At 43.0% G+C, this 144179-nt stretch overlaps 5 protein-coding genes and 1 long non-coding RNA gene across 11 annotated transcripts; 3 read left to right on the top strand and 3 right to left on the bottom strand.

Annotated features, from left to right (window-relative positions):
- Window positions 1–3135: 3135 nt before the first annotated feature.
- Window positions 3136–19642, bottom strand: LOC112071866 (transmembrane 7 superfamily member 3-like). The gene is made up of 12 exons (XM_024139296.2): window positions 19318–19642; window positions 12939–13093; window positions 11903–12059; window positions 11272–11392; window positions 9869–10040; window positions 9557–9734; window positions 8944–9030; window positions 8434–8514; window positions 4535–4687; window positions 4293–4390; window positions 3954–4116; window positions 3136–3837 (listed from the first exon to the last, which is right to left on the bottom strand). Exons 1-12 carry the CDS (start codon window positions 19388–19390, stop codon window positions 3584–3586), a joined length of 1692 nt encoding a protein of 563 aa, XP_023995064.1. The 5' UTR covers window positions 19391–19642; the 3' UTR covers window positions 3136–3583.
- LOC139024651 (uncharacterized) lies at window positions 14327–16247 on the top strand. Of its 2 annotated transcripts, XR_011475986.1 has the most exons (5): window positions 14327–14711; window positions 14993–15325; window positions 15416–15477; window positions 15559–15773; window positions 16092–16247. It is a non-coding gene; the product is annotated as an uncharacterized lncRNA (long non-coding RNA). The 2 variants fall into 2 exon arrangements; XR_011475985.1 differs by having other exon boundaries at window positions 14993–15477.
- A 7638-nt stretch (window positions 19643–27280) lies between the features above and the next one.
- Window positions 27281–59465, bottom strand: LOC112071865 (GAS2-like protein 3). Of its 3 annotated transcripts, none has more exons than XM_024139294.1 (9): window positions 59330–59465; window positions 37795–37850; window positions 33652–33829; window positions 33296–33414; window positions 32897–33038; window positions 32262–32325; window positions 31702–31843; window positions 30985–31092; window positions 27281–29942 (listed from the first exon to the last, which is right to left on the bottom strand). In XM_024139294.1, the coding sequence occupies exons 2-9, from the start codon at window positions 37816–37818 to the stop codon at window positions 28683–28685; spliced, it is 2037 nt and encodes a 678-aa protein (XP_023995062.1). In that variant the 5' UTR covers window positions 37819–37850; window positions 59330–59465; the 3' UTR covers window positions 27281–28682. The 3 variants fall into 3 exon arrangements, with proteins under 3 accessions (XP_023995062.1, XP_023995063.1, XP_023995061.1); XM_024139295.1 differs by having other exon boundaries at window positions 59345–59465; XM_024139293.2 differs by lacking the exon at window positions 59330–59465 and adding an exon at window positions 41760–42033.
- A 5287-nt stretch (window positions 59466–64752) lies between these two features.
- Window positions 64753–89056, top strand: LOC112071863 (AT-rich interactive domain-containing protein 2). 2 transcript variants are annotated; one of them, XM_024139292.2, is made up of 21 exons: window positions 64753–65251; window positions 65364–65457; window positions 66315–66412; window positions 73803–73936; window positions 76398–76616; window positions 77061–77128; window positions 77370–77439; window positions 77682–77938; window positions 78105–78201; window positions 78404–78613; window positions 78992–79159; window positions 79789–79864; window positions 80048–80182; window positions 80450–80640; window positions 80885–83244; window positions 85689–85834; window positions 86102–86240; window positions 86323–86414; window positions 87064–87187; window positions 87398–87489; window positions 87649–89056. In XM_024139292.2, exons 1-21 carry the CDS (start codon window positions 65160–65162, stop codon window positions 87758–87760), a joined length of 4974 nt encoding a protein of 1657 aa, XP_023995060.1. In that variant the 5' UTR covers window positions 64753–65159; the 3' UTR covers window positions 87761–89056. The 2 variants fall into 2 exon arrangements, with proteins under 2 accessions (XP_023995060.1, XP_023995059.1); XM_024139291.2 differs by having other exon boundaries at window positions 79786–79864.
- A 631-nt stretch (window positions 89057–89687) lies between these two features.
- On the top strand, window positions 89688–121254 carry LOC112071862 (protein SCAF11). 2 transcript variants are annotated; one of them, XM_024139290.2, is made up of 15 exons: window positions 89688–89844; window positions 97902–97965; window positions 98101–98246; window positions 98426–98509; window positions 98648–98730; window positions 113323–113399; window positions 113479–113516; window positions 115814–115884; window positions 116124–116249; window positions 116458–116558; window positions 116941–119112; window positions 119309–119601; window positions 119815–119973; window positions 120185–120295; window positions 120604–121254. In XM_024139290.2, exons 2-15 carry the CDS (start codon window positions 97944–97946, stop codon window positions 120697–120699), a joined length of 3579 nt encoding a protein of 1192 aa, XP_023995058.1. In that variant the 5' UTR covers window positions 89688–89844; window positions 97902–97943; the 3' UTR covers window positions 120700–121254. The 2 variants fall into 2 exon arrangements, with proteins under 2 accessions (XP_023995058.1, XP_023995057.1); XM_024139289.2 differs by having other exon boundaries at window positions 120176–120295.
- A 7958-nt stretch (window positions 121255–129212) lies between these two features.
- LOC112071861 (sodium-coupled neutral amino acid symporter 2) lies at window positions 129213–139247 on the bottom strand. Its single transcript, XM_024139288.2, has 15 exons — window positions 138937–139247; window positions 137596–137721; window positions 137331–137412; window positions 137107–137222; window positions 133796–133962; window positions 133326–133401; window positions 132607–132689; window positions 132208–132266; window positions 131479–131649; window positions 131243–131322; window positions 130997–131097; window positions 130223–130347; window positions 129930–130074; window positions 129723–129820; window positions 129213–129561 (listed from the first exon to the last, which is right to left on the bottom strand). The coding sequence occupies exons 2-15, from the start codon at window positions 137718–137720 to the stop codon at window positions 129457–129459; spliced, it is 1533 nt and encodes a 510-aa protein (XP_023995056.1). The 5' UTR covers window position 137721; window positions 138937–139247; the 3' UTR covers window positions 129213–129456.
- Window positions 139248–144179: the final 4932 nt, after the last annotated feature.

Raw genomic sequence — 144179 nt, 5'->3', positions numbered from 1 at the left:
GCAGTATCAGGGAGGAGATTGAATCGCTGACCGGTGGCCCGGCCGGCCCGTTCCAGCCTCGTCATGGGCATCCGCAAGGAAAACCGGCAGATCCGTGACCTACCAGCAGGGAAAACAAAGGATAGCGCAGTGTGAGGAGAGATGAGGCGATAAGCTGAAAAAAAACAGAATTAAGCTACTTCTGTTTATTGGTTTCATAATACAGGCACTATTTACCAGTTGAAAAAGTAAACCTGTCTGGATAAATCCACAGAAGTGTGGAGTTCAATGGCGTGTTATCCAATGTCTTCTCTCCTGCAGAGTTGGACATCCCTGAGAGGGACAACAGTCGCCATAGAGCTCATCATGTGACTATAATACAGGAGCAGGTCTTCAGACTCCTTATGGCCAGGTAAAGAAGATGACCCGCCATTGTCACCCAATTAAAGGAGAGGGCACACCACTGTGAAGTGATCCCACCCTTTCTTTATGTTCACATAACTACTCAGGAGCTCCCTTTCCTTTTTGTATCGAGGAAGTTCAAAAGCAAATAATTAGTATAGTTTCTATTGACTCTTGCAGGAAATGAAAGTGCACATAGACAAGATCAACGGTATGGCTTACGGTGATGGAGGAAGGCTATCGAAGTGAGATGAGGGGAGTTGTGTTGAAGACGAGGAGAGATCGAGCAACTAGGGTGAAGTCACAGGTTGTCTGTATTTCACTCGTTTACTTAAAGCATTGACTGCGTACTAACAGTCTACTATTTCAAACATAACTATTAAAAATGCTATACATGTTTTTTTTGAGGTGCAGTGGAGAACCAGTGGTATTCGCGACTGCTAGGGATCAGTCGGAGGCACTTCCTAGTTTCTGAACGAGGAGAAGGAGTTCTCGGATACACAATCCCTGTCTGCCCTGTTACAGCGCCGACATCAGGCCTCGGAGAGTTAGGCCCACAGGCACACTAGCTTGAGATGGAGACTGTGGTGTGTGTAATATATATATGCACCTTGTTACGAGGCCCATGCCCCCCGAATCACCTACTAGCCACCAACTCCCAGAGGCGGCACTCAACATGGAACGGGATGCCCCAGGTCATACTGCCGCCCAACCTGTTCACATACAATGGAGGACAATTACATTAGGAAGCCTTTGAGACCCAAATGGAAATCCTCCAGCCGGTTGTAGTCTGTCATGGCATTTTTGTTTTGACGCAATTGGTTGCTATCTGCATGAGCTGTGGTATTTAAGTGTTAATGAGTTAAGTGGCTGCGTGTTGAATCAATAAACACGTTAAAGGTTTGGCTAGTGCCTTCCAGCCGAAACAGGTGGAAATACCGTATGCGTGAACAGGACTCCGTCTTGATGCAACAACTTTACTGTATGTTAGAACTAAATTGGACCTAATAGGTGCCACCATGATAACATCACAACTTAACTGATGGCCTATTTGGGACAGAGGGACAGGAGATGAACCAGAGTTATTTTTTGGAAAAACAATTTAGGTCAAATCATTGTCTCACACAACAAAACAGAACACAAACAAGCCCCATTTTTAAACATACAAAAAGGTAAGCTACCAACAGCTGGTCCAGTTGAAAAATACTGAAAGGCAACTTAACCTTTAAGAAGCATAGTCATCAGTAATCTTAGTGCTAGAAGCATTTCGTAGTGAGGACAATTTCAACACGTATGGGCTATACTTTTACAATGTTCGGCCTCACACCTGTGTGTTTTGGTTTGGAAAACTGGGAAAAGTTTAGCAAATGGCATTTCAATCTTTCTCCTTGACACTAATCTAATCCTGTCAGGTGTAATTCATAAAAGTCAATTCATTTCCTATCAATTTTAATTCAACTCCTGTCGGTGTGCATGGCGAGGATTACAAAATCACTGGTGGGATATCTACACTGCATCTGAGGATACCTTGTTTTGCACCAGAGGGAAAAATACACTTCTTAAATTATCCACTTACTCCAAGCTTCATCACTCTCATCTGGGAGGAAAAACTGACACTTGGTCATGGAATGCCATTAATAAACCATGTCACTGTGACTCTGCAGGCCCAAACTCCTGTACACATTCATTAGATGCCTCAAGCCAGCTTTTTTCATACTAGTGGGTAATGAGAGGACAAAGACCTAAAGAAAAGTCTCAGAAGAACACATATTTGGACTCCCTTAAAACTTCGTGTTTCCCCTAGGTTTCATTAGCGGTGGCCCACCGCTGCAATAAATTACGAGGGGTGCTTTTTAAAGAACTAGTCATGGCTCAAATGATTGGAGTCTATGGGAACAGCCTGGCAGGACATTGGTGCTACAATATAGCCCATGCACCCACCAGCTACCCTCTGCACCACTGCTAAAAAAAAGGTTCTTAGGCGGAAACAAATGCCTTTACCAAACCAAAAGCTGGCAATACGAGAACTAAGCAGCAAGCCCACTTTAATGGCAGCATAGGACCTGAAGACATAAGCTGTCTGTGGCACTTGTCATGTCTGGCCTTCTGCTACTGTTTTAACACTTCAGGAAATACTGAGGCCATCTTGCTATATCACCATTTCCTATAACATCAGTGCTTTCAGGATCACCTATACACCTACCACCACTTGTGGTTTATGATTTTAGAGTGCTATCAAACATGTCCATGAAATCAAGAGGATACATTTTAGGCTGCAAGTTCCCACCCATACCACTAATAGTGTTTGATTCAACAACTACGTTTCACAAAAAGGGTCCCCTTAACACATGCATATTTCAATATAACAGCTCTCATATTTCTTAAAAATGTAATTGTTTATATTTGTAAAAAGCAAAGAAAAAAAGAGTGGCCTCTAAATACAGTTTTACAAAACATGGTGTAAAAGTGACAGTTTGCATATGAAAATGTTGACAAAACATTAAAAACAATTTACAGCCATTGGAGCCTAAATGGGCATACCCAGAACTCCCTGACAGTGGTGTCATACCCATTAAAACGGGGGACATATGCCCTCCAATTTCATTGAGTGGTATTAAGATAAACAAAGTATACTTACTTTTACACTAAAATGAATACCTACCTACCAAAAGTTGCTGTCAAAGCCACCTCAAAATGACTGGCTGCATGATGCGTCTCCATCTTACTGTTCCAAATTTGTTCTTGTGCTATTCAGTGCTATTAAAACACATATGTTGCCCATACCGGTATGCTGTAACCCTAGTTGTTTAAAGGAACTGTGATGTACTAGGAGAGATGGTGCCCAACTATTTTGGTACAATATTAAGTGGCAGCGGTAACAGCTTCCTCAGTACCCTCTAAGAAAATGCAGCCAAATACCACAAGACTGAGGAAGTGAAACAAATCATGCTCAAAAATAATGCTTTGAAAATTCTCTGTGTGCACTTTGTGGCAAAGTTCCTCCCAGAGCATATATAAATAATACTTTAATGAACTGTTACCATCATCAATGGAATCAAAACATCCATAACCTGGAATAGAAAGACTCCAAACGCAATGGTGCTTCCCTGTAGATAGAGAGCCCATGCCCCATAGCACCCTCCTAGTGGGGTGAATCTGTCTACCTGGCTGGGTAAAATGGGTCTAAGTTGAGTGGGTGGGTTTAAAGGAGGAGGGGTGTGCGCTCGCCAGCGGACTCTCTCCTGCCAGTCAGCTGTCGGGCACGGGCGAGGAGACGGGAAGGGAGTGAGGACGTGTGGTGGCTTGGGTCGAGAACATTGGTCTTGCGGCGCTCCCGCTCTTGCAGCCACATGAGGTAAGGGCTGGGGGGGAAGAAGGGCCGTGTGCGTTCCCGGTAGAGCTGTAGCACGATACCAGACACACCCAGAACCACCCACACTGTGATCATGATGAAATCTGGAATACCAAGAGGACAAAAATATGTTAGGTTGAAAGGTCAAAATCAGGTGCCCAACATAAGTCCTGCCTGCAGGTTAAATAAAAAAATAACTCTCTGAAGTGATTTTACTCACCAATGTCCTGGAAAGGCACATCAGTAAAGGCCTTGCTAAAGTTGTCGTTGAGGAAGCGTTTGAGAATGTTAAGAGTGATGTAGGATAGGCTGGTATAGATGTAAGCATTCACAGTCAGCACCACAGCATAGGCTCCAGCTACACCACACGTAGTGATGTTACCCTGCAGACAGATAACACCCACACAGCAATATTACCCAGAGGCTCCATTTCCACATTTGTCCTCCCAAATCTTTGAAAGTTCTAAGCCCTTCTTGAGTTTAAAGTGGGAGGGGACTATGGCGTTGAATTGGACAGCCACTGTAAGGAAAGTGCAGAAGGGCAGGGATCAGGGCCTACCTCTCTTGGCCAGCGGACAAAGAAGAGTGGTACCACCACCACGATGCAGCTGAACGTCACCCAGAACACCACATTCGAACGGAACACCTGTATGTCACCTGAGGAAGTGATGAGAATTTTTTTACAACGTTGTTACAATACTTCCTGTGTCATACAACATTCATCTGATTGAGCATTATCCTGCTTGAACTAGTAAATCAAATAAATTATAATCTGATGTAGGTATTTTTTGGTTCTTTTACCGACAGGCGTGAAAAAGACAATGGAGGAGATGAGGAACCCCAGCATGAGACCGACGACGACGACACAGGACATAACTGAGCCGAAGCGCCACCAGCTCATCACCAGGATAACTCCCCCAACTACGCCAATCACTGCTGTCAGGGTCAGGCGGACTGCAGGGAGGAAACACAGACACTGCTGTCAGGGTCAGACGGACTGCAGGGAGGAAACACAGACACTTTCTGTCGGGTCAGGCGGATGCAGGGAGGAAACACAGACACTGCTGTCAGGGTCAACGGACTGCAGGGAGGAAACACAGACACTTCTGTCAGGGTCAGACGGACTGCAGGGAGGAAACACAGACACTGCTGTCAGGGTCAGACGGACTGCAGGGAGGAACACAGACACTTCTGTCAGGGTCAGACGGACTGCAGGGGAACACACAGACACTTCTGTCAGGGTCAGACGGACTGCAGGGAGGAAACACAGACACTGCTGTCAGGGTCAGACGGACTGCAGGAGGGAAACACAGACACTTCTGTCAGGGTCAGGCGGACTGCAGGGAGGAAACACAGACACTGCTGTCAGGGTCAGGCGGACTGCAGGGAGGAAACACAGACACTGCTGTCAGGGTCAGACGGACTGCAGGGAGGAAACACAGACACTTCTGTCAGGGTCAGACGGACTGCAGGGGGAAACACAGACACTTCTGTCAGGGTCAGACGGACTGCAGGGAGGAAACACAGACACTTCTGTCAGGGTCAGGCGGACTGCAGGGGAAACACAGACACTGCTGTCAGGGTCAGACGGACTGCAGGGAGGAAACACAGACACTGCTGTCAGGGTCAGGCGGACTGCAGGGAGGAAACACAGACACTTCTGTCAGGGTCAGACGGACTGCAGGGAGGAAACACAGACACTTCTGTCAGGGTCAGGCGGACTGCAGGGAGGAAACACAGACACTGCTGTCAGGGTCAGGCGGACTGCAGGGAGGAAACACAGACACTTCTGTCAGGGTCAGACGGACTGCAGGGAGGAAACACAGACACTTCTGTCAGGGTCAGGCGGACTGCAGGGAGGAAACACAGACACTGCTGTCAGGGTCAGGCGGACTGCAGGGAGGAAACACAGACACTTCTGTCAGGGTCAGACGGACTGCAGGGAGGAAACACAGACACTTCTGTCAGGGTCAGGCGGACTGCAGGGAGGAAACACAGACACTGCTGTCAGGGTCAGGCGGACTGCAGGGAGGAAACACAGACACTTCTGTCAGGGTCAGACGGAGAGGGAGTTGGACAAATATCTTTATTTTTCATAGAGCCATAGAAGATGATAACCTGAGCTTCTGGCAGGGGGTCCAACTCAGACTGACCCCAAATAAATGAAGCAAGTCCAGGAATTTCTCCATCAATTCTAAACTCAACTGCTCTACAGATAGATAAACATTCTTTAAATTGTCTTTACACTAAACCATGTGCTCTTCAGCATGAATTGGAACCCGTGCGCCAACTTAATTACTGGAACGTGCTTTTACAGTGAGATGTTTGTTCTATGCAGAAATGTGTTGTTTCAAACTGAACTGTGTGTTGTGCACTGGGGAAGTTTCCCATTGCATCCTGGATGAGTTCTGACATCCATCCATCAGCTCCACCATTGACCAAATCACATTAGGGTTCGAGTGTGTAATTCTGAATTCATACGCTCACCGCCATCCTCTATGACTAACACATACAGTGAGGGAAAAAAGTATTTGATCCCCTGCTGATTTTGTACGTTTGCACACTGACAAAGAAATTATTAGTCTATAATTTTAATGGTAGGTTTATTTGAACAGTGAGAGACAGAATAACAACAAAAAAATCTTTAAAATGTTATAAATTTATTTGCATTTTAATGAGGGAAATAAGTATTTGATCCCCTCTCAATCAGAAATATTTCTGGCTCCCAGGTGTCTTTTATACAGGTAACGAGCTGAGATTAGGAGCACACTCTTAAAGGGAGTGCTCCTAATCTCAGCTTGTTACCTGTATAAAAAGACACCTGTCCACAGAAGCAATCAATCAGATTCCAAACTCTCCACCATGGCCAAGACCAAAGAGATCTCCAAGGATGTCAGGGACAAGATTGTAGACCTACACCAGGCTGGAATGGGCTACAAGACCATCGCCAAGCAGCTTGGTGAGAAGGTGACAACAGTTGGTGCGATTATTCGCAAATGGAAGAAACACAAAAGAACTGTCAATCTCCCTCGGCCTGGGGCTCCATGCAAGATCTCACCTCGTGGAGTTGCAATGATCATGAGAACGGTGAGGAATCAGCCCAGAACTATAGGGGAGGATCTTGTCAATGATCTCAAGGCAGCTAGGACCATAGTCACCAAGAAAACAATTGGTAACACACTACACCGTAAAGGACTGAAATCCTGCAGCGCCCGCAAGGTCCCCCTGCTCAAGAAAGCACATATACATGCCCGTCTGAAGTTTGAATCATTCAGATGTTCATTGGCAGAGGACAACTGGGTGAAAGTGTTGTGGTCAGATGAGACCAAAATGGAGCTCTTTGGCATCAACTCAACTCACCGTGTTTGGAGGAGGAGGAATGCTGCCTATGACCAAGAACACCATCCCCACCGTCAAACATGGAGTTGGAAACATTATGCTTTGGGGGTGTTTTTCTGCTAAGGGGACAGGACAACTTCACCGCATCAAAGGGACAATGGACGGGGCCATGTACCGTCAAATCTTGGGTGAGAACCTCCTTCCCTCAGCCAGGGCATTGAAAATGGGTCGTGGATGGGTATTTCAGCATGACAATGACCCAAAACACACAGCCAAGGCAACAAATGAGTGGCTCAAGAAGAAGCACATTAAGGTCCTGGAGTGGCCTAGCCAGTCTCCAGACCTTAATCCCATAGAAAATCTGTGGAGGGAGCTGAAGGTTCGAGTTGCCAAACGTCAGCCTCGAAACCTTAATGACTTGGAGAAGATCTGCAAAGAGGAGTGGGACAAAATCCCTCCTGAGATGTGTGCAAACCTGGTGGCCAACTACAAGAAACGTCTGACCTCTGATTGCCAACAAGGGTTTTGCCACCAAGTACTAAGTCATGTTTTGCAGAGGGGTCAAATACTTATTTCCCTCATTAAAATGCAAATCAATTTATAACATTTTTGACATGCGTTTTTCTGTTGTTATTCTGTCTCTCACTGTTCAAATAAACCTACCATTAAAATTATAGACTGATCATTTCTTTGTCAGTGGGCAAATGTACAAAATCAGCAGGGGATCAAATACTTTCCCCCCCTCATTGTACAAGCCAACACTGACATCACCTTGCATATGGGGAGCACGAACACCAATGCAAGCCATTCTAGGTTTCTCCAAATCAACATACACAAACTGTAAGATAAGCATAAAATGCATACGTGACATATTTTGTTAGGCCTTTTAGATGGCATGTGGGGCACATGTCCCATATCATCACTTATCTCCATACTGTAACAACTGTACTGATTTAGCACTGGCTAATCTGATTGCATTTCCCAGTTAGAGACCAACAGGAGTTTCTTTCACCTGAGCTGACCTGATTGAATCACAGAAAAACTCTATGCTTTCAGGTGGCACTGATCATATTCATATGGCATGACTATCTAATTTGCATTTATGAGTGACCTGTGACAATTAATGCAATTTGTCTGGCCACGAAGACAGTTTGTATGGCTAATTTCATTCCAAAATACTGTATGCTTTGGAGACTAATTAAAAACTACAGCGGTAGTACAGAGAGAACTGAGCAAGCATATGACCAAATAAACTGAAGCCAATGTTTACTATAGAAAAAACTACATAATTAATATCCTTATCAACCTGGCTGACAAGGTCAACAATCTTCTTATGTTCATTAGAAATCACTTAAACTTACTGTCATAGTCCAGTTTTGTAGTTCTTGTGATCAGGACAAAAAAAAGAAACGCTGCAAAGCCAAAGCCCATACAGAATAGCTCTAAGAGAGAGGAAGATAGAGAGGGGAACAAGGGAGGAAAGTTTCATACGGGAGAGCAACACAGTAAACACACATTTTCTAGCATGACATCTAGGACTGGTTTCCCAGACCCAGATTAAACCTGCTACTGGACTAAAAACATGACCAGCGAAGAGTATTTATTATTTTTCTTTCACATTGTTTTTGCATATTATGTGGGAGCAACAGTTTACAACAAGACCTTTAACCTCCAGCCCATATTTTCATTAGCTGGCTGGCATGAACTTTAAATGAGAGTTGGACTTTCACAAACCATAAATACAGCTAGTTGGGAGCGGCTATTTATTACTGGTGTTCTATAGGGAGGAAAAGCCCTCGACTTCCCAGACTTATCTTCCAGTGATGTAGTGGAAAACTTGGTAAGTCCACACTTGTTTCCCCCCTACTCACCACATTTGAAGAAGCAGTGCCCAAAGAAGCACACGAAGAGGCCAGCTAAACCAGCGATGGTGAAGAAGATCCTTGTGGATATCTTCCCTAGAAGAAAAGAAAGTGCATCAGCCTTTAGTCATTCTGTCTTTCCCCATAGTTGGTCTAACAAGAGCAGCAGACCCTGTATCAACTGTTTGTCTTCTTTCTCCTGCTCTGAAATTGCTTATTGCTCCGTTACAGTTTGTTACTGTTGACGAGAGTTGACATCTGGGTTCATAAGTCAGTTGCTAATCAAAGTAGAAACTGAAATCAGCTGACAACATATTCCCAGGGGACTGGGGTTGATCTTCCCTGGTCTAAAATGCATGCTGTCCTTCAAGGTGCATTCCATAAGATTTCCACGGAAATAGCCCTCAAGGTCTCAGCCAGAACGATTGCAGTATAGTAAATGTCTTCTGTGTAGAATGACATTATGCTCTCGTTCCACTCAACAACAAGTCTCATTGAAGGCCCCGGGAATTCAGACAGGAATACTCAGATATCTTTGGAAATGTCTCATTTATAGACATATATTGACTGACGTTTCCCTGCAAAAAGACCCTTTTGGCCCAGTGCTGGTTGTCCCACTTACCCAGAGTGTCACAGCCATCCAGGGTGGAGGAGAAGCTGCAGGCGTAGGTGTGGACAGGGATATACGAGGAAGAGGTGTTAAGCACTGGGTCTCTGACTATGACAGAGTAGATAACACCCTGGCCCGGGATGGAGCTAAACACTACCTCTGTCTTATCATTGGATGATAGTGTCATGAGCTACAGGGAGAAAAAAAAAAGATAAAAGCTCACCATACCATTACACCACAACCAGCAAGTTCACAGTCTACAATCACAATCTGTATTTTTATACATGTCCATTTTGCACTACATTCACACTGTTATCAACTCACCCTTTTCCCATGCTCTCTCATGGTCTGCACACTGGCCACACTCTGGATGCTGGTGATGAGGCTCTGCTCTGATAGGTCGCTCTCAGGCAGGAAGTACTGGTAGATGTCGTACCTCAGGCGCCAGCGAGTGTTTTCACCCACTTCAGTGTCACAGGCAGGCGGATTGGAGCCCCTGAAGAGGTGCCAACAGAGGTCAGTTCACAATGGATTCTGAAAGTTTGCTTTAAAATAGGAATGTGCATTTGGGGAAACAATGCCACTGTTCGCCCCAGTGCCTTTGTTATTGTTTTGTTGATGACAACAGAGAAGAGTCTGGCAGCGTGGTAAAAGAAATTACACTGCATACTTGGCTGTTCTATCACTGCGTGTGCAGTGATGTCAGATGAGAAAAACAGTGGTTGTTTACAGTAACTTCGTTGTTGTTGTAATATCCGAAACGGACATGGCACTTTCACCTATTAAGGATTCTAGCTTTAAAACAGAAATTTAGATTTTTTTTAATAACAATTTTTTAACATATATTTTTCACAATGAAATAAGATGGCTCAGAAGGGCTGTTACAAATAATAATAAACACAGCAATATGAAAATGCAACAGAAAGGGCCGTAGTCTCTTTCTTTTAAAAAAATATATAATTTAGAGACTACGCAAAAGAAGTGTTCCCATCACTTTTGTCTCATTCAACAACAACAAACCACCACAGACCACCCCAGACCTCCCTGGTCTTTTGCTTTTCAAAATATCAGTTTATTTTTGTTCCAGGTAAATTTAGATACAGTTCAGTCTACAGACCACTGTAACATTTTAACAGGAAGATTGTGGGTGTTTGTTTCCGCTCTGCAGTCTGCTTGGCCCTGACAGAAGTGCGTGTGTTTCCACTCTGCGGTCCGTGTAATACGAGCCAGCACTTCCCATAGCCTGGTCAACAGATCTGTTTGGGCTGTCTTGCCAACTCTTATGATAATTTTCGCACCATAGCCAGATTAATAGCAACAAAGTATTTTCTTTATTTACATAAGAAAATATCAATGATTTCCCTATCCAAAAATTCTTTAGAGGTTGGGTTCCAATCACTGTACCTCACCACTTGTGGGTAAATCTATTTTCTCTACTAAAGCACATTCCTAGCCAGAGCCCTGGCATTAAGAAATGTCTTACTCTGCTTCCACCACAACGAAAGCCACACAAATGTAGGACAGCACATAATGCACTCATAAGATTGCATTGTCTTTCAGTCACAGGACTATTTCTTTGGCTAATTGTTGGATTTTCACCAGGGTTAACTTTAAAACRTAKAAWCAAAAACATATGCAGAGTGTGCCCTGYCTCACATTTSTTTGCAGTGAGACAGAAGTGGTTAAATCTAAGACGCTCATATATAAACCCTCTAATGTGTTGTTACCTTGAATATCCAATATTTGCAGGTGCAAAGTGGATAGTAGTCTCAAAAAGGTTGTAGTGGAGATAGACATTTGGGTCAATGTCCAGGTCAAACTCCAGATTACAAGCTCCAGGGACTGGGTCTGCAGAGAGAGAAAACACGTAATTAAAACCAGCCAATCAAAAGTCACTGTTTTTGTCTTGAGGTCCATTGACAGTGCAGCAGTAGACTGTTGAGAGTTTGTACCATTGGTCTATGCAGATGGCCTACTGGTGACTGTGGAGAAGTTGTAGAGTGCAGATTACTCTACACAGATACAATCAGTTTGGTGGATGGCAAAACAGCTTTGAAATTTGTCCTCAGTCGACGATTAGTTTTGTTCAATAATCCAACTGACATTCTTTGTTTTGGGGTTTGTTTGAAACAGGTTCCACATCTACTAGATACTCTTGCTATTGTTTTGACATGGTATATTGAGTGGTTAAAACAATGGTGGATTGAGGGTGAGTAGTGAGAGGTAAAATATCCTGGAATGCTAACAGTGATGTAAAGTAACATACTGTAGCCCCTTGACAGATAGTGGGAGGCCACCTAAAACTGTAGAGGAATTGGTGGATTATTTTGGGAAGCGGAGATGGAAGGGCATACATACCAGAGCTGGTGTAGGGGAGGATGACCCCAGTGCCGGCCACAGAGTCCCCATCAGGGGCCAGCAGGAACCAGAAGAGCTTGGTCTGACCGGGGATCAGGGGTGAGAGAAGGCCTGAGTCCACCGCTGTTAGAGAGAGGCCCAGCCCTCTCTCTGGCATCTGCCCAAAGTAGTCAACCAGACAACCAGAAAATCACTCAAATAGTCAGTCAACAACACAGCCCTAATCTATCCAAATCAGTCACCAAATTACAGCTTTATTCAGTCCTGTAATGTAAAGTACTACTGAAATGTGCACAGATACCCAGCTGACCACCTCTTCTCACCTAGCTGTAGGCTATACCTGCCAGATGGTTTTGACAGTGGAGAAAGAATGACTTGTAGTGATATTCACTTCCAGATGACACTCATTAACTGTCTATGCTGTGTTTGGTACATTTTCCCCTTAACAGTTGGGGACTGTTTTCATTGTTGACTTCACTACAGTCAGAGCATGTTAACTGCTTTAGCCTATTCTCACCATTAGTTAGGACTACTTTGAGTTAGGACTACTTTGAGTTAGTTCAAAGCGTTTTCAGTAGTAAGAGGGAAAGGCGTTCAAAGTTTTCCGTCAGCACCAAAGAGCTTGTGACCAGCCTAACACATGACCACAGCTCTACTCAGTCAGAGTGTCTGCAAATCTCACAAGACTCTGTCGCAAGTGGGTCACTAGAAATGGTGTGTGTGATAGGGTGATTGGCGACTGTTTCTTCACCCAACCCTAAGGATCTCTGGGACCAAGGCCAGGATTGGTCAACCCATCTTACCCTTGCCTCATGCCCCGTCTTCCTCCCATGATGAGCAACCAGTCTGGTTCCACATCATCTGACTTCCCTCCACAAGTCAGTGGACCAATCAGTGCCAATCGTGTGTGTTTGTTCGTACATGTTTGATAGGGTAATAGGTCATATTGAATGAATGAACACTGACCTGAATTAGACTATTACAAAAATCTATTTTACTGTGAGCATGTGTGTTTGTGCGTGAGCCAGTGTCTTACCCTGGTGTAGGACAGCGTAGCATTGCTGTGCTGTGTGTGGAACTGGAGGGTGATAAAGGMCACTTCAGGGGGGATTCTGGAGACCACTGCCTGCACTGTCTCGTTCTCATTCACATTCACATTCTGAAAGGTGTTGAACAGGAAAACCACCCGATCTGAGAGAGGAAATATATGTTACAGCATTATCATCCCAGGCTATCCACAACCTGTTACTAGGGTCATTTATATACAGTGGGGTTCCGAAATTATTGACACTGTTGATAAAGATGAGCCAAAATGACTGTATAAATTAAGAAATTCAAATACTGAGCTACAGTATATTCTATACTCAACAAATTTGGAAATTACATCATTTTATACGAATACAATTGCTCAGAGAAAGAGATGAACAAGTAATAATTTTTTCCCCAAAAATGTAGGGGTAAAATATATTGACACCGCTGTTTTCAATACCTCACCTTGCAAGGATAACAGCACTGAGCCTTTTTCTAAAATGTTTTATGAGTTGGTTCACCCGTAAGTGTGAATGTCTTTCCAGTTCTGCTGTTCTGATTTTTGTTGACGGCCCACTGATAAATCTCGCACAGGGTGCTGTGACTATGTGGTTACGCCTGTGGTTGTGACAACATCATCCAGGATGTGAGCCTATCGTAAGTACATCTGAGAATGACACCTTCAATCCACAACATATACCAAAAACAAGGCAGGCCAGATCCTCACACAACATAACTATTGTATTGTAACTGTTGTGACACTGCTTAGCTAATCTCCAAATAGGCAACTGGATGTTCTCACTGCTTGTGTATTACATATGGATTTTTCACTTTCTACTCTCTTGCCCCCCCTCATTTGTGCAGCCTTCTGTCTACTTTTCTGGTCTCTCTGTCTGTCCATACCTCCTGAATTGTCACCTGTCTTTCTCACTGGTCTCTTGTCTCTCTCTGTTGAATCTTCCAACACATGAGATGGTTTGTCAGGGTACAAGGGTAATTTGCGCAAGGGTATACTGTATTCTCATCGTGACCGATACAAAGGTTAGACTGAAAAAGAAGCATGACTGCCACGTTGGGTTCTTTTCCTTTCGTTTAACATGTGATGTGGGGGGAAAAACGTAAGCAGCCAATTCCTAATGCCTGCTGCTTTCACAAGCATTAAATGTCAATGGCATCCAATCTGTTCACTAGGGCCAATCCGAACATGCCTCACTAGCGACCATTTCACTTGCAGTGTAATTAGCCCTACATTTCAATTATATGTAGTAGTAAAGGAATTAGAGTCCATGAGAGAGATATCTATTTTTGAATGCTGTGCATACTGGCATGGCAAGAGTGGGTGTATACAATCAGCATGTTATCATGTTTGGTGTATCATTTACATAGCCTTTACAACCTGGGGCCTGTTGCACAAAAGTAGAATTAAGACATCCGGGATAAATGACTCAGCTGAGCTCAATGAAGCCAAAACATGTGCGTCCAGGCTTAATTGGTTGCACAAAGACCAAGCCAGGATGAGCAGACACGGATTCATTAAGCCAGGTGAAACCAATCCTGGATAGGTGCGCGCTCACGGCTCACTCAAATAGACCCCGCCACAGATCACAGATTAACTGATTTACCATGGCAACTAGAGCCGCGTACTTTTCCCCGTCGGAAGCACAAATCCTCATGGAGGCATACGAGGAGGTAAAAGATATCATTAGAAGAAAGGCAACACCGCCACAGTGATAAAGCAAAGAGAAAAAGCGTGGCAAAGTATTGCAGACCGCCTGAATGCGTAAGTAGTGCACAATTACACACTCACCGCTCCGCTGAAACATCACAATTACAATTCAAATATTTAATTCACATCTCCAAAAATGCAGTTGTACTGTAATTATGAAACGGTTAAATTTTTAATTGAAATGCACTGCAGATATGAGTGAAATTGTGTAAAGTAACTCCATCACACTGTATAAAGCTATGATAAATTTTTTGATATTTTTACTGAAAACAAGACAAAAATACCAGTAGCTGACTCCATTAAATGTGTGTGTGTGTGTGTGTGTGTGTGTGTAGATTAAACATGAACGGGCCAAAACGGACATGGCGCAGGTCAAAATCAAATACAAGAACATTCTGCAGAATGGTATGGTCCCTGACTAATATTTAACAAAGCACAAGCATATATTGTACCCAGAAGGTGCCTGCTCACACATTGTCTGTACTGTTTTAGCAGTGAAAAAGAATACCCACAGACAAGGCACGGGTGGTGGGTCACCAAAGGCTGACCTTACCCCAGCAGAGGACATGGCCTTGGAGCTAAATAAAGGCAGGCCCGTCTTAAGAGGGATCCCTGGGGGAAAGAGACGAGCATAGGTTCCTCCCAAGATGCCACCCGCTTCATTCAAGGTATGTCCTTCCATCTCTACATGGGATACAACCACATTCATATTGAATCAATTTGGACTGTCTGACTTTGGTTTACCTATTGCCTTGCAGTGTCTGGCAGCACTGTGTTCCTGTTAGAGCCACCAGCACAAGCACCAGACGATGCTGATCCAGTGAGTACTCCATCAAAGGCATACTGTAGGCCTGGCAGTCTTGTCTACTAGCTTCAATATGAATCCGATTAAATGTGATAGGGTGAAGGCCCCAGTGCAGCAGCAACAGCACATGATGGAGACGATGATGAGGAGGAGACCATCTCTCTGGATTCCAGAAGCATGAGGTATCATGTTAAGACTGTGAAAGTACTATTTACTCTACAATGGTGAGGAGTCCTCATCAAAATCAAAAAATCTAATTTCTTTTACAGGACCCAGATGCTATACAGTGGGAAAACCAGCCTGGCAACATAGTGCGTTATTAATAAAAGGACACCACATCCTGCCAAATTCCAGCTGCGCTAATTGTATTGTGTTCACAGAGCTCACAAGCTATCAGAAGTTGTATGGCAACCACCTCCGGCGCCAAATAGAACTGGCAGACATAGACATTCCAGTACAAGAAGAAAAATATGGAAAATCTTGCACTGGAGTCCGAAATAAAAGAGGACAATTAGGAAACTGGACCTTGAAATAAAAAACTTGAGAGGGAGGTGAGATATGCTTCAATGTACACTGTATGCTAACTGTAACACAAATGTATTAATCATTATTTTTCTTTCCTCCCCCAGCTCAAGAAGATGACACAGCTCAAAATAAAAATTAGGTATATTCTCGTAAAGTCAAGTGAGCCATGACATATGAGCTCTTATTGTGAGCACACAGGACGGTGGCATCTTTCTAAGGTTTTTTTAATTTTCCCAGCAATCAGTACAACCAAGTCATCGTTATAAAGGCATCGCCTCTTTTGCCCACCCCCAGCACCAGGTGTGGCACTAGCCTATATGAAGGCCCAAAATTGTGTGTTCCTTTCTGCTCTGACAATGGCATGCCCATTCGTGCGAGATGTGGTGGATGAAGAAGCACTTGTGCTGAGGAGAGCCTTCAGGCGAGAAAGGGTCTTCAGGGACCGGTTGGACCCACTGGCCTTCCCTGATGACCATCTATATGAAAGATACAGGTTTCTGCAGTGGCATCAGGTATCTATGCAGACTACTGGGTCCAGGATTAAGCACCGCACTGCACGGAGCCATGCACTGAGTGTGGAGCAAATGGTTTGTGTGGCCTTGCGCTTTTTGCTAGTGGAGCCTCCTGTACTCAGTGGGGGATGCTGAACAAGGCCACAATTTGCCGCACAATAAGGAGTGTGTGTCTGGCTATCAAAGCATTAGCAGATGTCTTCATCTCCTTCCCTGGCCACAGAAGACTCTGTGACATCAAAGAGGAGTTCTATAGGATTGCAGGTAAGAGGATCTACAAATTACAGGACAACTGTTAACACATAGTAGGATACTCATTACTTTGTGTGACAGGTTCCCAATTGTCATTGGTGCAGTGGACTGCACAACAATAAGGATAAAAGCCCCCTCAGGTGCCCATGAGGCCGATTTTGTGAATAGGAAATCCTTTCACAGCATTAATGTTCAGGTGAACATAACTTTTTGATATTGTCCATTGACGAACACTCTGCATTGCCAGTGATGTGCATTGATTGGTGTAATATTCTCATCTTATGATTTAGATGGTCTGCAATGCTGACTGTGTGGATCAGCAATGTTGTGGCAAATGGCTGGCTCAGTCCATGACTCCAGAATCTTTCGGCCTCTGAAATCTATCAGTGCCTATCACAAGGTAAGCCACACAACCCCTATTTATAACCATCATGCTGTGTCAAGAATATCACTGTGTTTTAGAGGTAGTAATGATGAGATTTTGTGTTGACAGGTGAATTCTCTGGTGTGTTGCTGGAGAACAGGGGTATGGCTGCCAGCCTTTTCTCCTGACACCTTTCACAGACCCCAGGAAGCACAGCAGGCCTACAACCATGCCATGCCAGGACAGGCCAGAGTTGAAATGACCTTTGGCCTCCTGAAGGCACGCTTTCACTGCCTTCACAAATTAAGGGTCAGCCCTGTTAGGGCATGTGATATTACTGTGGCTTGTGCTGTCCTCCACAATGTGGCCTGCCTGAGGAAGGAGAGGGCCCCAGAGTGCCACCAGCCATGGACTGGGACAATCCGGCAATCTTCCTGATGACGACAGTGGTCGGCTGCTGAGGACCAATATGTGTTGAATTATTTTAGTTAGTATGTGTGCTTTCATTTTGGGTTAAATATGTCCTGCGGTGGCAGAGGAATTTGGGTTTTTTTGGGTTCGTTTTTTGACGAATTTGGCCTCTTATGATGTTTGTGCGGTATACTGTGTGTAATACAAGGCTGCAGGGAGGCTACTGCATCCATTAATTTGTCTGTTCAGTTGATGTGTATGGATTTGTCCTGCATTTATTTTAGTGTGCAGACATGCAGGGTGTGTTATATACAGACCTTTGAATGTGTATGTATCATTTTGTATAATATGCTTGGATTCTGTGCTTTCCATCTTGTAGAGTCACTGTGACTTCAGTTTCGAAAGGAGCTGATGGTTTACCTGCTTTGTTTTGTCCTYATTCAATAAAGGAACATAATGTTACACATTGTGTTTTTATATTCATATGGAATGTGTATTTGTTTATATGACAGAGTACTAGGGCCACACTGAAGAAAAAGGATAAAGTCATAAATTTATGAGGCTGGTTCTTTCTGCAGAAAAGCTACATATTGTTTTTACAGTTTTGATACTTATGACAATGTGATACTTAATATTCTGGCACATCAGCATGTCTTTGTTTATGAAACCATACTGAAGTACAATTTCACGAAATGCCCCACATCTGTCATTTTAACAACTGTCCTCCTTTAAAACAACTGGTTACAATATTATGACTTGTGTTTTTTTCCCCTCTGTGGCCCTAATATTCTATCATTTTATATATAGTCTATGGGAAACTGTAAATTATCTAATGATAGCAACATCATCTAAAAATCATTTTTTATCCAAAATCATTGAAATTAATGATCACAAACGTTTAAATAATAACAGTGGGTCTAGTTATATGTGATAACAATGTATAGTGAGCAGTGAAATAACTATTGGTTTCCATTTGTGGTGACTGCTGACTGACATTAGGGATGAGATTAAATAGATCCTGRAATTTAGCCTGGTCTGGAGCAGGCTAGCTCCACAGAATAAATCTCCATGGTAATTTATACCATAACATATCCTCCTGCCCCCTATCCATCTTTAGTGCAACCGGATTACGGATCAATTGAGCCAGGATCACCAAGATATCCTGGCTTAATCCCTTATCCTAGTTTTGTGCAACAGGCCCCTGGGTATGAAATTGAGGGCAAGATAACTGTTTTTACCATGTACAATAATAGCCTATTTTGAAATCCCAGACTAATTCCACATAACTATTTTACTGTTGAAGACATATTGAATACTGCTATGCTTCCCCTTTTCCAGCAACTAGTACAACTGTCTTCACCTCATCATATCCCAAACAATAAGGATGTTTTACTCCATTGTTTGTTTTTGTTGATAATTGAGTCTTTGTAAACAAACAATGCCATTTCAAAATACAACTAGTTAACGTTAGTTCATGTCATGGACTATCAGCCCGTGCATCCACAGTTCCATCTATGAATTTGAGAGTGGTTCAAATTTCTCCAGCCTCAATGTGAAGACTAACTGCAACAATAGGTAACATCTCCAAACATAGGAATGGTTAACAATTCATTAAGTTAGTGGAGTTGATATCTCTGATTCAAAGAAGGCGTATATATCTTCTTCATATAAAACAATAAGACGCTAGCTAGAGTATGATTGGCTTTGAGCCAGCAACCTTGATGTAATCTAAAAGTTATACAAGTTCATCAAATGGCAATTTTATTTTAAAAGATTAAAAGCACGACTTACTTTCCAGTTGTGCTACAACTCCATCACAGACCAATACATATACAAATATGTACATTAGCCAGGAGGACACCATTTTCTTCAGGCCCGCGATCCTACTTCCTAGTCTGCTACATTCACTTGTAATACATTTGGTGAGATATTCAATAAAGGCTTTCCTGCGACATGCCAGTGCAACATAGCGTGGCTACAAATTCGTTTTAATTGCTGTTGTTGCTTCCGCGGAACAACTCCAACCACGTCCTGTCGCTCAAACGTACTACGAATTTCAACTGCTGCAAGCAAGCCACTTCCTTTCTCCAGGAGACGTCAAATCAAACTGGGCAGGTCCCAGTCCCTAATCCTAGTGTACGTTCCAGAGCGCAGAGATTGTAACCTCGCACTGATTTTAAATTTAATTAAATCACTGAACAAAACAGCAACTGGGTGATTATCATGAAACCAGTTTTAAACATATCTGTAGCAAATTCAGTTACAAAACCATGATGCATCTGCAAAAATCAACTATCATTCTAAGGACTAAGATGTATAGTTTTTGGCAAAGTGTATATTTTAATCCATGTTTAATTTTCGAAAGAATTTTGTACATTTTCATACCAGATTCTCATTACCCGAAATGCATCCAGACTAAATTCTCTGGTCCAAAATTGTATACAATTTTACTTTAGAAAAACCAATCTTATTTGAATAAAACACAAAATATGTTGCTGTAGTTTGTCCATAAATCAAAAATGTAATACAAGTTGACATTTACATTAAACTATCATATTTAGTTTTTATTAACCTATGATGCATAATTCAGAGGAGTAGTTAAGGTTAAATTAATTTATTCATTTAAATGCCTTCAGATAAAGGTTCTTATTCTCAATCACCCACTTTATCTCACTTGACCTTCTCACTACCAAACCGCTAAAACACTCAAATTGGAAAAAAGTCTGATATAATTTTATTATAATTTTATAATTTAATTTATTTTCAGTGTTATGTTTAACTCAGATTTTTTCATTTGGCGAGAAATGTGAACAAAATATTAGAAATGTATTGGTTTATGAATTTTTTGGACTGTTACGATAATGAGAAATTTGTGAAAATGTTGGTAAAATGCACAATATCTGATTTAAAAAAACATAATAATAATTATGAAACAGATAGAGTGCCCTCAGAAAGTATTCGCACCCCTTGACTTTTTCCACATTTGGCTGTATTGCAGCCTGAATTTAAAATTGATTAAAATTAGATTTCTTTTGGTCTCTGGCCTACACACAAAACCCCATAATTTCAAAGTGGAATGATATTTGAACGGTAGTGTATATACAGTTGAAGTCGGAAGTTTACATATACTTGGGTTGGAGTCATTAAAACTTGTTTTCAACCACTCCACAAATTTCTTGTTAACAAACATTCGTTTTGGCAAGTCGGTTAGGACATCTACTTTGTGCATGACACAAATCATTTTTCCAATAATTGTTTACAGACAGATTATTTCACTCACTTTCACTGTATAACAATTCCAGTGGTCAGAAGTTTGCATACACTAAGTTGACTGTGCAATTAAACAGCTTGGAAAATTCCAGAAAAAGATGTCATGGCTTTAGAAGCTTCTGATAGGCTAATTGACATCATTTGAGTCAATTGGAGATGTACCTGTGGATGTATTTCAAGGCCACCTTCAAACTCAGTGCCTTTTTGCTTGACATCATGGAAAAATCTGAAGAAATCAGCCAAGACCTCAGACAAAAAGTCTGGTTCATCCCTGGGAGCAATTTCCAAACACCTGAAGGTACCACGTTTATCTGTACAAACAATAGTATGCAAGTATAAACACCATGGGACCACTCAGCCGTCATACCGCTCCGGAAGGAGACGTGTTCTGTCTTCTAGCGATAAACGTACTTTGGTGCAAAAAGTGTGAATCATTCCCAGAACAAAAGCAAAAGACCGTGTGAAGATCCTGGAGGAAACAGGTACAAAAGTATCTATATCCACAGTAAAACGAGTCCTATATCGACATAACCTGAAAGGCCGCTCAGCAAGGAAGAAGCCACTGCTCCAAAACCGCCACAGAAAAGCCAGACTACAGTTTGCAACTGCACATGGGGACAAAGATCGTACTTTTTGGGAGAAGTGGTCATCGGTCTGATGAAACAAAAATAGAACTGTTTAGCCGTAATGACCATCGTTATGTTTGAGGAAAAAGGGGGAGGCTTGCAAGCCGAAGAACACCATCCCAACCGTGAAGCACAGGGGTGGCAGCATCATGTTGTGGGGGTGCTTTGCTGCAGGAGGGACTGGTGCACTTCACAAAATAGATAGCATCATGAGGTAGGAAAATGATGTGGGTATATTGAAGCAACATCTGAAGACATCAGTCAGGAAGTTAAAGCTTGGTCACAAATGGGTCTTCCAAATGGACAATGTCCCCAAGCATACTCCAAAGTTTGTGGTAAAATGGCTTAAGGACAACAAAGTCAAGGTATTGGAGTGGCCATCACAAAGCCCTGACCTCAATCCTATAGAAAATTTGTGGCAGAACTGAAAAAGCGTGTGGGGAGCAAGAGGCCTACAAACCTGACTCAGTTACACCAGCTCTTTCAGGAGGAATGGGCCAAAATTCACCCAACTTATTGTGGGAAGCTTGTGGAAGGCTACCTGAAACGTTTGACCCAAGTTAACCAATTTAAAGGCAATGCTACCAAATACTGGCTAAGGTGTATGTAAACTTCCGACTTCAACTGTATATACACTACCGTTCAAAAGTTTGGGGTCACTTAGAAATGTCCTTGTTTTCCATGAAAACATGCATGAAATGAGTTGCAAAATGAATAGGAAATATAGTCAAGATGTTGACAAGGTTATAAATAATGATTTTTAATTGACATAATAATTGTCCTTCAAAATTTTCTTTCGTCAAAGAATCCTCCATTTGCAGCAATTACAGCCTTGCAGACCTTTGCCATTCTAGTTGTCAATTTGTTGAGGTAATCTGAAGAGATTTCACCCCATGCTTCCTGAAGCACATCCCACAAATTGTAATGACTTGATGGGCACTTCTTACATACCATATGGTCAAGCTGCTCCCACAACAGCTCAACAGGGTTGAGATCTGGTGACTGTGCTGGCCATTCCATTATAGACAGAATACCAGCTGACTGCTTCTTCACTATATAGTTATTGCATAGTTTGGAGCTGTGCTTTGGGTCATTGTCCTGTTGTAGGAAGAAATTGGCTCCAATTAAGCGCCATCCACAGGGTATGGCATGGAGTTGAAAAATGGAGTGATAGCCTTCCTTCTTCAAGATCCATTTTACCCTGTACAAATCTCCCACTTGACCACCACCAAAGCACCCCCAGACCACCACATTGCCTCCACAATGCTTGACAGATGGCGTCAAGCACTCCTCCAGCTTCTTTCCATTTTTTCTGCATCTCAAGAATGTTCTTCTTTATGATCCTGACACCTCAAACTTAGATTTATCCGTCCATCACACTTTTTTCCAATCTTCCTCTGTCCAGTGTCTGTGTTCTTTGGCCCATCTTAATCTTTTCTTTTTATTGGCCAGTCTGAGATATGGCTTTTTCTTTGCAACTTTACCTAGAAGGCCAGCATCCCAGAGTCGCCTCTTCACTGTTGATGTTGAGACTGGTGTTTTGCGGGTACTATTTAATGAAGCTGCCAGTTGAGGACTTGTGAGGCATCTGTTTCTCAAACTAGACACTCTAATGTAATTCTAATGTACTTGTCCTCTTGTGCACCGGGGCCTCCCACTCCTCTTTTTATTCTGGTTAGAGCTAGTTGTACACAGCTTTGTACGAGATCTTCAGTTTCTTGGCAATTTCTTACATGGAATAGCCTTCATTTCTCAGAACAAGAATAGACTGATGAGTTTCAGAAGAAAGTTGTTTGTTTCTGCCCATTTTGAGCCTGTAATCAAACCCACAAATGCTGATGCTCCAGATACTCAACTAGTCTAAAGAAGGCCAGTTTTATTGCTTCTTAAATCAGGACAAAGGTTTTCATATGTGCTAACATAATTGCAAAAAAGGGTTTTCTAATGATCAATTAGGCTTTTAAAATTATAAACTTGGATTAGCTAAAACAACGTGCCATTGGAACACAGGAGTGACGATTGCTGATAATAGGCCTCTGTTCGCCTATGTAGATATTCCATAAAAAATCTGCCGTTTCCAGCTACAATAGTCATTTAAAACATTAACAATGTCTACACTGTATTTCTGATCAATTTGATGTTATTTTAATGGACAAAAAAATTGCTTTTCTTTCAAAAACAAGGATAATTCTAAGTGACCCCAAACTTTTGAAMGGTAGTGTATATATATTTTTTAACAAATTAATTACAAATGAAAAGCTGAAATGTCTTGAGTCAATAAGTATTCAACCCCTTTTTTTATGGCAAGCCCAAATAAGTTCAGGAGTAAAAATGTGCTTAACAAGTCACATAATAATTTGCATGGACTCATTCTGTGTGCAATAATAGTGTTTAACATGATATTTGAAGGTAAGGTAACACTTTTTAAAATTCACGCTGTAAAACAATAACATGTGGAATAAGTCAAGGGGTATGAATACTTTCTGAAGGCACTGTAAGTACATATCCTAACCTCAGTGATCCAAGAGGAAATTTAGCAGACAATTACCCTTGAGAATATTGGGGTCAAATGTGACCCAGCTACAGTTTATGGGGAAAATAAGTAAAATTATTTGTGTAAAATATTATTTTGTGCAATATGTTTGAATTCTTGGAGTATGATAAATATGAGTTTGTATTTCACATTTTTCTGTCACAATTTTAGTCCTGTTTCACCACCAATTCAAGCCACCAGGAGGCCTGAGTGTAACGCATATAGAACCTTACAATTGGGAGTTTCATTGACTGCCCTGTAAATTTGTTTCAGTTGTGTTGATTCAGACAGTCTGTTGTTACACTATGGAAGTTTGCAAGATTATTATATGGTTATCAGGGTCGTATTCATTAGGACATGCATACCATAGCAAATGTGGATGGCTTGAATCTCATCACTTTTAAGAAATGGCACTGGGTATTACATTTACATAACATTTGATTTGTTTAGCAGACAATCTTATTTGCGATTTACAGTTAGTGCACTCATCTTAAAGGGGTAATCTTCTACATCCATAGAAAATATTTAATTGCTACATCAATTTTTGGACTTTTAAATTAATGATATGTACCTATTGATTGTTGAAGAATATAATTTATACACTGAGTGTTCAAAACTTTAGGAACACCTGCTCTTTCCATCACATACAGAGCCTTCAGAAAGTGTTCATACCCCTTTACTTATTCCACCTTGTTGTGTTAAATCCTGAATTCAAATTTTAGCAAATTTGTTGAAAATGAAATTCAGAAATATCTCATTTACATAAGTATTCAAACCCCTGAGTCCCCCCTTGCAGAAGCATGTTTGGCAGCGATTACACCTGTGTCTTTCTGGGTAAGTCTCTAAGAGCGTTCCACAACTGGATTGTGATTTATTTTCAAAAATCTTCAAGTTCTGTCAAATTGGTTGTTGATCATTGCTAGACAAACATTTTCAGGTCAAGCCATAGACTTTCAACTAGATTTAAGTCAAACTGTAACTCAGCCACTCAGGAACATTCACCGTCTTCTTGGAATGCAACTCCAGTGTAGATTGGGCTTTGTGTTCTAGGTTATTGTCCTGCTGAAAGGTGCATTCATCTCCCAGTCTCTCGTGGAAAGCAGACTGAACCAGGATTTCCTCTAGGATTTTGTCTGTGCTTAGCTCCGTTAGTTTTTTATCCTGAAAAACTCCCCTGTCCGTAAGGATTTCAAGCGTACCTATAACGTGATGCAGCCACCACTATGCTTGAAAATATGAATGGTGGTACTCAGTAATGTGTAACATTTTGTATTCAGGACAAAAATGTAATTGCCACATTTCTTGCAGAATTACTTTAGTGCATTATTGCAAAGAGGATGCATGTTTTGGAATATTTTTATTCTGTACATGCTTCCTTCTTTTCACTGTAATTTAGGTTAGTATTGTGGAGTAACTACAATGTTGTTGATCCATCCACAGTGTTCTATCACAGCCATTAAATTCTGTAACTGTTTTAAAGTCACCATTGGGCTCATGGTAAAATCCAACAACTGAGTTAGGAAGGCCTGTATCTTTGTAGTGACTGGGATTGTTGATACACCATCCAAAGTGTAATTTATAACTTCACCATGCTCAAAGGGATATATATATATATTTTTCTGTACAGGTATCCTTCTTTTCACTCTGTTATTTAGTATTGTGGAGTAACTACAATATTGTTGATCTATCCTCAGTTTTCTCCTATCACACAGAGATGAGGTAGTCATTCAAATATCATGTTAAACACTGTTATTGTACACAGAGTGAGTCCATGCAACTTATGTGACTTAAGCACATTTCTACTCCTGAACTTATTTATGCTTACCATAACAAAGAGGTTGAATACTTATTGACTCAAGACATTTCAGCTTTTCAGTTAAAACATAATTCCACTTTGACATCATGGGGTATTGTTTGTAGGCTAGCAAAGAAAATCTATATTTAATACATTTTAAATTCAGGCTGTAATGCAAGTCTCCCTTGACAAATTATATTTAAAAAAAAGTTGTATTAGATATAATTACTGGGAAAACAATAGGTACATAACACATACACAGAGACATCTAGAGCAGGGATCTTTAACCTTTTCATGCCCAGCGACGCCCACCCCATCATATGTTAGCAACACATTTTTTCACATCTTATCAGGTGAATGTTAATGGCAAGGAGAAGTAATAAACATATTAAAATGAATGGATTTGGTAGACCTGCTCTTTCCATGACAGACTGACCAGGTGAAAGCTATGATCCCTTACTGACAGATTTTTAACCCTTGAGACAATTGAGACATGGATTGTGTATGTTTGCCATTAGATGGTGAATGGGCAAGACAAAATATTTAAGTGCCTTTGAACAGGGTATGGTAGTAGGTGCCAGGCGCACCGGTTTGAGTGTTAAGAACTGCAACGCTGCTGGGTTTTTCATGCTCAAGAGTTTCCTGTGTGTATCAAGAATGGTTCACCATCCAAAGGACATCCAGCCAAGTTGACAACTGTGGGAAGCATTGGAGTCAACATCCCTGTGGAACACTTGACACCTTGTAGTGCATGAGGCTGAGGCTGTTCTGAGGGCAAAGGGGGTGAAACTCAATATTAGGAAGGTGTTTGTTTTTAACACTGAGCTTAGTTCAACTGTCCTACCCCATCAGAATCCAAAATACAAGCTCGTTTTACTCCAATGTTTGTAAACCAAGTAAATGTAAACACCATTTAACCTCAAACCATGGTTAAAACTATAATTTGTATATTACAGATGGTCACTCCTTGCAACCATTGCTCTATGGATTTCAGTGGGTACATTTCTCCAGCCCCAGTAGTCAGCTTTTTACCAAAACAGGGAGGACAATTTGTTATCGTTTCAACTGCTGATTGCCGCTTTAAGGTCCCCAGCTAAGACAACCAACCATCACAATGTTCCTCAATAAAGCAGCCATCACTGAGCTGATCAAGAAAATGAAGTGGTAACCAAGGACTATAGTGGAAATGATATGAATCCATACTGAACTAAGTATATGGCTCTAATCTGACTGCACAGATCTCAACTTTCAATGACCTTCTAGTACTTCAGCTGCACATCTACTCATACCTTTTTCACACTACTGAGCCAAACCCTAGGATTATTCTAGGCCAAGCCACGCTCTACTGTGCCAGCCTGGTTACGCATCCATTGTAGTTGCTAAAACTATGCTGGAAAGGACAATGTGAAAGCTAGCGCAGTATGGTTTGGGTTAGCACAAGAGTGTGAAAAGGGTATGAGTATGCTTAGTTCCTGGAAATTAAGTCAATATCATTTCCACTGACTTCAAATGTTACTGTCAATTATGAAGTGCAGGAAGTCTGGCAACGTTTGGCCTTTTATTGGACAATGTAACAAAGGTAGATCAGACAACACAAATCAACAGAATCAACATTCAAATTGACAAACACACCAAGAGGTTTTAATAAAGTGCTGACCAAGAAAACAGATAAAGTAACTTACACATGAAGCTCACATAGAAAAGTAAAAATATGATCAATAAAAAGAGAATCAAATTAAAATCTACCTCACGATAACTTCCCCCTCCGTAAAATTATTAAGGGCTTCGCTTGTCCCTTAGTTGCAATCGCCTACTACGTGTTCAAAGGATGTGTTACAGGCATATTATCAGTAGTAATTCATTTGAGATTTGACCATGTAATCATTTTTTAAAAATCAGTCAGAGTGCTTGTACTTTGTGCAATTCTCATTTGTAAAAACAAATATTAAAACCCTAGTTTCTAGTACATTCTAAAGCCACTCAGCAACAACAGTCATTTCTAAAGGCACACGAGAAACATTACAACAGTGCTTAATTTGACCTCTAAAATGGAAAACACCCCATTCATCATCCAGTCTGTGACAAAGAAAAACAAACGTCTATATTCAATCAAACCTCCATCAATGAAATGCTTATCCACACAGAGGACAAACATTCAGTCCAGTTATACTTTCTGTCAAACATGTGAAACTTTGGTTACAGTAACCTGCTTGTAATGAATATTAAAAACTCAAAAAGCAAATGTTCAAAGTGTGCTGCCTTACTTAGCTCTGCACAGAAATGACCCTTTCTGAAAAGAAAATGTCAACGTTAAAAAGTCAAACATTTATATGCAGAGAAATAATATGTATCAGATCAGATGGACAAAGATAGAGCCCTCTCTAGGGAACCTCAAGACATACGAATAGATGTTAGAAAGCTTTCAAAAACACTCAAATGATGGAAAAAGGATACGAAACAAAAGGCTGGTGATGGGATGTTGGTTTACAACACTTCCATTGAGTGTTTCTGTGTTAGGCTAAAGACTGAATTGAGCTGACCTCAGATAAAATCAGTATCATTCACTTCTCAACCCATTCAAAGACTGTATAAAAATGTACTTCTTGTAAAATGCTATTGAAGCATGAGCTTTTGACAACAGGACAATAAAAGGAGACAAAGTAACATAAAAAAAATCTAACCAACTGAGAAACATAAATGTAAAATTGGTAGCGGTGCAAATGGCGTTTTGAAAGTTACACACTAGCTTGTGTCTTGACAGTTGCTGCATCTGTAACCGGTTGGGTATATATTTGTGTGGACATTGGTGTTCTGCAGAATTCTGGTTGGGGACTTTTTCAGACAAATACCATGATGGAAGCATTAATGTTCAGTAAGACAGTACAGTCCCTCCCCGTCACGTTACTACGTCCCCCAACTACGTCTCACGTCTTTACGTCTTCTGATGCCTTCTACCGTTCATTTCAAAATAAGGGTCCTCATTTTTGTTCTTGAGTTGGGTCTTCTTTGTGAGAGCAGTGTTCTTTTGGGAGGGGAGGGCTTTGATGTTGGGGCTGGTTTTTTGGGGGGCCGTTTTGGTGGGCTCCGGTTTGAGAGAGGAGGTGTTGGTGGTAGGCGCTTGCCTCCGTCCTGCCCTCTGTGCAGTTGGTACCGTTCTCTGGTTGGTCTTGCCAACAGCGGAAGAGCCACTAGGGGCCCCTGGTACCCGCCCAGGGGTGCCACCACGTGGAGGCACAACCACTTTGGGGATGGCCCTGGTTTGGGCCTGGCTTTTGGCTGTGGTGTCTTTGCTCTTGGGGAGCGAGATGGTGGATTTGGGCAGGACTGTTGTGGCAGTCCTGGAGGTAGGGGTTAGTGCCCTGGTGGGTTGGGCCGTTGTAGGCCTGGGTGTTGGCACAGTCACCCGGGGGGTTGGACGGACCCGTCTTGCAACATCCAGATGAAGGCGTGAGGCCGGGGAGGCGGGCCGCCTCTGAGACAGGTGGCGTTGGGTRGCGCCGGTTGGGGGTCGGCCCTCTTTCTGGAAGGGGACCCTCGATGGGGCTGTGGCGGGGCGAAGCACTGTGATGGAGGTGTGGGTGGATGGAATGGAGGGTTTAGGACATTTACAGGAGGGCTCGGGGCACACAGGGCTACGAGGCTGGGAGAGGGCGCCACGAGGGGACGGCCTGAGCTTCAGCTTGGGGGCAGAAGGAGCCACGGCTGAGGAAGAAGAGGAATGGAGCAGAGGCGCCGTCTGCTGGCTCTTGCCACTGTGAATGGAAGGGCTTGGGCCCTGCTGCGAAGACAGGGTGGACAACACAGCAGCCACCTTCTTGGGGATTGGCAAGGGCTTCTGGGTGGGCTTCTTGGGGGAGGGAAGGKGCATCTGCAGGATCTTTTTGGGTGCTGCGGCTGCTTTCCTGGGCAGAGTAGGGGTCGAGACGGGGGTGCAGGTGGCTTTGGAGGCCGAACCAGAGGAAGACGAGGARGAAGACGAGGGGATGAGGTTGACTGCAGCGAGAGGGTCCATGTCAGGTGGAGGGGCYGCTGCTGCAGAGCCGTGGCCCGGTGGMCCCTTCTGGTATGCCAGGATCTTCTGCTCCAGAGTGGTGAACTGGAGCACCCGGCCAGGGTCGTACTTGAGCAGGAAACCCCTTAGGGTGTCCCAGCCACCCCCCACACGCACCATCACATGCTTCCCATGCAGCATCTACCACAGTGAGAGAGGGAGAGACAGGGATAAATGTGAGACATTTCAGTTGTCTCTTTAAAGTTAACAGTGAAGTGGTGACGCAGGGTACCATGCTAAAGGAAAAATGACCTCTAAGTCCCGCAGTGTAAGCTCACAGCTTTTAAAGGAGGAACCAGTATACCACCACTACTAACCGCTCACTACTCACTCCTACTACCACCAACTAATATCTACGGTGCTGCCAACTACTATCTACAGCTACCATCWATTTTTTCAKCTGCTGTTTGATGGAAGTGCTAACGCTGGCCAATATAATGTAATCCCTCCTGTAGGTCCAGTACTAATGAGATCCACTCTGCTTCCCTAATGAGTTTAGGGAGTGATCTGCTGCTGTGTGGAACCATGAGCAACTGAGACAGACGTTTCCTGCTTCCTTTACCCTACACCTCTGCTTTTTATACTTAGCACGGCCTTTTACTTTCCAGTTGTATCACCATTTTATCAGCCTTAAATAGCCAACATCGGTACTAAGCTTACTTGACTTTTCCAAAATGCTTTGTCTCAAGTCTACAGACCTATCTAGTCTATATAGTAGGTTGGTCTCAAGTCTACAAGACTATCTGGTCTATATAGTAGGTTGGTCTCAAGTCTCCAAGACTATCTGGTCTATATAGTAGGTTGGTCTCAAGTCTCCAAGACTATCTGGTCTATATAGGTTGGTCTCAAGTCTCCAAGACTATCTGGTCTATAGTATGTGAAGGTCTAAAAGGACCAGACGACAGGTACTGACCATAGAATTACATCAAGTGTAGTAATTTAATTTCTACAGTGCTGACACAGCCAAACTTGTGCCAGGCACCGAGACTGAACCTTTGGATTAGTGGCCAGGTAATGAATGAGGTTACGATATAGAGATGTTTCCTGGTCTCTTGGCAGAGGACAGAAAGGGTGTGTCACTAGCTACAGGTCTAATGCTCACTTAGCAATGGAATTGACTCCAACACTGGTGTTCAATGCTTGGGAGTGTTCAGTGTGTCACTATACAGTGTGTGCTGCTCACCCGGATGAAGAGGGTCTTGTCTCCCAGTCTATAACGGCCCTCTGACAGGTATTCAATAGATACTCTCTGGGAGCAGTTACACGGCGGCTCGTCCATCAGATGTTGCTCCTGTAACACAGAGTGAGAATTAACATGGGCCTATAGAGTCCTGGCTAAGGAAGCAAGAACATGGGAAAGACACTTTCTAAAACATTGAGAAACCCTGTTTCATTAACCCATCGCCTAAGGATAAAGTAGAGTTGCTAACAGGAAAACGCAATGAACCGATGAACTCAAATGAACCAATTTTAAGTTGCAAAGACTTGAAAGGCTATAGAACAGCATTCAGTAGCAGCCTCTGAATACTGTAGTTGAAGAGGACCGCTTTGGCAAAGACACTAATCATCAAAGGCTAAGTGTCATGCAGCTTAGGCTGTGGACACAGGAAGTGTTCTGATGTTTGTTGATGTTGTGACTGAGCTGCATTGGTGCCACAGGCTAGAGTCACATGACCCCAGATGGATGGAGCATCACGAGGACCATAATGACTCATACAGCCCTGAGCAGTGAGGCAACTAGAGCCACCGCTGCCGCCATTTTGGATCTGATGAACTGGGTCACTAACTATTTTAATAGAACAACAAGAGAGATGAGAGGAGAGGAAAGTGGAGAGTCGAGTCCCTATTTAGTCAGTAGAAATTTGACATTAGCACAGTTTTAACTCCTGGAGTGACTTGCCCCAGKCTGGTAGAGGCCCCCATGCTGGCAGCACACAGTGAAGGTTTTGACTGCAGGAGCAGGCCCTGTAGTCTTCAGCAGGGTCTCCTCCAGCTCAATCTCCTTCTCCAGTTTCACCAGTACCGGAGGCTCCACACCATACCTATGGAGAAAAACAGATCAGTTCAGTGCTTTAAAGGGACTGTTAGGAATGGAAAAAAAGATGCCACACATTTCACTTTTGCTGCCTTGTCCATCTTTCTATCCCAAAACAGCTGCAACATACCACATTGCATAACTACAGGATCAGTGAAAGGTAAAAACAAAACGTGGTGGTCATGTTCTAGAATGATCTTAGCTTACATTTGTCACAGTGCAACATCTACAGCACATACAGTGCAAGTCAAAAGTTTGGACACACCTACTCATTCAAGGGTTTTTCTTTATTTTTCAAACTATTTTCTACATTGTAGAATAATAGTGAAGACATCAAAACTATGAAATAACACATGGAATCACTGTAGGCATGTCCAAACTTTTGACTGGTACTGTACATCATCTATCAACCAAGGGAAACTTACTTGGAGACGATGCGGCCAATCTCTAGCAGACACAGACACACCTGCCTGGGATCCTTGTGCAGAACTGCGAGACAGAGAAAATACATACCGTAGAGACGACATGGTTGTATAGTATCGCAGCAGTGTCACAAACCCAWTACTTATAATGAGGAGGTGTCCACATAGAGAACTTATGTTAATTGCTCTCTATGGTGGATCCTATTATGTCATTAAGGAGGATGGCTTAAACAAAAAAGCCAGACAATGGCTGCAGTGGAGGCATCTGCTCCGTTCAGTCATTAAAGGCTTACAACTCAGCCCATGTTCCTTTGAACCGATTAAGCTAAGGAGCCATTAATCAACTCCAAGAATAATGTAGTAATGTTACAAGAGTGGTGGGATGGAATGGAGTTGGACCCTACCTCAACTGTACATCCATGGTTCTGCTCCACTGATTACACAAGACTGAATGGGTTTTGGTTTGATTGATACCTGTGGATATTCATGCTAGAATGCTAAGCTAACTAGAGRCTGCCGGAAAAAAATAACCCAAATATACACTTCAAAACTGTCTGGAGCGATGGCCGTTTGTGATTAGCTCCTACTTGCTGTGCCTACTGGTCAGTACAGCCTCCCCACCAAACTAAAACACGTACCTAGGCCCTCTGACTCAAACAGGTACGTCTCCTCCACGCCTATGCGGCGACACCAGCCCAGGAAGTTGGCAGTGTTGTCGCGGGCGAAAAAGGACCCTGGAGAGGCATTGCACTTACATGCTACCTTCTTCGTGGGAAACAACTGCAGGGAAAGGCATWAAAAATGTATAACAAATTAACCACACATGCATTGCATCACAGTTGACATATGACCATTCTTGGTTAGGTGATATTTTCAAATGGACAGAAAAACGAATMATTTCAGAACCAAACGCACCAACTCGTTTCAGATGGGAAACAGACCACCAACTCAAACTACCCTATCCATACCACTCTCCCCACTCGCCTACTTTTCCTTAATATCCTGTTCCCYCTGCCATTCCTCTCATCACAGCTCACCTTGCCCATATCCGAGGCCCCGCTCTGAGAGATCCTGCTCTGCAGAGCTCCGATTAGCCGACAGAGCTTCACCCCGTTGTTCAGCTCCGCCATGAAGCTCTCCGCTCTCACCTCCTCTCCTGTGTATCAGAGACAGAGATGAAAATATTAGCATGAGTGTGTTAGTGTGTATTGTTGGGAGTGATGGGTGAGTGACAGGGCGAGACATTTAAGGCCAAATGATTAACAAAAGGAAGAATTCTAGGCTGCACATCCAAAAACTTCCATTGCCAGGTTCAGGGGACAAATAATGCCACAGGAACAAGACAACGACACACTTTTTGAATTATTCCCCCCCATGACCCGCCTGGTCTTACCCAGCATCCCGGTGAGCCAGATGGCCAGGTCCTCTTGCATGGGTACCAGTGTGGCTTCGTGGCGCACGGCCAGCCACTGGTCATACTGGAGGACATCGGCCAAGCCCGGCCCATGGCGAAGCGTCAAAGGGCTGCGTGGACTCTGCAGGGGCGTGTCAAACTTCTCCCTGAACCACACCTGCAGGGGGGGAAGAGAGAAAGAGCATATTGAGTGACAAACTACCACCAGCTGGTGCCATTACTATAGGGAGAGAGGGCAGAAAGGTTTTGGGGTCTGAAAATTAAATGTTCATAGCATATCGCTTACATTCATCCGTCATTCAACCCTTCCATTATATTACAAGTGGTGTCAGCCTGRCAAAGGGTGTCATATTTTCAGAATAGATTCCAGCACGATAGTGATTGTATCCAAATGCTCGTAGACTATAGGAGCTGCACGGATCACTGGAAGTGGGTTTAGACTCTGTTGGCAGTGAGATAGGCCGGGGGGAGAAATCCTTCACTCACACAGGATACTAGACCTCAGCCCCTGGCACACAGACCGCGCCTTCGTCAGGGCAAGAATAACATGATTCAAGCATATCAATTTTCAAACATGTTGATATTTATCAGTATACAATTTCGACATTTGGCCCCCCAAAAAAACTATCCAGCTACACTAAGATTGAAGTGCAAATAGACGGAGGAAAGGTTGCCTTGGAGATTGAGCAGCGTTTTGTATGACTCTAAAATGGAAGAAGAATAGAAATGGGATATTGTCGAGACAACCAAGTCCTCTGAGACGGCSTACTAGATGTCTGTGGTGATATTCCAATCGCAGTGAGGGAAAGGAAATCAGCTGAGGGGAGGAGAATTCCTGGAGGCTGGAACAAGCCTTGTATCCTACAGTCACATCAGATTAACCTCCAATCATACACACAGCTGACAGTATATCCGCTATCGCTGCCTCTCTCCCACATCCTCACTGGTAAATCATGATTGAGACTTTCCCTGGGTTTAGCCTCACAGAAAGGTCTCGGTTGTTCTTTGGGAGTTTTTTTTCACGACCCCATTTGAGTGACTCCCAAACTTCAGTGGAGGTAGAGAACGAGGGTGAGTCAAGTTATCACTGTTGGAGATATCGGACGTGACAGAAAACATCCCAGACTGACAAGAGAGTATGAGAGAGAAAGTGACAGAGAAAGAGAGCGCGAGAAAGAGAAAGTGAGAGAAAGAAAGTGAGAGAAAGAAGATAAGAGCAAGAAGGTGTGAGAGAGAAAGAGAGTGAGAGCGTAAATGGCCCTGCTCAGTAGAAAGCATTTAAAATTCTGTCTGGTTGTCAAAAAGAGGTGCATTTAATTAAAACACAGAAATTAGAAGAAATTCTCGCAACTCCCCAACCCCCTCTCCCTTRCATAACTATGTTCTAAGGATAAGGTGCCTGGCTTTTGCTCTGGGCAAGGCAACCCCACAACATATGTTGTTTTCCGTCTTACTCGCACTGAAAACAGCTAATTAGAGAAAAGGCGASGAGGAGGGGAGTGTTTTGAGTTACATAAACATGTGGAGATTACCACMATACCATTGGGGATTACCCGTGGTGACCTCTCCAGCRTCACCTGACTGGATGCAGGTTTCACAGAAATGAAAGCTTTAGTAGCCCTCACCGTAGGCTTATTCTAGTTAGACATCAATTCAACTGATCCTTTATGGTAGTCCTTGTGCAGTAGAAAACCTAACACCTTTCCTGTGTCCAAATCAAATAGCTAAATGGTTTTGGGAACTGTGAAAACTTTAGACTCCTCCCAGGTATACGTTTAGTTTTCAGAATAAGGGTGTAGGGGTAGCCTGTGTACAGGCAAGTAGACTAATTGTGTAAACAAATACAGCATAATCCTGGTAAATCTGGCACATAGGGGAGGGAGATCGTAAGAGTTTTAAACATTGGACTTTAAAGCTCCCTCTTAATGGAACATAGTTAGGAAAGGGATTTTAAACAGAAAATCTACATTCCTAACTCGTTCTTAATGAAGCCACCAAATAGCCATTCAGGATGATGTGGATCGCATATATGTACACATACTAGGCCTCTCGATTGCATGTTGGTGTGATCACAAGACAGACACCAAGCCAATGAGTTTGAATACTTCTCAAATGCATCCTTTCACCCTTCCTTAACGGAATCACATGATTTTAGTGCAAAAAACTGTTTCCACTACATTGCTTTCACTAATAATGTCACATCAGATTAGTGATGGGAGAAAAATACATATCACAATAATATTTTGGACGATATTATCATTTATATTTTCGCTGTGCCTGCGCCAAAACTCCAGTATTTTTCATCCTATATCTTGTTCTCCATCTTCTTTTTAAAATAGTGAGCCAACATGGTTTCCGCACTTTTATTTCAATGACTGATCATTTTGGCATGGTTCTCTCATCCCTCTGCAGCAGACATATTGTGAGTAATATGTTTGGAACATCAAAGCATAATAAAATCACAGTATMGAATCGCAATTCATATTGTATCGGCACCGACATATCATGATAATATTGTATCGCGAGGTCCCTGGCAATTCCCAGCCCTATTTCAGATCAGTGATAACTTCAAGGACGAGAGAAAGGAAGGATTCAAACAGGGCCAGAGTTACACMTKCTAGTCCTTTATGCTCCTCTTAGTTGTGAAATCTTCCCATGGTTCTTGTTGACCTTTGACCCAGGGAGGAGAAACCCCACAGGCAGGGYCGTAACCAAGGTCTGAGTTTTAGTGAGGTCTGGACAGGGGGGGGAAAGTTGAAGCTCATTTACTGCATTTCTATACCATTTAWAAACTCCAAAGTGCTATTTGAAGAACAGCAAAAATAACCCTAGCCATTATCACATTGGTTGCTGTTGCTTCATTCACCTCAGTCCATCTACAAACACATAGCCTATTAGCTATGCAATTAGCCGCTACACATTAACCCAGCACCGTGATTAAAAACTATAATTTAATACGTACAGAGGGATGTTTGCAGCAAAAGTATTTTATTGACAAAAAGTAAACAAATKAGTTTGCTTTACAGAACTTKAAAAAWAAAATCYAGACGATTWTTTGCTGGAACACATTTTGCCACAGGGTGGGGATATTTTTTGGTGGGTTTAAAGCAAATTTTTTACAATTCTACACATTCTGCAATAACTTATGCCATGTTAATATAATATCTGAGTGAGAGTGACTAACAAAATAAAATACATGAGGGYCTCCTGGAGGTCAGKGCCCCTGGGCACACACAGGGTGTTGGTAATTCAGCCATGATTACTACAAATTTAGATAGTTGGCTAAACTAACTAATTTACCAATCAACACATTTTTACTGGCGTTGGGTGACTATCAAGTGAGTAACATAACTGTAAAACTGCTTATGCACAAAATGGCACCTAGTGTATTCTAATATCTTAACTCAACAGTAAGTTGAGACCCTGACTGTGGGTTCCCCCCCCAAAAATCGAATAGTTTATTTCATTTGTTTTATTTAAAAAACATGTATGAAATCCAGACCTCTGTGTCCTCATATGTAGTTACGGCCCTGCCCACAGGGTTTATTGGCCTCCTCAGATATCAGACGGCCTTGAGAGCAAACAGATTATGTTGCTGGAGATAATAGACCAGTAAAAACAGTAAAGCGATTGGATTGGTGTCAATCCGCCTCCTGAATAGACTAACTCAGGGCTGCCCAACCCTCTTTCTGGAGATCTACCGTCCTGTGGGTTCAGTCCAACCCTACTTTAACACACCTGATTCTACTAATTAGCTGCTCAACAACACCTTAACTAGCTGAATCAGATATGCTAAATTAGGGTTGGACTGAAAACCTCCAGGACATTAGATCTCCAGGAAGAGGGTTGGGTAGCCCTGGACTAGCTAAACCAGGAAAGCGTGAAGGGTCCTAAACTGGCGAGAACGTCACGATTTTGCTTTGCCATTGTAGCCGAGCCATTTTGCTAACACCTGACTGCTACTCCTATCCTTTAGATATGTAAATACAGCAGGGATAGTGGCCACGGTATGAGAAGAGGTCTTTGGACTGGGCCTTTGAGGGAAAAGGAGTTACCCCTTCTGAACAACAAAAAACGTYCCAAAAATCCTTGTATGTTCATGATAATAAGTCATTTTCTTACCTGTATGCCAGCCTGCACTGCCATCGCTGCAATCAGAGGAGATTCACCTTTTCATCCTGAAACAGACACGAGGCTATTAAGTATAAATATATAGAAAAAAAATATACAAATTAAACAATATATACAGTGGGGAACAAGTATTTGATACACTGATGATTTTGCAGGTTTCCTACTTACAAAGCATGTAGAGGTCTTAATTTTTATCATAGGTTACACTTCAACTGTGAGAACGAATCTAAAACAAAATCCAGAAAATCACATTGTATGATTTTTAAGTAATTAATTGCATTTATTGACATGAGCATAAGTTTTGATACATCAGAAAAAAACACTTAATATTGGTACGAAACCTTAGTTTGCAATTTACGAGAATCATACGTTTCCCTGTAGTTCTTGACCAGGTTGCACACACTGCAGCAGGGATTTTGGCCCACTCCTCCATACAGACCTTTCCAGATCCTTCAGGTTTCGGGGCTGTCGCTGGCAAACGGACTTTCGGCTCCCTCCAAAGATTTTCTATTGGGTCAGGTCTGGAACTGGCTAGGCCACTCCAGACCTTGAGAATGCTTCTTACGGAGCCACTCCTTAGTTTGCCCTGGCTGTGGTTTCGGGTCGTTGTCAGCTGGAAGACCCAGCCACGACCATCTTCAATGCTCTTACTGAGGAAGGAGGTTGTTGGTGTAGATCTCGCATACATGGCCCCATCCATCCTCCCCTCAATACGTGCAGCGTCCTGTCCCCTTTGCAGAAAAGCATCCCCAAAGAATGATGTTTCCACCTCCATGCTTCACGGTTGGGATGGTGTTCTTGGGTTTGTACTCATCCTTCTATTCCTCCAAACACGGCGAGTGGAGTTAGAGCAAAAAGCTCTATTTTTGTTCTCATCAGACCCATGACCTTCTCCCATTCCTCCTCTGGATCATCCAGATGTCATTGAAAACTTCAGACGGGCCTGGACATCGCTGGCTTGAGCAGGGGACCTTGGTGCGCTGCAGGATTTAATCCTTGACGCGTAGTGTGTTACTAATGTTTTCTTTGGACTTGTCCCAGCTCTCTTCAGGTCATTGACCAAGTCCTGCCGTGTAGTTCTGGGCTGATCCCCACATTCCTCATGACCATTGATTCCCCACGAGGTGAGATCTTACACTGGAGCCCCAGACCGAGGGTATTGACCGTCATCTGAACTTCTCTCCATTTCTAATAATTGTGCCAACAGTTTGCCTTCTCATCAGCTGCTAGCCTATTGTCCTGTAGCCCATCCCAGCCCTTGTACAGGTCTACAATTTATCCCTGATTCCTTACACAAGCTCTCTGGTCTTGCCATTGTGAGAGTTGGAGTGCTGTTGAATTGATGTGTGGACAGTGTCTTTATACAGGTAACGAGTTCAAACAGGTGCAGTTAATACAGTAATGAGGGAGAACAGGAGGGCTTCTTAAAGAAAAAACTAACAGGTCTGTGAGAGCCGAATTCTTACTGGTTGTAGGTGATCAAATACTTATGTCATGCAATAAAAGCAAATTTAATTTTATAAAATCATTACAATATTTTTCTGGACTTTTGTTGTTAGATTCCGTCTCTCACAGTTGAAGTGTACCTATGATAAAAATGACAACCCTACATGCTTTGTAGTAGGAAAACCGCCAAAATCGCAGGTGTATCAAATACTTGTTCTCCCCACTGTAATATATACACTGCTCAAAAAAATAAAGGGAAACACTAAACAAACACAATGTAACTCCAAGTCAATCACACTTCTGTGAAATCAAACTGTCCACTTAGGAAGCAACACTGATTGACAATAAATTTCACATGCTGTTGTGCAAATGGAATAGACAACAGTGGAAATATAGGCAATAGCAAGACACCCCCAATAAAGGAGTGGTCTGCAGGTGGTGACCACAGACCACTTCTCAGTTCCTATGCTTCTGGCTGATGTTTTGGTCACTTTTGAATGCTTGCGGTGCTTTCACTCTAGTGTAGCATGAGACGGAGTCTACAACCCACACAAGTGCTCAGTAAGTGCAGCTCATCCAGGATAGCACATCAATGCGAGCTGTGGCAAGAAGGTTTGCTGTGTCTGTCAGCGTAGTGTCTAGAGCATGAGGCGCTACCAGAGACAGGCCAGTACATCAGGAGACGTGGAGGAGATGTAGGAGGGCAACAACCACGCAACAGGACCGCTACCTCCGCCTTTTTGCAAGGAGAGCAGGAGGAGCACTGCCAGAGCCCTGCAAACGACCTCCAGCAGGCCACAAATGTGCATGTGTTCTGCTCAAACGGTCAGAAACAGACTCCATGAGGGTGATTGAGGCCCGACGTCCACAGTGGGGTTGTGCTTACAGCCAACACCGTGCAGGATGTTTGGCATTTGCCAGAGAACACCAAGATTGGCAAATTCGCCACTGCGTCCTGTGCTCTTCACAGATGAAAGCAGGTTCACACTGAGCACAGTGCAGACGTGACAGAGTCTGGAGACGCCGTGGAGAACGTTCTGCTGCCTGCAACATCCTCCAGCATGACCGGTTTGGCGTGGGTCAGTCGTGGGTGGCATTTCTTTGGGGGCCGCACAGCCCTCCATGTGCTCCCAGAGGTAGCCTGACTCCATTAGGTACCGAGATGAGATCCTCAGACCCCTTGTGAGACCATATGCTGGTGCGGTTGGCCCTGGGTTCCTCCAATGCAAGACCTCATGTGGCTGGAGTGTGTCAGCATTCCTGCAAGAGGAAGCATTGATGCTATGGATGGCCCGCCCGTTCCCCAGACCTGAATCCAATGAGCACATCTGGACATCATGGCTCGCTCCATCCACCAACGCCACGTTGCACCAGACTGTCCAAAACGACTGTCCAGGAGTTGCGGATGCTTTAGTCCAGGTCGGGAGAGATCCCTCAGGAGACCATCCGCCCACCTCATCAGGAGCATCCCAACGCGTTGTAGGGAGGTCATACAGGCATGTGGAGGCCACACACACTACTGAGCCTCATTTTGACTTGTTTTAAGGACATTACATCAAAGTATTGGATCACCTGTAGTGTGGTTTTCCACTTTAATTTTGAGTGTGACTCCAAATCCAGACCTCCATGGGTTGATACATTTGATTTCCATTGATAATTTGTGTGATTTTGTTTTCAGCACATTCAACTATGTAAAGAAAAAAGTATTTAATAAGAATATTTCATTCATTCAGATCTAGGATGTGTTATTTTAGTGTTCCCTTTATTTTTTTGAGCAGTGTATATATATCAGAATGTTTACAAAATGTAAAGCTCTCCCTCTTCCTCCCAGGATGTAGGGGATTACCCAGAACCAGACCCATCCCCTTGGCCCAAAGGTGTGTGTGTGTGTGAGAACGAGAGAGGGAGAGCGAGAGACAATGAGCTGCACTATACTAGCCTCGGACACTGACAGTTTAGTTAACAAGAAACACAGCTCCCCCCCAACATATATACACACCCCAAAACAGCTTCCTTTCTCCCTCAGCAATCCACCCAATTTAAACTTCTCTACTGGGCTGAGSTCCAGTACTCAAACACAAATGTCACCATAGACCCAAGGGGCAGGCAGCACAAACTAAGACCCCAGAGCTATGACCACATTTCAATATYATAGATAGGGTTGCAAAATACTGGTTACTTTCAATAAATTCCATGGTTTTCCCCGAAATCCCAGTTGGAGGATTCCCGGAATCAGGTGGGAAGAAGCAGAAAATCCAGAATCCTCCACCAGGATTTCTGAAAAAMCAGGGAATTTATTGAAAGKTCCCGGAATTTTGCAACCCTAATGATAGATTCACATTGCAGCTAGTTAATACCCTGTTGTCATCTGATAGACCGCTCCTTACGTGCACAAAAATGTGCATTCAGTTACTCTGACACARCATGAAAGAAATCAATCCATGTCTCATCTGWGATGCGTTGCTCTCGGCAGAGGRCAAGATGACAGCAGCGCAGACAAGCAGAATTACCTTAGGAATTCAGGAGGAAGACAGTAGTCATGTACGAAAAGAGCTGCGTAGAACCCCCAGATAGTCGGAAAAACCCGTCTCCACCCTGCTTCTGACCGGAAAGCAGAAAGCGCAACACAAACCACGCAGGCTTCTACTGGCTGGTTCCAGACTTCAGAGTGTGTTATGTCGACAGCGAGCGAGAGAATGACAGAGGGAGGAGAGAGGGAATGGAGGGAGGAGGGAGAGCCTTGACTAATGAAGKGGCTCTGCTCAGCGCTGCAGAGGCCCCCCACTCCTGCCACGGCCAGTCCTCCTCTCACAAAGCACCCATTGTTACACACCACCCCCCTTCCAGGCCCCCCACGCATCCATCATCCCCCAACTCTGCTCTACCCTGGGAGCTCCCTGCGATGAGCTAGTGGAAATGGAGCGCTAGGGGGCAGGGGAACCAGCCACTTCCTCATCTCACCCCCCCCCCGAAAAAAAAACATGATAGCAAGGGGAAAGTTTGGTGTGGGGAATACAGAAGAGAAAAGGACAAGGGCCAGGGTTCAAATTACACATTGTGACTGTCCCTGATCTGGGATGCCCTCAGAATAGTGGCTGGACCAAAGTGTTCATTGTCTAATGCTTATGTGGGTGCTCAGGCCAGTGCACATGTCCTGATTTGCTAAAAGGTGACACGCACTGCCATAGTTGGAACCCTGGCAAGACTTGCTCCTGGAGGAGATCAGTAGGCCTAAACTAGTGGACAGTAGACAAACAAAGTGGGGGAGAAAGAGAGAAGGGGTGACTTTTAATTTGAGTAGAGAGGAGTATGTGGCTGACAGCAGAGGACAAAGGGAGCACTCGTCTCTAGAATGTGCTGCATCTGGGGCCCCAATGCGCGAGCTGAGAGAATGCCTCCCTGTGGGGACCAAAAGGGCAGCATGCGCGTCCACACCACCACCAAATGTCAATGCGAAGGAGGGAGCGAGAAATGAAAAGAGGCATTCAAAAACAGAATGTGTTTTATGCTGCTGGGTTGGCTGATAATAATGTGCGAGTGTCTTTGAGGAAAGGGCAAGGCTCGACACTTGCACATTCTCCAGAGGTTGCTGAAACACTCGAACAACGCCCGTTCTCTCTTGGCAGCCTTGTTCAATCAAAACCGGTCTTCCAACAATGACCTTTGGGTCCAGCAAAAACGACTGTTTGAATGAATATGCATTGGAGCTTGTTATTGCTTCACAATGTAAACCTTGTTTGGTACATTATACATTGGTACATTGTTGGGTAAATTCATTAGATTTTATATCTTATCTTTAACTCTGCATTGTTGGAAAAGGACCCGTAAGTAAGCATTTCACTGTTAGTCTACGACGCATGTGTAAAATAACATTTTACTTGATGTTGATTCATGCGTTTTGTTTCTGATAGAACCGGGATGTAAAATTACAACCTGCTTCCTACCAAGACGGCCCTTTAAATGAATTGAAATGGTGGGTCTCCCTTTGTGAGGAAGTAAATGGGAAGGTTTAATGAAGTAGAGGGACATTAGCCAAGCCTATCTGTAGTCCTGAAGATAAACACACAGATGGATGAGGGAGCAGGGGTAGACTGGCCACATGTTCCCCACGCAGGTCATCATCTTGCCTCAGTAATCATTTAAGAGGATCAGGGGCTATTCCAGACATGGACGAGCTACCCTCACTGATCACAATACTACAGACAGCACGTGGCACATGAATGGAGCTGCAGTTGATGTACATCATGTGTTTGATTTGCATTCAAGYGCACAGCGAGAGACCACACAATGTTGGGGGGGTTGCATGTTCATTTGTTTTACAGTGCATTGTACAATAAAGTGTGTGCGAATTATTGAGTTGGGGGGGGGGGTGATTCGCTTATTTACCAATAGCATGGAACAGCTGCGCTAGTCTAACGTAAGAGTGTAAAGGGGCTGTAAGCCAGCACATGGGGCCATAGGCTTTTTATTTTTAACCTGCTCTCCTGCCAAACGGAGTCTGCTCCACTCTCCCCAGAGACTACTAACTCCTCATTCATTCAACTTCTCCTGCTGAGCTCTTTGTGTCTCAACTTAATTGGCCTGTCAGTTGAAGGTTTCATTCGGTGCCTCTCCATTGGAAATGGACCTTGTATTCATTATGGGAGTAGGTGCATTCAGGCAGGATTAGGCCTAAATGTAGCATACAGCGTTTAGGCTCAACCCATGTCCTTCAAGAAGAGTTGTCCTGAAGATGACGGGTCGCCAGGAAAGCCCCTCTTCGACTTTTAGGTGTGAACTGAGGAGACACCTGCCAATCCCACTTCATCTTGGTTTGATTAGTCTATTTCTGCTCCACAGCATGCACTTTACGAGGCAGCTGGGAAGTTTGTCTTGTCCAAAAAAACAACAAAAACAAAAAAAGGTATTTTGGAGACAATCGACACTTCTGGTAGGGAGTAAAAAACGAGTGGATTTACTGAAGTCTGAAATTGAGGCAACCAAATGAAAGCTGTCAAAGGGAGCCGGCATCGAGGTAGGCCTCCTATAGGGTGATTGTGCCTGTTAAGCTGCGGCAGGCAGGACTGGCAGCTTGCCCATTCATCTGGAGAGTTTGCTCGCTGATTAACATAGGCTAGGCCACTGAATTGCAAGCCAACGCAGATGACATCATCCCTTCAGAAAACAATATCCCAAAAGTCCCAACTGAAGTACCTAAGAATGTCCCGAAGACCGCCAAGAGCACTGATCTAACCTGGCAGTGTCATAAATGTTGACGTTTGCTTTAAATACATTTTCCAGAATGAATAGGGTTCCATGGCCATACTGACAAAGTCATCAGGAAGAGATTCTTTGATTATCAAGGAGGGTTGTGATCTGATCATTGCAGTGATGGCAACAACTGCAGAAGCTGCTGTATTCAAAAATGGGTCAGTTGTAAGGAYAAGGCCGTTAATGACCTCATCTGAAACTATGACTGGATGATGTCAACAGAATAGAAAAAGGGCTTTGGCTTAAAGAGGGTGTTGAGGAAATGTTATGTGTGTATTAGGGTATGCCGAAACGCTCTTATGACAGGAACATACTTTTTTTATCTTATGGTATACAAGACTAGTTGTACCTTTCAAATTGTATGACTTATTGTCTTAAAATTCAAAAAAGAAAATCCTGGAAGGAAAGAGAACACAATGCGAACACCAAATATGGGCCTAAAAGGTGTCAGCTAATTTGTAACCGGCTTTATCAAAGTGGTCAGATAAGCTGCAAGACGTCCGAGGCCCTGAAGAAGACCCTCGCAGAAGGTCAGGTAAGGAGGGTTATTTGCCTGTATGATAATCCCAGGGATAGAGGGGAGGGGAGTGGGTAAACCTTTCACCTTAACATGAAAGGCTCAGCCCTCAGTAAAAACAAAAGCTACCATAGATCCTGTTGTCATTAACTAATGACCTGCTGTCATTAACAAAGACCTCCAAACACCCTTTCAGCATCCTCCTCTCATCCTGTTCTTTGTTTTGAAACTGGACTCATGTCGTAGAGGAGTCCAAAGACCTCTAGAATTAAACTGGATATATTCACAGGACTAAGGTAGCAAAGGGTCAAAAACTGTCCGGTAAATTTCCAGAATTTTCCCAGAACTTTTTTATGGGAAGTTAAGCAAAAGTCCCCAAATTCCCGGGCTTAAATTCATCAAAAAAAGTTAGCTTATAACAGTGAAMCTTTTTTTGTGGGATACACATAGGGCAATACTAGGTCTTGTGGCATATTTWGGTTAAACTATCCCAAATTCAATGGAATTGCATCCCTCTGCATGCATTCTTCCATCACATGTGCAGTGCACTCACCCATCACATTGACAGCTGATTCTCAAGTTCTTGCACAGAATGAGATGCTATTTAGCCCACACTACCACACACATGCTTTCTGGTAAGTTTTGATTACAATACTGGGTGGGGTGAATATATTTTATATGACATACATGATTTTTTGTTAACTAGTAAATAGTAGTCTACAGCAAAGTGTGTTTAAATAATTTCTAACTTGTTAACAATTTCTGCTAGTTAGTTTTTGATACCATGTGGGTTTTAACTTGCTTGAGCCTGCCAATGGAGGAGTCTTAATTCACCTGTTTCCATACATGTTTCATTTAAAAAAAAGAAATCTTACAAAGGAGTTGTTTAATCTAACTGTTTAACTATTTATCTGTACCTGGATTATTATTATTTTTTACTAATTTCTTCTAATCTTTACAGGAAAATGCCACTGATGTGTGGAGACATTTCACCACAGCTAATGTAGAAGGACAATCTGTGTACATTTGCAAATACTGTGCCAAATCATATGTGAAGAATGCAACAAAGATGCAGAATCATCTGGCTAAGTGCATAAAGTTCCCTCAGCGCTCACAACAAGCAACCTCTGACAAAAGTCACTACTTCTATTTGAGGTGAAAAGGATGAATCAGACACCTTATCGATAGCAACAGCTCATGGTCCTCCTGGAATCAGAAGTTTTTTTTGACTCAATGGAGAAACGTCGTCAGAAATGCTGATGAATGTCTTGCTTGAGCTGTGTATGCAACTGGTTCACCTCTGACGCTCACAGGCAATGTGTATTGGAAGAGATTTCTGAATTTCTTCGCCTAGCATACACCCCTCCAACCAGACATGCTTTATCTACTCATTTGCTGGATGCCATCCTGTCTGATGATCAGACTCTGCTTGAAGATGTAAGAGAAGAAACCCATACTGCCCTGCCCACTTCACTGTTGCTCCAAGTAGAGGAAACTGTTGTTCTGAAATACATCAAAAAAGCTTGAAGACTTCTGCCTGAAGCCCATACACGCCGCAGCGTACATGCTGGACCCCAAGTATGCTGGCAAGAGCATCCTGTCTGGTGCAGAGATCAACAAGGCCTATGGTGTCATCACTACCGTGTCTCGCCACCWTGGCCTGGATGAGGGCAAGGTTCTTGGCAGTCTGGCGAAGTACACTTCCAAGCTAGGGCTTTGGGATGAAGATGCAATATGGCAGTCGTGCCAACATATCTCATCAGCCACCTGGTGGATCTGAGGCTCTTTCCCCTGTTTGCTTCCATCATCCTCCAAATCCCACCAACATCAGCCGCCTCAGAGCGCAACTGGTCCTTGTTTGGGAACACACACGCCAAAGCACGCAACAGGCTGACCAATACAAGGGTTGAAAAATTGGTGGCCATCCGGGCAAATTTTTGACTTTTTGAGCCTGACAACAAGCCATCCTCAACAAGGTTGGAAAGTGACAGTGAAGATGAGGCCTCAATCTGATGTTCAAAAGGTGGACATTGAGGAGGTCCAGGGAGAAGACATGGAAGCCTGAGAGGATGACAACCAAAGCCTTCGTTTCTAGACTATCATTTTGCAGATGTATGTTGAAACTGTTTTTGGGAGATGCGATGGATCATTGGGGATCATTCAATATTCCCTTTCTTTTGTTGTTCAGTGAAATCATCCCATGTGAAGAGTCAACTCATTTAATTAAAGTTCAATTCGTAAATAATAAAAAWWAAAAWWAAATTATATTGGAAGGATTTAATCATTTGCAATTATGTCTACTTATGAAAAGGTAAAAGGTTTATGTCTCCATATGACATGGTAAATATATCCAGTGAAAAAAACATCTACATTTAAATGGTATTAATATTAATTTGCATATATTTCCGTTAATTCCCACAGAGTATTTCCTCCTCTGAATATTCCCCAAAATGTGTAACCCTACACAGGATGCCTAAAAGATAGACCCCTCTCACTCTGTCAATGAAATGATTTTCATTGAGTCAGGTCAGCGAGGTAATTTCTGTAAGGCCCTACCTATAGAAGTATGTCAACTCTTGTAATAGAAGACTCCATGAAAATACAACCCTCTAATCGTGTTCGTTTTTATATCAGAAGAACTGAAATATTGAATGAGGTCATTAGCCATGAGGATTCGGCAGGTAGAGAGTGAGAGCATGGAGACGCTGTTAGCCAGACAGGCCACAGCCCAGCTGAAATCTGGCCAAAGGAGAAGACATTTAAGCCAACAGAGAAATGTTTGTGCTGGGGACACTATGAAATATTCAAACCCTTAGTGAATGCATCCTTTGAATGTGTACTTTGAGAACCAGTAGCCTAGCATGCCATATKTTTGGCAGAAAGAGAAGAACTGCTGCGGAACAAAGTGAGCTTAAATGACTGCCCTRGGGCAACACACCAGAGTTATCACACCAACCAACCTATCCTGGCTAGGAAAACATTTAATAATCATGAATGTATGTATCACTGGGGGCACACTGCCTGCCCTCCAGAACATCTACAGCAACCTGTCACATGAAGGCCAAGAAAATCATCAAGGACCGGAGCCACGGCCTGTTCAACCCGCTACCATCTACAAGGCGGAGACAGTACAGGGGCATCAAAGCTGGGACTGAGAGAATGAAAAACAGCTTCTAACTGCAGGCCATCAGACTGTTAAATAGCCATCACTAGCCGGCCTCCGCCCAGTACCCTGCCCTGAACCTTAGTCACTTTACTAGCCGKCTGCCCTATGTACAGTTGAAGTCGGAAGTTTACATACACCTTAACCAACTACATTTAAACTCAGTTTTCACAATTACTGACATTTAATCCAAGTAAAAAATTCCCTGTCTTAGGTCAGTTAGGATCACCACTTTTTTTTAAGAATGTGAAATGTCAGAATAATAGTAGAGAGAATTATTTCTTTCATCACATTCCCAGTGGGTCAGAAGTTTACATACACTCAATTAGTATTTGGTAGCAATTGCCTACAAATGGTTTAACTTGGGTCAAACGTTTTGGGTAGCCTTCCACAAGCTTCCCATAATAAGTTGGGTGAATTTTGGTCCTTCCTCCTGACAGAGCTGGTGTACAGTCAGGTTGTAGGCATCCTTGCTCCCACACGCTTTTTCAGTTCTGCCCACAAATTTTCTATAGGATTGAGGTCAGGGCTTTGTGATGGCCACTCCAATACCCTGACTTTGTTGTCCTTAAGCCATTTTGTCCACAACTTTGGAAGTATGCTTGGGGCCATTGTCCATTTGAAGACTCATTTGTGATCAAGCTTTAACTTCCTGACTGATGTCTTGAGATGTTGCTTCAATATATCCACATCATTTTCCTACTCAGGATGTCATCTATTTTGTGAAGTGCACCAGTCCTCCTGCAGCAAAGCACCCCACAACATGATGCTACCACCCCCGTGCTTCACAGTTGGGATGGTGTTCTTCGGCTTGCAAGCCTCCCCCTTTTTCCTCCAAACATAACGATGGTCATTATGGCAAACAGTTCTATTTTTGTTTCATCAGACCAGAGGACACTTCTTCAAAAAGTACAATCTTTGTCCCCATGTGCAGTTCCAACCCGTAGTCTGCTTTTTTTATGGCGGTTTTGGAGCAGTGGCTTCTTCCTTGCTGAGCGGCCTTTCGGTATGTCGATATAGGACTCGTTTTACTGTGGATATAGATACTTTGGTGACTGTTTCCTCCAGCATCTTCACAAGGTCCTTTGCTGTTGTTCTGGGATTGATTTGCACTTTTCGCACCAAGTACGTTTATCTCTAGGAGATAAACTCCTTCCTTAGCGGTATGACGGCTGTGTAGTCCCATGGTGTTTAAACTTGCTTACTATTGTTTGTACAGATGAACGTGGTACCGTCAGGCGTTTGGAAATTGGCCCAAGGACGAACCAGACTTGTGGAGGTCTACAATTTTTTTCTGAGGTCTTGGCTGATTTCTTTTGATTTTCCCATGATGTCAAGCAAGAGGCACTGAGTTTGAAGGTAGGCATTGAAATACATCCACAGGTACACCTCCAATTGACTCAAATTATGTCAATTAGCCTATCAGAAGCTTCTAAAGCCATGCCACCATTTTCTGGAATTGTCCAAGCTGTTTAAAGGCACAGTCAACTTAGTGTATGTAAACTTCTGACCCACTGGAATTGTGATACAGTGAATTTTAAGCGAAATAATGTCTGTAAACAATTGCTGGGAAAATTACTTGTGTCATGCACAAAGTAGATGTCCTAACCAACTTGCCAAAACTATAGTTTGTTAACAAGAAATTTGTGGAGTGGTTGAAAAATGAGTTTTAATGACTCCAACCTAAGTGTATGTAAACTTCTGACTTCAACTGTACATAGTTATTGAACACTGGTCACTTTAATAATGTTTACATAACCACTTTATCCACTTCAAATCTATATACTCTATTCTAGACAAGGCTCATCCTATATAACTACTGCTGTACACACCTTTTATATTCACATACTGTCCACACACACACACACATACACACACACACACACACACACAGAGTAGACCAAACATTATTAGTAGAGGTCGACCGATTAATTAGGGCCGATTTCAAGTTTTCATAACAATCGGTAATCAGCGTTTTTGGACACGGATTGTGGCCAATTTTTTTTATTTTTAAATTACCTTTATTTAACTAGGCAAGTCAGTTAAGAACACATTCTTATTTTCAATGACGGCCTAGGAACGGTGGGTTAAGTGCCTTGTTCAGGGGCAGAAAGACAGGTTTTTAYCTTGTCAGCTCGGAGATTCGATCTTGCAACCTTCCGGTTACTAGTTCAACGCTCTAACCACCTGCCTTACATTGCACTCCACGAGGAGCCTGCATGGCAGGCTGACTACCTGTTACGCGAGTGCAGCAAGAAGCCAAGGTAAGTTGCTAGCTAGCATTAAACTTATCTTATAAAAAACAATCAACCTTAACATAATCACTAATTAACTACACATGGTTGATGATATTACTAGTTTATCTAGCGTGTCCTGCGTTGCATATAATCGATGCGGTGCCTGTTAATTTCTCATCGAATCACAGCCTACTTCTCYAAACGGGTGATGATTTAACAAGCGCATTCGCGAAAAAAGCACTGTCGTTGCACCAATGTGTACCTAACCATAAACATCAATGCCTTTCTTTAAAATCAATACACAAGTATATATTTTTAAACCTGCATATTTAGTTAATATTGCCTGCTAACATGAMTTTCTTTTAACTAKGGRAATTGTGTCACTTYTCTTGCGTTCCGTGCAAGCAGTCAGGGTATATGCAGCAGTTTGGGCCACCTGGCTCGTTGCGAACTGTGTGAAGACCATTTATTCCTAACAAAGACCGTAATTAATTTGCCAGAATTGTACATGATTATGACATAACATTGAAGGTTGTACAATGTAACTGCAATATTTAGACTTAGGGATGCCACCCGTTAGATAAAATACAGAACAGTTCCGTATTTCACTGAAAGAATAAACGTTTTGTTTTCGAAATGATAGTTTCCAGATTTGACCATATTAATGACCTAAGGCTCGTATTTCTGTGTGTTATAATGTTATAATTAAGTCGATGATTTGATATTTGATAGAGCAGTCTGACTGAGCGGTGGTAGGCAGCAGCAGGCTCGTAAGCATTCATTCAAACAGCACTTTTGTGCGTTTGCCAGTAGCTCTTCGTTGTGCTTCAAGCATTGAGCTGTTCATGACTTCAAGCCTATCAACTCCAGAGATTAGGCTGGTGTAACCGATGTGAAATGGCTAGCTAGTTAGCGGGGTGCACACTAATAGCGATTAAATCGGTGACGGCACTCGCTCTGAGACCTTGAAGTAGTTGTTCCCCTTGCTCTGCAAGGGCCGCGGCATTTGTGGAGCAATGGATAATGATGCTTCGAGGGTGGCTGTTTTCAATGTGTTCCTGGTTCGAGCCCAGGTTGGGGCGAGGAGAGGGACGGAAGCTATACTGTTACACTGGCAATACTAAAGTGCCTATAAGAACATCCAATAGTCAAAGGTATATGAAATACAAATGGTATGGAGAGAAATAGTCCTATAATTCCTATAATAACAACAACCTAAAACTTCTTACCTGGGAATATTGAAGACTCATGTTAAAAGGAACCACCAGCTTTCATATGTTCTCATTCTGAAAAGTGTTAATTCAGTATTGTTGTAATTGTCATTATTACAAATAACAATATATTTTTTGAATAAAAATTGTAAAAAATAAATAATAATTTTTATAAAAATAAATAAATAATACAATTTAAAAATTTAAAAAATTCGGTTGATTAATCGGTATCGGCTTTTTTGGTCCTCCAATAATCGGTATCGGAGTTGAAAAATCATAATCGGTCGACCTCTACTTAGTAGCGCCGTCCTAATATGGAGTTGTGCCCCCCCACCCGCCTTTGCCTTCAGAACAGCCTCAATTTGACAGGGCATGAACTCGACAAGGTGCCGAAAGCATCCCATGGGGATGCTGGCCCTTGTTGACTCCAATGCTTCCCACAGTTGTGTGAAGTCGGTTGGATGTCTTTTGGGTGGTGGACCATTCTTGATACACACAGGGAACTGTTGAGCGTGAAAAATACAGCAGCGTTGCTATTCTTGACACAAACCAGTGCGCCTGGCACCTGCTACCATACTAGGTTCAAAGACAAAGAAATGTTTTATCTTGCCCATTCACCCTCTGAATAGCACACATGCACAATTCATGTCTCACTTGTCTCAAGGCTTAAAAACTCCTTAACCCGTCTCCTGTCCTTCATTACACTGATTGAAGTGGATTTAACAAGTGATATCAATAAGGGGTCATAGCTTTGACCTGGTCAGTCTGTCATGGAAGGTGTTCTTAAAGTTTTGTATACTCAGTGCAGGGTGAATGGGCAAGGCAAAAATATTTAAGTGCCTTTGAACGGGGTATGGTAGTGGGTTCCAGGTGCACCGGTTTGTGTCAAGAACTGCAACGCTGCTGGATTTTTCACACTCAACATTCTCCCGTGTGTATCAAGAATGGTCCACCACCCAACTTCACACAACTGTGGGAAGCATTGAAGTCAACATGGGCCAGCATCCCTGTGGACTGTTTGACACCTTGTAGAGTCCATGCCCTGACRAATTGAGGATCTTCTGAGGGCAAAAGGGGTGGTGCAACTCAATATTAACATTTGGTATACTCTGTGTATATATTCCAGACTCTGACATGGCACCTGCTGATATTTCTTAATTGATTTGTGTGTATTGTTAGGTATTATTGCACTGTAGGAGCTAGAAACATAAGCATTTCAATTAACCTGCCATAACGTCTGCTAAACATGTGTTCACGACCAAAAACAATAATTGATTTTATTTAGTCTCAGTCCATTCTCCCTCTCCTGTAACCATTCTTCTATCCCTCTCTYACTGGTCCCAGTCTTCCCATTAGTCAGCGGTACCCTAAATAAATGAGGGGAAAACCAAGATGTCTTCATGATCTCCATTGCGTCCAGGGGAGATAGCAGCACATATGGGCTCATGTGGGGGTTTAACCCATTAAGCTGTTAATTTCTTGTCTGTGGCACAGGGTTTTATTTGGTTTGGCCTCCTTCTGGAGACGCCACTTCCCCAAAATGTGAGGCATAATGCCAGAGATCAGACAGATGGTGTTTAAGGGGTAGAGGGGCAGAATCAGGGCTGTTTTGGGGCACACTCCTCCTCACACATGCATGCATTCGGCTCCAGTCCAGAGCTCAAGTATGACCCTATGCCTAAATGTTATTATTTCTGCCACACAAGCTACCACAAGAGGGTTGTCTGACAAAAGCAGCACAAGGGGGGAAAAAAATAACAATCTTTGTGTGATAGTCCTACATATGAGAAATGCCTATGAAAATGATTTGTTTTCACATTACAGCTCAATTTAGATGCAGAAAATGGTCTGTTAAAGAAATAATAAGCAGGTCTACTTGAGTTTCTAAAATGTGTATAGTACACTGCTCAAAAAAATAAAGGGAACACTTAAACAACACAATGTAACTCCAAGTCAATCACACTTCTGTGAAATCAAACTGTCCACTTAGGAAGCAACACTGATTGACAATGAATTTCACATGCTGTTGTGCAAATGGAATAGACAAAAGGTGGAAATTATAGGCAATTAGCAAGACACCCCCAATAAAGGAGTGGTTCTGCAGGTGTGAGCCACAGACCACTTCTCAGTTCCTATGCTTCCTGGCTGTGTTTGGTCACTTTTGAATGCTGGCGGTGCTTTCACTCTAGTGGTAGCATGAGACGGAGTCTACAACCCACACAAGTGGCTCAGGTAGTGCAGCTCATCCAGGATGGCACATCAATGCGAGCTGTGGCAAGAAGGTTTGCTGTGTCTGTCAGCGTAGTGTCCAGAGCATGGAGGCGCTACCAGGAGACAGGCCAGTACATCAGGAGATGTGGAGGAGGCTAGGAGGGCAACCAGAGCAGACGCTACGGCTTTTAAGGGAGCACTGAGCGCACCTGTCGTGTCACCTCTAGCTCATAGGGCTGGGTCCCTAGGAGGGCACAGGCAGCGCACTCCGCTTTGTGCAGGAGGAGCACTGCAGAGCCCTGCAAAATGACCTCCAGCAGGCCACAAATGTGCATGTGTCAGCATATGGTCTCACAAGGGGTCTGAGGATCTCATCTCGGTACCTAAGGCAGCGTCAGGCTATGCGGCCCACAAAGAAATGCCACCCACACCATGACTGACCCACCGCCAAACCGGTCATGCTGGAGGATGTTGCAGGCAGCAGAACGTTCTCCACAGCGTCTCCAGACTCTGTCACGTCGGTCACATGTGCTCAGTGTGAACCTGCTTTCATCTGTGAAGAGCACAGGGCGCCAGTGGCGAATTTGCCAATCTTGGTGTTCTCTGGCAAATGCCAAACGTCCTGCACGGTGTTGGGCTGTAAGCCACAACCCCCTGTGGACGTCGGGCCCTCATACCACCCTCATGGAGTCTGTTTCTGACCGTTTGAGCAAACACATGCACATTGTGGCCTACTGGAGGTCATTTTGCAGGGTCCTGGCAGTGCTCCTCCTTGCACAAAGGCGGAGGTAGCGGTCCTGCTGCTGGGTTGTTTCCCTCCTAGGCTCCTCCACGTCTCCTGATGTACTGGATTCTCCTGGTAGCGCCTCCATGCTCTGGACACTACGCTGACAGACACAGCAAACCTTTTTGCCACAGCTCGCATTGATGTGCCATCCTGGATGACCTGCACTACCTGAGCCACTTGTGTGGGTTGTAGACTCATGCTACCACTAGAGTGAAAGCACCGCCAGCATTCAAAAGTGACCAAAACATCAGCCAGGAAGCATAGGAACTGAGAAGTGGTCTGTGGTCACCACCTGCAGAACCACTCCTTAATTGGGGGTGTCTTGCTAATTGCCTATAATTTCCACCTTTTGTCTATTCCATTTGCACAACAGCATGTGAAATTTATTGTCAATCAGTGTTGCTTCCTAAGTGGACAGTTTGATTTCACAGAAGTGTGATTGACTTGGAGTTACATTGTGTTGTTTAAGTGTTCCCTTTATTTTTTTGAGCAGTGTATTTAGGATCCATTTGTTGCTGGTGAAATGGTCTTCCTCAAAGGTAGCAGTACACACTTAAGCAAAGGGAAGCACCTGCACAACCTTGCCATTACGGTATTCCTCTAGCAGGAAAGCAGGAACAGGGAGATTTAAAATGTACATAAAATCAGGCTGTAGTCAAACATGTTCTATCCATCTCAAGTTGTAACGGTAGGCTACATAGCTAGAGCCATATATTTTCTGGTATTGCTTAACATTATGTAGGCTAAAAGTAAGCAATAAAATCAAGGGCATCTCCTTTCCAGACATGATGGGTGGATGGTTGCCAGAAGATACCGACTCAGGTATCTTCTGGCAACCATCCACCCTCTGCAACTGGATCCTGGACTTCCTGCCGGGTAGACCACAGGCTGTGAGGAACATCACCACCCTGACTCTTCACACAGGGGCCCCCCAGGGGAGTGTTCTCAGTCCTCTGCTGTACTCCCTCTTCACCCACAACTGTATGGTTGCACAACACCAACGTCATCAAGTTTGCTGACGATACCATGGTTATAGGGCTGATAACCAACAACAACGAGTCAGCCAATAGGGAGGAGGTAAGTGAACTGGCATTGTGGCGTCATGATAACCTCTCCCTCAATGTGAGCAAAACAAAGGAGTTGATTGTGGACTTCAGGAAGCAAAGGAGGGAACATTCCCCGACCCACATCAATAGGACTGCAGTAGAGAGGGTCACAAGTTTTAAGTTCCTCGGCGTGCACATTGGACCAACACCACTCTTGTCAAGAGGGCGCAACAGTGTCTCTACTTCCTAAAGGCGTCCACCTGCTTCCCAGCTGAAACAGTTCGGTAGAGTTCATACATATATAATGATGACATTTTGTGGGGGTTTTATCACTTTTTGGACATCGGTGGGTGTTTTTTTTGGGCAGTTCGGGCACACATTTTTTTCTGGAGGCAAGCCAAAGGTCAGAGCCGAAGTCTACGTCCCTGCGATTGGTTATCAGAAGGGATTCTTCAATAAAGTATTATTTTGTCATTCAATGAGACACTCGTTTTCATGCAAATTTCTTCCATTGAAAAATACTTCAAACATCTTAATTAGATGTGAAATCTTCAGCAAAATCAGCAAAATTAATGACTGATTTCTTGACTTAGATTAATTCTTACTATTTTGAGGAAGTGTATACTGGTTACGGTGTCTCAAAATGGACAAAGTACTATTGCCACTTGTTTATTGTTTTAAAGCGAAGGTCTTTTAAGGAAGTATGCGAGCACACTCGTTCGGTTAGCCGAACTGAAGCATGCTGACWTCGAGCAGATAGAAATACAGCTGAAAACTGCCCTTTTCGTCCTCATGCTAGCTACCAGTAGATACAGCAGCCATTTTGAAATGGTAGTGTCAGCCAATCAGATCCTTTGTTGTTCAACATCATGTGCCATTCCATAATGGCTGCTGTGGCTACTGGTAGCTAGCATGAGGACGAAATGGGAMGTTTTAGAGGAACACAAGTAGTATTTTAATCTTATCTATGGAGCAGTGTGGATAAAGGTCAAATTTGGAGTACAGTGGCATATCCAATTCCTGCATTGAGGTACATTTTCCGACCCATATCTCACACCGCCTCAACTGTGTCAATGTAGCCAGGACATAAACATTAATAAAAGAGAGTCACACACACTACATACAAGCTCCCAGTAATATTTTGGGTGAACCAACAACGTTTCGGCATCACTGTGCCTTCTTCAGGATCATGAATGTAGCCAGGACAAACAAATCTTTTCATGATTTCACTAATATCATGAAAATCAATAAATCATAGCACGGTTTTGGGCTCATTCGGTAGTTTTTACCTGATAAAGTAGAATTATGTCAAAAGTACCATTTATATTCATAAAAAAACAGGGGTCACCAACAAGTGGATCGTGATCTTCAAGGTATTTCTAGTTGATCGTCAAACATTTCTTTAGAAAAGCTAACGATAAAGGCATAATGGCTCACCCATTATGCAACTAGAGTTTTGCCATCAGGTGGAAGCCTGTCCCCGCTCTCTGATCAGTCTCACTGGAGGAAGGAGAGAGCAGGGACTGTGAGAGGCGGACCCCTCTGCTGTTCTCTCCCTCCCTCCTCTGAGACTAATGCCGTATTCGAAACAACTGGGAACTCGGAAATCTACAACTTCTGAGCGTTCAAGACAACTGGGAATTATGAGAAAAAACWAGATCCAACTGGGGAAAATAGTTTTTGAACGGTCATCCAACTCGGAAACTCAGGCATCTTTATAGCGCTCCGACTTTCCGACCTGAAGTTCACTGACTTCATGATTTGACCTCCTTTTTTACAGGATAATGTCAATGAATCACCACCTCACATCAGTTTCTAAATAGTGATAGGTGTGATAAATTAATTAATGGATTTGAGGGTTAAGCTGARGCCAGAGACTTTTATGGGAGGAGCGCGCAATTTATTTTCAAGCCACCATGGCCTGAAAATGACAGATACGTTATAAGTCCGGCTACGGACTGGCGTTTATGACAAACACTGGTACTAAACCAAAGATAATGATCTGATTTAAGTAATAGATTTTGTGACTTCTAGATTTTGATTTTTTTTAACCTTTATTTAACTAGGCATGTCAGTTAAGACCACATTCTTATTTACAATGATGGCCTACCCCAGCCAAACCCTAACACAGTCAACGCTGTGCCAAATGTCCACCGCCCTAAGGGACTCCCAATCACAGCCAGTTGTGATACAGCCTGGAATCATACCAGAGTCTGTTGTGACACCTCTAGTACTGAGAGGCAGTGCCTTAGATCGCTGCACCAATCTGAAGGCCTATAAACTGTGTGCGCAGTTATAGTCATCATAAACGGATGACTATAAACTTTAATACCAACATCACCAATCTGAGGTAAAAAGGATAGGTATTTCCTGTAATTCATGTGGTGAAAACATTAGTCTTATAATGTAGTAACACACTATTTCCACCATGGGTAAATTTGAATAATATAACATAATTCAATGCCAAAGTAATTGAACACTTTAATATATGATCATACTACTTTAAGCATGGACAGAGTTTAAAAATGCCTGTAAACGCAATTTAACCAGGCACTCTAGACTAGAGCGTCCATAGGGTCTGTGCAGCAGTATGAACGTTTGACCACTAAACTTAATTTTTTTTGTTTTATTTTTTTTATTTTATTTATCCGTTATTTTACCAGGTAAGTTGACTGAGAACACGTTCTCATTTGCAGCAACGACCTGGGGAATAGTTACATGGGGAGAGGAGGGGGATGAATGAGCCAATTGTAAACTGGGGATTATTTGGTGACCGTGATGGTTGAAGCCAGATTGGGAATTTAGCCAGGACACCGGGGTTAACACCCCTACTCTTACGATAAGTGCCATGGGATCTTTAATGACCTCAGAGAGTCAGGACACCCGTTTAACGTCCCATCCGAAAGACGGCACCCTACACAGAGCAGTGTCCCCAATCACTGCCCTGGGGCATTGGGATCTTTGTTTAGACCAGAGGAAAGAGTGCCTCCTACTGGCCCTCCAACACCACTTCCAGCAGCATCTGGTCTCCCATCCAGGGACTGACCAGGACCAACCCTGCTTAGCTTCAGAAGCAAGCCAGCAGTGGTATGCAGGGTGGTATGCTGCTGGCAAATTAATGTAACCATGATTGTGTTCCGACCTCAGTGTAACTCAGTGTAAACAAGCATAACGGTAGTGTCGGTATCTTCTGGCAAGGTGGATGTTTGTCCAAGGCCAAGCATGTCTGTTCCATGCAGTTTGTATCCAAGGCAACATTTTCAAACACACGGTCATTAGTAGGGCGTCTATAACCTGTGTGACATGATGATGCTCATTATGCAGGTTCATACATGGCCCATTTCGAAATGTGTGTTTAAAACGCTTTCCCACGGATTTTCAGAGATGTCGGCCAAATTGTACATTAAATGTAAAACAAGTTCAGTCATCTAAGCAGGCTACCAAATTACACGCATTTCATTAAAAAACATGAGGCCAAATCTAGTCTATTGTTCAGACTATAATAAGGTTTACGAACTTAGAAACTACATGAAATACGTTAGCCTTCTACTCGGGAGAGTGATCAGCCACGGGCACTTGTTGCTTTCTCGTGGGCTGGAGAGATGAAAGGACAGATTCGTTCACGCCACGGAAACAATTATGTCTCGCGTTAACTCACCAGCATATAAATKACCTGTTCCGTCTCTCGTCGAGTTTTCCTTTAAAATTTCCACAAGTTTGGGTTCACTGTCATTAATGGTCAATTATAGCTCTCGCCAAACGTGCATGCACTGTTCGAAACAGCCAACCAGAGCACAGCCGAAGCTCTTCATGGAAAAGGGGCGTGGTGAAGCTCCTGCTGGAAAAGCAGGTAGGCGGACCCAAATGACGCTCCAGGTGGAGTTTGGCTAAACTCACAAATACGCAATCAATATTGATATAGACAATTAAATTGTGGTTTATGAATATATCGTGACAAATCAAACACCATTTATGTTATTTTGTCATATTTGTGTGCGATATTTTCAGCTCTCAATTACTTTTCCATCATAGGCTAACTTTGGACGTTTATGGATGACTTCTGGAATATTTATTATAATTATTGTTGTTGCAGAACTCTTGTTGCACACATCTTCAAGTCTTGTCAATGACAAGTTGTCACAGATCTGTAATACTGTAAATTACACACATAGTGGTTAGAGCGTTGGGTCAGTAACCTAAAGGTTGCTGGATCAGATCCCTGAGCTAATAAGGTAAAACATCTGTCGTTCTGCCAGCAAGGCTGATAACCCACTGTTCCCCGGGGCACTGTGGATGTCGATTAAGGCAGCCCCCGCACCTCTCTGATTCAGAGGCTTTGGGTTAAATGAGGAAGACACATTTCAGTTGAAGGCATTTGTACAACTGACTAGGTACCCCTCCTTTCCCTTAATTGAGAAAGAAAGAGAGAGAGACACTGAGAGAGAGACACAGAGATAGAGACACTTGAAATGTCTCTATTCCTTTGGAACTTTTGTCATGTTTACTGTTAATTTTCTATTGTTTATTTCACTTTTGTTTATTATCTAGTTCACTTGCTTTGGCAATGTAAACATATGTTTCCCATGCCAATAAAGCCCTTTGAATTGAATTAAGAGAAAGAGAGAGAATAAGGAACTTCTGTGAGTGGAATGTTTACTGTTCATTTCACTTTTGTATATTATCTACCTCACTTGCTTTGGCAATGTTAACATATGTTTCCCATGCCAATAAAGCCCCTTGAATTGAAGTGAATTGAAGAGGCAAAAGTTCTTCCTCTGTCTCTGGATCAAAAGCAGATATATACTACCCCTCCAAGGCTGTTAGTCGTTACTACAGGCTAAAGACTGTTTTCTGGGGGAAATTTCAACTGAGTGAACTCAATAAACAAATTACATATTCTCTACTTCTTGCAGTATTAGATTTAAATGTTGTTTTTTAAGTCAACCAAAAGAAAATGTGTGCTCTTGGTTAAAGATAGGCTAAATAAAAGATATTGAAATTGGGCCCACCAATTGTGTGTGTTGCGTGTGCGTAAAGAAGCGAGACAGAGAGAGAGAAGAGAGAAGAGAGAGAAGAGAGAGAGGGAGAGAGAAAGAGGAAGAAGAGAGAACCACGAACCACTGGAACAACTACTGGGACTTGAATCAGGCTCAGCAGACATCTAGTTTGAAGGGAGACCTAATTTGGACAGGGAATTGAGCCAGTGTGGCTGGATGGGCAACGAGCACTTTTACACAGTGCAGACATAATGATTCTAGATGGTGTACTGTCTGTACAATGACACAGGCATCGGATCAGGTTGGGCAATGTCTCCACAAACACCCATACAAAAGAAGCATCCTTCACCCTTACGCAAAACTGAATAATTCCAAGATTTAATGTCACATTCACAAGTACAGTGAAAAACCTTTCTTGCAAACTCAAAACCCAACAATGCAATAATCAATAACAATGTAATACTAGAAGAAAAAAACACGAGAAATAAGAAGATACATTTGATTTCCCATAAAATATGTCAAAATGTAATTCTATACATAACATTAAATATAGTGTAAAGAAAGTATACCCAAGCATGCTTCAGCCCAGTTTGAACAAAAAGGGAATCAGGTGAGGAAGGACTTGAAAATGTATGTCTCGTTAATACATTTCTGATCTATCCAGAAACAGAGTGCACCTTTTTCTTAATTTTCCTGGATAGTCACCCGCTGAAGTGTCCAGGGATATGGATTTTGGGGGGGGATGAAATATAGTGTGTATTATATACATTTTTGCATATATTACAGGTTTTCCATGACAAATACACATGTGACAGATGGCCTTTGTAACTGTACATTTCCCTGGTATGTTTAAAACAAATCAATACATTTTTGCTAATTATTTGTTCCCTGATAATGTATTGGTTTGCTCTTTATTAGTAACGTTTCTTACATAGGACATAGAACGCCTCATATTTTTTAACATGAAACACAACATATTACAAAATATTCAACGCATCTCTTGCAAGTAAAATATCCACAAGGGGGAGCTATTTTTTCACGTTATGGGTTTACAAGCAGCAATAAAATGTATTCCAGTTGAGATCCAGGAAATGTCAAGGACCTGGAAGACAAGAAGGACGTTACATGCAATTAGAACCCTGCTGAGATCTTTTGTCTAGGTGTGCAGAGGCAGCGTGGACCATGGCCCCTTTTGCGCCATATGCTATAAAAGGTCTGTCAGACCTAATGAAGACCAACATGTGACATCACAACTGACCATGCATGCAGTTCATCAGTGGATGGACACTGCTTTCAGCTTTATGTCTCAAACCAGTGATGTACTGTATTGCAAAATATTGCACCTGAATGTATTTATTGAAACCCATACAAAGCTACAGAGCAGTGCTCATACAGTACATAATCACATTAGAAACGTTGGTAATGTCAGGGATTTTGAGGAGAATTGTATTTATTTATTTTATAAAATGGCTAGATATTGCTGACTGTATCACTGTCTGTATTCTCTTTTAAAATTATATTGGCATCTGAAATATATATTTTTAAGCAGTATCCTGTTCAACAAAGAGGAAATTATTGTTAAAAACATTCATGCCTAGGATAACAGGCAGTTGTTTGACTGAATATATGCATCTTATTTTAAGTGATTAGGTGTTATAAACCCTACAATGTGTGCCTACATATTACAGAACATTTCATTTCCAAATTATTGCATTATAAGGAAGTTACTGAGAAATAATGAAATAATATAACATTTATTGTAAATAAAGGTTAAATAAAATAACATGTACTGTAGTGAAATGGGGGGTGCCAACACGAAGGTCTTACTATGCCTTGTCTGTTTTGCTTGACTATAAGGCTGCTTCTTTATACAAATGTTTTTATAACAGTGATTAGGGCCCAACACAAACTACAATAAATGTTCACATGGCCTTACAGGAGAAAATGTGGACATGTTCAATGCCTCTTGAAACATTTTTATGACATTATCCTGATCTGAGCCCCCCAAGCTGACACATTGGACATTTGCTGTGAATACTTTGTTTCTGTTTGTATTTGAGCTTGATCCAGTATTCAAAAGTAAATTCCAATACTGATCCATCTGCTATGTGAATCGCTTACAATGCAGCCACCAATACACATTTTTAGCAGGCCTTTCCAAGTAGCTAGATATGACTAAGTATACAGAGCCCGTGCTGCTAGCTAACCGCGCGAAACTTTGTCTTTCAGTTTATCTTTAGCTAGCCAGTCTGTGGGAGGACACGTCCATGTTGTAACTAGCAACTGTCTTGTGTCAAAACGTGAAATAATTTGCTAGTTGTTTCTATTGATTGTGAGATTATAGTTAGCTAGTCAGTACGAATACACACATACCAGCAATCAACAGCTTCAGCGAACATTAGCTAAATTAGAAGATTGACAACTGTTAGCCAGCTAGATAACATTAACTAGCTAACGTTAGCTAGTTTCCGGTGAGTAAAGTCAATATGGTTGTTAGATAAATTAGCTAGTTAACGTTAGCTGGACAGTTGAAATAAAGTAATGRGTATACTATTTAAATAATCCCTCGGGGTTAGCAAACTAACCCTTGGTGGGTGATTATTCGTTGAGTTTTCAGGAACGTTGACGTAGTTAACGTTAGCTGTTCAAAAACAAAATGCCTCAGAATTGGCTAGCAAGATAGCTAGTTGTAACGTTACCTGTCCAATAATAGCTAGCTACGTTGCCACCATGTCAGCAAATAAAACCCTTCTGCTCATGGAAGGAAACACGGAATATTTGCTTAATTCCAAACCCATTCATAAACTGTCCTGGATCTAAAACTGGCTAGCTATGTGGCTAACGTTAGCTGCTGGCTAAATGTGGCTAACTAGCTAGCAGCCACCGTCAACTAGTGAATCCGAAATCGAATGCCTCAATGTTGACGAGCCGCTAATGTCAGTATTGTTGCTATTTATTTAGCTGAATCGTTGATATCCAGTGGGTAAAGTTAGCTGCACCCATAGACTTTCTACTCCACAAAATGGGGTCTATTAACGTTTGTCTCCGCCATTTTGTGACAGAAATTTCTCTGAGCACAGGGGTACGTGTAATGGTTGAATGTAGTAACCTCGTCAAGTAGATATCCGTCTGGCAGTTACAGAAAAGGGATCATGAGCAATTTCCATTCATCCCAGGAGACAAAAGTAATTTCTGACTGCTAGGCTATTGGGTCCAACACCGGTGATAACCTGGTAGCCGGTTGCTCTCATGCAAGGGCTGCAGATACTGGAATAAAGTTACATTACTAGCTATCTCCTATTAAGATATTACACAATATGGCATTTTCACTTTGAAATTGTAGCTAGATTTGGTAGAAAGGAGAGTTGCGGCTATTGAAACAGCCAGATGATTTCGTTATCACAATATAATCAAGAGAAAGTATTTGTGAGCAAACAGTACAGTTATGATAGCTACATTATTATAACTTGTCTTCATTTCTACATTGACCGTTTAGAGTTCCGCTCTGGGTCTAGACAATTTAGCTAAGAACTCACAGCTTTGATACAGGTGTAAAGCAATGTGGTGTAATGGGATACTGTTATTGGCACTGAGATAATTAATATCATGAACCACTCATTTTTGTGGATGAAATGAGCAAAACTGAATTTACTGTGGTGACTTTATAAACTGTAATGATTAGTCTACTTAGTTAAGAATATTCAGAGAAAGCAGTCACTTAACCAAACTTTACAATTTAGATGAAACCATTACACAAATTAATTGCATGTCAGTTGCATTTAATATTGATCAACATATAGCCAAATTTGAGAATAAAGTAGGGCTATCACAGCACAGGAAAATATATGTGGAAACTCTGAATATTCTATTTTGAATGGTTGTCAACTTGTCATATTATAATTCTTATAATATATCCAAAAGCTCCCCTCCCCCACGAACAGTAGTAATTTTGTTCTGTTTGAACGGGTCTTGTAAATTTCAGATGAGCTCTAAAAAAGACAACACTGTCTATTGTTCCAATAAAACGCTTTGGAGTGCAATACCGTTGTTTCTAGTAGAGGGCGCTGCGTGGCAGTACTAGCTCGAGGCCTCAGATCTTTTTGTCTGGAACTGGATCCCGCTGCCGCTCTACAGTGTGTGCGATTGCTTGGAGCCGCGTCCGTAACACACTGTCAAACCACTCCAAACGAATACATTTGCTACCAAAACTATTAATTTAGCATATTTTACAATGGCAGTTTTAGTTTGCCGTTGAAATCGGTCGTTATTCTGGCTAAGTGTTTATTACAACTTGCAGAATCGGCTTGTTTTCTGTGTATAGCTGTGCATCAGTCTTTATTAGCGAGCTGGCGCTCTTCTTGCTATTAGCTATTTCTTTAACTTTTTTAAACACTCAGCTTCGCGAATGACTGAGCGCCGGCGGAGTATGGGATCCTTGGTGTCTTAGGAAGCGAGTGAGTGGGGTTTTAACCGTTTTTACATGCAAAAACAATGGCAAATTCGACGGGGAAAAATKTACTAGATCAGCGAAGGAAAGGACTGGCTTTCCTGGACGAGCTGCGGCAATTTCACCGAAGCAGAGGGTGAGAATGGGGCGTTTAAATACACCTTTAAACATCATGTACATATGACTATGGATGATTACAAACTATTAGTAATACTATTCTCCATGTATTTAATGATTTTTTCCTTCAGATCGCCGTTCAAGAAGATTCCTGTCGTGGGTGGGAAAGAGCTGGATCTTAATGCTCTCTATATCAGAGTCATTTCGTTAGGTGGATTTGCTAAGGTGAGTGCAACTAAAAGTGCATTTTCGCACTCTCGGTTTTCAGTGAAGTCTTCAGTGAACCGCTAGAGAACTCTCTTTCGGCATCCCGAAGAGCTATTTCATACTAAAACGGCTGTAGGAGAGAGAGGATTGCGGTCGGCCTTGTGCTAGTTTGCCATCTATGCAATGTGGTGGCTTGTGTTGTGTATGGTTTGAATTGAAAGTCCGTAAGGTAGCTGCACTGCTCGGAGTCTGAGTGCAGTTAGAGCAACTCAAAATTAGCGGGCACGTTTAACATCGATTATCCGCACAGAGCACTGGCTAGGATGAACTATTCGCCGCGRGGGATAGGTAACATTTTGTGCAAGTAGATTTTTTACGATAATTTGGGGGAAGCTAGTTATTCGCATTAGCCATCTTTGGCTCTATGGCTGAAGACAAATGTAGGCCGCACACAGGCCTATTTATTGGAAACTGTAAACGTGAAAAGAATTCCCCAAATAAAGACTGCTCGCCATCATTCCATCATTGCTACTAGCATTGTGCTGAAGCAGGTCATAGTTGTCTCGAGCTTTGGTAGCTACCACATTTAGCCTGCACGCTTGGCTTGCCAGAAAAGTAATGTTAGCCAGATTGCTAACACTAGCTTGTAAGTAAGCCATCCAGTTCAAGCTGTAGCTAGCTGTGAGTTGTTGCTTGCGGTGATAGCTTGCAAACAGGGAATTAAATACACAGTTCTAGCTAATAAAAGTAGCTAACATTAACATCTTATTACTAGATGCTAATCAGATTGTTTATGATTCATCTAATACATATTTTATGCATCCTGGTATTGCTTAATTGAAAAATGTATAATAACATCCTTATTTACTTTACAGGTTTCTGACAAGAATCAGTGGTCAGAGCTGGGTGAAGATTTTAACTTCCCAAGGAGTTGTTCAAACGCAGCATTTGTTTTAAAACAGTACTACCTTCGGTAAGTGGCATGGTCTTGTATTAGCTACTACACTCAGACAGCATGTGGCAAATGTTTACAAATTGTGAGAGGCTGGAAGCAGGAAAGGACCATGCAACAATCCAGCATTGCTGACAGTTTTAAAGATGTTGAACACGGAAAACAAAAACACCATACTGGACCTTACCCTGGCTGCAATATGTATGCCTCATAACAGTATGTTTTGATGTAACATTTACTAAACTTTACTGGGTTAATGCAGATCACTATTTTTATATATATATATATATATATTTAAAAAATAATAATATATATATGCCATGTCTTACTGCTGGGGATTCTGCCATACATCTTCTCTTTGTAGATTTAAACTCTTAGTAAGGGACATGAGCTGGGAATGCTTTTTAAATGGTCCATGATTTGTGTGTTACTGAATGCTGGCTGGTCATTTTGTCATTGAATAGGCTAGCCGTTGCCATAACTATGCAATCAGCAGCACATTACCCTAAACACCTTTGCCCTCGGTGTAGCTGTTTCACCAGCAGCAAGCCTGTGGCCAGTGTGGAGCTGCTTCTCTACTCAAGTCTCCTTTTCCCTCCAAAATATTGCCATCATCGACACGGTCACCTGCTTTTAAGAGGAAGGATCACATTCACCAGTCTAGCCTGGACCCTGCTTTGCCAGTTAGTCGAAACAGCATATCTTTAATAATCCTGTTGCATTAATCACCTTCACATTTTGGGAATGGTTGAAAGAGCACTAGGTCAACAGTCTGCAAGTAACCAATCATGTAGGCATGTCAAATTCTTAACACGGTTCACACAGACTCTACCTAAGTGTCATACCTGCCTACTGATATGGCTTATGAATTTGAACAACTTGGCATAGGCCTAAAGATGTTATTGCCTTCCTCTCTTAAGTCATCATGGGATTTTATATAGACCCTACATGCAGAGCCAATGATAGGCCAAGCACTGTAATGAAGTGTTTCCAAATGGTCCTGGTTATTCCAGCATTTTTAGCAAAGGATTTCATTCTAGCTATCAGATGAACAATATTAACGCTTGATACCCTATAAGAGTTTGTTGAATTCAAATATTTTAACATTAACTTCCCATGCAAAGACAATAGCTGATTTGATACTGGGCAGGCAATGTTACCCTGCGAGGTGTGGGTGCAGGCTGTTCTAGCCCAGCTGCAACACCTGATTCTACCAATCAACAAGGCCTACATGGTCTTCAACCAAGAAACAGGTGTGTTGCTGCTTGGCTGGGAACAAAAGCCCGCACCCAGTGAGACAATTTTTCCCCCTTTTCAAATTGTCATTTGAAGAGTCATAGGCTAATTTATGATAAAGCCTAATGCAGGGATCTACAATGTGACCATTTTACTCACATATACAATGTCGTCACAGCTCGCATATGTGTATCGTCACAGCAAATATGTTGCTGTGACGGTACAAGTATTGTGATATTTTATTTAGGAGCACCAGTGCGCCTAGAAGAATGAAGGATTCTAACATTATTACTTGAAATATTTTTTGGTGCGCTCCTAAATTTCTTTTTGTGCACCTGGCTACATTTTACAACTTAGGCGCACATGTGCTCCTTGTAAAAAAAAAAGTCAGCATAGAGCCCTGTAAAACAATGTTTGACTGAAACACAGAGATATAAATAGCCTAACTGACAGCACATCAGCASGTTGGAAGGAGCTGTTGGGAGCTGCCCAGATGCATGCTTTATTTTGCTTCATATTTTCAAACAAATGCACAGGCCTAACCCATTTCAAGCCTGCATTTGACCTGACTGCCTGAAACTTCTCCTGGGTTTTACCTCATGACACAGCCCACTGGGATCACATGGTAGTTGTAGACCAGAATGGTCAAATTTATATTCCTTTGAATATTTTTTTCRCCGCTTATATAGGTCGTTTATTTTACCATACTCCTGTGTCTTTACCAAACAAAAAATTGAATTGGCCATGTTAAGACAGCCTTCTACCGTCAACACAAACTGGTTTAAGGGGGAGATGTAGCCCAATGCCAGGTCTCTCTTATAGGGCAAGCAAGCCTGTAATGGGGAAACTTATTGGAACTAAAGAGCCCTTTGGTTTAACTGGGAGGTGTAGCTCAATACCAACGCGGTCTTAAGGGCAAACGCTGAATAGTCAGAAATGTATTGAAGTAGGGAGTCGTTTGCTTGTTGGTCTTGTACCACTACTTAAATTAACGTTTCCAAGGGCAAGCCACTTGTCAGTGAAAATAGTAAGTAATCATACAACCTGGGAACCTGAGCAATAGACTCAATAGTTGACCTCTGATTATCGTTTAATAAAACTGGAATAAAAATTCTACTTATGTGAAAGACTTGTCACAAACATGGAATAAATGAGGAGTTGTTGTAGTGACTTGAATTGAGCTGCAACCATCATGTTGAGGCACAAGTTCAACAGTCTAGTGGTTGCTTCCCCTTGTATCCTTTTATCTGCATTGGTTTGAACCTGATACATGTGGGTAAGCAATATTGATGTTGTGCCTACTGCTTTTGTCTGTCAATTTCCTTCACCTTAGTTCAGGTGCAGGAGAGGAGGTCTCTTAAGACTGAGATGCAGCTTGTGAATAGACTGTACCCAACATGATGATGTTAGCACTGTGATGCCCATGCCAAAATAAGAGCTGGATTAGAACTACCTCAATGTTTTCATGCATAAGTGAAGTCCGAGGCAAACAAGTTGTCTCATTCACACATCGTTTGCTAGTGAGATTAGCCTTGGCACCTCAACAAAGGTAAAACGCGGCCACGGCGTTTAGAGATCCAGTGTTACCCCGCTGTCCCCTGATATCTGTATGTCTCTTTCTGATGCTAAATAGAGGGTGCTAAAATTATGTAGCAAAACTCATGTATCAGCGAGCTACAGAAAACGCAGTCTGCAAGCGAGTCTGCTGAAACTTTGGAAATGCGTGTTATTTCGACAAGAATTTGCAGACAAGGTCAACAGTTTCCTGGTGTAACCCAAGCTGTGCATACCATATTCATTTTTATGAAAAGTCGGTTTGCTTTCTAAACCAGTGTCTTATAAATTAGGGCTGTGACAATACAAGTATCGTGATATTTTTTACATGGCAAAAATGAAAACACGAAGCAGACATCTCTTTGGTCCTTTATTAAAGACTTGCTGTATGTTAAGTATTGTGTTTTGTAGCTTGTTAAACACAGTGAACAAAAATATGAACGCAACATGTAAAGTGTTGGTTTYATGAGTTGAAATAAAAGATCCCAGTAATGTTCCATACGCACAAAAAGCTTATTTCTCTCAAATGTTGTGCACAAATTTGTTTAAATCCCTGTTCGTGAGCATTTCTCCTTTGCAAAGATAATCCATCCACCTGATAGGTGTGGCATATTAAAAAGCTATTTAAACAGCATAATCATTACACAGGTGCACCTTGTGCTGGGGACAAAGGGCCATTAAAATTTGCAGTTTTGTCACACAACATAATGCCACAGATGTCTCAAGTTTTTAGGGAGTGTGCAATTGGCATGCTGACTGCAGGAATGTCCACCAGAGCTGTTGAAAGAATTGGATGTGCATTTCTCTACCATAAGCCGCCTCCAACGTCGTTTTAGAGATTTGGGCAGTACGTCCAACTGGCCTCAGACCGTGTATGGCATCATGTGGGCGAGCGGTTTGCTGATGTCAACGTTGTGAACAGAGTGCCTTGTGGTGGTGGGGTTATGGTATGGGTAGGCATAAGCTATGGACAACGAACACAATTGTATTTTATCTATGGGAATTTGACTGCAGAGATATCATGACGAGATCCTGAGGTCCATTGTCGTGGCATTCATCTGCCGCCATTTCGTGTTTCAGCATGATAATGCACATCCCCATGTCGCAAGGATCTGTACACAATCCTGGAAGCTGAAAATGTCCCAGTTCTTCCATGGTCTGCATACTCAACAGACATGTCACCACCCATTGAGCATGTTTGGGATGCTCTGGGTCGCCATTTTTGATATCGTGTTCCAGTTCCCGCCAATATCCAGCAACTTCGCACAGYCATTGAAGAGGAGTGGGACAACAGGCCACAATCAACAGCCTGATCAACTCTATGCGAAGGAGATGTCGCACTGTATGAGGAAAATGGTGGTCACACCAGATACTGACTGGTTTTCTGATCCACATCCCTACTTAAAGAAAAAAAGAAAAGGTATCTGTGACAAATATCTGTAATCCCAGTCATGTGAAATTCAAAGATTAGGGCCTAATGCATTTATTTCTATTGACTGATTTCCCTCATATGAACTGTAACAGTGAAATTGGTGTTTTCTATCTTCAGATGTAGGCCTAACAATAACAATCCACTAAAGTTGAGTCACTGCATAGTTCCCCACTTAAGTCGATAGGACCAACTGCTGCAAATGATGGGCAGCAGAAGCTGTTCACTCTATAAAGAAGGTACACCTGGGAACCACTGTTTAAGAACAGCAGCTCTCCCTACTCCAAATCCTATTTCTAATGCCTGGCATACATTACAAGACTTGACTGGTAAGTAGGACCTACCTTTGTGTTGGACAAAGAAAACTATAGAACGTCTGCTTGTTTGCAATTTGATTACAGGTGAAGCGCCATGGTTATTTGCTTAGGTTTTGTTCTGGTTTTCCGCCACAGCGTGAGGCCACAGCTAGCTCTCCCTCAGCATGCCCCCTTATTTTGTCACTGGTTATCTTTTTGCCATGCCTTTCTCTACTATTTTTGAAATTGTAAAACCTTGTCAGCAACAATAGCTAGGAGAGGTTTTGARTCACAGATATAACAGTCCAGAGGTGGGGATTGGAGATGTTGGGACTAGCGAAAGCTAGCCGAGGTAGGCAACACTACTACTGCTACTGGCCTAAGATTGGGCATGCTGTCCCAATGTTCTTTGACTGTGGTACGCTCTCTGCAGATCACACAAAGAAATGTATGAAATTAAATGTTTCTGTTGGATAGAAAGTGAGACAGACTTTAACTTTGCATGAAGCAAACTACACTTGTGGAAAATGTATTTAGGGGGCTGACAAATTAAWCTTAGCCACCATTCTCATTATGTTATGCATGGTCTTGAGGCCAAAGTGTTTTATTTTTTGTCTAATGGCATTATTTTATCTTTGTTGTGATTCCCACCTTGATTGTGGTTGTTAGCTTTCTTCTCAGTGTAGTTTACCATTGTCTCCCCAGACCAGTTTCTTGTCCACAACCTAGTACTTGGATTTCACCCACCCCCACTCTCAGTAGTGGCCTGTATATAGTGCTTCCATTTATTATTTTATCAGCCGTAAAACCAGCCTATCAATTGACATAGCTTTAGGCTACATAATCTGGATTTCTAATGTTGCTCATCGGCCTCTGTTGTATGCCCCCATGTTTAATAAGTTGTCTCTGTTTACTCAAATGAATCTGCAAGCATTTAATTTAAAGGTACAATAATATATATTCACCTGTTTATAGAACAGTAGTAATGCCAGTTAGTTTACTCAATCTGATTGTGTGTTTGTATGTGTGCTTGTCCAACAGGGGGCACCCAATTTTCTCTCACACTCACTGAGACAGCCTTTATTGAGAGGGTTGCTCTTATGTCCTATCAGCTCTTGTATGTTCCGGGCGACTTTAAATTACATCAGTTCACAAACAGTCACCATTTTCCGTGGTAGATCTATGGCTTCAGTTGCCTACATTTTTGTGTGCTGTTCAGATTCATTGAAAAAATGTGATAAAAAAAAGAAAGTATATATATTTTTGTTGTTGTTGCTGGGGACAAAAAAATGACAGTTTAAGAGCCCTGTTCCACCTTAATTGCTTGTTTTTTCCCTGCTGATGGTATGACACATGCGATTACATTATTTTTAAATGTCAACTTGATTAGACACTGATAATGAGAAGGCCTCTTAATTCTGTGTTGCTTTTCTGTGGCACTCTGGCGGTTCTCTTGTCAGAAGAATGGGAGCTTTTTGCCAGCCGTGTATGAAAAGGGAAGTACAGACATGAGCAGCTGCAACAGAACCCATCCCCACCACCACCACACATCCCGCCTCCCCTTCTGCCCGTGCCCAGACAAGTGTGTGATGACGCTGTGCAAAGCCGGGGCCTCTCCAAACGGAGAGTTGGTGTATTTATAGTCCAGTGTGTCACGCGCCGTGGACGGGGGATTACCTTGGTCGCGGCGAACCAGCAGCAGCACTGGGACTCCGTTCAGAATGGGGCTCTCACTCTGACTCACGGCAGCACACACACTCAGCGCTTAGCCAGGGCTTTCCGCGTTACCACTGGTGAGGTATTTTCTGCTGCCACCACTGCAGCATGTGTCTGTGTAAACAAATATTCAATGTGCAGATGTGTTGGTCCCTCCCTACCTAAACATGTGAGAGAAGGCTGCGACACTTGTTAACCTGCAAAACCTGAGTTGAGAATGACTTTTTTGGCTTTAGACAGAAAGCTATCAGTCTTTTTCTTTCATTCATATCAGTCTTTTCTGCACTCCTCCCCAGCTGAGCGGGTGGTCATTTGAATGAAGACATCACCCCAGTGTCTAGAATATTCTGTCTGTGCTGGTGATAAGGTCATATCATCCCCACCTGTGTCACATCCGAGATTAATATAAACATATTAAGGAAGACTGGTATTGGTTGTGACTCTTGATAAACTAGTTTTTTCCCCTAAGCAATAGGGCACAAAGGATTCATCACTTGTACTCTGCTTAAACACTTGCACTGTCATGCAGATGGTGTAACACATGTCTTTTGATTCTTGAGTCAGCTAGGTGTAAACATAATTATTTCATCATAACYGATGGTCTCTGTCAAACTTGGATTGGATTTTTATCCCCCTCTGGCAGTATYTTTCATTTCATGCTTTGTGTAGTCATTCATGTTCACTCTGTAGATTTTAGAAGTAGGCGAGAGACATTGGTTGTGTTGTAAGCCCCGTTTTGTAGTTTGTTCCAGTCTGCAGCGGCTGAGTAGTGGAATTGCTTTGCGACTGGGGTTGGAATAGGATGTGGGCACAGATAGCCTGACAAGGCTTGTGAGTCTTTATAGGCCGGAGTGTAGCCTACCAGTTTACTTGTGTGATTGCAAGCATTAACCAAATTCCTCAGAGTGGCTGTCATAGAACTCCATTGGAAAATTATATGGTGGGAATGTGCCAGGGAGTCCAGTTTTGTTATCGGGGATTTGGAGGCACAACAGTTGATGGTGAAGCCACAGTCTAAGGATACAGGACTTATCCTAGTTAGGGAGATTTGAGGATCGGGTGAAACAGGATTATTTGCTATAGAGAGGCCATTCTAAATTCGATATTGGGGGGGAGAGTAGGAATAGGTGGGGTCTTGGATCAGTCACCCTCTGAGCGTTAAGTTCTCTTTTGTCTACAGATATTTAGAAAAGTATGAAAAAGTCCATCACTTCGGCGAGGATGATGACGAGGTGCAGCCTGGGAACCCGAAACCATCTCTTCCAATTGGTGCAATCCCCTGCTCCTATAACTACCAGCAACACACTGTATCAGGTAAAGCTTTCCCTCTCTTTTACAAAGTGTCTTCAAACAACCACAAAGCAGTAATTGGCTACATAAGTTCGGCCAAAATCTTGTTGGTTGGGCTAGGGCTTGAAATACAATACAAGATTCTTGAAGGGATGGCCCCATATTTTGCTTTCGAGCTAGTTCTTAAATGGACAGTGGTATTTCAGGATGGTGGCATATTCCAGGAAACAGATGCAAGTATGATAAAATCTGAAAGTTTGTTATTGACACTTTGAGAAGAGGGATTTTATTGGACACGTATCTGTGAAGTAGGGCTGGGTAATTGCTAGTCGTGGGGGAAAAATAGGTGGTTACATATTGGGATATTATTTTTGATTTATCGTTTTGACAATATTGCAGTATTCATTTTGCGGTAGTTGGCTGTACCTGCCGCAAAACACCAGTATTGTTCCTTGATGGCTTGTTCTCATTTTCTTTTCAGCTATTTTATTTCCTTGACTGATCAAAACTAGTTTTCTCATGGCTCGCTCTTGTCCCTCTGCAGCAGACATAAGGTGAGCAATATATTTGGAACATCAAATCACAGTATCTGATCGCAATACACATAGAGTAATGAGAATCGCAATACATATCGAATCGGCACCTAAGTATTGTGATAATATCGTATTGTGAGGTCCCTGGCATTTCCCAGCCCTAGTAATTGCCTTGGACCTCACGATACGATATCACTATACTTAGGTGCCGATACGATATGTATTGCGATTGTATATGTATCACTATTCTATATGTATTGCGATTTGATGTTCCAAACACATGCTCACTATACTGTATGTCTGCTGCAGAGGGACAAGAGAAAGCCATGAGAACTAGTTGTGTAGGTTAAAGTGCTCATGTTGTTGGCTCAACATGCTTTCTTTTTTTTCTTTTTTAAAATAAGATGGAGAAAAAGCTACAGGACGATAAATACCTGATTTGTGGGGCAGGTACACCTGACTAACGTTAACAATATAGTCACAGTAACGATGTAAAACCGGCAAAAATGATATTGTGATACTCTACTGTATCCATACTGTGAGGTAAAGTAACCACCCTTTGGTGGATTTGGGGATGCTGTGAAATAAATAACAGTACTCTTAGGTCAGAGGACAACCTTGGTGTGTGTTTATCAAGGTGGATATTTCTTCAAGTATCGAGTGATGGGGCTGTTGAAGAACACCACTAACTCTGAATTTGAGTTGAAACTTTACGACTCAAATGGAGAAAACATTATGGCTACCTTCAGCACTGAACTTCCTCTCAACTACGTCTCTACTCACAGCACACATTTGTTAGTTATCTGAATGTGCATATACTGCAGGCTTGTTTGCTTTGTCCTTTCAGACAGTTTATTGCACCGCATAACATAATCATAGATTCATCAAGATAGAATTTGGCAGCTGTTCTCCAAATGTTGCCATTTAGTTAGTCATAATGGTGCTGCTAGCCTGCTCCTTAGGTGATAACTTATGGTAATACCGTTATACAGTTGCTTGAAATGACCAAGTGGTTGCTGAACATTCATTCCTCTGTTTTTGGGTAATGAAAGCTCAAGAGAGGAGGATGTTAGCAAGACAACAAGATCTTAAAATGTATGATGAAAGTAGCCTATATTCCAAGAGAGAGGAGTTGTACTAGGATTTGTCTTTGAGCTGTTTCAGAACTGAGACGTAATGTACTTCATACTGTATTTGGGCTGCTACATTTATACTCCTTTTGTTTATGCRCAAACATATGGGCCTTTAAACCAGAGCTCTGCCACCAGAAGCTCATATCCTCCCTCATATGGCTGTTGAGATAATTGTTTGAATAATCTTGACTTTGTATTACAATTTTTGTCCAATCTTGCCCAGGYCTGAAAGACCCCCATCAGCAAGAGTGTATCTGAACTGATGTTGTCATGTCCCYAGGCATGCAGGCAATTTGCAACAGTGTGGTGCTGTGTGATGGTGCATTACCACCATACCCGCTGTGTGTGAAGTAGCTCTAGTTCAGGAGTCCTGACAGCTACACACACACACACACACACACACACACACACACACACACACACACGTGAAACCGATGTGAGGAGTTGGCTATTTATATCCCGTTGATTGCACTGTAATCAATTTCAAATAACTGAAATATGCCATACAATCATTGCCATGCCAGCAAAGTTATGCCAAGTGACTGAGGCTTCAGGAAGTTGCACTTGTTAACCCCACCCCCTGCATGTGACTTTAGTTACCATTTCCTATCTTTGAATTCATATTCATTATTATGCAGGTGTCCCAGTGCATTCAGTTGCAATCATTTTTAAACAGTCTAAATAAACTCAGAAATCATCATTTCTCAAGGTCTTTATAGCGCAACATTGTAATGTTTTTGTATGTTTTCAGCAGGCTTTCTTTACATTCACTTTGAAGTTGAAATTACAACTGTATTTGTGGTTGTTTTTTGTCCCCAGACTATCTCCGCCAAAGCTATGGACTGTCCATGGAGTTCACGCCCCCATGCGACTATAACAAACTGGTGCTCTCTCTCCTGTCGGGCTTGCCCAATGAAGTGGACTTCGCAATCAACGTTTGCACTCTCCTCTCCAACGAGAGCAAGCATGCCATGCAGCTGGAGAAAGACCCCAAACTCATCACRCTGCTACTGGCACATGCAGGTGTCTTCGATGACTGTACGTCTTCAACACCATTAAATATTCTTCATTAGTATCCAAATCTATTTTTGCAGGACAGTAATTAGAGATGTGTGTGTGTTTTTGTATTCTTTGTCTATCATGGGAACTTGGGGGAAATGTTGAGACACTCGCACTACTGTGCTGTGTCCGTTTTTGTTAAAGTGGAAATAGGGAATAAACTACTTTCTCCCTTTCATTTGCCTGTATGGAGACTAGATGAGTTATTACCTCCTTGGTAAACTTGTTCATTTAGAGTCCGAAGAAGGTTGTGTTCAATGCAAAAATCCAGGCTTTAACACAACAAAATGTGAACACCTTTTCAAGGCACTGCCATTGCAGAACCTTTTTTGTTATTGTGATCCCTCACGTGTGAAAGTACCTTCTGTCTCAGAATGTAAGGGTTGGAATGTTCTCTCTAACGGTACTCTTGTGAATTTGCAGCACTAGGCAGCTTCTCCTCTGTATTTGGGATGGACTGGAAGGAGCAAACCTCCCGGGACTTCATGAAGGTAGATTTGACTGAAAGACTCACTATATATGTATACTATAGGTTTGTAACTTACAAGGCTTTTGGTCAGAGGGAGAAAAAAAACGGTTGCCTCGCCTCCAGCCGTTCAGGGATCTTCGTGAATACGGTGTGATGTCTGGCCTCGCGGGAGTACATCAGCCTTAACCGCTCTTGTTTTTTGTAGCAATGCATCGTTTCGGCAGTCAGTATTTCAACAATAATCTGTGAATATGATTCTACAGTTCTGGAAGGATGTGGTAGAGGATTCTGAAGTCCGGGACCTCAACTGGGACAAGACCAGCCTGACACAAGGTAAGCAATTTATGCTGACAGACCCAATTTTAAAAGACCCATTGCACAATAAAATATTTTTTGCACAACAATGGGAAAAATAGCACGTCAAATAAATATTATGGCAACATTGTTTTGTGGACTTTTTGTGTAATAAAGTATTTGAAGATTTCTCATAAAAAAATACTCTTAAAAGACCTTGCTCAGACCCTCGATGTCCTTGGTGGATCAGACATTCACTGTTCTCTCTGCTCTTCTCCCAGTGACAGACACTACGTCGGGGGATGAGCGCTGGGGCGCCCTCTTCCACCCTCCACGCAACCTAGGCATCGGCGACATCGAGGGTCAGCGGGTCCTGCAGGTGGGAGTCATCCTCCGCAACCTCTCCTTCGAGGAGGCCAACGTCAAACTGCTGGCTGCTAACCGCACCTGTCTGCGGTTCCTCTTACTGTGCGCCCACTGCCACTTCATCTCCCTACGGCAGCTGGGATTGGATACACTCGGCAACGTGGCCGCAGAGGTGAGGTGTTTTTACTGTTATTTATATTTATGTTCTGAATGTTATTTCGTGCAGTATTGAGCTAATTAGTACTATTCAGTATAGTGTTAGACAAGGCTGTAGCTGTTCCAGAGCATTTGTGTTATTGATGATTCTATGAGTTAATGTCTGTTTTCTCTCCCAATAGCTTCAGTTAGATCCTGTTGACTTTCGAACAACCCACCTAATGTTTCACACCATCACCAAATGCTTGATGTCAAGGGACAGGTTCCTGAAGATGAGGGGTGAGTGTCAGAGCCCGTACTTTATCTTTGTCAGTGTCTGCGTCTTTTTATTACAAATTCAATGTCAGATTTATTTTTATATCACTGGCCTTGTAATGCGAAAGCAACTTCATGTCTTTATGTAAAAACAGTAAGCATAAATTGTGATAAAAGTATAGATGATTTTCCCCAGAGCCTGACTATTTGTTCCTCCTCCCCTCAGCCATGGAGATCCTGGGTAATCTGAGCAAGGCGGAGGACAACAGCGTGCTGATCTGTGAGTACGTGGACCAGGAGTCRTACCGGGAGGTGATCGGCCTGCTGTCGCTGCCTGACCTCATGCTCCTCATGTCCTCCCTGGAGGTCCTCTACCTGCTGGCCCAGCTGGGGGAGATCCCCTGCAGCAAGATCGCCTCTGTAGACAGGAGCATAGGTGAGATACCAACAACCTAGCCCTAACCAGGGTACTAGTAACCTAGACACTAGTCAGGATTGAGGATACATGCAGTAGTATAAACAACCAAGCCAGAATGGAGGGGATGGAGAACCGTCTAACCAAGATAAAGTGTAGGTATAGCATTAACAACTAATGGAGTGTTTTGAATACAGTTTGATTAAGTATAGTCTCTTAGCATGGCACAGCAACCAGGCTGCATGAATTGGGAAACAAACTGGTTGCACAGAAGATATTTGTCATCTCTTGGAGGAATAGGAAATTCAATGATTTTCAGAATTGGGAAATCAAAAAGAACCGTCATGCAACAATTTAGACGTTCGTTATTAAACGGTGTATATGTGTGTCCCTGGGCAGATCTGCTGGTACGGCTGGTGTCAGTGGACCTGCATACGTTTGGTCCGGATGCTCTGACGGCCGTGAGGCTGATGGAGCACCAGGCTGCTGGGCAGAGCCAGGTGGCCGAGGTGCGGCCGCAGCTTGTAGAACAGCTGCCTGCTCCGCTGCAGGGCGCACCCATCCCAGGTGAGCATCTTAACACTTAAACCTTGTTCCCTCATCTTCAGATGCAMACAGAAATTAAATGAAGCCAAGTTATATTCATGTTGTACATAAAATCWGAATTTAGAGCAAGCTGTGTGAGGGCAATAATTAGCCATATGGTATAAAGGAACAGTTCCTTGAGACAATGGCCTGAGATTATAGGCTCAGCTCTGTGGAGCCTTGCTCCTTGTCGTGTACGTTAGAGACTGATCGAAAGCTGACCGCATCAGTTTACGCCTCCCATAAGCCTCTGCATCCACTCTTGTCTGTAGAGACTTTCCATCCGTTGGTGATTTAGAAACATGGATGATCAGGGAAACTGGTTTAACCCGTGTTGTATGCAATCAATCAGCTAAAGTTGCTGGGAATAATTCAAGCTAGGGTGAACACAGTAGTCTGCTTGTACAGTACTGTCGCTGCTCCCTAGTGGGCAAAATGAGGAACCACACACTAAACACACCATGTACAACAGGAGCACTGTTCTGCAGATTTGACAGTTCAGTATCGCATCAGAACAAAAGTGTTTTCAGCATAGAGAATGGGTTTATTCAAAAACCTTTGTAAATTGATCAAATTAGACTCAATAATGATGTCATCTCTCACTTCAGCAGCAAGAGTCCCTGTCCAGTCCACTCCTCCTCCTCCTGGTATTGTTGAGCTAGATGGGGAGAAGTTTACAGTGCAGTGGTGAGTCTCTCTCTCACTCACACACACACGCTCTCATAGTCATGCTCTCTCTGTGACACATCTTAGCTCTTCAGTTTCTCTGTAAGTTGAACGGTAGTTCTCGGGTCAAGCAGTCAGCTTGCTGGTCACAATTGACACCTGAGTAGCTTATAGATACATTCTGAGTCCCTTTGTCTCCACCAGGCTGAACGCCCACTTCGAGGTGAGCGGCGAGAGCTCCGTGTTGCGCTCAGAGATGTACTCGGAGTACCTCACCACCTGCAGCAAGATGGGACGCGCTGGAATCCTGGCCTCCCAAGGCTTCCTCAAATGTCTACGGTTGGTTGGCATAATCCCATATTAAATCAATAGATTTCATTGAAAACCGTCATCATTTGGAGAACACACAACTGGAAGTTTATACCGTTTTTTGAATTTCCTAATTGTGGTCCTGGAAGCTTTATATTCATTCATGTTGTGTTTTCAACCAAGAAATCACTCTATGGACAAGTTACAATATAGTGGTCCAAATTCAATGACTTTGAGAAACATGATTGACAAGGTTTTAGTGTCAACTGCACTCACACCATGTCTATCATTTTGTAGGACAATCTTCCCAAACCACACAGTGAAGCGGCTGGAGGACACCAAGCCCAATGCACAGGCACACATACACGTGGTGGGGGTCAAACGGAGGGCCATCCCACTGCCCATCCAGCTGTACTACCAGCAGCAGGCTAGCCCCACACCAGGGCCCAGGCACGACGTCCCTGTCGACCCACAGGCATCCCCGTCAGGTAAACTCACTGTACAACTTACTACATTTTTGTAGTTAGTGGCAAGTTTCCACCTACCTTGATTGTTATCACAACAAACGTCAGAAGACATAGTTGCTATACATGTTGTCTTGGAGTATGGTGAGACATACTTTGCAGTTGTGCGAATTAGACCTCAGTCAAGGATTCTAATGTGTTCTTTGTTGTATCTCTCTCTGTGTTCTACGCTTTGTTCCTGGGCATCCTGGGCTTGCCCGGTCTCCAGTCCCCAGCCTTACTGCTAACCCGGCAGCGCCACAGGTGGCCTCCACCATGCAGGATGGTGTACCTCACCCCCAAGTGGCTCAGACTGTTCCTCGGCTCCCCCTTCACCCCCAGGCCTCACCACATCCACACCCCCACCCTGCTCAGCAGGCCAAGCCAGGGGATATCCTCAAGACGGCCATGGTCCAGAGCTCCATCCCCACCTCTGGCCAGGTGGTCCAGAACCACAGCCCCAACATGGCCCAACAGCTCCACCATCAACAAGTCATGGCGCCTGCCGGGACCCCCGTCACACTGTTCCAACAGGTACAGCAGGGCCACATCTTCACGGCGCGGGTTCAAGGGGTGCCCATCGCGCAACGGCCACCCCTGCCACACACTCCCTCCTCAGTACCCCAGGCCCTCTCCCAGGGCCCCCAGCAGGAGACGGCTGTATTCTCTGCCCCCCCGCACTACGCTGCTGTGTCGGCCCCCTGCTCCTCGCTGCAAAACTTCCAGGTGGGCGGGGGCCAGGTGTTCACCATCGCCGGCGTGTCCAACGCCCAGGGCTCCCGCGTCACTTTCCAGAACATCGCCCCCAAGCCTGCACCCTCGCAGGCCAGCGGACCACCTACAACCACTCATAACCAGCAGCAGCAGTCCAGCGTGGTCATCGTCAGCCCCAACCTCCAGCAGAACCAGGCCTATGCCCCGGCTATCCATCAGATCGTTCTGGCCAACCCCTCCACCATGTCTGGTGGCCAGGCCATCCAACTGGCAGGACAGCCTCCCACTCCTTCCAAACTCCCACCTTGCCCTTCCACCATCGCTCCACTGCCCCAGGGCCTGCCCACTCCTTCCAACAACCAGATCCCAATGCAGGGCTCTGCTTCTGTCAGTCAGATGCTGTCGGTCAAACGGCAACCACARCAATTGAACCCCCAGCAGCAGTTTCACCCCCAGCAGCAGTTTCAGATTCAGTCCCAACCCCTGCCTCAGCAGCAGCCGCCCCCCCAGCCTACCTCCACAGAGTCCAGCCTGATCAAACAGTTACTGCTTCCAAAGCGGCCCTCCACGCCGGGCGGAAAGCTCATTCTGCCCGCGCCCCAGGTGCCTCCCCCTAGTAGCACGCAGCGTKCCCCCAGCCCACAGGTGCTCTACCAGGTGGCCTCACAGGGCCAGCCTCAGCCCCAGCAGCTCAATGTACAGCTGGTCCCCAGCCAGCTCCAGTCCCCAGGGGGGCCTCTCCAGACGGTGCAGCTCATCTCCACCAGCAGCCCCGCCACCATCATCCAGGGCCAGGCTCCTGGTGGCCAGGTCACCTTCACTGTGGTGCCCAACACGGGCTTCACCACTTCAGCCTCTGCAGCCGCCGCCCAGGTCAGCCAAGGAGCCGCTGCACCAGGCCTGCCAGCGGTCCAGACAGGCAACACCCTCCACGGGCCACCRCCGCCCTTCAGGGGGGACAAGATAATCTGCCAGAAGGAGGAGGAGGCCAAGGACGCCACGGGTCTGCACATCCACGAACGCAAGATCGAGGTGATGGAGAACTCCTCTCTGGCCGATGGGGCTGGCACCAAAACCAGCAACGGGGACCTGGCAGGGGCCAACGCTCCAGGGGCAAAGCTGCTTAACGGGAGGAAGTGCATGGACTCCAGTCTACCTCCATACCACTCAGGGAACAGCCAGGGGGCCTGYGYCAATGGACCGGCCAGCGAGAGYTGCCCCACCAACGGGAAGCAGACCTCTGGCCTGGCTAACCCACAGGAGGGCCACGTCGACCCCAAAAAGGCTCTCGTCAACGGTGTCTGTGACTTTGAGAGAGGGGACGCCTCCACCGGTGCCCACTTGAGCAAAAACATTCCAAATCACTTCGCTTCCAAACACTTGGGGAACGGGGAGGTGGGTCCTCCTCAGAAACTGCATGGGGCTCCCCAGGAGCCCTCTGTCCCCCAGCAGGATACTGCCAAAGCAGAGCAGGCAGAGCGCCTTGCCAATGGGCCTCAGGCAACAGGCCCCTTCTCTAACGGACCTATGGGGCCGGGGCCTAACTACGCCCTGCCTGCTTTCAGGCAGCAGCTGTTTCCCACCGTCACTGTAAACTCCCAGGGCGCCACGGGGCCAGGGACCCTGCCGGCCAATGGTTTGAGCGGCGAGAGCCGTGCACTCAAGAGGCCGGCAGAGGAGGACAAGGGGGCGTCTGTGATTCCCTGTAAGGTGGGAGTGAGGATCATCACCATCAGCGACCCCAACAAGGCGGGCTGCAGTGCCACCATGGTGGCCGTGCCTGCTGGAGCCGACCCAAGCACAGTAGCCAAAGTAGCAATAGAGAATGCCACGCAGCAGAGGAACTGCTCGACCATACAGGCATCCAGCTCTACGGTGAGTTTCATATAACTCAACAATTTGTTTYTTGTCCCAGTTTTGCAAGACGTGCCAACTTAGTTGGCTAGCAAGCTCATTAGATTGATGACTTATCTTGAATACTTCATTGGATCATTGGCATTCTTGCCCTGCTGGTAAAACATGTGACTACGTTTTTCTTCACAAACATAAAATGCAGGGCTCAACATTAACGCTTGTCCTCTTGTCCGGGACAAGTAAAAACAATGCTCGGACAAGAAGAATATAGATTGAAGTTCGGACAAGAGTAATAAAAAACTTTTTTTCACATCAAACATTTACTCAGATCAGAATTGGATCAGAGGCCGACATTGGAATAATATTACAATCTATGTTTTATGCACATTAATAAAAAAGCCTACATGTCAAAGTGTAGATGATATGCATGTTGGCTACAGCCTCACGTCCAAACCGATGCTGAATGCTGACATGGAGGCACCAGAAAATGTAGCCAAACTTTAATGAGACTTTAAATTACATAAATATAGGTTGAACACCAGTCATTTTTTACATATAATGAAGGATCATTAACGTCTAAAGGCTTGATTCGACATACTCAAGGCACGGTTCGTTCAGATCAAATGGTCACAAGAACGACCTGTTGCGCACCACACATCACCCACTTTGAATCTGAATGGAGGGGTCTGCATTTTTAAGCTATTTAAAGGGCAATTCCACCACTTTTCGACCTCATTTATCATTTCCAATGTATACATATGTGAAATCAGCACCTTTTTACAATCTGTAGTTACAAAGATGAGAAGGAAAGTCCTAAAGAAATGCTTCTCTGTGACATCATAGGGTAAGATTAAAAGTTTAAAAAATGTAAATCAACCTGCAATGTGTTTTTAGCCCAAGGTGGGGAGCAAGAAAATACCTCCATCACTGAATCTGTGTTTGAAAATAACTAATGTATTCTAGTATAACTTTTTAAAACTTTTGTTTCTTTCCTACAAAACGTATAAATGCACCGTTTTCACATATGTTGACACTGGTTTTGTGCTGGAGATGATGAACAAGAGGTTGGTGGAGTTGCCCTTTATCTATTAACGTAATTGTTTGAAACCTGGATGTTTTGTAATTTTATGAAGCACGTCTTACCTTGTTTCAAAGTATAATCCTAGTCATTAGTAACCCATGCTAGTTGATGCATCTTTAGATCTCCCCTTGCTTTATTTCTAACAGATATTTTCATATCTCATGCGGTGTGCTTTTGAGAACAATGTTTTCCTGCAAATTGCATTTTGGAACATTCGCGCATAGCCTACAGCCAAGTGCGCATTGAGTTTATAATATAAAGAAATAAAACGTTATCAACATTTTAAGCTAAACAGTCTGATCTGATGCATCAGCCTCATTGCTTTTTAAAGTGTTTTAATGTGCAGTGGTTGTATGAATTTGGGATCTGTCATCCCCAAGTCTGTTATGAACCGTAGACATATTTTTTTTATCGTTCCAGGGACGGCGGGAAGCCCTTAATTTCGAGCCCTGGGGGGAATTATTTTATAAAGAAAAGTGTTTGGTTGTAATTGTAATGTTGCAATATTTTATAGGCTACAAAGGGTGGCCAACCAATCTCCAGGAGAGCCTTAAAGGGGCAGTGTTGTAAATCCAGATAGGCTTGAATATGCAAAGAAGCCTATAGGCAGAGTGTAGCCTACATTTGTCTGATTCTCTATGGTAAAAAAAGGTAGTCGTGCATTTTATTTTGTCAAGTGGATCTGTCAATGATGGAAAGATTGTGTTATTTTTTTGGGGGGGGGGGGGGGGCTTGAGTTTTTGCAAGTAAAAAATTTGACCTTAAATGTCTAGTTGTAGGTGGAGGACTGCTATCCATCACATGCAACTACAAGACTTTTCTTTTGATGTTATTTGGGAAAATCAACTGCATTGTGATGAGTAGGGTTAGAGGCCATTTAATGATTTATACAGACTGACTTTGAAAAGACGCAATTGTGTTTTATACTGCACTTATTGTATTGGCAGGTGTGTGTGTGATCTTTAATTTCATCGTATAACAATGCAAGGCTTACAGTTGTTTTTTACAAGCAAATGACTTGCATAAAACAAGATCAACGATGAGTCTTCAGGATCTAGGACCTTGAATAATTTATTCAAACTCTGTTCATATTTTTGTTTAATTCATTTCTGAAAGTAACTAATAAGCAAGTGGTAGGTTATTCATATTGTATAATTTATTGTAAGCAGAGGGTAGCTAGGGTAGAATCTAAATGTGTTTCTTCAAAATTAGCTTAATTTACCAATTTATCTTGTCATACTTTTTAAAAAGGTAAAAGAAATGCAACAACAAAAAATTGTGACTTGTTTGTTTTATTTGGGAAATAGTCAAACACAATCATACAACACAAAATATCACTTATTTGGTCTGATAAAGCTTTGCCTCTTTCCCTGGTTTTACGCAGCCTCCGCCAACAGTGGCTCAGCCTGTGCAGGGTGGCAGCGCCAGCCCCAATGCCTCCCTTTCTGGGCCACAAGCTGTGGTGGCACCCCCAGAACAGACCAGGAAAGCGGGACAGAACTTCAAGTGTCTGTGGCAATCCTGTAAACGGTGAGTTAATCTCTGTCCATATTGACTTGACATACTTAAAGAGAAGTCCTTTGTTGTGAAAGGTGTGTTCATATCATGGCTAACTAAAACTGCATTTAGACAGGCAGCTCAATTCTGATATTTTTCCCACTAATTGGTATTTTGATCAATCACATCAGCTCTTTTTCAGAGCTGATTGTTCAAAAGACGAATTAGTGGAAAAAACMTCAGAATTGAGTCTAAGTGGCCTGTTCATTGGCTGTTCCATTTATATTCGTGTTCTTCCAGGTGGTTTGAGACGCCGTCTAGAGTGTTCTACCATGCAGCCACGCAACATGGTGGCAAGGAGCTATACCCAGGCCAGTGCCTCTGGGAGGGATGTGAACCTTTCCCCCGACAGAGACTGTCCTTCATAACCCATCTACAGGTAAGACTACACCCTCACCTCTCAATCAATCAGTCCATGTTTGTGGGTTTTTGCTGACAATTATCCTATTTTCTTCCTGCAGGATAAGCACTGTTCTCGAGATGCCCTATTGGCCGCACTAAAACTGGAGCAGGAACCGACACCAACGCAAGACCCAAATCAGAAAACTTCCAAGTATGTACCCTCTGGTTAGCTTAGTGTAACAATATAACTTCAGACCGTCCCCTCGCCCCGACACGGGCGCGAACCAGGGACCCTCTGCACACATCAACAACGGTCACCCACGAAGCATCGTTACCCATCGGCTCCACAAAAGCCACGGCCCTTGCAGAGCAAGGGGAACCACTATTTCAGGGTCTCAAAGCGGGTGACGTAACCGATTGAAACGCTATTAGCGCGCACCACCGCTAACTAGCTAGCCATTTCACATCCGTTACACTCACCCCCCTTTCGACCTCCTCCTTTTCCGCAGCAACCAGTGATCCGGGTCAATAGCATCAATGTAACAGTATAACTTTAGACCGTCCCCTCGCTCTGACACGGGCGCGAACCAGGGACCCTCTGCACACATCAACAACAGTCATCCACGAAGCATCGTTACCCATCGCTCCACAAAAGCCGCGGCCCTTGCAGAGCAAGGGGAACCACTACTTCAGGGTCTCAAAGCGAGTGACGTAACCGATTTGAAACGCTATTAGCGCGCACCACCGCTAACTAGCTAGCCATTTCACATCCGTTACACTAGTATGCTAGTGCTAATGTCCATTCTAGTGGTGCTAGAATGCGCTATGTGTGGCTGACTGTCTTTTGCATTGTTCCACAGGCCTCAGCCAGTGGCAAGCAGCACTCCAGCACCGCGAGCACAGAAAGCTATTGTCAATCATCCAAGCGCAGCCCTTATGGCCCTACGCAGAGGCTCTCGGAACCTGGTGTTCAGGGACTTCACTGTGAGTATGGCTGAGCTTAGCTGTTTGTTTACACTGAAGGTGTCCGGCTGACTTTTGACAGAAATGTATGATTTTATACCTGGAAATAAGATTTAAGATGTTACACATTGCAGTCCTTGACTATTCCATATTTATCATATATTCCCACTTGGAAATATTTTGTTATCAATATATCTTGTAACTGATGAATTTCACAATCCTTTTCCTTAGGATGAAAAAGAGGGACCAATGACCAAACACATACGACTAACTGCTGCCTTAACGCTAAAGAACATTGCCAAGTATTCAGACTGCGGTCGAAAGTAAGAACAATTTTTTTGTATACATTCACAATTACAGAAGGGTTATCTGAGGACTCCTCGTGCTGTGTTTGTTTGGAGTGATGAATCATAATCAATTAAACAAATGTTTACTGTTTGATGGAGTGTGTGTAATGACAGCTTCCTGTCTTATCTTCTCAGGTTGGTGAAGAGGCATGAGAGCCACCTCTCTGTGCTGGCACTCAGTAACATGGAGGTCTCCACAACGCTCGCCAAATGCCTTTACGAACTGACTCGCTCTCTCCAAGCTTGAGCCCACAAGAGCAACCCCACCCCACAAAATTGGAGAACCATCCTTCAGGGGTGTTATGACAATGGGGCACACAGGTGGGCAACACCAGACTATGCCCTTCGGACTCCCCTCCCTCACCCCACTGTGCTCAAATCCCCCCCATCTCCTTAACAAAACAAACTGCCACGGGGTCTTCCACCAGCCGCCCAAGAGGGGGAGCTCTTTAGACTGCTGCCCTGAGGGACTCTACTAACGAAACCCTAAATACGAGCACATTTTTGTAATCCTGGGACTATTTGCAGACTACTTATTTGAGTAGGAGCGGCAGTACGTTGAGGTTTTGCTGTGCCGAGGGAGGGGAATGGCTGGAGAGGGGGAGGGAGACGCAGCTGCAGGAGACTGGCTCGATTGTTTTTCTTTAGAACTTGGTAGCGTGGTTTTCTTACTTGAGTCAATATATTTTCACTTATTTATTATTGAAATGAATACCATTACAATTAATGAAAATAATCTTGTAAATATTTGTGAATATATATATAAAGAAAATCCTCTTTCATGCCGATACAGCCACTGGGGAACTTGCTCTGTGGAGTAATAGAAGCATTACTTTGGTAGAACCTTTTTTTTTCTTTTTTTTTAATGATCCCTGGTTACTTGTATCTAATGTGATTCTATACTCAGCAGTGGATGAATGTACTTAAAACCTGTAAATACTTCTGCAAAGGTACTGATGCTGTAAAGTTAAGGGGGAAAACAGTTTTTTTGTGGAACTGTGACTTTTTTTGTATAATACCTTGTAGAACTCATTTTGCTGGCTGAAAGAGTATGGAATAATATATCTCATGTCATTTTGTAGAAGAAAATAATATTGAAGGTATTCTCTCACCCCGAACATGTATCCACTGTAAACGTTTGTCATTGTACGAGCACAGTGCGCGTACATTTTTTTTTTTTTGTATTTGTAAATTGGTTTAAATACATGGAGTTTTATACAGGTTTTCTCCTGTGTTCTTTGCTTTATGTGCAGGTATATTTTCTTCACTACTTTTTTTCTATGTTAATATAGTGTGGAGTTTTATTGTACTATTTTTTTCATAATACCATGCCACATTCCGGCTCACGTCCTCAGACTATCCTCTCTATGGWGTGTTGTGTAACATTAATGACTGCCTGTTAGCGTCCGAGCGGGGCAGCCCACCCATCCTCATTTCTGCAGTGTCAGTAGGATGTGCTATTATACATAGACATAAGTCTGTTAGATTGGCTTTATTTACTTTGGTGACTGTTTATAGTTTTTAAATAAAAGACTGAACTATTTGTCTTTGTTTTGGGGCTCTTGTTTTGTGGTGTGAGGAGGCAATGGGTGCCTCTGTTCTACAATGTTACATGGCTGTGATCATCACCTTTTAAATACACGTTTAATGGATAATGGTTTTCCCTAAATGTGTATATTCTATTGCTCAAATTATGACAGTTACAGGAAGCTGAGCTGTTTTTAGAAAGTTTATTTGCAAGATCATCTCTCCCAGTGGAAAATGGATCAGAATGGTTTTCAATCTGAAGGTTTGTCCACCCAAACTACCTTAATTGGGTATATATGGCTCTGAGTGTTACTTACCTTTTACTTGGATGTCCTGTTGATGCCCTGTCACTAAAATTGTCAGTCTCCTGCTACTGTTTATGAAATTAGACTTTCAGCCCCCATGACAGTTAACGCTATAATTATGTTTCTTGTAATTTTATTGCATATACATTCCGTTCAATGGAAAGGCAAGGAAAATATCAATGCTTTCTTGAAAATATTTTAATTTCATTGGCTACAAAACAGATTCCGGTTATCTGGGACCGGAAACAGTTCAAGGATTTCTTCCCTAGTGTAAAATGTATTGCAGCGACACTGTGCGGTGCCTTTTCAACTTCACAGGTTTCAGACATCGAGACATGTGGCCGAGACGTTCTTAAATGTATAACGAGTTAGCAGTGCAATCTATTCGGCTATGTTCAGGTTCTCTTCTAGCTTTGGAGACTAACCAATACACGGAAATAAGTGGGACAACAAAAAATAAACAACCAGGCCAATATTCTAGCTATTSATTTAGCTTCGGGTAAGTCAACAAACACGTAGCTAGCTAACCAATTTAGCAAGCAAAAGTATCGTTAGTAAAAATAAAATATCGTTAGCTGCTAGCTAGGTAGCTGTTATCGTGGCTAATATAGCGTCTGTACTGTAGGCCAGGCCAGTCTCGTTAGCCAATAAAGTTGAATAATTAACGAGCTAGCTATGAACATGTTTCTTGTTACTGACCTAAATACAATTACGTTGTTACTAGCCAGCTAACAGCTGACTAGCCTATATCAACCAAAAGTAGTGAGGTAAATTAGCTGACTAGCGCCTGATCATGACCATCTTGTTACCGTTATCTGAATTGCAAACTAGCCAGCTAACGCTAGTTAACTTAGTTATCAAACTAGTAGAAAGAACAAGTAGCTAGTTAACCAGCGAAACAGAAGTTAGTTGACGTTTGAGGGGGACTAGTACACACTAATAGTAGAAGAAGTTGAAGGGTCGTGTTACATCACACATGGGCCACATCAAAGTTTAAATTGTTAACGTCAGCGACCGCAGGACATTCCATAATGTTTACTAAATTAAATGGCAACTTACGTGACAGCTAGCTGCGTGGTATTTGGTTAGCTAGCTGGACAGAAAATAAAATACAAGACCACAACTCGCCAAATTTACTATATGGTAGGAAGCTAGCTGACTAGCTGTTTAAATTAAATAATCCAAGATGGCATTGGATGATAAAGAACATGGCGAGTTAACGCTTAGTTATTTTAGCAGCTGACATGGTAGAGAGTGTTGGCCTCAGTGACCAGTGTAACCCATTTAATTTGAATCTCTGTGCCTCTGTCCAGGCCTGCCTGTATTTTAGCCAGAGCTGACAGACTGGCTAAGYAAGGCCTTTTGTGGTACCCTTGCCACTGTGGTAAACCCGTTTGCTCTGGCTTTCACTGGACGGTGTTGTTTTGCTTCCTGATTGAGGTTAAATGCAGAAGACAAAATTAAGTTGACTGCATTCAGCGGTACAAACTTTCCTGTTGCTCCACTCACCAAGCAGACGTTGACTTATCAACTGGCTATGTACACTTTGTGACTTTGTTTATTTAATTTAACCTTTATTTAACTAGGCAAGTCGGTTAAGAACAAATTCCTATTTACAATGGACGGCCTACCCTGGCCAAACCCTAACCCGGACAACGCTGGGCCAATTGTGTGTCGCCCTATGGGACTCCCAATCCAATCATGGCCGGTTGTGATACAGCCTGGAATCGAACCAGGGTCTGTAGTGACGCCTCTAGCACTGAGATGCAGTGCCTAAGACCGCTGCGACATCTCCAGTCTCCTGCTTCATCTGCTGGTCAGGAGCACGGTTAGCTAGCGATCCACTATTCCAAGTATGTTTGTTTCTTCTATTGGACGCGGAGACCGAGAGATATCCTTGGCCAAATCAGCCTTTCATTCAAGTAGTTACTCGCCAGACACATGCTGGCTTAGACGAGACCATTTGTTCACATCTGCTGGGCTTATGCAGATGCAGTTTAAAGTTTTGTCTTATGTGCGGGATAGGCATGGTATACATCGTCCAACTTAAGCTCACTTGCAGGTTCCTTCTCGACAATGCAACAATAAGAAATGGTACAAAAGGGGCCTCCCGGGTGGCGCAGTGGTCTAGGGCACTGCATTGCAGCGCTAGCTGCGCCACCAGAGACCCTSACTCTGCGTGCAATGAACGCAAGAGAAGTGACACAATTTCACCTGGTTAATATTGCCTGCTAACCTGGATTTCTTTTAGCTAAATATGCAGATTTAAAAATATATACYTCTGTGTATTGATTTCAAGAAAGGCATTGATGTTTATGCTTAGGTACACGTTGGAGCAACGACAGTCCTTTTTTGCGAATGCGCACTGCATCGATTATATGCAATGCAGGACACGCTAGATAAACTAGTAATATCATCAACCATGTGTAGTTATAACTAGTGATTATGATTGATTGATTGTTATAAGATAAGTTTAATGCTAGCTAGCAACTTACCTTGGCTTCTTACTGCATTCGCGTAAGAGGCGGGCTCCTCGTGAGGCAGGTGGTTAGAGCGTTGGGCTAGTTAACCGTAATGTTGCAAGATTGAATCCCTGAGCTGACAAGGTAAAAATCTGTCATTCTGCCCCTGAACAAGGCAGTTAACCCACCGTTCCTAGGCCGTCATTGAAAATAAGAATGTGTTCTTAACTGACTTGCCTAGTTAAAGGTAAAAAGAAAAAACGTCCAAAATTACCAATTTCCGATTGTTATGAAAACTTGAAATCGGCCCTAATTAATCGTCCATTCCGATTAATCGGTCGACCTCTAGTATGTTTGGCAGCATGAGTGAAGGATGCTTTGTTACGAAATAGGAAGCCGATTCTAGATTTAATTTTGGATTGGAGATGCTTAATGTGAGTCTGGAAGGAGAGTTTACAGTCTAATATTGATCAGTGATCGGTTGAAGAGCATGCATTTAGTTTTGCTTGCATTTTAGAGCAGTTGTAGGCCACGGAAGGAGTGTTGTATGGCATTGAAGCTCATCTGGATGTTTGTTAACACAGTGTCCAAAGAAGGGCCAGATGTATACAGAATGGTGTCGTCTGCGTAGAGGTGGATCAGAGAATCACCAGCAGCAAGAGCGACATCATTGATGAATACAGAGAAAAGAGTCGACCTGAGAATTGAACCCTGTGGCATTCCCATAGAGACTGCCAGAGGTCCGGACAACAGGCCCTCCGATTTGACACACTGAACTCTATCAGAGAAGTAGTTGGTGAACCAGGCGAGGCAGTCATTTGAGAAACCAAGGCTGTTGAGTCTGCCGATTTAGAATGAGGTGATTGACAGAGTCGAAAGCCTTGGCCAGGTCGATATAGACAGCTGCACAGTAGTCTTTAATCGATGGCAGTTATGATATCGTTTAGGACCTTGAGCGGGCTGAGGTGCACACATGACCAGCTCGGAAACCAGATTGCATAGTGGAGAAGGTACAGTGTGATTCTAAATGGTCGGTGATCTGTTTGTTATCTTGTCTTTCGAAGACTTTAGAAAGGCAGGGCAGGATGGATATAGGTCTATAACAGTTTGGGTCTAGAGTGTCTCCCCCTTTGAAGAGGGGGATGACCGTGGCAGCTTTCCAATCTTTGGGGATCTCAGGCGATACGAAAGAGGTTGAACAGGCTAGTAATAGGGGTTGCAACAATTGTGGTGGATAATTTTAGAAAGAGAGGGTCCAGATTGTCTAGCCCAGTTGATTTGTAGTGGTCCAGAATTTGCAGCTCTTTCAGAACATCAGCTATCTGGATTTGGGTGAAGGAGAAGCAGGGGGGGCTTGGGCAAGGGGGGTGCATAGCTGTTGGCCGGGGTAGGGGTAGCCAGGTGGAAAGCATGGCCAGCCGTAGAAAAATACTTATTGAAATTCTTGATTATCATGGTGACAGTGTTTCCTAGCCTCAGTGCCGTGGGCAGCTGGGAGGAGGTGCTCTTATTCTCCATGGACTTTAGTGTCCCAAAACATTTTGGAAAATGCAAATTTCTGTTTGAAAAAGCTAGCCTTTGCTTTTCTAACTGACTGTTTGTATTGGTTCTTAACTTCCCTGAAAAGTTGCATATCGCTGGGGCTATTCGATGCTAATGCAGTACGCCACAGGATGTTTTTGTGCTTGCTGGTCAAGGACAGTCAAGTCTGGAGTGAACCAAGGGCTATATCTGTTCTTAGTTCAACATTTTTTGAATGGGGCATGCTTATTTAAGATGGTGAGGAAAGCACTTTTAAAGAATAAACAGGCATCCTCTACCGGGATGAGGCCAATATCCAGTTGTGCTAAGTTGTGGAGAATCACAGCAGTCTGATGGCTTGTAGATAGAAACTGTATCTGAGCTTGTTGGTGTCAGACCTCATGCTCCGATACCGTCTACCCGACGGTAAGGGAGAGAACAGCGCGTGTGTGGGATCCTTGATGCTGCGTGCCTACCTCAGGCACTGTTTCGAGTAGATATCCTGGATGAGTGAAAGCATCAGTGATGTACTGGGCCGCCTTCACCCCCATAGGATTATAGTTTATTTACATTTGTCATTTAGTAGACGCTCTTATCCAGAGCAGCTTACAGTTGGTATATTCATCTTACGCTTGCTAGGTGGGACAACCACATATCTTAGTCATAGTTAGTACATTTTTCCTCGGTCAAGTGATCTTGTAGTGGATGCGAGCTTCGACTGGAAGCCAGTGGAGCATGCAGACGAGCGGGGTGACATGGGAGAACTTGGGATGGTTGAACACCAGGTGGGCTGTGCCGTTCTGGATAAGTTGCAGGGGTTTGATGGGACAAGTGTGGAGTCCAACCAACACCGACTTGCAGTAGTCCAGACGGGAGATGACAAGTGCCCGGATTAGGACCTGTCCCGCTTCCTGTGTGTGACAGTGTCGTACTCTACCGATGTTGTAGCATGAACTTGCAGGAGCRAGTTTCTGCTTTGATGTTTGCAGACAGAAATGATTAATGACTGGGCAGGAATATAGTACAGTTGAAGTCGGAAGTTTACATACACTTAGGTTGGAGTCATTAAAATTTGTTTTTCAACCACTCCACAAATTTCTTGTTAACAAACTATAGTTTTGGGAAGTCGGTTAGGTAGGACATCTACTGTGTGCATGACACAAGCAATTTTTCCAACAATTGTTAGACAGATTATTTCACTTATAATTCACTATCACAATTCCAGTGGGTCAGAAGTTTACATACACTAAGTTGACTGTGCCTTTAAACAGCTTGGAAAATTCCAGAAAATGTCATGGCTTTAGAAGCTTCTGATCGGCTAATTGACATCATTTGAGTCAATTGGAGGTGTACCTGTGGATGTATTTCAAGGCCTACCTTCAAACTCAGTGCCTCTTTGCTTGACATCATGGGGAAATCTAAATAAAATCAGCCAAGACCTCAGATAAAGAATTGTAGACCTCCACTAGTCTGGTTCATCCTTGGGAGAAATTTCCAAATGCCTGAAGGTTCCACGTTCATCTGTACAAACAATAGTACGCAAGTATAAACACTATGGGACCACGCAGCCATCATACCGCTCAGGAGGGAGACACGTTCTGTCTCCTAGAGATGAACGTACTTGTGCGTAAAGTGCAAATCAATCCCAGAACAACAGCAAAGGACCATGTGAAAATGCTGGAAGCAACAGGTACAAAAGTATCTATATCCACAGTTAAACGAGTCCTATATCGACATAACATGAAAGGCCCCTCAGCAAGGAAGAAGCCACTGCTCCAAAACCGCCATAAAAAAAAGCCAGACTACGGTTTGCAACTGCACATGGGGACAAAGATCGTACTTTTTGGAGAAATGTCCTCTGGTCTGATGAAACAAAAATAGAACTGTTTGGCCATAATGACCATCGTTATGTTTGGAGGAAAAGGGGGGATGCTTGCAAGCCGAAGAACACCATCCCAACTGTGAAGCACGGGGCTAGCAGCATCCTGTTGTGGGGGTGCTTTGCTGCAGGAGGGATTGGTGCACTTCACAAAATAGATAGAATCATGAGGTAGGAAATTATGTGGATATATTGAAGCAACATCTCAAGACATCAGTCAGGATGTTAAAGCTTGGTCGCAAATGGGTCTTCCAAATGAACAATGACCCCAAGCATACTTCCAAAGTTGTGGCAAAATGGCTTAAGGACAACAAAGTCAAGGTATTGGAGTGGCCATCACAAAGCCCTGATCTCAATCCCATAGAAGATTTGTGGGCAGAACTGAAAAAGTGTGTGCGAGCAAGGAGGCCTGCAAACCTGACTCATTTACACCAGCTCTGTCAGGAGGAATGGGCCAAAATTCACTCAACTTATGGCTTGAATAAATAAATAATGAAATGGAACACGCTCAAGAAAAAACGAATTGCTTATGCTAACTCTAGATGCAGAAACAAATAATACTTTAGTGAAACTTTCCTGAACTTGCTGCAAATGATGTACAAAACACCAAATGTCAGAATAAGGGTAAATGGTACATTATTCTCTAGGGTTCCCGCCACTATGGATGAAATAAAACCATAGTGTCGTATCTGGATACAAACTAAATACAGGGAAATCAGAACTAATTACTGTAGGTCAACCAATATGCCAAGACATCAAAACTAAGTTTAAACTTAAATGGGATCAAAATAAACTGAAATACTTATTGATTACTATCCCCCAAGACTTGACTTTGCAATTCTGCGAAACCAGTTAAACAGGAACTACCTACAAATATGGACATTGGTGCCTTTTAACAATAACAGGAAGACTTTAAACTATTAAAATGAATGTCCTCCCAAGATTTTATTCCTGTTCCAGAATCTATCAAACTATTACGCAACACTTTTAAACAGTAGTATAAACTCCTGAGTAAATTCATATGGGGAGGATGAACAGTCCGTGTCCAACTTAAAACAATCAAACAATGTAAATAAGCAGGGGGACTAGCATTACCAAACCTAATGAATTATTATATAGCTGACCAACAAAAATACATTTTTGTTTGGATAAACCCGGCATCAACAGCTAAATGGAATCCACCAAATGGAAAAACTATAAGTGCAACCATATTTATGAAGACAATCAATGCACACACTAGGAAGATAGAAAATACCTGTATAAATAATACTATAAAGATCTGGACAAAGATCACCAAGATAAAAGGCATCTAAACAGACCTGATCTACCTGCGAGAAATTGTAATTTTTTWATTTTTTTATWTTTTTTTWAAATTTATTTTACCGTTATTTTACCAGGTAAGTTGACTGAGAACACGTTCTCATTTGCAGCAACGACCTGGGGAATAGTTACAGGGGAGAGGAGGGGGATGAATGAGCCAATTGTAAACTAATGGACGGCGACTTTAAGCGAAGTATGATTGATGATACATTTAAATTATGGGCTGCCCGGGTATCATTAGATGTTCACAGACAAGGGGATAGATACATTTGAATACCTATAAAAATATATATATTTTACAATTACTTACAAGTGAGAAGTTCTTACTAAAGCAGTGGGACCAAATAAAACACTTAGTGATAAAAAGGACATTCTCAAATGCAGGAAAATTAAATGAAAATCGAGGACTGTTTAATTTTATCGCTTGATCTCAATGACATCACCAGTCAATTCTATATTAAACCAAAAAATTATTTAGCTAGCGTAACGTTAYGGTATTTTAGCCAAAAGTATTGCATATATCTATAAATAGGGTTGGCTAGACTTCCAGAATTACAAGTTGGCTAGCAAGGTACCTTGGCGTTTTTTTTTTGGACGATCTGATGAGAATCTGAGGAAGATGGGTAACTTTTTGTAACTTGTTAATTATTTGATCAAATATTGAATTTGGCCTTTAATACGATAGCCCATAGAAACGCATTGAGTAACACATTCATAAAAGACAGTCCAAAAAGAAATCATAAGGACTGTCCTATATCTAGGAGATATAAGAAGGCTCAGGAAATATTTTTTGTTTTTTGGATGCATAATTAACCTCTTATATTTGTTGGCACAAAACTACCTCCATACTTCCATTAGTTTGTATGGGCCACCTTCAGACGAGTCCTGTGAYACTTGTGGGGGTCGTATAGCAAAACAGAGAACATCGCCGTGTTCGTGAGAGTCTCCCCTTTCCATAGAGTAGTAATAGTTTGTAGGCCGTTCGGACGCTACAGACGTTTTCGTGAGAAGAAAGATTTTTGGGATGTCTCATGGTCTGACAAACACAGCTATAGCTCGGCCACCTTCCACCGCAGATGCGGAAAGCCGACATAGTCGGATGCGGTGGATTGCGACGCAGGCCATGCAAAAATACTGATATCTCTAGTTTAAACTGACAGATTTAAAATGTTTTTTAGTGTTACTTAAATTGACACACAGGTGTGTCAATAGACTCTTAAGGATTAAGTTGGCCATTGTGTAAATAATGCATTAAAGTTGATGGAAAACTTGCTTGACAATTTGGTTACACACACATCTCAAGTTCAATGTAATTAAGTGATGGCACTGTGACTGGGTTGTTAACAAGAATCTCTCATACATTTTTATTTCCAGGGGTCATCTGGTCATTAGGGACAAAGCAATACTGTGCCAAAGATGACGGGTGAATCGGGAAATGGTAAGTAACTGCCAGCCAGTCATCATGAAAAATATCTTTCAGTGGGCTTTGGCACCATGGTTTAATTTAATCGTCTCTACCCTCAAGTTTGTTCTTGAATGACAAGCTGTTGTGCCACCTCTCTCTGGTTGTCAGACGGACAGACCCCAGAGGGCGACCCGGAGCCGGAAGAGGCGGAGCGGTGTCCTATCTGCCTGGGCGCCCTGGGCCGCTGTGTCCTGGCCATGCCCGACAGCTGCTGCCATTTATTCTGCCTCAGCTGCCTCCTCAGATGGGCAGAGGTAAGCACCATGTACTGTCCTACCCCCTAGACACATCACYCTCWKTGGCAACAGATAGTGCTGCAACTTGCAAGTTGTCTATTGTGATAAGCCATGGTCTTACTCCCGGTGAGGCTCAGGAGACGATACATGGCTAAGATGTGTGTWGRMYKRWKKTTTTTTTYSYCYKKKKTTTTAAGTTGCAGGCAGTTCCATCCTGCCCAGTGGACAGGCAGCCTTTCAATGTTGTCTACAAACGTGACGCTGTGCTGGGATGTGTGACGGTAAGCAGGGGTTTCTCCACTGGCTCTACCTTCTATGTTTCACGATTTATAAATGACATTCACAAGCTATATTATAGCTTTAGTCACTATGCAGGGAGACTTTACGTGCTGTGACTTCAGTTGTGATGTGAATCTCAGGTTCCTGTGAAGAAGAGAGTCAGCCAATCAGAGCCAGAGAAGTGTGGCTGCACAGACCCGGAAGCCAGTGGCTGTTTGTTAAAGTGAGTAGAGGTCTTGCGTTAGTGAAAAGGTTGCCCTGCTGCAGAGTTTGTGGTTGAAACGTTGTCTTTAAACTTGGGGAGCATTCAAACAGTGTGTAGCTTAATGGCAGTCACTTTGCAGTGCATTATTATATTCATTTTTTACCACATTTTCATTTTTTTTGTCATTTTTTGTTGGAGGTGGGGGCTACAGGTACAATATACATGTTCATTTACACACTTAGTTTATACCACATGTACCTGTACTCTAAAGGATAATAACACTAAGAAATACATACAGAGAAATTATTATATTGATCACACAGGATTTTGTAGTAATACAATTGGTATGTAAAGAAACAGAGGTGCCCCCCCACCACCCAAAATCATGTTTTCCACCCCTTCCCACCCAGCCTAGCAACACAGGTTGGGTGTCAATTCCCCCCCCATATCTCTATCTGTAGTTATTTGGCGAATTTAGTTGTGACTGATACAAACCTTAGAATTTCTTAGAAATCAAAAAGTTGCACAAAAAGCTTGCACTCTGTTCCTTGCCTCAGGCTGCGTACCCTGTTCTCACAAGTGTTCATATTTTCACCCATCAGATTATTTTCAATTTTATGTCAAATTAGTTTTGATTTAGAATGGCCCATTATCAAATGGGTAGGAAGGAACAGGGGCAGGGGAAAAACACGTAATCCATATGCACTCAAATAGCGAATGGAGGCCGCGCGTTCCCGCAGGTTAAATTATGCCGGGTAGGCTACTTTGGTTTTATAGCGGAGCAGCTGAGAAATAAATATAGTAGCAGCTGGGATCCTCCTCTTTTTAGTGGCAACCATCAAAACTCTGCTTTCACACAGGATTGCATATAGAAATGTCTGGGCTTATAAGAACACTTATTTCACTTTGCGGATCAATCACTCTTTGAGGAGTATGCATCCTCGCTGCGTGGCAGGTGATATTCCGCCGAAATTCTTTATGCCACAGGCTCTCCAACCAACCATGTTCCTGCAGCTAGGGACAATACAGCCCTGAGTACCAGGCCATTAGCGACCTGATGGTTGTAAGCGATTTGGGTACTACCAACTCATGTCCAGATTGCATAAGAGGAGATTACTGTGACCCCACGGTCACGTCGAATTTAACTGCGGTCATTACAACCCTAGTTGGGAGTTGGGGCCAATTTCATCGTAAAGCTTTTCCTTGGTGTTCAGACTGTATTTAACTAACTTAAAATGTATAAGTTAATGGTTAGGACACCAAGGTTGTATTTTTCTATATTCAATTCTTGTTAAATGGTTGTTCAGATTCACTTAGCTCTTTGGACCATACTTTTTTAATGGCGAGCACAGAATGAGCTTTCCAAAAGTTGTTTATGTATTATATAGATTCATTATTTTTGGGAACCCAGATCATTTATTTATAAATCTTGTCATTGGCATAGCTGACCTAAATTTGTAAATATAGAAAAAAGGAGTCGCTTGGTAATGTGTATGTCTTTCAGATCTTGAAATGTTCTCAAACCATTGCTGTCCATGATATCGGCAAGGGTAGTGATTACATATTTGGACCATTAGGGCGATGCAAAAGGCCGCCCTCCAGATCACAAGGCATTATTGTGAAATAATTGAGTATGGGCATGCCATTTTGATTCACAGTTGCATTGTTTTTCAATTTTGCCGCAAAATAGAAATTGTGTAAGCAATAATAGGACCAAAGCGTAGTTGACATTAAGCGATATCAGTGAAGACCACCTCTTCCGGGGCAATGGGATACACCATATTTGTCTCTCTACTCAGCCAGGGGGTGGAAGAATCATGTCTAAACAAATTTAGGATGGGCTGAAATGCTAGTGCCTGGAAATACAATTTAAAGTTTGGTACAGTTATAGAGGTCGACCGATTAATCAGAATGGCCGATTAATTATGGCCGATTTCAAGTTTTCATAACAATCGGAAATCTGTATTTTTGGACACCGAATTGGCCTATTATTTTTTTTTTTACACCTTTATTTAACTAGGCATGTCAGTTAACCTCTCTGGGATCGTTTGGGACGCTAGCGTACCACCTCGCCAACAGCCAGTGAAATTGCAGGGCGCCAAATTCAAACAGAAATCTCATAATTAAAATATACCATTTTAAAGGTAATCTTGTTGTTAGTCCCACCAAAGTGTCCGATTTCAAATAGGCTTTTCAGCGAAAGCACCACAAACGATTATGTTAGGTCACCACCAACTCACAGAAAAATTCTGCAATTTTTCCAGCCAAAGAGAGGAGTCACAAAAAGCACAAATAGAGATAAAATTAATCACTAACCTTTTGATGATCTTCATCAGATGACACTTATAGGACTTCATGTTACACAATACATATGTCTTGTTCGATTAAGTTCATATTTATATCAAAAAACCTCCGTTTACATTGGCGCCATGTTCAGAAATGCCTCCAAAATATCCGGAGAAATTGCAGAGAGCCACGTCAAATAACAGAAATACTCATCATAAACTTTGATGAAAGATACATGTTTTACATAGAATTAAAGATACACTTGTTCTTAATGCAACCGCTGTGTCAGATTTCAAAAAGCTTTACGGCAAAACACAATATTCAATAAACTGAAAACATCGTTCAGCCACAAAAGCAAGCCATACAGTTACCTGCCAAATTGTGCAGTCAACAAAACTCATAAAAAGCATTATAAATCTTCACTTACCTTTGCTGTTCTTCGTCGGAATGTACTCCCAGGACTCCCACAAGAAATGTTAGTTTTGTTCGATTACGTCCATATTTATGTCCAAATACCTCCGTTTTGTTCGCGCGTTTAGTTCACTATTCCAAAGGCACAATGCGCGAGCGCAAAATCCAAACGAAAAGTCAAGAGTTCCATTACGGTTTGTAGAAACATGTCAAACGATGTTTACAATCAATCCTTAGTGTCTTTTTATAATAAATCTTCAATAATATTCCAACCAGACAATAGCGTATTCCACGCAGTAAACGTGCGTGACCACGCAGTAAACAACTCATTGGCCTCAGCCTAGTCAACTTGTTGAAACAGCTCTTATTTGACCCCCTTCCACAATAGAAGCCTCAAACAAACTTTCTAATGACTGTTGACATCTGCTGGAAGCCTTGGGAAGTGCAATCTGGCCCCATAGACACAGCATATTGGATAGGCAATCACTTAAATGAAACTACAAACCTCAGATTTCCCACTTCCTGGTTGGATTTATCTCAGGTTTTCGCCTGCCATATGAGTTCTGTTATACTCACAGACATTATTTTAACAGTTTTGGAAACTTTAGAGTGTTTTCTATCCAAATCTACCTCTTATATGCATATCATAGCTTCTGGGCCTGGGTAACAAGCAGTTTACTCTGGGCACCTTATTCATCCAAGCTACTCAATAATGCCCCCCTTTCCCAAAGAAGTTAACTACACATGGTTGATGATATTACTAGTTTATCTAGCGTGTCCTGCGTTGCATATAATCGATGCGGTGCGCATTTGCGAAAAAGGACTGTCGTTGCTCCAAATCAAATCAAATCAAATCAAATTTTATTAGTCACATACACATGGTTAGCAGATGTTAATGCGAGTGTAGCGAAATGCTTGTGCTTCTAGTTCCGACAATGCAGTAATAACCAACAAGTAATCTAACCTAACAATTCCACAACTACTACCTTATACACACACAAGTGTAAAGGGATAAAGAATATGTACATAAAGATATATGAATGAGTGGTGGTACAGAACGGCATAGGCAAGGATGCGAGTAGATGGTATAGAGTACGGTAATACATATGAGATGATACTGTAGGGTATGTAAACATAAAGTGGCATAGTTAAAGTGGCTAGTGGTACATGTATTACATAAAGATGGCAAGATGCAGTAGATGATATAGAGTACAGTATATACATATGAGATGGGTAATGTAGGGTATGTAAACATTATATTAAGTGGCATTGTTTAAAGTGGCTAGTGGTACATTTTTACATAATTCCATCAATTCCCATTTTTAAAGTGGCTGGAGTTGAGTCAGTATGTTGGCAGCGGCCGCTAAATGTTAGTGTGGCTGTTTAACAGTCTGATGCCTTGAGATAGAAGTGTTTTTCAGTCTCTGGTCCCTGCTTTGATGCACCTGTACTGACCTCGCCTTCTGGATGATAGCGGGGTGAACAGGCAGTGGCTTGGGTGTTGTTGTCCTTGATGATCTTATGGCCTTCCTGTGACATCGGGTGGTGTAGGTGCCTGGAGGGCAGGTAGTTTGCCCCGGTGATGCGTTCTGCAGACCTCACTACCCTCTGGAGAGCCTTACGGTTGTGGGCGGAGCAGTTGCCGTACCAGGCGTGATACAGCCCGACAGGTGCTCCTCGATTGTGCATCTGTAGAAGTTTGTGAGTGCTTTTGTGACAAGCCGAATTTCTTCAGCCTCCTGAGGTTGAAGAGGCGCTGCTGCGCCTTCTTCACGACGCTGTCTGTGTGGGTGGACCAATTCAGTTTGTCGTGATGTGTACACGAGGAACTAAAACTTTCCACCTTCTCCACTACTGACCCGTCGATGTGGAGTAGGGGGGTGCTCCCTCTGCTGTTTCCTGAAGTCCACAATCATCTCCTTTGTTTTGTTGACGTTGAGGTGAAGGTTATTTTCCTGACACCACACTCCGAGGGCCCTCACCTCCTCCCTGTAGGCCGTCTTCGGTTGTTGGTAATCAAGCCTACCACTGTAGTGTCATCCGCAAACTTGATGATTGAGTTGGAGGCGTGCATGGCCACGCAGTCGTGGGTGAACAGGGAGTACAGGAGAGGGCTCAGAACGCACACCTTGTGGGGCCCCAGTGTGAGGATCAGCGGGGTGGAGATGTTGTTACCTACCCTCACCACCTGGGGCGGCCCGTCAGGAAGTCCAGGACCCAGTTGCACAGGGCGGGGTCGAGACCCAGGGTCTCGAGCTTGATGACGAGTTTGGAGGGTACTATGGTGTTAAAGCTGAGCTGTAATCGATGAACAGCATTCTCACATGGGTATTCCTCTTGTCCAGATGGGTTAGGGCAGTGTGCAGTGTGGTTGCGATTGCGTCGTCTGTGGACCATTGGGGCGGTAAGCAAATTGGAGTGGGTCTAGGGTGTCCGGTAGGGTGGAGGTGATATGGTCCTTGACTAGTCTCTCAAAGCACTTCATGATGACGGAAGTGAGTGCTACGGGGCGGTAGTCGTTTAGCTCAGTTACCTTAGCTTTCTTGGGAACAGGAACAATGGTGGCCCTCTTGAAGCATGTGGAAACAGCAGACTGGGATAAGGATTGATTGAATATGTCCGTAAACACACCAGCCAGCTGGTCTGCGCATGCTGAGGACGTGCTGGGAATGCCGTCTGGGCCTCAGCCTTGCGAGGGTTAACACGTTAAATGTTTTACTCACCTCGGCTGCAGTGAAGGAGAGCCCGCAGGTTTTGGTAGGGGGCCGTGTCAGTGGCACTGTATTGTCCTCAAAGCGCAAAAAATTGTTTAGCCTGTCTGGGAGCAAGACATCCTGGTCCGCGACGGGGCTGGTTTTCTTTTTGTAATCCGTGATTGACTGTAGACCCTGCCACATACCTCTTGTGTCTGAGCTGTTGAATTGCGACTCGATTTTGTCTCTGTACTGGGACTTAGCCTGTTTGATTGCCTTGCGGAGAGAATAGCTACACTGTTTGTATTCGGTCATGCTTCCGGTCACCTTGCCCTGGTTAAAAGCAGTGGTTCGCGCTTTCAGTTTCACGCGAATGCTGCCGTCAATCCACGGTTTCTGGTTTGGGAATGTTTAATCGTTGCTTGTGGGTATGACATCGTCAATGCACTTCCTAATGAACTCGCTCACCGAATCAGCATATTCGTCAATATTGTTGTTGGACGCAATGCGGAACATATTCCAATCCGCGTGATCGAAGCAGTCTTGAAGCGTGGAATCAGATTGGTCGGACCAGCGTTGAACAGACCTGAGCGCGGGAGCTTGTTGTTAGTTTCTGTTTGTAGGCTGGAATCAACAAAATGGAGTCGTGGTCAGCTTTTCCGAAAGGGGGGCGGGGGAGGGCCTTATATGCGTCGCGGAATTAGTATAACAATGATCTAGGGTTTTTCCAGCCCTGGTAGCACAATCGATATGTTGTATAGAATTTAGGGAGTTTTGTTTTAGATTAGCCTTGTTAAAATCCCCAGCTACGATGAATGCAGCCTCAGGGTGTGTGGTTTCCAGTTTACAAGAGTCAGATAAAGTTCGTTCAGGGCCATCGATGTGTCTGCTTGGGGGGGAATATATACGGCTGTGATTATGATTGAAGAGAATTCCCTTGGTAGATAATGGGTCGACATTTTTATGTGAGGAGTTCTAGATCAGGTGAACAGAATGAGCTTGAGTTCCTGTGTGTTGTTATGATGATCACACCACGTCTCGTTAATCATAAGGCATACCCCCCGCCCCTCTTCTTACCAGAAAGATGTTTGTTTCTGTCGGCGCGATGCATGAAGAAACCAGCTGGCTGCACCGACTCCGTTAGCGTCTCTTGAGTTAGCCATGTTTCCGTGAAGCAGAGCACGTTGCAATCCCTGATGTCTCTCTGGAATGCTACCCGTGCTCGGATTTCATCAACCTTATTGTCAAGAGACTGGACATTGGCGAGTAGTATGCTAGGGAGTGGAGGCGATGTGCCCGTCTCCGAAGCCTGGCCAGGAGACCGCCTCGTTTGCCCCTTTTACGGCGTCGCACAGGGTCGCCGCTGGGATCAGATCCATTGTATTGGGTGGAAGGCAAAACACTGGATCCGTTTTCGGGAAAGTCATATTCCTGGTAGGAACGATGATGAGTTGACGTTAATCGTATATTCAGTAGTTCCTCCCGACTGTATGTAATGAAACCTAAGATTACCTGGGGTACCGATGTAAGAAATAACACATAAAAAAAGAAAATACTGCATATTTTCCAAGGAACGCGAAGCGAGGCGGCCATCTCGTTTCGGCGGCGGATGTTGTAAACGTGTACCTAACCATAAACATAAACATCGATGCCTTTCTTAAAATCAATACACCTGCATATTAAGTTAATATTGCCTGCTAACATTAATTTCTTTTAACTAGGGAAAATGTGTCACTTCTCTTGCAACAGAGTCAGGGTATATGCAGCAGTTTGGGCCGCCTGGCTTCGTTGCGAACTGTGTGAATACTATTTCTTCCAAACAAAGACAGCCAACTTCGTCAAACGGGGGATGATTTAACAAAAGCGCATTTGCGAAAAAAAGCACAATCGTTGCACGATGTACCTAACCATAAACATCAATGCCTTTCTTAAAATCAATACACAGAAGTATATATTTTTAACCTGCATATTTAGCTAAGCAGTTAGCAGGCAATATTAACCAGGTGAAATTGTGTCACTTCTCTTGCGTTCATTGCACGCAGAGTCCGGGTATATGCAACAGTTTGGGCCGCCTGGCTCGTTGCGAAACTAATTTGCCAGAATTTTACGTAATTATGTCATAACATTGAAGGTTGTGCAATGTAACAGGAATATTTGGACTTATGGATGCCACCCGTTAGATAAAATACGGAACGGTTCCGTATTTCACTGAAAGAATAAACGTTTTGTTATCGAGATGATAGTTTCCGGATTCGACCATATAATGACCTACGGCTCGTATTTCTGTGTGTTATTATGTTATAATTAAGTCTATGATTTGATAGAGCAGTCTGACTGAGCGATGGTAGGCACCATCAGGCTCGTACGCATTCATTCAAACAGCACTTTCGTGCGGGCCAGCAGCTCGTCGCTGTGCTTCAAGCATTGCGCTGTTTATGACTTCAAGCCTATCAACTCCTGAGATTAGGCTGGTGTAACTGGTGTGAAATGGCTAGCTAGATAGCTATTCACTCGCTCTGAGACTTGGAGCAGTTGTTCCCCTTGCTCTGCATGGGTAACGCTGCTTCGAGGGTGGCTGTTGTCGATGTGTTCCTGGTTCGAGCCCAGGTAGGAGCGAGGAGAGGGACGGAAGCTATACTGTTACACTGGCAATACTAAAGTGCCTATAAGAACTTCCAATAGTCAAAGGTATATGAAATACAAATGGTATAGAGAGAAATAGCCCTATAATTCCTATGATAACTACAACCTAAAACTTCTTACCTGGGAATATTGAAGACTCATGTTATAAGGAACCACCAGCTTTCAAATGTTCTCATGTTCTGAGCAAGGAACTTAGACGTTAGCTTTCTTACATGGCACATATTGCACTTTTACTTTCTTCTCCAACACTTTGTTTTTGCATTATTTAAACCAAATTGAACATGTGTCATTATTTATTTGAGGCTAAATAGATTTTATTGATGTATTATATTAAGTTAAAATAAGTCAGTATTGTTGTAATTGTTATTATTACAAATAAATAAAATAAATCGGTATCGGCTTCTTTTGGTCCTCCAATAATCGGTATCGGCATTGAAAAATCATAAATCGGCGACCTCTATACAGTGAGTCCTCCTACGTATTTCCCTCTTTGTAAGTTTGTTAATTTTAACCGGGATCGCTTACCTTGCCATATTCATTTTGCAACCACACCATGAATTTTATCCCAATAGCCAAAAGGGCGAGACATGGGAAGCATTGAACTACATAAATTCAGCCGTGGCAATATATTCTGCTGGTTAATCTACTGAGGTTGGATTGACTTGATTTGAACGTTCTGTAAAAATGTCTAGCAATGGTTTTATCTAAGGAAGGAAATATATATCCTCCCAAATGTTTAAAATGGGGAAACGATTGTGATTTCACAAGTAGAGCTGGAGTCCTCCATCGTAGAGAACGGCCGAGCTGATATATAATCAGACTAGCAAAGACCAATGTCGTCCCATCGGCCCTTCTCTATCGGCTTTGCCTATAGTCCCTTTACCTGCTGTTACATTCAGAGATGTACAGTTATTTATAGAAGAATCTTTCATTAATTTGGGTTCTGATAGTAATTCCCCTGTTTCAGATTCAATAGTTGCTATATCAGCTACTTGATCATAGCTTGTTGGCCAGTAAACGACTGGGACAATTGCCATGGAAGTCATGGTTGAGTCAAACTCGATGGATGGCAAATTCTGCTTAATCTTGTCAATAAATTAAGTTCTGTCTTGACTTTGGAAATAGTAATAGGTACCTGGTCTGAAAAAGAGTTTGAAAATGCAGCTAACATTTCCCATGATGATATCTTTAATTGTGATTTATTCAACCGAGATGCAAATGCAGTTGCATTATTTTTATAAAACCTTTAATGGCATTCCATAGAATTCTGACATTTGTAGTTGGCAGTAGTAAGCGTGATGATCAGACAAGCTCATACAGTGCCTTCGGAAAGTATTCAGACCCCTTGACTTTCTCCACATTGTTACTTTAAAGCCTTATTCTAAAATGTATTCATTTTTCCCCTCATCAATCTACACACAATACCCCATAATGACAAAGCAAAAACCGGTTTAGACATTTTTACAAAAAATAACAAACTGATATCACATTTACATAATTATTCAGACCTTTTACTCAGTTCTTTGTTTAAGCACCTTTGGCAGCAATTACAGCATCGAGTCTTATTGGGTATGACGATAAAAGCTTGGCACACCTGTATTTGGGGGAGTTTCTCCCATTCTTCTCTGCAGATCCTCTCAAGCTCTGTTGGGTTGAGTGGGAGAGCATTGCTACACAGCTATTTTCAGGTCTCTCCAGAGATGTTGGATCGGGTACAAATCCAGGCTCTGGCTGGGCCACTCAAGGACATTCAGAGACTTGTCCCGAAGCCACTCCTGCGTTGTTTTGGCTGTGTTCTTAGGGTCGTTGTCCTGTTGGAAGGTGAACCTTCGCCCCAGTCTGAGGTCCTGAGTGCTCTGGAGCAGGTTTATATCAGGGATCTCTGCGTACTTTGCTCTGTTCATCTTTGCCTCGATCCTGACTAGTCTCCCCAGTCCCTGCCACTGAAAAGCATCCCCACAGCATGATGCTGCCACCAGACGTGACGCTTGCCATTCAGGCCAAATAGTTCAATCTTGGTTTCATCAGACTAGAGAATCTTGTTTCTCATGGTCTGAGAGTCTTTAGAAGCCTTTTAGAAAGCTCCAAGCAGGCTGTCATTTGCCTTTTTTCCCTGAGGGGCTTCCGTTTGACCACTACCATAAAGGCCTGATTGGTGGAGTGTTGCAGAGATGGTTGTCCTTCTGGAAAGGTTCTCCCATCTCCACAGAGGAACTATAGAACTCTGTCAGAGTGACCATCGGGTTCTTGGTCACCTCCCTGACCAAGGCCCTTCTCTCCCAATTACTCAGTTTGGTCGGGCGGCCAGCTCTAGGAAGAGTCTTGGTGGTTCCAAGCTTCTTCCATTAAAGAACGATGGAGCCCACTTTCTTTTTGGGGACATTCAATGCTGCAGAAATGTTTTGGTATCCTTCCTCAGATCTGTGCCTCGACACAATCCTGTCTCGTTGCTCTATGGACAATTCCTTCAACCTCATGGCTTGGTCTTTGCTCTGACATGGACTGTCAATTGTGGGAACTTATATAGACAGGTGTGTGTCTTTCCAAATCATGTTCAGTCAATTGAATTTACCACGGGTGGACTCCAATCAGTTTGATGAAACATCAAGGATGATCAATGGAAACATGATGCACCTGAGCTCAATTTAGAGTCATATAGCAAATGGTCTGAATAAAAACTTCTAAAAACCTGTTTTCACTTTGTCATTATGGGGTATTGTGTGTAGATTGATATGGGGGGGGAAATGATTTAGTCAATTTTAGAAGATTGTAACGTAACAAAATGTGTAAAAAGTCAAGGGGTCTGAATATTTTCTGAAGGCACTACGTTGAATTTCTATTTTCTTAATTTTAGAAAATAAAGGTGTAGATAATAAGAGAAATCGAGTACTCTGAGTAGAAAGTGCACTCTTTTGCTTTAGGAGTATGTGCTCACCGGGCATCAATGAGGTTATAATCAGAGAGTATATGTTGGAGAGCCTTGGTTGCGTGTGGATTGTAGTTGGTCTTTATTAGATCTGTCCTAAAAACTAGTTGGATTTCAGTTAATTCTAACAATAGGCTGTTCAGAGAATCAAAAAACTTGGGATCAAACAAAGGTGGAGCATACATATAAGGGCAATTTTATTTCCATTATGGATACATTTAAGGAAAGGGATTCTGCCGTCTTGGTCTTCGCCTAAACCAAGATGGTGTTTTTGAGTGTGTATTAATATGATTACACCTTTAGGGCTGATGGAAAAGCAGCCAGTTTCTACAAATGGTTCTGTATTCTATCTGCATGCTTTTGGAGTAGGTGTATTTCTTGGAGCGTTGCTATATCGATATGGTTTCTTGCTAGGATATCAAGACAGCTGGAACATTTGATTAGTTGAGTAGGTATCCACTTTAGAAGTGAGCAGTGCAAGAGATTCATTTACCAGTTTTAATTGCAAGTCGAGGGCAGAGGTAATTTCCCCACAAACAATCTCTTGCATAGTAGCAGCCAACTCTTTCTGTTGTCGGGTGTCTTTCTGTACCCACCTTTATTTTTTATTTCACCTTGATTTAACCAGGTAGGCCAGTTGAGAACTAGTTCTCATTTACAACTGCAACCTGGCCAAGATAAAGCAAAGCAGTGCGACACAAACAACAACAGAGTTACACATGGGATAAACAAATGTAGTCAACACAGTAGAAAAAGTCTATGTACAGTGTGTGCAAATGTGGAAGAATAGGGAGGTAAGGCAATAAATAGGCCATAGAGGTGAAATAATTACAATTTAGCATTAACACTGGAGTGATAGATGTGCAGATGATGATGTGCAAGTAGAGATACTGGGGTGCAAAAGAGCAAAAATAACAATATGGGGTTGGGGTAGTTGGGTGTGCTATTTACAGATTGGCTATGTACAGGTACAGTGATCGGTAAGCTGCTCTGACAGCTGATGCTTAAAGTTAGAGAGGGAGACATAAGTCTCCAGCTTCAGTGATTTTTGCAATTCATTCCAGTCATTGGCAGCAGAGAACTGGAAGGAAAGGCGGCCAAAGGAGGAGTTGGATTTTGGGATGACCAGTGAAATATACCTGCTGGAGCGTGTGCTACAGGTGGGCGTTGCTATGGTGAAGACTTATTGAAGACCTGGAGCCAGTGGGTTTGGCGACGAATATGTAGTGAGGGCCAGCCAACGAGAGCATACAGGTTGCAGTGGTGGGTAGTAAATGGGGCTTTGGTGACAAAACGGATGGCACTGTGATAGCCTCCAGCAAACTGGATGTAGTCTATTTTGTAAATGACATCGCCGAAGTCAAGGATTGTTAGGATGGTCAGTTTTACGAGGGTATGTTAAGCAGCATGAGTGAAGGAGGCTTTGTTTGCGAAATATGAAGCCGATTCTAGATTTCATTTTGGATTGGAGATGTTTAATGTGAGTCTGGAAGGAGATGTTTACAGTCTAACCAGACACCTAGATATTTGTAGTTGTCCACATATTCTAAGTCAGAACTGTCTAGAGTAGTGATGCTAGTCGGGCGGACGGGTGCGTGCAGCAATCGGTTGAAGAACATGCATTTAGTTTTACTAGCATTTAAGAGCAGTTGGAGGCCACGGAAGGAGTGTTGTATGGCATTGAAGCTCGTTTGAGGTTTGTTAGCACAGTGTCCAAAGAAGGGCCAGATGTATACAGAATGGTGTCGTCTCCGTAGATGTGGATCAGAGAATCACCAGCAGCAAGAGCGATATCATTGATATATACAGAGAAAAGAGTCTGCCCGAGAATTGAACCCTGTGGCACCCCCATAGAGACAGCCAGAGGTCTGGACAACAGGCCTTCCGATTTGACACTATCTGAGAAGTAGTTGGTGAACCAGGCGAGGCAGTCATTTGAGAAGCCAAGGCTGTTGAGTCTGCCGATAAGAATGAGGTGATTGACAGAGTCGAACGCCTTGGCCAGGTCGATGAAGACGGCTGCACAGTACTGTATTTTATCGATGGCGGTTATGATATCGTTTAGGACCTTGAGCGTGGCTGAGGTGCACCCATGACCAGCTCGGAAACCAGATTGCATAGTGGAGAAGGTACGGTGGGATTCGAAATGGTCGGTGACCTGTTTGTTAACTTGGCTTTCAAAGATTTTAGAAAGGCAGGGCAGGATGGATATAGGTCTATAACAGTTTGGGTCTAGAGTGTCTCCCCCTTTGAAGAGGGGGATGACCGCGACAGCTTTACAATCTTTGGGGATCTCAGACGATACAAAAGAGAGGTTGAACAGGCTAGTAATAGGGGTTGCAACAATTGTGGTGGATAATTTTAGAAAGAGAGGGTCCAGATTGTCTAGCCCAGCTGATTTGTAGTGATCCAGATTTTGCAACTCTTTCAGAACATCAGCTATCTGGATTTGGGTGAAGGAGAAGCGGGGGGAGGCTTGGGCAAGTTGCTGCAGAGGGTGCTGAGCTGTTGGGTGAATGAGAAGCGGGAGGGAGGCTTGGGCAAGTTGCTGCAGAGGGTGCTGAGCTGTTGGCCGGGGTAGGGGTAGGGGTAGCCAGGTGGAAAGCATGGCCAGCTGTAGAAAAATGCTTATTGAAATTATCGATTATCGTAGATTTATCAGTGGTGACAGTGTTTCCTAGCCTCAGTGCAGTGGCCACCTGCTAGTTGTTTCTCCACCTTAATATGGTGTTATATGTTAACAATTATTTTAAAATATACTCCGTGGCCAGTTTATTACGTACTCCCATCTAGTACTGGGTCAGACCCCCCTCTGCCTCCAGTTCAACTGGAATTCTTCGGGGCATGGAAACGTTGCTCAATTGCTATCAAGAGACCTTGTGTGCCAGGACAATAGTCCCCACGAGTTGTGTGTTCCGAGATACCGTTCTTCACACCACTGTTGTACTGCGTTATTTGCCTGTTTGTGGCCCGCATGTTAGCCTGCACGATTCTTGCCATTCTCCTTTGACCCCCTCATCAACAAGCTGTTTTTGCCCACAGGACCTGCCACTGACTGGATGTTTTTTGTTTGTCACACCATTTTCTGTAAACCATAGACCAGGGTCCCCCCCCCCCCACACACACACACACACAGTTTTCTTAGCACAAAAATGTAAACAAGGTTTGAAATGATTATGTTTAGTCAAATATCTGTTTGGGATTCTTGCAGTTAATTTTCAGTCTACAAATTAGTTATGTTCCAGCCCCCTGTTCTGGCCCCCTGACCATCCGGTCAAGAAAAAAATAGTCCTGTGGCTGAATCTAGTTGATGATCCCTGCCATAGACATGGTCGTGCATGAAAAGCCCAGGAGGCCGTCCGTTTCTGAGATACTGGAACCGGCGCGCCTGGCACCGACGATCATACCACGCTCAAAGTTACTTAGGTCACTCGTTTTGCCTATTCTAATGTTCATTCAAACAGTAACGGAATGCATCCATACCTGTCTGCCTGCTTTATATAGCAATTTTGTGAACCTAATAAACTGGCTAGGTGTAAGTCTGTTAATGTGAAGTTTCTTTGCAAAAGAAATTCACGATAAAGCCACGCGTTTCAATGCATGCCTCCTTTTATGACAAATGTAAAAAACATTTTTTTTTTTTTTTTTAAGGAAACAAGGAGGAAGATGGAGGAGAACGAAGACGGAGAGGACATCAGAAGCCAAAGTCAAAGGCCTTATTCGGAAATGTATGTGCTTATTCTTCTCGCATAAATCCTCTTTCCTTCATTTGTTAGTATTTTATTCATGGTAAATTGTTTTCCCCAGGCAGCGATGATGAACCCTCTGTGTTGAGCAAGAAGAAGGTTAGTAATTTCAGACCACTTGCAGGGGCATCTATTTCATAATAAATAATATGTACGGTTCTTGCAAGATTATATTGGTTTAGAGTCCAACTGTCCAGATATGTAATGCATGCGATGCAACTAAGAAACAAAAGTTTCACACTACATACGCAGACACGCATACCAACACAACACAAACACACATACAGTGAATTCTTTAAGTATTTAGACCCCTTGACTTTTTCCACATTTTGTTACGTTCCAGCCTTATTCTAAAATGGATTAAATAAATTGTTTTCCTCAATCTACATACAATACCCCATAATGACAAAGCGTAAACAGGTTTAGACATTTGTGTGTGTGTGTGTGTATGTATATATATGTATGTGTGTATGAAAATACCTTAATACTTATGTAAATAAGACACTTTGCTATGAGACTCGAAATTGAGCTCAGGTGCATCTTGTTTCTACAACTTGATTGGAGTCCACCTGTGGTGAATTAAATTGATTGGACATGATTTGGAAAGGCACACACCTGTCTAGATAAGGTTCCACAGTTGACAGTGCATGTCAGAGAAAAAACCACGCCATGAGGTCGAAGGAATTGTCCGTAGAGCTCCGAGACAGGATTGTGTCGAGGCACCGATCTGGGGAAGGGTACCAACACATTTCTGCAGCATTGAAGGTTCCCAAGAACACAATGGCCTCCATCATTCTTAAATGGAAAACGTTTGGAACCACTAAGACTCTTCCTAGAGCTGGCCGCCTGGCCAAACTGAGAAATCGGGGGAGAAGGGCCTTAGTCAGGGGGGTGACAAGAACCCAATGGTCACTCTAACAGAGTTCTAGAGTTCCTCTGTGGAGATGGGAGAACCTTCCAGAAGGACAACCATCTCTGCAGCACTCCACCAATCAGGCCTTTATGGTAGAGTGGCCAAACAGAAGCCACTACTCTTTAAAAGGCACATGACAGCCTGCTTGGAGTTTGCCAAAAGGCACCTAAAGGACTCAGCCCATGAGAAACAAGATTCTCTAGTCTGATCAAGATTGAACACTTGCCCTGAATGCCAAGCGTCACGTATAGAGGAAACCTGGCACCATCCTTACGGTGAAGCATGGTGGTGGCAGCATCATGCTGTGGGGATGTTTTTCAGCGGCAGGGACTGGGAGACTAGTCAGGATGGGTTGAAAGATGAACACAACAAAGTACAGAGAGATCCTTGATGAAAACCTGCTCAGGCCCTCAGACTGTGGCAAAGGTTCAGCTTCGAACAGGACAACGACCCAAAGCATACAGCCAAGACAACGCAGGAGTGTATTCGGGACAAGTCTCTGAATGTTCTTGAGTGGCCCAGCCAGAGCCCGGACTTGAACCCGATCCAACATCTCTGGAGAGACCTGAAAATAGCTGTGCAGCGACGCTCCCCATCCAACCTGAGAGCTTGAGAGGTTCTGCAGAGCAGAATGGCAGAAACTCCCCAAATACAGGTCTGCCAAGCTTGTAGCGTAATACCCAATAAGACTCAAGGCTGTAATCGCTGCCAAAGGTGCTTCAACAAATTCCTAAGTAAAGGGTCTGAATACTAATGTGAATATATTTCAGTTATATTTAATACATTTGCAGTAATGTCTAAACCTGTTTTTGCTTCGTCATCGTGTGTGTGTGTGTGTGTGTGTGTGTGTGTGTGTGTGTGTGTGTGTGTGTGAAAACGTTTTCAATTTTAGAATAAGGCTGTAATGTAACAAAATGTGGTGAAAGTCGAGGGGTCTGAATACTTTCTGAATGCACTGTACATAGACATTACACACGCCTACTCACACACTTACACATCATTTGCTGCTGCTACTCTTATTTATTTGACTCTTATTGTTATCTATCCTGATGCCAAGTCACTACCCTGCCTTCATGTACATATCTACCTCAAATACTGGTACATTGATATGGTACTGGTACTCCCCTGTATATATCTCCTTGTGTATTTTATTGTATTCCTCTTGTGTTACTACTTTGTTTAAACTCTGCATTGTTAGGAAGGCCTAGTAAGCAAGCATTTCACTGTAAAATCTACACCAGTTGTATTCGGCACATTTGACATAACATTTGATTTTAGATTGTTGGTTAGAAATATGTTCAGCAGATCTAGCCTTTCCCATGTTCGTATTTGCTCAGCCAAGAGTTTTCGATAATACTCTGACATAGAATAAGTAGTATCAACGTGGCCCCCTGTCCTCATAGGCCCATTTGTTCCCACTGGGTGCTTGTCTGGTATTTGCAACAGCCAAGCCTCCTTTTGAACGGTTTTCTCTCTTTTCCAGGTGAGAGGACCTCTGTGCTCTTGGTCTGCGGCCCAGACAGGCAGAGCAATGGGGACTATGACACAGTGCATGTGAGTAGGCCACTTCGTTAACATTTTGTTTTGCAGCTCACCGAGCAGAGACACAGTAACTACTTCTTATGGTACTTCACAATTTGTTGGAAACCCTGTTCTAATCATCATTGTCCTAACAAAGTTGAAATAGATGAACTCTTTCTCTCTCAAGTTAATGTTTTTGACTTAAAAAAAAGACAACCAGTGAAAGATGTCCTTTTTCTGTGTGTATATTGTGTCCTTTGTCTACTCTGCAGTGCAGAACCCCTTTGGGTGCCCGAGGAGGAGCCGTCTGAGGATGACTGTAAACAGTGTAGCCGCAAAACACAGGACTGCCCATTTCTGCCTGTTGCTGTACCCGTTCCTGCCAGTGGCAACTCGAGGTGAGTTGGTCCGCACACAATTAATGTATGTAGATGGAGTGTGTGTATATATTATAGAGGTTGTAGGCTGAATTAAATACCCTGTGCAAGGGGATAGTTTTTCAATAGAAACAGTGATTTTAAGTGTGTTTTTGAGTCCATTTTTCACAGTATGAATGAAATTGCTCAGTGTAATTTGTGGAGCTCTGATCTGATATTTCCTTCCCAGGCAGTTGTTCCATCCCTCTGAGTGGAGTAGCAGCCCCTTTCCTCTGAGACCCCTCTCACCGTTCTCTACTAATGCTTCACCTCTCGGCTCGGGGCATTTTGGTGAGTCCTGCTTTGAAATGCTTATCAACCATTTAGTGAGTCTGTTCAAAGGAAACCTCTTGCATTTTTCCCCCCCTCCCAAAACCCAGTATAAATGTTAGCTTGAATCACGGAGTGTGAATGAGATCACGCAAGGTGACTGTAAGCTGCTTTGCTACACTAAGCTACATTGTGGCAGTAAGCTACTTTTTCTGAATAATTTCCATCATGCGTGTGGGTTGTGCAGTACCCTGGCATCAGGGTACTGCACAAGGGTACTGTTTTGTGAAGGCACCAAAACCCAACCTTTTAATCCATAGGTTATGCCTAATTTTATGCTACATAAGACCATTGTTAAGTTTCTCACAATACTTCTAAAATTCATGATTATGTCTCATAATAGTCTTTCAGGGAAGAGTTTGCGCAGTCACCTGCCCCAAAGGAGAGGAGAAGAAGGGCACCTGTGGATCTGGCTCCAAAGGCCCCTCCAAACAGACCGAGGCCCTGACGACTAGGCGCTCTGGCCGCCACAGCAGGGCTGAGGAACAAGCTCCTACACAAGACCCTGCATCTTCGCAGTCCCATTCTTCAGATTCCGACACTTCCACAAACCCACCCACAAAAGCGGGCAAAAGCACCGCAGCCGCTGGTAAGAGGAAAGGCAAACGGGCAGCTCAGCGAAAGCCCAGCGCCAAGAGGAAAGCCCCAGCTAGAAAAAAGGCCTCCAAAGTCGTCCTCAGTAGCCCAACAGGAAGTGAGGAAGAAGAGGAAGCCAAAGAGGAGGAGGAATTAGAACAGCAGAGGACAGAGGTAGAGGAAAGGGAGCAGCTCTCAGACACTGCAGTGAGCCCACAGGCTGTGCAGCGCAGCTCCAGCCCTACCGAGGAGGAAGGCCGTCCCGAACCTTCTGCTTGTGATGCCTTGAAGGACACTGAGGACCAGCCATGCGAAGATGATGATCTTTCTGAGGAAGAGAATTGTGGGAAGGAGGATGGTGAGAAAGAGGACCAGAAATCACCGTCGTCAGATGTAGAGCTGAATACTCCTGGGCTCTCCCCCGACAGGGACCACGGTGCATGGGAGAAACACCCGGACCAAATAGAAGACCCAGAGAAAAGCAACTCACCCACCTCTTCCAAGTCACCAGAGAGACCATTGGAGAGCCCCCAGTCTGGACAGTCAGGACAACTTGGGGAGGAATATGCTGACGCTGTGGAAGCCACTGCCGATCCAACAGAAGTGAAATCAGATGATGAAGCCTCAGTGGAGGAGGAGAAAGCAGAGGCCTCTCCCTGCCCCACTGCAGAGCCTGAATCTTGCTCTGGCTCTACTCGTTGTGACTCTCCAGATGGGAATGCGTCCCAGAAAGTTCAAGGCGCCTCGGAAGCAAAAGTGTCCGAGGAGGACAGGCATGATCCAAAGGATGTCAAAAATGAAAAACCAGCAGCCGGCAGCAAAGAGGACGGTCTGTCTGAGGATGGCACAGAAGCAATACCAATAGACTGTGATTCACCAAGCAGTGAGAGCAATACCAACCTGGCCTCTGATCCACCAAAAGAGACTGAAAGTATAGCTCACGAGTCCACAAGCCAGGCCCCGGAAGACAAGAGGAATGGTAGCACGCAGGAGCGGGAGAGCTCGGTCGGAGAGGAAAAGGTAGAGGAAAGGAAGAATGGCAGGCAGCGCAAGTCGCGCTTCCACTCTGCTGCCACCACTTGGTCTCCCAAGAGAGAGTCGAAGCAGGATTCGTCGAGGAGGTCGCGGTCCAGATCTCGGGAGCGCAACAAGGAGCGCCAGGCCTCGGGCAGCCCCCCCTCCAGCCGCAGCAGGGAACGGGACGCTGAGAGGGATACCCCCAGGAAGGGCCGTGACCGTAGCCGTGAGAGGAAAAACAGGAAGCGCTCAAAGAGTCGTTCCAGATCTAGTTCCAGGTCCAGAAACAGGTCCTACCGAAGAGGGGCGTCCCCGGGGCGCCCGGACTCAGGGGGACAGTCACCACGGAAAAGGAATTGCTGGACTGGAGATGGATGGAGGGCTGGGCCGGGTAGCGACTCCTCTCGAAGGAATTTCCCAGAGAGGCCGGCCAGAGACGCGGGCCGCTCTGAAAACGGCGGCTTTGCAGATGTTTCCCCCAGCAGGGAAAATCCTGACTGGGTTATGGAGAAGGCGCGTGCTGACACCGAGGCCAGGGTGACAAGTGGCCCTCGCTGGGAAGATAAAAGCAGGGGCGGAGATCGTGGACGAGGCACAGGACGAGGCCGGGGCGCCTACGGAATCTCCAACCAACAGGGGGAGCAGGCAGAAAACCGCTGGCAGCCCAGAAACACATTCTCAGGGACCTCAAACAATTCAGGGAGCGACGCATACAGCCGATTCAACGAGAACCATGGCGGCCGCAGGAAGGAGCCTGAGATGGGCGAATCGATGATGGACCGCTCCGGCTGGTCATCAGCTTCCAGCTGGGCTGTGCGGAGGACACTCCCGGCAGACGTGCAGAACTATTACTCCAGGAGAGATCGAGGGGGAGGTGCAGGCTCTGGCAGCTGGAGCAGGCAGGAGGAGACGTCAACAGCAGGTCAGAACCCTTAGATTGTGTGCCATGGAGTGTATGCACTCATTACTGTTACTAGTTTCGCTGTGCATATCGAAATGGTATTGCTGATGTCTGTTGGGCAGTTGATGTGGATCCCACTTCTGCCACCAATGTAAAGCTTAATGATGTACATTAGGTCATCTAATATTATTCTTGATATTTGTTTTTATCTATTCAGACCCAGCTCAGAGTGAGACCAATGCCCAAGGAGAAGCTCCACCCGCCCTGAACGTCATGCCACCCCAAATGAACGTCCTGCATTACCCAATGGGCCCCCGAGGCCCACCTGTCAGCCTGCAACCACCCCCCTTCGGTATGCCTCCTCAGGTCCCCATGCACCTCCACTCCTCAGTGCCTCTCCTGCAGGTCCCTGTGACAGCTGCCCATGGCCTCCCGCCACCACCTCCACCACCACCTCCCATGCAGCAGGGCAGCATGACAGCCATACAGGCAGATAGCCGCACAACACAGGTAAGGACAGGAGTATTTTGTATCCTTTGTCAAAATATAATCTCCTGGACCCAATCAATGTTTGAGTATTTTCACTTCTCTCATACTTAGCACTATCTACAGTTGATTGAATTATCCCGGAAATACACTTTCAGAAGTGTGTTGTATTTGCATAGTAGTGTGTCCCGGTTGGAGGGAATTGTCCCCCTGAATACCTCCATGTCTCTTTCCCAGATGATGAGCAGCATGGCAGGCCATGGCAAAGCCCCCTTCATGCCCACCATGACCAAAGTAGGTGGCGCCACAACAGCCCAGGCCCACAGCATGGCCATGCCATCCTCCACCACCCAGCACAGCAGGGCCGCCCCCCCAGACAGCTCCAAGAAAGAAAAGGTAATGTCACCGCCACTAATAACAACAACAGCACCAGGCATTGTTCTCAATATTCTCAAGTGGCTTCCTATACTTTCTGTTTTGTATATACTGTGGGGAGCTACTTTGCTAGTGAATGATTTGTGTTTGCATTCTGACCCAGATAATTAATGATCCTTTTATTAGATTAGAACTAGATTTCTTAACTTGATATCTGCTTTAGAAACAACAGATCCATGAGAGAGCCGTCAATGAAGTGAAAGCAGCCATGAAACCCTACTACCAAAACAAGGACATCACCAAGGACGAGTACAAAGAGATTGTACGCAAAGCAGTTGAAAAAGTGAGTGGTTAAAAACCTCCAGTAACATTTTGACATTGGTATTTGAATTTAGCTTTCAGGAGTACAAAAACTGCTTAGCTTTCAGGAGTACACTTAGCTTTTAGTAGTATTATAAATACGTAGCTTTTAGGAGTACACTTAGATTTTAGTAGTATAAAAAAGACTTCACTTTTAGGAGTATCAAAAATTCTTAACTTTTAGAAGTATTACAAATAAGATAAATAACCTAGCAGAACTCATAGGGTGTCCAACAAATCAAAACAGTCTGTTTAGAATTTTTGATTTGCTGAGGGCATTTTATATTTCAGGTCTGCCACAGCAAGAGTGGAGAGGTGAACTCTGGGAAAGTGGCAAACTTGGTGAAGGCCTACGTGGACAAATACAAACACGCTCGCAAGAAATGAACCCTGACATCTGCTGAGGGGGAAACGATCTCAGCCCATCTGCTTAAGTGCAATTTCTACCAGGTGTAACACAGCCTCCCGGCTGACAGACTGGAGCCCGACTTTTGATATCTCTTACCTTGAATGAAGATTTTTCTATAGATTTCATATTTTGTTTAGAAATAATCCAATCGGAAACTGTAGTGTGAGAAGACCGTTATTTCAAGTAGATCTTGTGGCTTGGGAACTACTATGAAATAGATGCCCAGAGTAGCTGGAGCAGTAAGGTTAGCACCTGTTCTCTGGTGAGATGGACATGGTGCTATGGGTAGTACAGAGCAGAGCACCCTCTCGTGGAGCCAGCTGGTATGATGAATGTCTCCACCGGGGACCTCCTACTTACTTCTTAGTTAAAAAGTATTGTCATTGTTTCTCATTTTGTTTTATTTTATAAATATTATATTATGATCATTCTGGAGAAAGCCTAGGTAATAGTGCATTGCCTTTATGACTGTCTAGGCTGCATCACACGTGCAGCCCAATTCTGATATTTTTCCACTAATTGGTTTTTTGACCAATCAGATCAGCTCTGGAAAAGATCTGATTGGTCAAAAGACAAATTAGTGGGAAAAATATCAGAATGCGTCCTTAGTCGTCACAGGTCAAAGCTTGTAGACTGGATATGTCTTTTTGAGTGTAATTGTATCAGGGACTTCATTGGTTGAGAGTTGGAGATGAGTTGTCCAATCAGCAGTGAATTTGTAGCGTACAGTATGGGTCTGGCAGATCAGGTGAAAACGGCCATGTCCCTTACTTGTTAAATGTGCTGCGTAAACATTGTGCGAAATAACCAGAGAGCAATGAAATAAATGAGCTGCTTCATGTCTGGCTATGTGTGTATGTTTGTGGTCAATCATGGAAAAGTTATTGACCTCATCCATCAATTTTAACATCAGAATTTCTATTTTTTAAAGGTCCAATACAGCTGTTTTTCTCAATATCAAATAATTTCTGGGTAACTAAGTACTTTACTGTGGTTGTTTAAAACATTATTTAAGAAAATATACATAAATAGCTTATTGGCAAAGCGTAATTTCTCAATCAAGAATTTAACTAGGACTGTCTGGGAAGAGGTCTGTGTGGGGAGGGTAAAACTGAAAGGTAGCTGTAATTAGCAGGCAGGCCAACACTCCATTCCACCAAAACAGACTGAAATTTCAGGTTCTTTTCAAACAGCTGTTAACACTAAAAGGGGTTATCATCATTTTTCAGTTTCACAGGACAGACATATTTTGTTATGGTCATGAAGACCCACTTGCCAATGTTTCACACAAGCAGTCGAATGTTAAACTGAAAATGTGCTTCACTATTTTCACCAGTAGGGAGAGCCTTTGTCAACACTCAGGTAAAAAAAAAATTGAAACCCACCATTTCATATAAAAGATTTGAACACAGTTAACATAACAATCCACAGAACTTTGGCAGTCAGGGCCTTTTCCAGCTATACGCGACATAAACGGTCGCTTAGGTTGGGGTCTCATCCAGGAAGAATTGTAGAATACACCAGGTGAAATTTGGTTGTGCATCCGCCGTTTTTCACTTATGACACGCACCAGGTTTCCATCCAACCTTTTTATGCGAGTAAAGTACATGTCGGATAAAACATACCATGACAAGCCTGATGGAAACAACATTTTACGGTCAACTTTGCAAATGTTGGCAAAAAATACACTGGACAAGATGGGATCTTTTTGTGTTGGTAAAATGAATTATGCGAAAATGTCAGTGGAAACGCTTTTATGCGAAAATATTGATAGACTTAATTAATAACCATATCGAAGTAAACTTGGAGTCACACGATGACATGTATGGTCCTCCCATTAGGGCTCATCGGGAAAGAAATCAGGTTACAGATTGAATACATTTTGATTAACTTCACAAGGTGGTGAAAGTGCAAGGTGACGACTTTGATGCTCCTTTCCAGTAAATATCGAGGGATTTATTATTGTGACATGATGATCGATTTTTGGCTTCCGTCTGACAAGTAAAAATAATCTCGCTCTTTTGTCCATAATAATAATCTGATCATGTAGGCTATATGGTGGATTTTGAAGAGCAAACATATATATATATATATACACTGCTCAAAAAAATAAAGGGAACACTTAAACAACACAATGTAACTCCAAGTCAATCACACTTCTGTGAAATCAAACTGTCCACTTAGGAAGCAACACTGATTGACAATACATTTCACATGCTGTTGTGCAAATGGAATAGACAACAGGTGGAAATTATAGGCAATTAGCAAGACACCCCCAATAAAGGAGTGGTTCTGCAGGTGGTGACCTATAGACCAMTTCTCAGTTCCTATGCTTCCTGGCTGATGTTTTGGTCACTTTTGAATGCTGGCGGTGCTTTCACTCTAGTGGTAGCATGAGACGGAGTCTACAACCCACACAAGTGGCTCAGGTAGTGCAGCTCATCCAGGATGGCACATCAATGCGAGCTGTGGCAAGAAGGTTTGCTGTGTCTGTCAGCGTAGTGTCCAGAGCATGGAGGCGCTACCAGGAGACAGACCAGTACATCAGGAGACGTGGAGGAGGCCGTAGGAGGSCAACAACCCAGCAGCAGGACCGCTACCTCCGCCTTTGTGCAAGGAGGAGCACTGCCAGAGCCCTGCAAAATGACCTCCAGCAGGCCACAAATGTGCATGTGTCTGCTCAAACGGTCAGAAACAGACTCCATGAGGGAGATGACGGACTAAAGTTAAACTGTTACACATGCCTTTGAATTGTTGCAAACTGCTATCTGCAATCTCCTCCAGGTTGCTGGACTGTGAAAGACCAAGTTTGTGCATTTTATCCATCGTAACCTGCAAGTTCTCAGGAGTCTTGCACTGGCAAGTTTCTCAGTTTCTCTCCCGCGGTGTCACCACCCAAAAGGGGTTTTCCCTGCAAAAGAAGTGGTCTCTCTCTCCTGCTCTCAACATCTCTCTGTTTTTCTGACTGACCCGACATTGCTTTCGCTACTGTCTTGTTCCTCTTTCTGTGAGATCATTCACTCTCTTTCTTTTTTGACTCTCTAAATCCTTTAAATAAGTCAGTTTTTTTATGGGTGCATCTCTGTGGTCTGGGCGGCATTTCTGCGGTCTGGGCAGCATCCCTGCGCTCTCTGTAGAGCCTTTGCTTTTCAGCAGCACTTACTTTTTTATTTGCTGTATCTATCAAAAGGAAAGCCATACAAATGACAATATTGAAACAGTATAAAACCTTACGTTGATATAAATAGTTAGCAGTGTGATTGATTGTCACTGGTGTTACCAGCAGGAACAGTAACACCAGTGACAAATCTGCTGACAAGATGGCATATCTTAAATGGGGGCCACAGTAGCTCAAACCACACGTATTAAATTGTAAATAAATAACTTAATAATGTGATCAATTATTGTAATCCTTTCCCCATACTATAACACCAGTATAACACCAGTGAAGGTTTAAAAAAAATATATATATATATTCAAACTTTATTTTAAAGCTTTGCACCATGTGCTCTTTAAAACAGCCCCGCCTCCAACAAACCTTTGACCCAGGAAGTTGGCAAGGATGTCATTTTTTTCAAAGTGGTGTTTTTTTAAATTTAGGGTAACACCAGTGACATGACATTGAGGGACAGTTATTTCCTGTAAATTATTTATAATATTTAGTTCATATTTTAAGTAATTCCCTAAACAGCTATAATACTTTAATTTGTATTATGACATTTAAAGTTGAAGAAAAAAATATATTTTGACTCGATATGTCACTAAACCATGATTTCTGTCTCGGAAGTCATTTTCATGGTGCTGAGTGTGTTCTACTATAATATGGAAAATATAATTTGCAATATAACTGTCTTACATATGTTTATTAACACAAAATATATTTTTTTGTTTTAATTGTTATCTGATTTATTTTTATTTTATCCCTGGTGCTAGCCAACATCGCGCAGATAACGCTGTGCACGTGCCAATACCAGAGTTTTTTTGTGAGAAAACAATCAGTAGAGTTGAAAATGCGATGGAAACCCATTTAACTTGTATTTTTTATTTGGTACGTGAGAATTTAACCACACAAGGTATTTTATGTGCAATACGTCATCACTCACAGACTTTTATCTACAGCAAGTCAATTTGATGGAAACATCTCTGGTGGGAAAAAGCACATATTGTTTTTATGCAGATTTTAGAAGATTCGCATGAAAATCTGTCGCCAATTGGACGGAAATCCAGCTACTGACAGTCACTCAATTAGCCATGTCAGCTAACAATTTTTTCATTGGTAGTTAGCCAGCTATCTAAACTTGTAGTAATCATGGCTGAATACCTACCTCCAGGAGGCACCCATTGATTTTGTTAGTCATTCTCACTCAGCTATCATATTAACATGGCATAAGTCATTACTAAAGTTGTCGAAATATTGCTTTAAAACTGCCAAAATATCTCTCCACCCTATGGCAATTTATTATTTTCTATACGCCCCATGGCAAAATGTGTAGATGTACATTTTTCTCTCCACCGTCACGAGGGGGGCCACTAAAATATTTTGCTGCGAGGTGGGGGGACCCTCAACCAAATCTGGTTTAGGGCTCCCAAAATAAAATACTGTGTCTGGAACGCACTGGCAGGGACAACCCATAAAGGGATTGGGTTTGATCGTATGGCCTTGTGGTTGGTTTTGTAGTGTTATTATGCAATTTCAAGGTAAATGACCCCAATTGACTGTCACAGTGATTTAGTTTCATTTACAGAAATAATTTCAAATAGCTAGGTTTCCATCCAATTGGCGACATATTTTCATGCGAATATTCTAAAATATGCATAAATAAAATATTCAAATTTTCCACCAGTGGTGTGTTTCCACCAAATGAATTCCTTGCGGATAAAAATCAGTGCATGTTGACATAGTGCAACAAACTGTAAATTTTTTGCTTAAGTTTTCATGTACCCAATAAAAATGTAATGTTCAATGTGTTTCCATCGCTTTTGCATCTCTACCAATAGTTTTTGCACAAAAAGTGTTGCATTAAATAGCAAATGTGCCTAGTCTGGTCTTGGCACATGCCCTTTAGCTAAACAGCTTGCAGATACTGTGCGGGTAGGCTCAGCAGGTAGGATAGTCTACAATACAAGATGAGATTATTAATGATAAGAGCGAGAATATTTTTATTTGTCAAACGGCAGTCAAGCATCGATCATCATGTCACCAGAATAAGACCCTCAATATTTATTGGAAAGGAGCATCAAACTCATACTGGTCCGTGCACTTTCACCACCCTGTGAAGTTCATCAGAATTTATTTCATAGTGGGAGGACCACACACTATGTCATCGCCTGACTCCAAGTTGATTTCAATATTTGTATTTTATTATGGATATCCATTTGCAGCTGCAGCAATATTAAGGCAATTTACATATACACACATTAATACACACTACTACAACATATCTACAATACAAAATCCATATGTAATGTGTGTAGAGTACGTGTGTTAGCGTGTGTGTGTATGCGTGTGTCTGTGCCTGTGTGTGTGGCTCTTCACAGTGTGTGCTGTTCCATAAGATGTAGTTTAATCTGTTTGTTTTTTAAAATCTGATTTTACTGCTTGCATGAGTTACTTGATGTGGAATAGAGTTCCATGTAGTTAGTCATGGCTCTATGTAGCACTGTGCGTTTCCCATAGTCTGTTCTGGCCTTGGGGACTGTGAAGAGGCCTCTGGTGGCATGTCCTGTGGGGTATGCATGGGTGTCTGAGCTGTGTGCTGGTCATTTAAACAGACAGCTCAGTGCATTCAACATGTCAATACTTCTCACAAATACAAGTGATAAAGTCAATCTCTTCTCTATTTTGAGCCAGGAGAGATTGACATGCATATTATTAATGTTAGCTCTCCGTGTACATTTAAGGGCCAGCCGTGCTGCTCTGTTCTGGGCCAATTGTAATTTGCCTATGGCCCTCTTTGTGGCACTTGACTATATGACTGGACAGTAGTCAGGTATGACCAAACTAGGTCCTGTAGGACTTGTTTTGTTGATAGTGGTGTCAAGAAAGCAGAGCAGCGCTTTAATACGGACAGACCTCTTCCCATTTTAGCTACTGTTGCATCAATATGTTTTGACCATGACAGTTTACCCTCCTGGGTTACACCAAGCAGTTTAGTCTCCTCAACTTGCTAAATTTCAACATTATTCATTACAAGATTTAGTTGAGGTTTAGAGTTCAGTGAATGATTGTTATTACATCAATATTTGCGCATAAAGACGTTTCCACAGCCTTTTCTCACGTAATTAAATTTAAAGTCATAAAAAGATTCCACTATGTCGAACTAACAAATTATCTCTCAACATTTATAAAATTGTATTGAAACTTCTTGTTTCTATCACAGCTGTCGTGATTTTCTTTCTTCAAAGGGTGGATGGAAACATGGTTAATGAGGCCATTTGCATAGTTCGGTCCATTGAGTTGTGCTTTTATTTATTTCAGCAAGGCAGAGTAAAGATGTGTCTTATACATATTTGGCTGTTCAAATCCAATCAACAGCACTACTTCAACATCATGTCTAGAATAAGGTTGTGTCCTCCTGTCACCTCATATTCATCATTTGATCTCAAATTGCTGGAGTAATACTTCACTGTCCATACACTTGTGGACTTATGATTCTGGACTATATATCTAATTCATGCAACATTTGGAAAATGCATAATTTCCCACCACAATATTTAGACAATGTAATATTCTCTCCTGAAATTGTGTTTTTGTGCAGTTTATTCATCAAAATAGAGGGGGTTCAGTTCTTTGTCTCAGGAGTTGCCATCACTTTCCCAACATACGGTGGGCTCCCTGCAAAAGCACACCAAAATCAGCTGGTCTGCAAAATAGAACTGACACAAAGACCTGACAATGTGTGGGGTTATCTTTTACTTTATTTTGACAATAATTACATGATGTACATAGTGTTTCATTGAAACAAGAGTGTAACACTGGTGGGCGATGCCCTCTTTGCTCCTGAGGTCAAGAGATGGCATACTCTCTAACCAAGACACGTGCATAAAGCATGTGAGAACAGGTTATCAGGGTCACAAATAGAAGTGTGTTACACAAAGACCACTGCCACTATGCTTTGGTAGGTTCCACTTTAAACATGGTCTTTCAGAATTACAGCAAGTGGAAGAGGGAAAACTCTCACTATGGTTCCAGAAATGAAATTTAATAGCTCCATTAATCATAGGGGGGTAAATTGATAAAGACCAAATTCACCAGCTATTTTTATAGTTTAGTGAAATGCCAATAGAAGGTTGAACAAAACATAGCATATATACAGTAGTTCAACTCATAGATATATATATATACATATATGTACAATATATAAATATAGTAAAATAGATAAAATTACATTGATTTCATGTTCTTCCATAAATAATCGCAGGACAATAACAGTTTGGGATGATGTTGTGAGGTAACATTGGAAGCAGTGAGCCGCTGCGCATGCGGTGTTTGTGACAGGGTGACAAGCGACATTACTATCGCTTATCAATCTTCTTTTTTTTTTTTTTTTACCTACGGTTATGTTAATAGGAGAAAGCTGGCCAACCGTTAGAAAAACACTGAATTTTTGACAGATAGCAGGCGAGGCAGGGGGGCTCACACGGACATTCCTTCGGGCCTTCCTCCAGGTTCTGCATGGAGCTATTATGTAACGTTGAAGGTGACGTTGGTTTGGTGTGGTCTCAAAAAACCCGCCACTAATACAAACATTGATTTTGCAAGTTAAAAACAGGTACATTAAACCAGCGCATGGTGGTCAAATTCCAATATTTCTTTCGTAAAGAAAAAAGTGTAACGTCCCTCCCACTTAGCATCCGGGCGGATTTGACAGGGAGCATGCCCCATCTACAAGCAGTAGTGTCCTCGCTGTCTAGATTTTGAACAGGTCTTCAAACATTTTATGTTAAATACATTCTTTAGAAAGGAGATTCTCCTAAGAGATATTTTGTACACTTCCAGTGTGGGGTTTGAGAAGGGCAAGGTTTTCATTGATTCATACACGCATTTTACAGTTAAGCCGACAATCCACACTAGGTCACACAGCCTTGGTACAGAAATACTGAAAGCGTCTAAGTAGTCCGTGAACATACATTTCCTCAAAGTGTGCCTGAACATTAAAGGTGCTTTTTTACATATATAGAACACATATTACAAATACCTTTTTTTGGCCAAATGTTTAAAAAAAAAGAAGTTGAACACTACATTATTCACTCGAGTAGAGCTGCTGTCACGTTCTTCACCTCTAATGAGTTCTGGATTCCCAGGATTCCGCGGTTGCGTGCGGCCTGGTTGAGAAAGAGTTTGTCGCTGTTGCCAAAAAGCTGAGCTCTACACGAGTCCTGAATATTGACTGCATTCGGAACTTCTACAACTACACAATCCCTGTTTGAGGCAAACCATCAAAAGTTCAACTGTACCAGAATTACAAAAAAAGAGAAAAAGTCCAAACGGAACACAAACAAGAGAAAGCACAACGAAAGGAAAAAAGAAAATCACCACCTGTGTGGCTTAACTGCATACTGTACAAAGTTCAGTACATTCTCATTGGAATGGTATAGTCTCTTGCTTAGAGTTCAAAGCCGAACATTGTTGTATGTGAGGTCATTTTCTTCTTCTTGGGTAGCAGTCTTAGCGGTCAGATGTTTAGCGGCTGAGCTGCGGATGGTGTGGTGCCCCCCCTGGTGGATGAGGTATCCTAGTGTCCGTCGGCGGCTTGTGAGGCGTTGCTGATCCAGTCAAGGGTGATGAGGGTCAAGCTGCCGATCATGACGAAGAAACCACTGCACAGGAAGATGGATGCCTGGAGAGAGAGGGAGGACAAGACGGTCGGGGTTAGCACAACAAACACAACAAGGCTTTCTTCTCCACTCTATGATTGATGCTCCTTGCCAGGAGTCACAGACCACAACACCCACAAACACATCAATTCATGGACCAAAAAGGAGCAGGATGTTTTCTTACCCCAATTTTCTGCACAGACTTCATGGGCTCCTTCTTGACCAGTTTGATATAGAAGGCCGAGGGCAGGATGAAGATCAACATGGCTGCCGCAGATGCACCTGAGAAGGAAGATGACAGGCTCAGTGGGGATGTTCACCTCTTTTCTTTCTCTATTATAATTTCTAGATWCTGTGAACTRCACCTGACCAACTGAACACATTCACTCACCRATGAAGCCRAAGATGTCTCTGATGGWGGGRACGAAGATGACCAGACAGTTTGTGCTGGCCAGCAGAACCATGGTGATGATGGTGTGGCGGATCCAGCTGAACTCCTTGGAGGCACACAGCAGCTGGTTGACCGACGTGCGGATCTACGACAGACAGAGACGGGGGACCAAGGTCAACATGGTGGCAATACCGAACTTGACAATGCTCACAAGTTTTGGATGGATGGATAGAAGGACAGCTGGATGGACAGAGAGACAAGCTGCCAGCCAGACAGATAGATGTGGGGCTTACGGGAAACAGCACCACAGGGACAGTCAGGGTGACAGCTGTCAGCACGGCCAGACGAACGATGAGTAGGATCACGTCAGACTTGTAGACCTTGGAGTAGGTGTGCAGAAGTTCGGGCTCCACATGCACTGTAAAGCCAATCCAATATGGTCATTTAATTTATGCTTGTTTCCTTCTCACTTATAAAGCCACATATTCAATTCATTTCCCTTAGCCTGATGAGTCCACACCTTTCAGATATTCAGATATCCAGACACAGGGCCCATGTGTGACCAACTGGGTATCGAACCCTGGTCAGCAATGCTCTATAATAACCCCTACGGTCAACATTCACTCATTTTGCTGTATTATTGGTGTTCGTTCAGAAATGTCTTTGTAACCTGCCTGTTACATGTCCAGCCAAATCAAACGGAGATTGGGAGATCAATTGGAATACAGCTAAGATTATTCAAGGTTGTGCGTAACTTTCACACCCTCGTTCATTCATTTTCATCATGTCATGTCGTCCTGGCTAACTAGGGCCATTGCGTAGCCATACATTTAGGGATGTCTGGAACATGGCTGGACACCTGCTGCGATGTCCTTGCCATAACAAATATACAGGATCATTGGTGTATTGGACAGCTGATTCTGTGTCTTGTTTTCTCACGGGGGACAGTACTTGCATAACAACTGGTTGTATGAGCCCGAAACGGACTGTTTCCTTCTCAAACTAGTTTTGTATCCGACTGTTAAAAAATGGATGAATACGTTTCTAAGGGGGGAGGGGTGGCTCACCGTTGAAGGTCAGATATCCGAAGAGAGCAGCCAGCAGGTACATGATGAACATGGCCAGGAAAGACACGTTGGCCACGCCCTGCATCTTTCTACGGGAACGACTGGGAAAGAAGAGGAGGTTTAGACAACACAGAACCACTGTTCTTTTCTCTGTAGTACTACAGATATAAACTGTGTGTGTGTGTGTGTGTGTGTGTGTGATTGTGCACTTCTATGTGGCAGCTGGGTAAACAGCGATAGACTCACTCTTTAAGCTCCTCGTACATGGGCAGGACGGCGGGGTGGCAGACAAAGGCGAACGTCAGGATAGGAACAGCATACACAGTCTGAAGGAGAGCGTTAGACAAGAACGTTAGGCATTTGACACATGCACACAGACACAAACAAAACTAATACAGGTACGAAAACACTTGGACATCCATTAAGTAGTTCTCTTTCTATTTATCGATTTTTACCATTCAACATATCTGTCCATTTCTCACCTGAGAGTTGAAGACAAAGTATTTGGGTGTGCAGACGTCCTCATTGTAGACGACGTTGGTGGTGTTGAGGAAGCCCACCGTGTTGTTCAGGACCTTGCTAACCGTCTCGTTCAGTATCACATCCATGTTAGGAATGAAAGGGCACGGGATCTGGAACTTCTTATAGATCACCTGGAAAAGAAACCAAGCCCATTTAGACTCCCATACAAAAGGTACAGAGTACTGGCTACATACATTGCTAATTGGCAATATAATAACTATTACAGATGAAAACTCATTACTTTTAGAAAGCAACGTACAATAGAGGGGATAGGTCATTTGAAATGCTTGCTTATGGTCCGGCTAGTGTGAGCAGGTCAGAATTGTAAACCAATTTGTCACAGTTATTCAGGTGTTCTATCTTAATTTGACCAGTTTCTCACTGCAGGAAAATAGTCCTGCAGCGACAGGAATTTTGAATTTTTGTATGGATTATAATTCATGGAAATGTGGTTGATACATTTTAGTTAGGATAAATCAAGATTGACAGTATTAAARTGGAAATTACWAACTTKAGAAGCCGCTTTAAACCTTAAATACACTAYAATTTGCATKTCCTACTGTGSAGGAASATTATCTTCGACAACAGAGTGATAAAATTAAGATATCATATCTGTAGGTGAGCCATTCACTACAATAACCTGAACTGTAAAGACCACAACAGCGGAGTAGTTTAGGATGTTGACTCACCACAATCAGGAAGAACACCATGCAAAGCAGGGAGAAACCACTTGTGTAACCAAGGTAACCTGAAGTAAGGTAACAGAGAGAGAAAAAAACTATTGAGTACTTCATATACTGTGGAAATGTAAGATAGTAAATATACTAACTGTGTAATATCCCTGTTATAACATATATTAAAACCATATTACAATGAATAAGAATGTAATCTTCTAAGGCAATATATTAACTTTATCAGTCAAAAAGGAATCTAATGTAAACAAACTGTTCTGGCCTCTATTACACACATACGTTGCCACAGTGCGTCACCATCCCCTGCCCTTTCCCAACATTTTACACAAGTGCTGCATTTCACAACACACGTACACACACACAAAGTAAAGTGCCACACTCTGTATTGTGTCTTACCAAGGTTCCTGAGAAGTGAGAGTGGCAGGATGATGACAACTGACACCAAGATCACAAGATAGTCCCCGTTCGCATACCACTCTCTGGAACGCACAGGAGAGACAAGAAGATGTCATACACTGTACACACATATCACCACACAGTTTCATATAATAACACACAGTTACACCCACACACTTACACACATTCATATCCCAACATTTATCTAGCTTTTGTGAAAAAATATGACCTATATCAAAACTATTGTAGCGTTCGTTTCTCGTTTGACTGTTGTTGTAAAATACAAACAAGGCAAAATGTCTGCAATACACACAGAAATAGCAGCCTGCACTTAGGGTGGTCTAGCTACATGCTGGCAACACTACATGAATGTTTGATGGGCCAGTTGGTTGGTCTGAATGAGCTCATCCAGAGGTCTGTCTCTGTGCAGCACTGGCTCTTCTAAAAGGACCCTTTGAACGGCCGCCAACAACACACCGTCCCACCTCCCTCTTCTCTCTCTCTGCCGAGAGGGACAAAGAGGCCTCTTCACATCTTCCCAGCACAGCACTCAAAAACAACCCACCGCCATTTTGAATGACACCAAAGTCACTACTTCACCTCGAGGGTCGACCTCTCAAAATCAACCATGGGCCATTTGTCAAACCAAAGTAACAGCAGACTAAAGGACACACACACACACCAACGGACACACAGAATCTAGAGACAAAGCTGCTTACCCGTTGTTAGCTCCCACGAAGGCTTGGATAACGATCGGCAGCTCGTACTTCACAATGTAGAGGTAGCTGGACATGGCTGCAAAGGTAAAAGCAAAGTCACGGTTAGTCAAAGTCATATTGTGAATCAGCGACTTCGCATCAAAACATGCCTGTATTTTGTTCCAAAACAGACATCTCTGAGACATAAATGGTTCTAGTAGCACTAACTAAGGATGAATAGGCCTGTTGGTTCGCAGAAGGGATGTTTGTTCCATTGGAAAGTCTAGTACCCTTATTTTGTTTTATTGTAAACATTTACAGAACCATTTGGTTTATGGGAAAGGGGCTGCTCTTCCTTTTCTATGTGTGACATCACTGACATTTAGACTTTGGACTTTTTTCCATAGTCAACTCCTAGTGGATCAATGAGACTGTCTCCCCGACTTTGATCTGTCTTCCTGAATGACCACTGAAGTGCCCTTAGTTCTCACCTCCGATGTTCTGCATGGTGATGGAGATGGATGCAGCCAGTTTCCCGGGCATGCCGAAGGCCTTGTAACCCAGCTGTTCATAGACCAGCGACCCTCCTTCATTGGCTGTCTTTAGGAGCAAGTGCACAGAGTACAGGGAGAAGATGGACACAGCCACCAGGAGAATTCTGTGGAGAGAAGAGGAACATTGTATCACGAGTAAGGTACGGAACCAGGCCTGCAAGACTGGTAAGGACTATTATCGACTGGCATTAACCACACTGACACCTAGTAACACGGTTGACTACTGATAAGTGCACATTGGATAAGTACAAGCTTTGATTCCGTTCGGTGCATTTCACCAGTCCCAATTCAAACATATTATTTTGACTTGATCTCCCAATGGTTCCATCTGAACGTGAAGACAAACTTCACCAAAGGTCAACGCAGGGCTTAAATTCACATGGAAAATGTGTTCTGACCATCGCAAGGACACATCTTATGTTGACCATGTTGACGCTGGGGAAGTGACATACAAGTGACCTTCTTTACTGTACTGTAGCACCCAAACACAGGGATCAATAGGTTTTGTCTGTGAGCTGATCTGCAAAGACCTTGTCATGGGGACAGTTTTGATGCAACACAGCTATGCACAATCCAGATACAGGGATGTGATTGGACAATGGGCTCCAGGTCAGGATATTCTATCTAGCAGCCAAGCTGTGTAGAACTAACACTGACTCACTGTATTAATAGTAGCAATTGTGCCACTGAGAAAAATTCTCTAAGCAATATGAGCTAGGTTCACGTTATGAAGGCCTTGTGCAAATCATTTCACTCACACACACAACTTCAGAACCACAACACAGTGGTATAGAGACGATTACTCGACTATATCCGAGCACAGCTCTGTCTACTCGGCTACTTCAAATCAAATGTATTTATAAAGCCCTTCTTACATCAGCTGATATCTCAGAGTGCTGTACAGAAACCCAGCCTAAAACCCCAAACAGCAAGCAATGCAGGTGTAGAAGCACTGTGGCTAGGAAAAACTACCTAGAAAGGCCAGAACCTAGGAAGAAACCTAGATAGGAACCAGGCTATGAGGGGTGGTCAGTCCTCTTCTGGCTGTGCCGGGTGGAGATCATAACAGAACACTTCCAAGATTTACTTGTCACCATTTACACTTCTGCCCATAATAGTTTAGTCTACATCTTATCACTCATATGCACTTCACTGACTCATCAAATATACCTTAGATGACCCTAAGGTAATTGTTTTCACTCTGTAAATACTGAATCTACCCAACAGTGAAGTGTTTGCAAGTCCCATGGTGTGGAAACCTTTTGCAAACAAAGATTTTTTTTAAACAGAGGCCTTTGTGAAAATACACAAAAGCTTTCATACCCTGAAGAAGGTATGTTGCGGAAATGCATAAGCCAAATCAATAAAGGTTTTTTCAGTATGGTTTATATATTTTACAGAATTTCTCCTACTTCACAATGCTACACAAATAATCAGAGGTATTATATTCATAATTCATATTCATAAGCTGTTGGAGCAAGTGGCCCTTTAAACTGGCTACCCACTGGGCACAGAAGTCATTTCAACGTCTAGTTTTGATTTACATTTGGTTGATTTGTCAACTAACGTGAAATCAACAAACAATGACACCATGTCATTGGATTTAGGTTAAAGGTTGTTTGAAATGACGTGTAATGAGTGTAATGGTGAGAAGAAGAAGAGTCTACTGGAATGATCTCATGTGAGGCCCGTTTCCCGTACCTTACCATTTATATATCTCTGGCCCCCTTGCAGAAAGATTAGCGCTGCTAAGCGGCTTCCCCCCGGCTTTGAGTGACTGGCACACATGAAAGGCCCTGATGCTAGTGCGCCACACACCCAACCCCAGAGCTCACACTCGTACGCCCACTGTTCGTAAACACTGGCCTGTGTGGCACTAGCAACCGTGCCCTGTGGTAGCATAAGCTTTGATCTCTGTAGGCTGTCTCACCAGCTTACCCTAACTCCCTTCAGGGTTATCCAATGCCCTGTCTTAGACAAGGAGACATCTCTAGTACTGTGGATAAATGCTGTGCTCAGGTTGTATGTACAGTATCTATGCCTCACATTGGTAGATATTGAGGTGTGACCTTGTTGTGCTCTACCTGGTGGTATATCACACTGCTAAGTTTAGAATGTGCTGTATTGCCTCTGATATGACGGAGTGCATTCAGACTCAGAGAGTTCCACAAACTATCTTCCACACTAGCAACATACAGTGATATTCTATATTGCATTCTATTCAATGTGATGTTGACTTCCATTTTAGTTATTTAGCGGATGCTGTTATCCAAAAGCAACTCACAGGAGCAATTAGGGTTAAGTGCCTTGCTCAAGAGCACACCGACAGATTTTTCACCCAAGGGATTTAAACAAGAACACTTTGGGTTATTGGCACAACCCTCTTAACCGCTAGGCTACCTGCCGCTCCTAATTCTTACTACCTACTTCCCAGATTCATAAAGCTGAGCCCCATTTCAATTGCGGATGTGTATTTTCATTCCAATTATTTATATATACACTAGTTGACTGACAGGGGGTGCTGTTTTGAAGCCACTGCGCCTTCATCTTGGCACCCTCCCACCATTGTAAAAAATATTTTGGAAGCTATAAAATAAAATACACGTATTAATGTGTACATTTGTTTTTGCCACATTTATTGAGTTAACAGACACCTAAATGCATAATTGAAAGTATATTATTTGAGCTAAACATAAAAAAAGCACAAAAAATATATATACAATGTTTTTCCTTAAAGTAGAATTTTTAGAAAGTACTAATGTTACTGTCCCCACTACAACAACAAAATACTTAAATACATGTAATTTTGTCCTTGATCATTTGTATTGAAATACTGTAGAATTCCATTCATTCCTATGGAGGACTACGCCTTCTGGGGACTGCCAATATGGCCGACCGGTGGCTTCAAAGCCTCTCATTGGCCAATACATAGCATCAGCAATACTGGGATATATCATTGGTGTTAACCTCTTTAAAACAGACACCACTAGCTCTTCGTCACACCTTGCAAGCTGCAGACATTGTCATTGGATGACACAGTGTGAACATTCTGATTGACCCCGCAGTACAGTTTACAGTTTTTATATATACAGCCCTTTTTACATCAGCAGCTTTCACTAAGTGCTTATACAGAAACCCAGCCTAAAACCTCAAACAGCAAGCAATGCAGATGTAGAAATAATCTGCAATTGATTTCATTGAAACCCAAGTCTGACACTGGCATACAGGAACACAAGAACAGTACTCACACAAAGAGTGCAATGCCAGTGTTGGCCATGGCATAGGAAAGACCAAGGATGCCACTGCCCATAATAGCGTTGCCCAGGTTGAAGACTGACATCCCAAAAGAGGCGGTGCCTGGATGCTGTTGAGAACAAAGTAAAATATACCCAGTTAGAAAAAAAACTCTAATAAAAGCACAGTAAACCATAAGCCTCAAATTGGTAGCCTATGTTATCAGGACAGCACTTACATAATCCGTTTCATACTTCTTCTTGTCCAGGTGGTAGTCTGGAAGGAAGTTTTGACTCTCCGCATCCATATCGGGATATTGACTGGAAATCAAACATGCAKAAARCATTTATTTAATGGAYTAATCCCATTCCAATTCAGCCTTTAAAACARACATAATACAAGTTCTACTWAAATAWGYAAGTTGATGACATTTCTGCRGTTAGAAACACAGGCATAGGTCTACTGCAGAGCATCKTCMGACCCAGCAGGCTGCAGTGCCTCACCTGTCAATAGGAACCTTCTTGGTTGGACAGGAGCTGTATTCATGACTATTGGAACTGACACTGCTATCCTCATCAGGGGAAATGCTGAAGCGACTCATCTCTGTCTTTGCAGTGGCCTGTTTCATGCTGTAAAATAAACAAACGGAAAACAGTGAAGCAATTTGTGTTAATTTGTTAACTTCTTGCCTGCGCCATTCCCACTCTCTTTTTTTATTGTACCGTGAGTTCTACCCGGGACGTTGAATAATCAATATTGGAAAGGGAGAGACTAGGCTACTCATTGCGCTGCAGCTACCTCATAAATCTGAAGTCATGTGACCAGACGAAGGGGGGTTGACTCATCCCAGGAGCCAGTGGAAAAATACCAGCCGCCCGGCATCCGCGTCTATCCACATCAGCGCAGCGTCACATACCCAATATGAATGACAAAAGCATTGCGCAAGCCTTTTCATCCCCAATTTCAACGTGTTAATAAATAAGAAGAATTGCCATTATAATCGGCCAATATATGTAACTAACAAATCCCGTTTATTCAAACAGAATGTGAGATCGTGTTATTGGTTTAGGGTTTTAAATGATAGAGCACAGCCTAATCTTAAACATTTTAGACATGGGACTGTTAAATAATTCGATTTTGGGCTCCATTTAATAAGATTTCTTCCATGACTGACTGATGGAAACAAAGGCACGTGCTTGTCTATTATGGGCATGGCACCATTTTGCGCAGAGCTGTAGTCCTATATCTGTCTTAGATATCCTCAGCTGTAGCTTACAGTCATTCATTTGGGTTGCATAATTTCTTGGACGTTGATGTCTCTTATTTACAAATATCCCAAATAAGTGAAAAGAATCAACCATCAAATCCATTACATTCCTTCCTTGGTTACCGCCCCGACATTCCTCTGGAAAGAATGTAGCCCACTGGCCTACAGCATCAGTGCTATTTATTTATATCCTTGCGAGTCTGGCCCATTGCGCTGTGTAGCCTAGGCCTATAGCATAGCATCATAAATATTATAAAGAATATATAAATAAAAAGCTATAACCTAATACATTTTATCTTTGCGCCTAACTGATCTTGGCTAATTGACTAGGGAAATAACATGCAAGAGATTATATACATCGGCCCGCCATTTCAATACACAATAGGCTAATTATTTCACCCATTTTCCAATAGAATAGACTTAATTATTAACAATAGAGAATACATACATTTACTAGGCCTATAGAATTGTAAATTACAATTTATAGCTAGAGAATTACAAGATAATTAGCCTACACCAGGTAACCCAGCATATTTCCTGGTAGACAGTAAAAGATGCGCCGCAGACAGAATCTTACCTTTGAGAAGACGAATAAAATCCCTATGAAAAAGTGGCGATCCTTAGCAATTTTAATTTAAACAATTCCTTCACCGTTGAATGTCTCCAATATTCTACTAAACACTATTTATCCTTGAGGTTTTAAATTCCCAATTATCAGTAACAATAAATGTACTTCAGATACAATGAAATTGTCTCAATTAAATAGGAAAATAACTTACAATGTGGATACACTTGTATAATAATAGCTTAAAAGCTCAATTTTAAGATGTTTTATAAATCAAATTGCCAATGATGTGATGCGCAACTAGAATTTACGTCGTTCTAAACGAGGAGGGGTTTGTCTGCACCTTTATATCTATCCAGCATTGCATCAGCTCGAGGAGGAAGGGGAGTGGCTTTTTGCCTTGGCGACAGGCATAGACTTTACACACACCAGAATGAATGACGCGGTTTGTGTACAAATACACAGTCCAGTAAAGGGGGTGGTTCAGAATGCCCTTCACAATGTGCATTCAGTTAACTTGATTTCTGCTAATTGAAAAAGTTTAAGTCAAATTATGATCATGTATTTGGATCACTGTGTCCTCGTTAGTTTTTCTCTGTGTGTTGCACTGAGCATACAATAAATAGCCTAGCCAATAGTCTATACTTTAAACTATAGCCCATAATAGTCTAGGCCTACATTCCTTTGGCTTAAATATCCCGATAATTAGGCCATGGCTCCTTTTCTGGACAGTTTTTTATTTGGTTCCCGGACATGAAATTGACAAGACGATGAACTGATGAGAAAGCACAAGATTGGGTGTCAGTAGAATTTAAAATGCGACTAATGCTTCAAAGAAGACCTCCCAGTATCAAGAAGATTAACGTACGCAAACGAATCATGTGACGACGGTTCAGTGAGCGCGCCAGGAATCCGCTGTCATCCCCAATCCCCTGTTGTCATGAAGTGACTCCCTCACATCGGCTTTAGGTTCACACTCTGCTCCTTTTGCGAGTCTAAGCAACGCATTGGTTCTCTCACCATCGCTGTTAAAGTTATGTTTACACACTCTTTCTAAACACACTAAGCTACCCCCTACTTCACACACAGGCTCTGTCTCTCTGTTATGGTTATCTGTGTCACACACACCACACACACACACACACACACACACACACACACACACCACACACACACACACACACACACACACACACCCACACACACACCACACACACACACACACACACACACACACACACACACACACACACACAGCTGTTTCTTCATTGTAGCCCATACATGTTAGGCTATTACACACGTATTAGGCTATCACTTTATTATTGTCCGTAGCAGGGTCAACGTTTCTCAGTATGCTACACATTTTTTGATGGATTCAGCTGGGGTGTCTGACATTGAGGGGAAATCACACAGTTTCGTAACAGAGAGGGGTTCATAACCCCTTTTCATTCATTATGCAACCATGTTAGCAGCAGTCTTTATGTCGAGCCTTCGGGTCTTTACTTTGGCTTCATGAACTTGTGACTCAAATACAAATGAACCCATGGCACTGTTAGAAAATGAGGATCTCTGAGAAACAGGGGCACCCGAACTAAGTCATCCACCTTACAACGTCCCACAAACCTATCTCGTGCCATATTCATTTCTATGTGATAGCAGAACAGTATACAATGCAAAACATACAAACCCTGTGTAGGTATGAACAGCCTCCCAGCCATAGACCAAACGTAGCAAACACACTCACACACACACACACACACACACCACACACACACACACACACACACACACACACACACACACACACACACACAACACACACACACAACACACACACACACACACAACACACACACACACACACACACACACACACACACACAACACACAAGTAAGTTTGTGTATAGGTCTGTGGGAGCCATTGTTTGGGGCTTTAGAGTGACCTTGCCAACTAAGACGGATAAAGGAAAGTGGAGCAGGGCCTGGATTTGGGCCGATTCCCCAGCCTCGCCATGGCCCATGCTACATTAACACATAATTTAAGCTGACGCGTCCAGACACAGGCCGTGGGGCAGGCACCTCAGGAGTGGAAATGATCATAAATTAACGAACTTTTGACTGATACACAAGAGTGTGAAGCTAAATGTTGTCAATGTCTGTCTATGGATTTTGATGGAATGCACCCAATTATTTATTTTCTATAGGACATGTAGTTTAAATTATCATTTGGTTTGTCACGTCTGTACCCTGTTACTGTCCCAAATACCTGATTGAGTAGCTTAAAAGCATTTTACCTCCTTAAATTCTGCTGAGCATTCTAGCAGTCTAGCATTCTAGTGTGTTACTAAACCAAAGCCTACTGTCAGCTGATTGGCTGCAAGAGGTGTAGAGATATTTTATTTTATCAACCATTTCCTGTTCACTTTCTCGAAAAGGAAGCGACCAACTTGAAAGTAGAGAGACCTACTTAAGATTGTGCTCTTTGTCTCTGCAAGGCTTAATATCACCAAATAATAACATCCTGTTTCTTATAATATCACAGTTTGAAGTCGGAAGTTTAAATACACTTAGGTTGTAGTCATTAAAACTCATTTTTCAATCACTCCACAAATTTCTTGTTAACAAACTATAATTTTGGCAAGTTGGTTAGGACATCTACTTTGTGCATGACAACAGTCATTTTTCCAACAACTGTTTACGGACAGATTATTTCACTTATAATTTCACTGTATCACAATTCCAGTGGGTCAGAAGTTTACATACACTAAGTTGACTGTGCCTTTTAAACAGCTTGGAAAAATTCCAGAAAGTTATGTCATGGCTTTAAGAAGCTTCTGATAGGCTAATTGACATCATTTGAGTCAATTGCAGGTGTACCTGGGGATGTATTTGAAGGCCTACCTTCAAACTCAGTGTCTCTTTGCTTGACATCATGGGAAAATCAAAAGAAACCAGCCAAGACCTCAAAAAATAAATTGTAGACCTCCACAAGTCTGGTTCATCCTTGGAGCAATTTCCAAACACCTGAAGGTACCACGTTCATCTGTACAAACAAGTACAACAGTATTAACACACATGAGACCCCGCAGCCTTCATACCACTCCTAGAGATAAACATACTTTGGTGCGCGAAAAGTGCAAATCAATCCCAGAACAACAGCAAAGGACCTTGTGAAGATGCTGGAGTAAACAGGTACAAAAGTATCTGTATCCACAGTAAAACAAGTCCTATTTGACATAACCTGAAAGGCCGCTCAGCAAGGAAGAAGCCACTGCTCCAAAAACCGCCATAAAAAAGCCAGACTACGTTTGCAACTGCACATGGGGACACAAGAATCGTACTTTTTGGAGAAATGTCCTCTGGTCTGATGAAACAAAAATAGAACTGTTTGGGCCATAATGACCATTGTTTTGTTTGGAGGAAAAAGGGGGATGCTTGCAAGCCGAAGAACACCATCCCAACCGTTGAAGCATGGGGGTGGCAGCATCATGTTGTGGGGAGCATTGCTGCAGGAGGGACTGGTGCACTTCACAAAATAGATGGCATCATGAGGCAGGAAAATTATGTGGAATTATTGAAGCAACATCTCAAGACATCAGTCAGGAAGTTAAAGCTTGGTCACAAATGGGTCTTCCAAATGCACAATGACCCCAAGTAACACTTCCAAGTTGTGACAAAAAGGCTTAAGGACAACAAAGTCAAGGTATGGAGTGGCCATCCCAAAGCCCTGACCTCAATCAATATAGAAAAATTGGTGGGCAGAACTGAAAAAGTGTGTGCAAGCAAGGAGGCCTACAAACCTGACTCAGTTACATTAACTCTGTCAGGAGGAATGGGCCAAAATTCAACCCAACTTGTTGTGGGAAGCTTGTGGAAGGCTACCCGAAACGTTTGACCCAAGTTAAACAATTTAAAGGCAATGATACCAAATACTAATTGAGTGTGTGTTAACTTCTGACCCACTGAGAATGTGATGAAGAAAGTAAAAGCTGAAATTAATCATTCTCTACTTTATTTCTGACATTTCACATTCTTAAAATAAAGTGGTGATCCTAACTGACCTAAGACAGGGAATTTAACTAGGATTAAATGTCATGAATTTTGAAAAACTGAGTTGAAATGTATTTGAATAAGGTGTATGTAAACTTCCGACTTCAACTGTATATACAGTGGGGAGAACAAGTATTTGATACACTGCTGATTTTGCAGGTTTTCCTACTTACAAAGCATGTAGAGGTCTGTAATTTTTATCATAGGTACACTTCAACTGTGAGAGACGGAATCTAAAACAAAAATCCAGAAAATCACATTGTATGATTTTTAAATAATTAATTTGCATTTTATTGCATGACATAAGTATTTGATCACCTACCAACCAGTAAGAATTCCGGCTCTCACAGACCTGTTAGTTTTTCTTTAAGAAGCCCTCCTGTTCTCCACTCATTACCTGTATTAACTGCACCTGTTTGAACTCGTTACCTGTATAAAAGACACCTGTCCACACCTCAATCAAACAGATTCCAACCTCTCCACAATGGCCAAGACCAGAGAGCTTTGTAAGGACATCAGGGATGCAATTGTAGACCTGCACAAGACTGGGATGGGCTACAGGACAATAGGCAAGCAGCTTGGTGAGAAGGAAACAACTGTTGGCGCAATTATTAAAATCCTGCAGCGCACGCAAGGTCCCCCTGCTTAAGCCAGTGCATGTCCAGGCCTGTCTGAAGTTTGCCAATGACCATCTGGATGATCCAGAGGAGGAATGGGAGAAGGTCATGTGGTCTGATGAGACAAAAATAGAGCTTTTTGGTCTAACTCCACTCGCCGTGTTTGGAGGAGAAGAAGTATGAGTACAACCCCAAGAACACCATCCCAACCGTGAAGCATGGAGGTGGAAACATCATTCTTTGGGGATGCTTTTTCTGCAAAGGGGACAGGACGACTGCACCGTATTGAGGGGAGGATGGATGGGCCATGTATCGCGAGATCTTGGCCAACAACCTCCTTCCCTCAGTAAGAGCATTGAAGATGGGTCGTGGCTGGGTCTTCCAGCATGACAACGACACGAAACACACAGCCATGGCAACTAAGGAGTGGCTCCGTAAGAAGCATCTCAAGGTGCTTAGCCAGTCTCCAGACCTGAACCCAATAGAAAATCTTTGGAGGGAGCTGAAAGTCCGTATTGCCCAGCGACAGCCCCGAAACCTGAAGGATCTGGAGAAGATCTGTAGGGAGGAGTGGGCCAAAATCCCTGC

The sequence above is a fragment of the Salvelinus sp. IW2-2015 genome, unplaced genomic scaffold, assembly GCF_002910315.2.
Source record: "Salvelinus sp. IW2-2015 unplaced genomic scaffold, ASM291031v2 Un_scaffold1748, whole genome shotgun sequence".
NCBI classification, from domain to species: domain Eukaryota; kingdom Metazoa; phylum Chordata; class Actinopteri; order Salmoniformes; family Salmonidae; genus Salvelinus; species Salvelinus sp. IW2-2015.
Note: the sequence above shows the minus strand (reverse complement) of the source record. Positions and strands in the feature narration are given on the sequence as shown.

Excerpts from the sequence above, each read along its gene's own strand:
- LOC112071862 (XM_024139289.2), top strand. The coding sequence starts at position 97,944 with ATGACGGGTGAATCGGGAAATG. Across the intron at positions 113,400-113,478 it reads CAAAGGCCTTATTCGGAAAT|GCAGCGATGATGAACCCTCT; the intron begins GTATGTGCTTAT and ends TGTTTTCCCCAG. Across the intron at positions 119,113-119,308 it reads GGAGGAGACGTCAACAGCAG|ACCCAGCTCAGAGTGAGACC; the intron begins GTCAGAACCCTT and ends TTATCTATTCAG.